Source organism: Anomaloglossus baeobatrachus (assembly GCF_048569485.1).
Source record: "Anomaloglossus baeobatrachus isolate aAnoBae1 chromosome 3 unlocalized genomic scaffold, aAnoBae1.hap1 SUPER_3_unloc_3, whole genome shotgun sequence".
NCBI lineage: Eukaryota > Metazoa > Chordata > Amphibia > Anura > Aromobatidae > Anomaloglossus > Anomaloglossus baeobatrachus.
This window is the reverse complement of record NW_027441782.1, coordinates 720,832-844,163: the sequence shown is the minus strand read 5'-3', so window position 1 is coordinate 844,163 and position 123,332 is coordinate 720,832. Positions and strand designations below refer to the sequence as shown.

The 123,332-nt window shown below is 48.5% G+C and overlaps 1 protein-coding gene and 1 long non-coding RNA gene across 3 annotated transcripts; both read left to right on the top strand.

Moving 5' to 3' along the window:
- Nucleotides 1-30,061: 30,061 nt before the first annotated feature.
- Nucleotides 30,062-33,298, top strand: LOC142258727 (uncharacterized). 2 transcript variants are annotated; one of them, XR_012727854.1, is made up of 5 exons: nucleotides 30,062-30,176; nucleotides 30,325-30,443; nucleotides 31,726-31,837; nucleotides 32,134-32,236; nucleotides 32,577-33,298. It is a non-coding gene; the product is annotated as an uncharacterized LOC142258727 (long non-coding RNA). The 2 variants fall into 2 exon arrangements; XR_012727855.1 differs by having other exon boundaries at nucleotides 32,134-32,300.
- Nucleotides 33,299-55,277: 21,979 nt separating this feature from the next.
- LOC142258731 (uncharacterized) lies at nucleotides 55,278-100,056 on the top strand. Its single transcript, XM_075331346.1, has 3 exons — nucleotides 55,278-55,357; nucleotides 94,106-94,206; nucleotides 98,317-100,056. The coding sequence occupies exons 2-3, from the start codon at nucleotides 94,128-94,130 to the stop codon at nucleotides 99,978-99,980; spliced, it is 1,743 nt and encodes a 580-aa protein (XP_075187461.1). The 5' UTR covers nucleotides 55,278-55,357; nucleotides 94,106-94,127; the 3' UTR covers nucleotides 99,981-100,056.
- Nucleotides 100,057-123,332: the final 23,276 nt, after the last annotated feature.

Sequence of the window (123,332 nt, the reverse complement as noted above, 5' to 3'; positions counted from 1 at the left end):
TGCCGGGACACCAGGGACGTGACACATAAATAATATATATCCACAGGATAGATGATAAATTCACCATCTCTGGGGGGGGAGGGGGGGTCTGACTGCTCGGATATTTAGGATGAGGCTCCCAAAGTGCCCTGTGTGAATGGAGCTGTACTGAGCTTGTGCAACCACATATGTGTTTCCTGCCTTTAGGAGCGGTGGTCGCACATACTCAGTGGCGTCTCTAATGTATGGGGGCCTCCCAACTCACCCCCTATTTAGGGAGCAATAAGGATCAGACAATTGAATTGCAACATACCTAATCCTTTTGTTCTTGGGGGAGATAATTGGATTAAGAAGAAACGCATGCTTAATTGAACTGAGCGTGCACGTGTGAGGAGGGCGGGAGGGAAAGCTGTTGGCTTCACGAGTGTTCAGCCGTCATTGTGGAATCAATAATACGCAAAACAGTATATTTAAAGGGGATAATAGCACGGACCCCAGAGGCTTAGTTTTCGGGCTTCAGTTTGCCCCCAGTAGGTTATATGCACAGGGGTAGACCAATATACATGATTGTTTCTACCCTCACTTGTCTACGGTTTATAGGTGGCAGTGAGGCTCAGCTTCTTTTCTTTAATGGAGTTGAACTGTAAAACCATTCATAACCTACGGGCAAGGGTGGCGCTGTAGGTATCATTTACAACCCACTATGAGACAAAAGCAGGTTGATGCATATTACTTCCTCTAGGGGGCACTAAATTGCTGACAAGGTTTATAGATTGCATGTCCTGTTTCTGTAACATTGAAGTTCTAGTAGAGGAAACAGTCAGCATGACTGTCAGCAGACTCACCCCTAATATCTCATCTCCCTGTGTCCCACCTGCTCAGTGTCTGTATAGCGCTCACTCTGGTGATGTTATATTATGTGAAATCTTATCCTAGCTGTCCCCGCATTATAGAAGCTCATTTAAAAGGGGTTGTCCACTACTTGGCTGCCCTCTTTTGTTTTAATAACATACCCCCCATCTATATATAATTGCCTTATTCTGTTTGTCTGTCTTGCTCCAAAATGACGTCATTACAGTGACCACCGTCGCATTGGCCGCTCGGCTAGGCCTGGCCCCGCCCCCTGCACGGATTGGCCACTCGGCCCGGCCCCCTGCACGCATTGGCCGCTCGGCCTGGCCACGCCCCCCGAACGGATTTCCCGAACCCACACGGAGCCCCGACTCCAAGGTGAGTGCTGCACCGCTGGGATCCCACACCGGCAACCCAGCCGAGACATACCAGCGTACACCGGCTCCACCACGATCCCAGCAACGCAAGGGTAACCATGGTACACATCGGGTAACCATGGAAACCACTTTGCTTAATTACCTGATTGTGTACCTTGGTTACCAGCATATGCCGGCTCCCTGCCCATTCAGATCGTTGGTCTCCCGCTGTCAAACACGCCGATGCGTGCTGCACAGCAGGAGACCAACAAACAAAAAATGAACCAGCACTGTCGCTTTGAATAGTTACCTGATGTGTACCATACTTACTAGCTTACCCCGGCTTCTGACACACGTGTGCCGGAGGCGGCGTACGCTGGTAACCCTGGTACACATTGGGTAACTATGGAAACCGCTTTGCATAGTTACCCGGGTCCCGCCCCCGCACACTTTGCCCGCTCGGCCATGCCCCCGCATACTGTACCCGCTCGGCCACACCCCCGCACACTATGCCTGCTTGGTACCACCCCCCACACACTTTGTCTGCTCGGCCACGCCCTCCGCACACATTGGGCACCTCCCTACACCTACCCCCCAGGACTACTCCTATTAGACTCCTCCCCCCAGGACTACTCCTCCTATTATACGCCTCCCCTCAGGACTACTCCTCCCATTAGACTCCTCTCCCCCCAAGGACTACTCCTCCAATTAGACTCCTCTCCCCCAGGACTACTCCTCCTATTATACTCCTCTCCCCCAGGACTACTCCTCCTATTATACTCCTCTCCCCCCAGGACTACTCCTCCTATTATACTCCTCTCTCCCCAGAACTACTACTCCTATTAGACTCCTCTCTCCCCAGGACTACTCCTCCTATTATCCTCCTCTCTCCTCATGACTACTCCTCCTATTAGACTCCTCTCATCTCCGGACTACTCCTATTAGACTCTTCTCCCCCCATTATACTCCTCTCCCCCCAGGACTACTCCTCCTATTAGACTCCTCTCTCCCCAGGACTACTCCTCCTATTATCCTCCTCTCTCCTCATGACTACTCCTCCTATTAGACTCCTCTCATCTCCGGACTACTCCTATTAGACTCCTCTCCCCCCATTATACTCCTCTCCCCCCAGGACTACTCCTCCTATTATACTCCTCTCTCCCCAGGACTACTCCTCCAATTATACTCCTCTTTCCCCAGGATGCTTCCTCCTATTATACTCCTCTCTCTCCCCAGGACTACTCCTCCTATTATCCTCCTCTCTCCTCAGGACTACTCTTCCAACACATTACACACTGCAGAAAACATACCTCCCCCCAAAACACACACACACACACACACACACACACAAACCGTGCAAGACACACACAGCACCACACACACACACACAGCGCTCCACACAAAACGCAACACATACAACGCAACACACAAACAACACCACTCTCACACCCCCCCACACCCAGACAACACCCAGAACATTTACAACGCCCTACACAAACACTTGGCAACTACACACAACAACATCTACATATATAACAAAAATCATACATTAACTACACAATAAATTGTACATAAATAAGTTACAAAAATGTATATATAATGTTGAGAAGCATCAATCAGGGAAGTAATACACACAAAAGTCACCGTGGATCCTCCCAAACACCGGTATATATATCATGAAGAATGACTTCAGTATATAGAAGAGTATGGCAGATAACTGTGGCTCAATACAGTACAGAGCAGTTAAGTGATTGCTAAGGGGCTATGTCATAAAAGATCATAATTAATAGTCATGATAGTCACCCTATAATAGCAAATACCTGAAGCAGAGCCATGCATAAATATTGCATAGGCAAAGGTATAGGGCCACACTGGGCAATGGGTAAAAGGGGGTACAAATTCAATCCCATATATTTAAGCCAAGCAGGCAGGGCAAACAGAAAATGCTTACCAGCGAGAGGAGGATTCAGGGGGACACACAGAGGGGGCCTCCGACGGCCGTTTCGCGGTAAAGAACCGCTTCTTCGGGGAGGAGAACAGTGTATGGTGTCTGCGTGGAGGACCGGCTCCTATATGCCTAGACAGCCGGTCATGTGATCCGTCACATGACCGGAAGCCGAAGGGAGGCGGAGACTTCTGGGCACGCGCAACACCCCGACTTTTTAGCGACGGGGGTGCGCGGGCAGCCGACCATGTACTGTGCTGGATGAGGTATATTGATGATATTTTGTTTTTGTGGCAGGGTACAGTGGAGCAGCTCGGGGAATTTATGAACGAACTGAATTTAAACGTGTTTAATATAAAACTGACTTACCTATTCAACTCTAGCAAAGTCGATTTCCTGGATGTCAGCCTGGAATTGGACCAGGATAGAGTCATCCAGGCTGACGTCTTCAGGAAATAGACTAGAGTGAATGCATTATTACATGCATCATCGGCACATAGTCAGGCTCCTATAAAGGCAGACCCGATTGGTCAGTATCTGAGAGTAAGACATATCTGTTCAACCGAGGCCCGTTTCCAACGTCAGGCCGATGACCTCAGGGACAGATTTTTGGATCGGGGATACAGTGGAAGGGCCATCAAGAATGGATATAAGCGAGCTATTCAAAATACTAGGGGTGAATTGCTAGTACCAACTAGAGCAAGAAAAACTGAGGGTACCATTCGCTTTATTTCCACCTTCAACCAGCAGTGGGACAGCATGCGCCGTATACTAATCAAACATTGGCCTATTTTACAGGCCGAACCGGTATTTAAGGATTGCCTCCCCCATGTCCCCTCCATGACGTCAAGATGATCTAGGAACCTCAGAGATCTCTTAGTGCGCAGTCACTATGTTCCAGCTCCCTCCAATTTTTTGAGTCAAAGTACATCAAGAAGGGGCTGTTTTTCTTGTGGCCATTGTGTGGCATGTGTGAACATTGGCACGGGCAACTCGTTTGCCTCTGCTGATGGGTCTCGCATTTACCACATGAAGGAATACATCTCATGCCAAACCTCTCATGTTGTATACTATGCCACCTGTGACTGCCCTCTGATCTAAATCGGACTGACGAGTCGTGAATTGAGGGTACGTACAAGAGAACATGTGAGGGATATCTGTGGAGCAAAAACTACAGCAGATAGCTCTACTTTAAAAACATTACCGAGTCATTTTAAAATGGCGCATAATTGCAATCCGAGATCTCTGAGGGTCCTGGGGACAGATACATACAGATAGGGAACTTAGATTGTGAACCCCAATGGGGACAGTGTTGCCAATGTATGTAAAGCGCTGTGGAATTAATAGCGCTATATAAGGGAATAAATATTATTATTATAATATTATTATTATTGATGTTGTTCATGGTGGCATAAGGGGTGGCAATCTAAAGAAACGTCTTGCACAATGCGAGACCCGGTGGATTTTTGTTCTCGACACGCTGTCCCCTGCTGGATTGAATGAATTCATTAGGTTTGCACCTTTTATGAGTCTACCCCTCCTTGGGGGTATGTTTGTGCCTCTTTCTGTCTGCTATACATCTAATTTGATGAATAATGTATACCATCATTATCCCTCCTTTATTGGTTTTTAATGTTTTTCTATGTGTGTATTGTTTCAATACTAATGTTCCCCCTTCCTTTCCTCTATTTTTTAGTGCTTTTACCTGTCCGTCATCCTTACTGATTGATTTCGGTGTCTGTTTTTGAGGTTGTGGCCATCTGAACAGGAAGCACTCTACGAGTGAAGATGGATATTCGATTTGTTGAACCCTCGCGCATATATTGATTAGATGTATTATGTGTTTTGTATATTAACTGAGATAATTTAAACATATATATTTATTATGTGTACTCTAGGGGCACTTGTTTGCCCTATACCATATATCTTGTGTGTGAAGAATTTCCATATTTTTAATTTTCTTCCTGTCCTCTGGCCCCTTCTTGTGACTTTGTATACAGTTGTATACATTTGTTCTATTCTTATACATACAAATACCCCTATTTCACGCAGGATCATTCTAGGTGTATACCAAAATAGATTACATACAGTTTTTTGTTTTTGATTTATCTTCTATGGGGTTTTTCACATGGGTCCCTTTCCACTTTAAGCATTACCTGGCTCGTCGGCTGGTGACGCGTCCCCCCTCTGAGCCGGTTGTGCTTGGTGACCTGTGACCCATGTGTTTCCCTTGTCTGTCTTTTTACACTACCCTCTTTATCTCCTTTGTAATAGTGCTCCTTTATGCCTGTCACCGGGGGGGGGGGGGGGGGCGCGGGAGTGCGTTCTCTGGCCGGTAGCTGCGATCCGCACTCCTGTGCGGGCGCGGTGTGCCGTGCTGGAATAGTCGCGCTGTGTGCATCCCTCCCGTTGCCGTGGGAACAGGGACGCCATGCTCTGTGTAGCGTGGAACGCGCGTGCGCACATTCTGCATCATACAATGCGGTGTTGCGCGTGTCCGAAAGTCTCACGGATCACATGACCGGCTGTCTAGGCATATAGGAGCCAGTCCTCCACGCAGACACCATACACTGTTCTCCTCCCGGAAGAAGCTGTTCTTTACCGCGAAACGGCCGTCGGAGGCCCCCTCTGTGTGTCCCCCTGAATCCTCCTCTCGCTGGTAAGCATTTTCTGTTTGCCCTGCCCACTTGGCTTAAGTATATGGGATTGAATTTGTACCCCCTTTTACCCATTGCCCAGTGTGGCCCTATACCTTTGCCTATGCAATATTTATGCATGGCTCTGCTTCAGTTATTTGCTATTATAGGGTGGCTATTATGACTATTAATTATAATCTTTTATGACATAGCCCCTTAGCAATCACTTAACTGCTCTGTACTGTATTGAGCCACAGTTATCTGCCATACTCTTCTATATACTGAAGTCATTCTTCATGATATATATACCGGTGTTTGGGAGGATCCACGGGGACTTTTGTGTGTATTACTTCCCTGATTAATGCTTCACAACATTATATATACATTTTTGTAACTATTTATGTACAATTTATTGTGTAGTTAATGTATGATTTTTGTTATATATGTAGATGTTGTTGTGTGTAGTTGCCAAGTGTTTGTGTAGGGCGTTGTAAATGTTCTGGGTGTTGTCTGGGTGTGGGGGCGTGTGAGAGTGGTGTTGTTTGTGTGTTGCGTTTTGTGTGGAGTGCTGTGTGTCTGCAGCGTTGTGTGTGTGTGTATGTGTGGTGCTGTGTGTGTTGCGCGGTGTGTGTGTGTTTTGGGGGAGGTATGTTTTGTGCAGTGTGTGTGTGTTGGAGGAGTAGTCCTGAGGAGAGAGGAGTATAATAGGAGGAGTAGTCCTGGGGGGGAGAGGAGTATAATAGGAGGAGTAGTCCTGGGGGGAGAGGAGTATAATAGGAGGAGTAGTCCTGGGGGGAGAGGAGTATAATAGGAGGAGTAGTTCTGGGGGGAGATGAGTATAATAGGAGGAGTAGTCCTGGGGGGAGAGGAGGATAATAGGAGGAGTAGTCCTGGGGATAGAGGAGTATAATAGGAGGAGTAGTCCTGGGGGGAGAGGAGTATAATAGGAGGAGTAGTCCTGGGGGGGAGAGGAGTATAATAGGAGGAGTAGTCCTGGGGGGAGAGGAGTATAATAGGAGGAGTAGTCCTGGGGGGAGAGGAGTATAATAGGAGGAGTAGTTCTGGGGGGAGATGAGTATAATAGGAGGAGTAGTTCTGGGGGGAGAGGAGTATAATAGAAGGAGTAGTCCTGGGGATAGAGGAGTATAATAGGAGGAGTAGTCCTGGGGATAGAGGAGTATAATAGGAGGAGTAGTCCTGGGGGGAGAGGAGTATAATAGGAGGAGTAGTCCTGGGGGGAGAGGAGTATAATAGGAGGAGTAGTCCTGGGGGGAGAGGGGGATAATAAGAGGAGTAGTCCTGGGGGGAGAAGGAGGATAATAGGAGGAGTAGTCCTGAGGAGAGAGGAGTATAATAGGAGGAGTAGTCCCGGGAAGAGAGGAGTATAATAGGAGGAGTAGTCCTGGGGGGAGAGGAGTATAATAGGAGGAGTAGTCCTGGGGGGAGAGGAGGATAATAACTAGGAGTAGTTCTGGGGGAAGAGGAGTCTAATAGGAGGAGTAGTTCTGGGGGGAGAGAAGTATAATAAGAGGAGTAGTCCTGGGGGGGGAGGAGTCTAATAGGAGGAGTAGTCCTGGGGGAGGAGTCTAATAGGAGTAGTCCTGGAGGAGGAGTCTAATAGTAGAAGTAGTCCTGGGGGAGAGGAGTATAATAAGAGGAGTAGTCTTTCGGGGGGGGGGGTGTCTAATAGGTGGAGTAGTCCTTGGGGGGAGGTGTATAATAGTAGGAGCAGTCCTAGGGAAGAGGAGTATAATAGGAGGAGTAGTCCTTCGGGGGAGGAGTCTAATAGGTGGAGTAGTCCTTGGGGGGAGGTGGCTAATAGGTGGAGTAATCCTAGGGGGTAGGTGTATAGGTGCCCAATGTGTGCGGGGGGCGTGGCCGAGCAGGCATAGTGTGCGGGGGGCGTGGCCGAGCGGGTACAGTGTGCGGGGGGCATGTCCGAGCGGGAAAGTGTGCGGGGGCGGGGCCCGGGTAATTAAGCAAAGTGGTTTCCATGGTTACCCGATGTGTACCATGGTTACCAGCGTACACCGACTCCGCCACGATCCCAGCAACGTAAGGGTATGTCTCGGCTAGGTTGCCGGTGTGGGCTCCCAGGGGTGCAGCACTCACCTGGGAGTCGGGGCTCCGTGTGGGTTCGGGGAATGCGTGTGGGGGGTGGGGCCAGGCCGAACGTCCAATGCATAAGGGGGCGGGGCCTGTCCGAGCCGAGCGGCCAATGCGACGGTTGTCACTGTAATGACGTCATTTTGGAGCAAGACAGACAGACAGAATAAGGCAATTATATATATATATAGATGGGGGGTATGTTATTGAAACAAAAGAGGGCAGCCAAGTAGTGGACAACCCCTTTAAATGAGCTCCTATAATGTGGGGACAGCTAGGATAACCTTTCAAATAATATAATATCACCAGAATGAGCGCTATACAGACACTGAGCAGGCGGGACACAGGGAGATGAGAGATTAGGGGCGAGTCTGCTGACAGTCATGCTGACTGTTTCCTATACTAGAACTTCAATGTTACAGAAACAGGACATGCAATCTATATACCTTGTCAGCAATTTAGTGCCCCCTAGAGGACGTAATATGCATAAACCTGCCTTTGTCTCATAGTGGGTTGTAAATGATACCAACAGCGCCACCCTTGCCCGTAGGTTATGAATGGTATTACAGTTCAACTCCATTAAAGAGAAGAAGCTGAGCCTCACTGCCACCTATAAACCGTAGACAGGTGAGGGTAGAAACAATCATGTATATTGGTCTACCCCTGTGCATATAACCTACTGGGGGGCAAACTGAAGCCCGAAAACTAAGCCTCTGGGGTCCGTGCTTTTATCCCCTTTAACCCCATTATGACGGTCTTACGGAGATAAACGGCGGCAGAATCAGGTCCTTATTCTGATCTGCCGTTTATAAACGGCAGGCAGAAGAAAGTAAATAGCGCCCCCCAGCGTCGGAAAATCTCCGGGGTTTCAGCTCCTGAGGGTAGCTGAGACACTGGAGATCATGATTCGGGCCGGTTTTTCTGGTCCCCAGTCACGTGATGACCAGTATACACTGTATACCGATGATAACTTTACAGTAAATGGCAGCGCCGGTAAAAAATGATTTACCTCCCATCTGGCATGATCAAACATGCCAGATGGGAGATGAATCTCTTCCCCGGTCCCCCGGTGTCCCCAAAGTGCCCCCCCGACCCCCAACCCCCTCCCGAAAATCCAAGATGGCGGCGCGCACAGCAGCGCGCCACCCACAATCACCCTTTTCCTCTTGTTTCTGTCGCATGTGCCATCACACATGCGACAGAAAACTGCTCCCCAGGCCCTGCCAGGTCACCCCCTATATCCCCCCGGTGTCCCCCGCCCCCAGTGACCCCCTTACCTTTCGCAGTTCTGATCCCCCGCGGCCCCCTCCTCCTTCACAGCAGACGGCGGTCACATGTGCAGAGCAGCTGACAGCCAGCTTCCTGCTTTGTTTCAGAGACGCTGGCCGGCTGCTCGCACTTTGCAGCTTTGACCCGGGGATAGTGGGTGCAGATTCTTTGCACCCACTCTCCTCAAATGGAGGGTCTGCACTCCTAGAAAATTGGGATTAAGTTTCTTGAACGTGCCCCCCATATTCTAGAAGGTCCAGAATCGACGTGGGACGTCCAAAATGGATTACAGGGGACACTGTTTTTTTCTTTTTTTTCAATAAAGTGGTGAAAGAGGGAATGTTTTTTGGGAGTGTTTTTTCAATTTTTTTTTTTTTGCTGTCAATTAGTTATGTCTGGTATCAAATAGACGCCGTGACATAACTAATTGCTGGGCTTGATGCCAGGTGACATTAAACATCTGGCATCAACCCCATATATTACCCCCTTTGCCACCACACCAGGGCAACGGGATGAGCTGGGGCGGCTGCGGCCTGCTATTTTTAGGCTGGGAAGAGTCCAATAACCATGGCTCTTCCCACCCTGAGAATACCAGACCCCAGCTGTCAGCTTCGCCTTGGCTGGTGATCTAATTTGGGGGGACCCCACGTTTTTTTTGTTTTAGTTATAAGTAATTAAAAAAAAGCCTGGGGAGCCCTCCAAATTAATCACCAGCCAAGAGAAAGCTGTCAGCTGTGGTTTGCAGGCTGCAGCTGTCTGCTTTACCCTAGCTGGGTATCAAAAATAGGGGGGACCCCACGTCATTTATTTTAAATTATTATTTTTTTTGGGCTAAATACAAGGCTAGGCACCCTTTAGTGTCACATGAAAGGCACTAAAGGGCGTTAGCTTAGAATATGCAGGGGGTGGGATGTTATATATGTTTGACATCTATCCATTCATCCACTGTAGCATTTTACGCTGTGTGCCCACCATCATGGTTTGCAGCGTTTTGGACGCAGATTGTTTTCCCTGCATCCATAACGCTGCGTTTTGCAGTAGAAGCACAGTGGAAGGATTTTTAGAAATCCCGTGCCCACTGTGTTTCTTTTCTCCGCAGCATACACTGATCTGTGGCGCGGCTTCCTGAGCCTCAGCATGTTAATTTATGCTGCGGAGTCAAGAGTGCTCTCTGCAGGTAGAATAGAGCTAAAGTCCACAGCAGCCTGAACCTAAATCGTGGGCATGGGCAGCTGCGTTCTCCCATGGAAAACACTCACATCTCTGCAGGAAAACTGGCACTGTGTACTAGGCGCTGTGTCACTGGATCATGACCACAGAGCCCAACGGTGAGAATATGGTTGCTACAGCAACATTTTTGTAAAGTACCTGTGGATTCAAAATGCTTACTATACTCCTGAATAAAATCCTTGAGGGGTCCAGTGTCCAAAATGGGGTCAATTGTGGGGGGTTTCTGATGTATAGGTACCCAAGGGGCCCTGGTAATGTGACATGGTGCCCACAATTTATTTCAACTTTTCCAAAATTCAAATGGTGCTCCTTCCATTCCAAGCCCTCCCATTTAACCAAATTTTGGCCACATGTGGGGTATCCCTGTGCTCATAAGAAATTTGATAACCTGTGGGGTCCATATTTTGTTGTTGCCTCTTGAAAAAGTGAGAAATTTGATGCTAAATCAACATTTTTGTGAAAAAAATGAAAATTTCAATATGGCAACCTAAGCTTATCAAATTCTGTGAAGTATTCGTGGATTCAAAATGCTCACTGTACACCTACATAAAAGCCTTGAAGTGTCTTGTTTCCAGAATGGGGTCAGTGTGGGGGACCTCCACTGTTTAGGCACCTTAGGGGCTTTCCAAATGCGACATAGCGCCCGCTAATTATTCCAGCCAATTGTTCAGTCAAATGGCACTTTTCCCTTCCGAGCCCTGCTGTGCACCCAAACAGTTGATTTCCACCGCACATAAGGTATCAGCATACTCAGGAGAAATTGCACAATAAATTTTATGCTGATTTTTTTTTCCTTTTACTCTTGTTAAAAAAAAAAAAAAGCTACCTGGTTGAAGTAACAATTTTGTGGTAAAAATGTATTTTTTTTTATTTACACAGCTCAACATTATAAACTTCTGTGAAGCACCTGGGGGTTCAGGGTACTCACCAAACATCTAGATAAATTCCTTGAGGGACCTAGTTTCCAATATGGGGTCACTTGTGTTTTTTTTTTTTGCTTTTTACGTATCTTAGGGGTTCTCCAAATGCGACATGGTGCCCGCAATCTTTTTTCAGCCAAATTTCCCATCCAAAATTCAAATATTGCTCCTTCCGTTCCAAGCCCTCCCATTTCTCCAAACAAAGGTTTCAGACCACATGTGAGGTATCACCTCAAATATTGGGGTCAAATTTTTGGAATTACCTCTTGAAAAAGTAAGAAAATTGATGCTAAAGCAAAATTTTTGAGAAAAAAAATGAAAATTTTCAATATGACAACGTAACGTTATCAAAATCTGTGAAGTACCTGTGGGTCCAATATGCTCACTATACCCCTAGATAGAAGCCTTGAGAGGTCTAGTTTCCAAATTGGCATCATTTGTGAGGGGTTTCTGCTGTTTAGGTACCTTAGTGGACCTGTAAATGCAACATGGTGCCTGCAATCTGTTTCAGCCAAATTTGCTTTCCAAAATTCAAATATTGCTCCTTCTGTTCTGAACCCTCCCATTTGTCCAAACAAAGGTTTCAGACCACATGTGGGGTATCAGCGCACTCATAAGAAAGTGGGTAACAAGTTTTGGGGTCCATTTTGTTGTGTTATTGTAACAGCGTGTCCCTCCCCTGCCTGGGCTCATGGTGTAAAGCTGGTGTCACACATGACGACGACAACGACGTCGCTGCTACGTCACCATTTTCTGTGACGTTGCAGCGACGTCCCGTCGCTGTCGCTGTGTGTGACATCCAGCAACGACCTGGCCCCTGCTGTGAGGTCGCCGGTCGTTGCTGAATGTCCAGCTTCATTTTTTGGTCGTCACTCTCCCGCTGTGACACACACATCGCTGTGTGTGACAGCGAGAGAGCGACGAAATGAAGCGATCAGGAGCCGGCACTGGCAGCTGCGGTAAGCTGTAACCAGCGTAAACATCGGGTAACCAAGGGAAGACCTTTCCCTGGTTACCCGATGTTTACGCTGGTTACCAGCCTCCGCTCTTGCTGCCAGTGCCGGCTCCTGCACTGTGACATGTGGCTGCAGTACGCATCGGGTAATTAACCCGATGTATACTGTAGCAAGGAGAGCAAGGAGCCAGCGCTAAGCAGTGCGCGCGGCTCCCTGCTCTCTGCACTGTGACATGTAGCTGCAGCACACATCGGGTTAATTAACCCGATGTGTGCTGCAGGAGAGCAAGGAGCCAGCGCTAAGCGCGGCTCCCTGCTCTCTGAACTGTGACATGTAGCTGCAGCACACATCGGGTTAATTAACCCGATGTGTGCTGCAGGAGAGCAAGGAGCCAGCGCTAAGCGCGGCTCCCTGCTCTCTGAACATGTAGCACAGCGACCTTATGATCGCTGCTTCTGCTGTGTTTGACAGCTAAGCAGCGATCATAACAGCGACTTACAAGGTCGCTGTTACGTCACCGAAAATGGTGACGTAACAGCGACGTCGTTGTCGCTGTCGTTTAGTGTGAACCCAGCTTAAGAGTCTGTCTCTCCTTGACTGTCCTGTATGTACTACTGGTGGGGGATTGTTTGTTCTTCTCAGCATGGGACTTCTCCAGTCAGCAACTTGGCAAACAAGACAGCCAGGAGTCTAAAGTCCATTCATGTATCAAATGCCATCAAAATTCCGGGCGGAGTTGGGCCCATCTTAGGGGCTGATCCCAGGAGAGAAGTACAATGAGACCCATGTTAGGTTAGTTAGTTATGTTTTGTTGGGTGCAGGGCGAGGACCTGGGCTAAGGCCAGCTCCTTTTGCTCATACATGGACGATTGGACATTGAGGATCAGCTGCTACGCTGCTGGATTTAGGGAACGCATCTGAGGACTGTTGCATTCTCCTTGGCGTCAGATTGCTGGGTGGCGCCCCCGGATCTATTTCCTTTGTGTGGACTCTAAAGAACCATTTGGATATTGGATGTTTTATGCTCCTGCCTCATTAAATCTTGTTGGATTGTTCATCGGTCTGGTGTCCATTACTGCTCTGTCGCATACCCTGTCACAGTTATTTCTTCTAAAAGTGAATAAATTTGGGGTAGAGCAACATTTTAGGTAAAATTTTATTTTTTGCTTTTTTTCATTCCACATTGCTTTAGTTCCTGTAAAGACACCTGAAGGGTTAATAAACTTCTTGGATGTGGTTTTGAGTACTTTGAGGGGTGTAGTTTTTAGAATGGGGTCACTTTTGGGTATTTTCTTTCACCTAGGCCTGTCAAAGTCACTTCAAATGTGATGTGGTCCCTAAAAAAATGGTTTTGTGAATTTTGTTGAAAAAATGGGAAATTGCTGATGAAATTTGAACCCTTCTAACTTCTTAACCCAAAAAATGTTTCAGAAATTGTGCTAATGTAAAGTAGACAAGTGGGAAATGTTATTTATTAACTATTTTGAGTGACAGAACTCTCTGGGTTAAGGGCATAAATTGAAAAGTTTGAAAATTGCAAAATTTTCATCAAATCTCCGATTTTTTTCACAAATAAAAGCAAAAAATATCGTTCTAAATTTATAACTATCATGAAGTACAATATGTCACGAAAAAACAATGTCAGAATCACGGGGATCCGTTGAAGCGTTCCAGAGTTATAACCTCATAAAGGGACACTGGTCAGAATTGCAAAAAATGACCGGGCATTAAGTACAAAACTGGCTTCGTCCTTACGGGGTTAATCTAATCTAAGCTACTTGTTCAGATCTGCCTTCTAAACGCTCTTAACGTAGGATGCACTGTATATTTCTATTCTCGAAACACTCTAGGCATGTTCTCTGTGCAAGCGCTGTGTAACATCCTATGACTAACGCAGCTTCAGCTGCCCATTAACATTTTGCATTCTAAACGTCTTTTACGTAGATTTCGTTGTACTCCGTATTCACGAAGCATCTTAAGTAAGTTTTTTGCTTAAACCAACGCAAGCTCTGTATGGGCTCAGGAATGACTTCCTCTTTATCTGAATACTTCCTGATTGCCGACGCCATGAGGGATCATGCACCACACTGGTAGGAAATGTGTTTTTAATATAATTTAATTGCACAGGTATAAATGTTTGTCCATGTTTGCTAGTTTTTTGTGACACCCACTGCCCCTGATGAAGATACCATAGCGACACGCGTTGGGCCAGGTCCCCCCCCCCCCCCTATATATTGGATAGGGAATCACCATGATAGCAACCTTTCTATTTATTGCTTTGCATCTGCTGTTTTGACTATTTGGTCATTAGGTGCCTTAGGGAGTCTGACTGTTTCTCTAACCAGTGCTCCTATGGAATAATGATACTTCTGGTTCCTTATATTTGCTACAATTCTCTGGCTAAATTATGGTGATTCTGTTATAATGTGTTTATATTGTGGGAAGACTTACCCTAGATTGGGTCTCATGTCTATTGTCTTGGTGTTTTTAATATGTCTGCACTGTGTTGTATCCTAAATGTGTGTTTTTTTACTTTTTGATATACTAATAAATCCTATATTACACTAGTTCATCCTGGAGTGAGTGCCTTTTGGTCAAGCGCTTTTTCTGTTTTGTATTACAAGGCTGCTGTGATTGGTCATTTTGTCCTGTTGCGTTTGGGAGAGCTGTGCCAGGGGTCCTGGTTCATCTGGACCACCTATATGTATCAGGGCTTTATGGTGATGGGAGCGTGGATTGTTATTCTGTAGGTGAGCCTGAAATGACAGTGCCCTCTTCAGAACTGCTAGGTGTAGAGGGAATCTGCCCAGCTCGGCCTGACAGGCGCTGTTGGAGGTGCTTTGATGGACCTTGAGAAGGCACTTACAACATTTCTGGTGGAATATTTATGTTGGGCTGGAATCCCACCTTGATCAATCTGGGTAAGCCCGGTTTTACACATCCTTCTTTTCGCCGGTTTGGCGGATGCGGCGAACTCCCGTACAGTGTAAATGTGACGCCCTGGACCACAGGGGTCACAGGTACAACAACACCATACCGCTTACACACACCCCCACCCCCGGTGAGGACACAACCGTCACATGAAAGGGAGACCTGATGCCTCCCTCAGGGCAGGTAGGGCACACCAGGTGGGCAGAGCCAGGCGGAAAGGCACGCCTACCGAGGAGACTACTGTCCTGAGGCAGGAAGTTCAGAGGGCAGTTCTTAGGACAGTGAAAGTGACCGGAGGTGAGGAGGAAAACACGTCAGGCAGACAGACGGTGGTGGCCGTCTGCAGGAGTACCGGTACACAACCGGCGGAACCGTAGGGACCGCTGAGGGTTGGAGCCCGCCGGACCTGAACCGGGGAGTCAGCCGTTTACCGGAGCACCAGAAAGCGGGTACTCAGACCCCGTCCTAGCGTAGAAACCACTAGGTTAGGCAAATTGACTGATTGCTGGCTGGACCTCACGGGTTCATCCACACCCAAGTCCCAACAGAAGGCAAAAGCCCACCGTTACCGAGTGAGTGCCACCACCAAGGGCCAAACGCCCGACGGGCCAGTGCCTGCGGGCACAGAGGGCTCCTCCGGCAGCCAAACGCCGAGGTGCGGGCTACCACTGCCCAGGCAGGGGAGCCAAACACACACCAGAGGTGCAAGGGAAGAGGGGCCACCACCAACCCCTCAGGGGACACCGGCAGCCGGCCGCGAGACCTGACCAGATCCGAACTTTGGTTTACTACTGACTCCGTGTGTGGTTAATCGTGAGTACATCAGTACCACCCGGGCATAGCACCGCAGCGCGGCCCCCTTGCACCGCGACCCTCCCAACGTCGCCTGTCCCTCACCACCGGGCCCCGGGACCCACCTCCCCTGCCCACGGAGGGGCTAACACCAAGGCTGCGCCACAACACCATCCTCCGGGAGCCCCACCATCATCTGCAGCGGTGGTGTACCATCTCACCACGAACCGTGGGTGGCGTCACGACTCACCCAGCCACCACGCGGCCTTCCCGGCTGCGCACCCACCACTCGACACCGCCAGCCCTGCTAACAGAGCGACGTGGCCCCCGGTCCGGAGGAGCTCGAGCCACCGACAACCCGAGCCCGGACTCCAAGCGGCTCGGCCCGAGCAGCGGAGCAGCCGAGCCCCTCTCAGGGCGGTACACCTACAGTACAATGACAGCGCTGTAACTTCCGGATCACATGCTCCGGTCACATGACAACATGTGAGTGGCACTTGTCGCACTGCCACTGTACTGTATACACTACTGGCGTGCGCTGCATCCGCCAAACCGGCGAAAAGCTGGATGTGTGAAATCGGGCTAAGTATGAGGGCCCCAGACTTCACTGTCGTACAGGAGGATTGTGGTGATGATGGAATTGAAGCTTTTTAGCCAGACCCTCACTGGTGGCTTCAGATGATTTTGGATGGCATAGCAATCTCTATTGCTTATTTGAAACTCCCTGACTGGTGAAGTTCCAGGCCCAGGTAGGTGTATGTGTCCGTTCCTGTAAGAGTGCAGTTGTTTAAGACAAATGAAGGTGCTGGTACGATCTTCATTTTTCTCTTCTGGAAGTCTATGATGTTGGCCTCCTTTTAGGTTGCTCAGTGGCGCACACGTAGAGCTGAATTTCTCCAAGATTTGTAGGTTGTCTTGGAGGCCTTTCTCAGTTGGTGACAGCAGCAGGAGGTCATCTGCATAGAGCAAATATTTCACCTGGGCGTCATGGAGTGTGAGATCTGGATCTGTTGAATACTCCAGAGCAGTGTACGGTCATTGATGGAGATATTTACCCCTTAACGACCGTGGGCAGTAATATTACGTCCTAGCGGTCATAATGTTACTGCCCGCAGTCTGCCGCCGGCAGCATGCCGCGATCAGCACACATCTGAGCTGATATTCACAGCTGAGATGTGCGCCTGCTATGCACGGGCAGAATCGTTATCTGCTCGTGCTGTTTAAAACCTTAAATGGCGCTGTCAATATGTGACAGCGCCATTATAATTGCGATCGCGGTAAACTTTTACTTACCGCCCGATACCGGAAGTCACGTGATGTGATCACGTGACTTACAGTAGTTGTCATGGTAGCACAGGGTCATGTGATGACTCCTGTACCTGCCATGAATTACTTTCAGTTTCTCTCGGGCTGTAGCCCAGTGAAGCAGAAAGTGAGCGTATCTGCTGTTTACAGCTGTGTAGCTGTGATCAGCAGATAGGGCAGAGCGATCAGATTGTTGATCGCTATAGCCCCCTAGGAAGACTAGTAAAGTAAAAAAAAAAAGTTTTAAAAAATTAAAAAAAAAAACAAAAAACCTAAAAGTTCAAATCAGCCCCATTGAAAATTAAAGGGTTAAAAAATAAAAAATATACACACATTTCGTATCGCCGCGTTCAGAAACACCCAATCTATCAAAATATAAAATCAGTTAATCTGATCAGTAAACGGCGTAGCGGCAAAAAAATTCAAAACGCCAAAATGACGTTTTTTTGTCGCCACAACTTTTGCGCAAAATGCAATAACAGGCGATCAAAAAGTATCATCTGCGCAAAAATGGTACAGTTAAAAATGCCAGCTCGAGACGCAAAAAATAAGCAGTCACTGAGCCATAGAACCCAAAAAATGAGAACGCTATATGGGTAACGGAATATTGCGTAAAACGTGCGCCACTTTTTTCGGACAAACTGCCGATTTTTATTTTTTTTTAACCCTTTATATAAAAGTAAACCTCTACATGTTTGGTGTCTACGCAATTTTTTTTGCAATTTTTCTGCATTTGGAATTTTTGTGCCGTTTTCCCACCGGCGCCTATGATTGGTTGCAGTCAGACACGCCCCCATGCTTAGTGACAGCTGTCTCACTGCAACCAATCACAGCTGCCGGTGGGCGGGTCTATATCTTGCAGTAAATTTAATTAAAAAAAAACGGCATGCGGTCCCCCCCAATTTTGATACCAGCCAGGGTAAAGACACACGGCTGAAGGCTGGTGTGACGGGGTATGCGACAGAGCAGTAATGGACACCAGACCGATGAACAATCCAACAAGATTTAATGAGGCAGGGAGCATAAAACATCCAATATCCAAATGGTTCTTTAGAGTCCACACAAAGGAAATCGGTCCGCGGGCGCCACCCAGCAATCTGACGCCAAGGTGAATGCAACAGTCCTCAGATGCATTCCCTAAATCCAGCAGCGTGGCAGCTGATCCTCAATGTCCAATCGTCCATGTATGAGCAAAAGGAGCTGGCCTTAGCCCAGGTCCTCGCCCTGCACCCAACAAAACATAACTAACCTAACATGGGTCTCATTGTTCTTCTCTCCTGGGATCAGCCCCTAAGGTGGGCCCAACTCCGCCCGGACATTTGATGGCATTTGATACATGAATGGACTTTAGACTCCTGGCTCTGTCTTGTTTACCAAGTTGCTGACTGGAGAAGTCCCATGCTGAGAAGAACAAACAATCCCCCACCAGTAGTACATACAGGACAGTCAAGGAGAGACAGACTCTTACACCATGAGCCCAGGCGGGGGAGGGACACGCTGTTACAGCTGGTATTCTCAGGATGGGGAGCTCCATGTTATGGGGAGCCCCCTAGCCTAACAATATCAGCCAGCAGCCGCCCAGAATTGCCGCATCCATTAGATGTGACAGTTCTGGGACTGTACCCGGCTCTTCCCGATTTGCCCTGGTGCGTTAGCAATCGGGGTAATAAGGAGTTAATGGCAGCAACCCATAGCTGCCACTAAGTCCTAGATTAATCATTGCAGGCGTCTATGAGACACCCCCAATGATTAACCTGTAAGTGAAAGTAAATAAACACATACACCAGAAAAAATACTTTATTTGGAATAAAAGACAAAAAAAAAAACCTTTTTCACCATTTTATTAAAATCCCCAAATACCCCTCCAGGTCCGACGTAATCCACAGATGTCCCGCGACGATTTCAGCTCTGCTACATGAAGCTGACAGAAGCCGCAGTAAAACACTGCCGCTCCTCGGAGCTCCACGCAGCAACTGAAGGGAGTCGCGCTGTCAGCAGTGACGTCACTGAGGTAGTGCCGGGGTGTGCGGTGATGATGTTGAGTGCGGGAGTGCCGGGGTGTGGTTGCGGTGATGATGATGAGTGTGGGAGTGCCGGGGTGTGTGTGGTGATGATGATGATGATGAGTGTGGGAGTGCCTGCATGTGCGGTGATGATGGGGTCTCTCCCTCTCTCTTAGCTTTAAAAAAAAAAAAAAAAAAGAATCCGTTTTTTTACCGGATCCGTCCCATCAGTTTTTACACACTCTGAGACGGATCCGTTGCATCAGGCACAAACCAGATTGTGCCTGATTGCAAAAAACGGATGTGTGAAAGCAGCCTTAGGCTGCAGCCCTGTCTGACTCCTCGGCTCTGCTGGAAATAAGCCATTCATCTACCGTTCACACTGCAGAGGTTCTCGGTGTAGGAGCTTTTGACGCCATCATAGGACTTTCCTACTATTCCGCTCTCCAGAAATTTTAAGAACAAGCCCGGGTGCCACACGGAGTCAAAAGCCTTTTTAAAGTCCACAAAACAGGTGTATAACTTCACGTACTTTGTTTTGTGGATGTGGCTCTGAATGAGACTGTACAGGGTGTAGATGTGATCCGTGGTGCGGTGGTTTGGCAGGAACCCTGGTTGGCTCTTGATGAGGACATTGTGCTCGGTGAGGAAACTGAGGATCCTCTTGTTCAGGAGGCTGGTGAACAGTTTTCCCAGGTTCCTGCTGACACGTCGTCCTCTGTAGTTAGCAGGGTTATACCTGTCCCCGCTCTTGTGGATGGGTGTGATGAGGCCCTTGCTTCCAGGTACGAGGGAAGAAGCCGGCACTCAGCACAATATTGAACATTTAACCAGAGGTGTATCTAGGCTTTCTGGCACCCGGGGCAAGAATCCTGTCTGGCGCTTCCCCCCCCCCCCCCTCGCAGTTTGCATAGTCCTCATGTGACTGGTAATTCATATATGATTTGCACACTTAGTCATTTGCCGACCAGCTGCTCTTCATAAGGCTGCGTGCCCACGATCCGTGTTTGCAGTGTTTTGGACGCAGCATACATCAGCTGCGTCCAAAACACTGCGTTGTACAGTGCAAGAACACTGGATGGATTTCTATAAATCCCGTGCCCACTGGGCTTCTTTTTTCCGCAGCAAATACTGACCTGCGGAGCGTCTTTCATGACCGCAGCATGTCAATTGTTTGCTGCGGATTTGCATGCGTCCTCCGTAGGGAGAACAAACGAGAGACCGCAGCGCACTGAACCCTGATCATGGGTACAAGCAGCTGCTGTCTCCTGCGTTCTCCTGTGGAGGAGACACGCGGCTCCGCCGGTCAGGACTCGCTGCGTTCTGACGTTATGAACGTAGCGAGTCCTGATTGTGGCCACATACCCTAACTCTCTCAATCTTCACTGAAAAACAGAAGTAGAAAAAGAAGCCAATTGTCACATGACTAAATATGAGACTTGCATATGAGAGGAGTGGCCATATGATGATGGCAGGAAAAATGAGCGGAGCTGAATCCTGACAGTGAGTATATTATACGCTGTTAGGATTGGGCTACACTGCTTAATTTTTATTTTTTTATGATGAAAGTCTGCAGTCACTCTAGGTGATTGCAGGCTTCTAAATTCTCACATCTCATGCTCTGCACACTTTTAGGATTCGCCCATGCCAGTGGCAAGAGTTGACGGTTACGTGAGCACAAGTATGCCAGGTACTGAACATCCGTCTCATTGATTACTATGGGAGCAGATGTGCAGGACCCAGCCGCAGCCACTATCAGAAGACAGAGCAGATCTGGAATTGAGCACTCTGGCCATCTGCTGCTGTTGTCGACAATTAGAGGGAACTTGTCAGGTGCCATATGCAGAGATAACCAGGAGCAGTCCTGGATGGATATTGCTCACCCCTGCCTAAAGGTGGCTTTACACACTGCAATATCTCAAACGACATCGCTGTAACGTCACCGGTTTTGTGACGTAATAGCGACCTCCCCAGCGACATTGCAGTGTGTGAAACACATCAGCGACCTGGCCCCTGCTGTGAAGTTGCTGATCGCTACAAATCGTTCAGGACCATTCTTTGGTCCTTTGTTTCCCGCTGTGCAGCAAAGTCTCAGTGTGCAAAGGGGACTTAAAACACTGGAAACGAGTGATGTGTCACAATATCTGTCAGTCGGTCTCTCCCTCTCGGTCTCTATTCTCTCTCTGTCGGTCCGTCACTATCTCTGTCCCTCTCTCACAGTCTGTCGGTCATTTTCCCCTCCTCTCTCATACTCACCGATCCCCAGCGCGGCGCTGCACGGCATTCACACTGCTGCGGCGGCTTTTACTCTTTTGAAAAAGCCGACCACTCATTAAACAATTTCGTATTCCCTACTTTCCCCGCCCACAGGCGCCTATGATTGGTTGCAGTGAGATACGCCCCCACGCTGAGTGACAGGTGTCTCACTGCACCCAATCCCAGCAGCCGGTGGGCGGGTCTATACTGTGCAGTGAAATAAATAATTAAATAATTAAAAAAAACGGCGTGTGGTCCCCCCAATTTTAATACCAGCCAGATAAAGCCATACGGCTGAAGGCTGGTATTCTCAGGATGGGGAGCTCCACGTTATGGGGAGCCCCCCAGCCTAACAATATCAGTCAGCAGCCGCCCAGAATTGCCGCATACATTTTATGCGACAGTTCTGGGACAGTACCGGGCTCTTCCCGATTTGCCCTGGTGCGTTGGCAAATCGGGGTAATAAGGAGTTATTAGCAGCCCATAGCTGCCAATAAGTCCTAGATTAATCATGTCAGGCGTCTCCCCGACATACCTTCCATGATTAATCTGTAAGTTACAGTAAATAAACACACACACACACGAAAAATCCTTTATTAGAAATAAAAAACACAAACACATTCCCTCATCACCAATTTAATCAGCCCCAAAAAGCCCTCCTTGTCTGGCGTAATCCACGGACCTCCAGCGTCGCTTCCAGCTGTGCTGCATGCAGGTGACAGGAGCAGGAGAATACACCGCCGCTCCGGTCACCTCCACGCAGCTAATGAAGACAGCCGCGCGATCAGCTGAGCCGTCACTGAGGTTACCCGCTGTCGCTGGATCCAGCGGTGGATGCAGCGGTGGATGCAGCGGTGGCCGCGGGTAACCTCAGTGACAGCTCAGCTGATCGCGCTACTCACCGCCGCTCCGGTCAGCTCCAGGCAGCAACTGAGGTGAGTAGCGCGATCAGCTGAGCTGTCACTGAGGTTACCCGCGGCCACCGCTGCATCCACCGCTGGATCCAGTGACAGCGGGTAACCTCAGTGACAGCTCAGCTGATCGCGCGGCTGTCTTCATTAGCTGCGTGGAGGTGACAGGAGCGGCGGTGTATTATCCTGCTCCTTTCACCTGCATGCAGCACAGCTGGAAGCGACGCTGGAGGTCCGTGTATTACGCCGGACATGGAGGGCTTTTGGGGGCTGATTAAATTGGTGATGAGGGAATGTGTTTGTGTTTTTTATTTCTAATAAATGATTTTTTCAGTTGTGTGTGTTTATTTACTCTAATTTACAGATTAATCATGGAAGGTTTCTCCGGGAGACGCCTGACATGATTAATCTAGGACTTATTGGCAGCTATGGGCTGCCAATAACTCCTTATTACCCCGATTTGCCAATGCACCAGGGAAAATCGGGAAGAGCCGGGTACAGTCCCAGAACAGCCGCATCTAATGGATGCGGCCATTCTGGGCGGCTGCTGACTGATATTGTTAGGCTGGGGGGCTCCCCATAACGTGGAGCTCCCCATCCTGAGAATACCAGCCTTCAGCCGTATGGCTTTATCTGGCTGGTATTAAAGTTAGGGGGGACCGCACGCCGGTTTTTTAAATTATTTAATTATTTATTTCACTGCACAGTATAGACACGCCCACCGGCTGCTGTGATTGGGTGCATTGAGACACCTGTAACTCAGCGTGGGGGCGAGTCTCACTGCAACCAATCATAGGCGCCTGTGGGCGGGGAAAGTAGGGAATACGAAATTGTTTAATGAGCGGCCGGCTTTTTCAAAAGAGGAAAAGCCGCCGCAGCAGTGTGAACGCCGTGCAGCGCAGCGCCGGGGATCGGGGGAACGGTGAGTATGAGAGAGGAGGGGAAAATGACCGACAGACTGTGAGAGAGGGACAGAGATAGTGACGAACCGACAGAGAGAGAATAGAGACCGAGAGGGAGAGACCGACTGACAGAGAATAGTGATTGACAGATATTGTGACATATCGCTCGTTTCCAGTGTTTGACTAGCTAGGTCGTTCTGCAGGTCCGGATCGCTGTTGCGTCGTTGGCCAGGTTTGCCTGTTTGACAGCTCACCAGAGACTTTGTAGCGATCCCGGCCAGGTTGGAATCGCTGGTGGGATCGCTGAAAGTCAGTGTGTAAAGGGGTCTTAACCCTCCCTGTATACACTAGCATAGATAAAACATCTTTAGAAATACTTTTTCTATAGATCTGTTTATCTTATGAGATACAGCCGTCGCCGCCCGACACTGGATTCCGGCTCAGTGCACATAATCCCGCAGTTTCAGTCATGCGCACTATGAAGCCAGATGTACGCGTCCCGGCTTCAAACTGAAGTAGAGTGCATGACAAACTCCGGGGTCATACGCACTGAGCCGAAATCCAGTGTTGGACGGCGATGGCAGCGGAGAGGTGAGTGAGATCCTCGATGCTGCACATTCATTAGCATGATTAGTACGCCCTCAAGGGTGTACTAACATGCTAATGGTGCCAACTAGCAAGGGAAGTAACATCCTTGGGACTAGTCCATGCGCTCATTAGCATATGATAAAAGATATTTAGAAATCCTTTTTCTAAAGATCCCTTTATCTATGCTAGTGTATACAGGGACAGTTAGGCAGGGATTAGCAATATACACCCAGAACGGCTCGTGGTTCTGGGTGTATATTGGACGTGATAGGTTCCTTTTAAAACAGCCAATTGTCGAGGGTGCCAGGTGCCGAACCCTGGCCAATCAGACACACTGGCCATATACCGCACAAAGCCATGACACACTGATTGTATACCGCACACAGCTATGACACACTGATTGTATACCGCACACAGCCATGATACAGTGACAGTATACCACACACAGCCATGATACAGTGACCGTATACCACACACAGCTATGACACACTGATTGTATACCACACACAGGCATTACACACTGGCCATATACCGCACACAGCCATGACATACTGGCAGTATACATTTAGTACAATAAATGTGGCTCAGCTTTGGTGCTTTTGAAGCACCATATTTGTCTCTTTCACAATATCTATTTTAGTGTGCCAGAGTATTTTTTTTTTTGTTTTTGACACTGGCAGTATACAGCACACAGCCCTGACACACTGGTTGTAAACCGCACATTGTACTCACACAATGGGCGTATACTGCACACAGTCTTAACACACTGATCATATTGTATACTGCACACGACACACATTGGCCATATACAGTACACATGTACTGGATATACTGTATACAGCACTTACACCATGTACACAGCAGTCACACCCCATAAACAGAACTCACACACGCCGTATACAGCACTCATGCTGTACACAGCACTTACACCTGGTATACGGCACACATGCGCCCCGTATACGGCACACACGCGCCCAGTATACGGCACACACGCGCCCAGTATACGGCACACCCCCCCTGTACACGGCACACACACGCCCCGTATACGGCACACACACGCCCCGTATACGGCACACCAGGGGAAAAGGGGAAGGGCACCACCTAGTGGGATCTCCTGGTATACTAAACACGTACTAAGAAAGGGGAGGAGAAAAGGTATACCAACATGGGATCACCACAACAGTATATAAAGGATAAATATTTTATTGATACACGCAGAAACAAGAAACCACAGGTCTCCACACTTGGAGTATGGGCACACAATAACACAATTAAAAACACTTAAAAAGCCAAAGGCATGGACACCATACACGCCAGGAAAGGTGACATATAAAGAATACAATGTCGATACAATGAAGGTACTCTATAGAATATTGCACAAAGGCCCGGTCCCAGAATTGGTCTATTTATAATGGTAATGAGACAGAAACTGTATGATATACTGCACAGAACAAAATAAATGGGATGCAAAATTGAAAAGTCGCTGTATAGATATAAACAGATATGTCAACACCTGCATATAAAGGATCACACGTATTGCAGTAAGTTACCCCTATATGTAGTGACCACGGAGGTCAATGAGTCGTATAGTGAAGACCTAGTGGTACACCATATGCATTCACAGGCAAATTTATAGCTGATCAGGGTAAAGGCAGCACGCTGTGGGTACGTATGGAAGTTTAGACTAAATCTGCAAAACATTTGATATAATACAAATGCATCAACAGCAGGCACCACATACAGTCAGTATCTCCGATATATGGGGATATACACCATGCCTATTACCCCTATAATAAACCTATTAATGCAGCATGTGCAATATAGACCAGTATATGGTTAATATAGTATACAAAAAAAAAAAAAAAACTGCAGATATGTATAAAGGTTTAAAAGAACCTGCGCAATATATTTAGCATGTTTGCAAGTATATCAATGAAGGGCAACACAATCAGTATCAATATAGGACCAATGAGTGTAAAGGGAATATACCTCATGCAAACAAATATCCCCAGCAAGTAAAAAATATATAAACCAAGCCTGTAAAGATAGGGCCAAGAAGCCACTAGGGCCATACAAGGAGGCTGAGGCAGGGTTTTAAAGATTTAGGCTAGAGATAGTGCAAAAGCGGGACCGTACCAACTACCCCAAAGTATAATGGCAGCCATAAAGGGGGAGTAGATAGGGAGAGTACCGACAAAATTCCTGGCGTGGAACCCCACGCGTATCGCCACGTGTACAGTGGCTTCCTCAGGGGAAAGAAAGGCAGTGTGCAGTGGTATTGTGTGTCCTATTTAAGGACCAATCATCAGTACTCACCAGTGTTGCAGCTGGGAGATCCTGGGCAGTGAGCATGGAGCTCCAACTTGCTCAGTCACATGACGTGTAAAAAAAAAAAAAGGCAGCCAGTGCTTACAGCCCAAACACAGCATTAAATACGGCGCATAAGATAGATATAGAGTAGCGAAACGGTCTATAGGAAATATTATGATCTTAATAAGGTATTAAATCGCATTCTATAAAATAGGCTGTTCGAAACTATGCGCATGCGTCAGGCACAAGGGGAGGAAGAGGGCTAAATTTAACCCTATCGTGGGTAGAACATTTAGATGGAAAAATTCTTTAGTACAATAATTCAAGGAGAATAATGGATATGCAAATAGTCACAGATACAGCGAAAAAACAAAGGGTTCCACATATATCTGTGTCTGCAGTAAATCTAGATATGTAAGCAAAGTTGGATATTGCTTAAATGTGTATACATGAATACAAATTTCCATGTCAGTCAAACATAAAACACATATGCTAGTTATTTCAAAAAACGATTGTCCCGTAATTTTATATAGACATAAATGACGTATAATATGCCATAAGGTCCACACGCTGGACACAGTGGCCACTGGGGTTCCTTGTGTAACCGACAAGCGGTACTAATGTCCCCAGATAGGTGAGACAATATGACCCTAATATGGACACTAAAACAGGGGAGCCAGAGGTGGTTATAGTGGGTACGTCCACTAGATACATATATACAGATGCTGAGGCTCACATCCCCTTATAGACATGGTGATGTAGGATTTAATAGAGACAAGCTTGACCCATGTCAAAAGGGGATGGCTAACAGGGACTCCTTATGTAGCCATCAGTCAGTACTGATGTCACCACAAAGGTAGAGCAATGCATACATAGTACGTATACCCAATCGGAAGAACTAACAATGGTTACAAAAGGTGGACCACACAGGCACTGGGACCAGCATCCCCTTGCAGGTCAAAAATGATATAGAGGTTAGTGGAGACGAGCTTTTAAGGTGTTATAGCGTCCCTTTGGGACCTGTGGTACGTGGTGATATACCAAATGATTTGCTAATCCAAAATTGCCAACACACATACAAGAGAAATCAAAATAGATGATGCAGACAAATAGAGTTGCAGTTGATTAATCATGTTTAAAGGTACTATATGTCATGTATAATAGATATGATACAGTATAGTGCATCAGAGAGAGGTCATTAGGTCCCACATATCAATACATGTGTCATAACGGAGGCGAAGAAGTATAGTCCTGGTACAAATACCAATCAGGAAACTAGGGGTAGTTACAGAGAATGAACCATGCAAACACTGGGACCGACATCCCCATATAGAGGAAAAAAAAAGAGGAGGAAAGGGATTAGGGGGCACTGAGATTTGCTAGCCTGAGGCTACGAGGGCAAAGAGCCAAAGTGGTCACAACAGAAGATACAGACAAACAGACCGCAGTTGGTCAGTCATGTTTAAAGACACTCTGAACATTATACCTTACATGCATAGAGGACATGACACAAAGTAATACATCAGTGGGAGATCATAGATTCCCATGTATCAGTATATCCCCATACATCAAGGTTCTTGAATAATGTCAATAATAGCCGTATATAATTTACGGAAATTCAATTGAAGTCCCTCCAACATGTCCCCACCGTCCCACTATGGGGTACAGTATCGGCTCGTTTATGTGTCAATGGGTCCGCAGATCCTCCATATGAATGTTGTAATGAAAAGTCCAAAGTGAAACCCTTGTTGTTCAAAAACGGTAGATTTTCAAAGAAGGCCTTTGGTTCTCCATTCTTGTCCTCTTTGTCCTCTCTTCAAATTTTCTTCTTGCCTCCCATTATATATGGGCTGTAAGCACTGGCTGCCTTTTTTTTTTTTACACGTCATGTGACTGAGCAAGTTGGAGCTCCATGCTCACTGCCCAGGATCTCCCAGCTGCAACACTGGTGAGTACTGATGATCGGTCCTTAAATAGGACACACAATACCACTGCACACTGCCTTTCTTTCCCCTGAGGAAGCCACTGTACACGTGGCGATACGCCACTTTACTTGCTGGGGATATTTGTTTGCATGAGGTATATTCCCCTTACACTCATTGGTCCTATATTGATACTGATTGTGTTGCCCTTCATTGATATACTTGCAAACATGCTAAATATATTGCGCAGGTTTTTTTAAACCTTTATACATATCTGCAGTTCTTTTTTTTTTTTTTTTTTTTTTGTGTACACTATATTAACCATATACTGGTCTATATTGCACATGCTGCATTAATAGGTTTATTATAGGGGTAATAGGCATGGTGTATATCCCCATATACCGGAGATACTGACTGTATGTGGTGCCTGCTGTTGATGCATTTGTATTATATCAAATGTTTTGCAGATTTAGTCTAAACTTCCATACGTACCCACAGCGTGCTGCCTTTACCCTGATCAGCTATAAATTTGCCTGTGAATGCATATGGTGTACCACTAGGTCTTCACTATACGACTCATTGACCTCTGTGGTCACTACATATAGGGGTAACTTACTGCAATACGTGTGATCCTTTATATGCAGGTGTTGACATATCTGTTTATATCTATACAGCGACTTTTCAATTTTGCATCCCATTTATTTTGTTCTGTGCAGTATATCATACAGTTTCTGTCTCATTACCATTATAAATAGACCAATTCTGGGACCGGGCCTTTGTGCAATATTCTATAGAGTACCTTCATTGTATCGACATTGTATTCTTTATATGTCACCTTTCCTGGCGTGTATGGTGTCCATGCCTTTGGCTTTTTAAGTGTTTTTAATTGTGTTATTGTGTGCCCATACTCCAAGTGTGGAGACATGTGGTTTCTTGTTTCTGCGTGTATCAATAAAATATTTATCCTTTACATACTGTTGTGGTGATCCCATGTTGGTATACCTTTTCTCCTCCCCTTTCTTAGTACGTGTTTAGTATACCAGGAGATCCCACTAGGTGGTGCCCTTCCCCTTTTCCCCTGTTGTTCTCCTCTCCAGGTTGTCTTGTATACCTTTCTGGAAGGCGGCACACCTTCTGTATAGTGTTCTACACTGCTTATATATTTCTGTATAAAATAGGTTTTTGGTTTAAGTATTTTTGAGTAAATAACGCAGACTTTAACGTGAGATATCACATGGATCTGGCAGCAAGGGAGGCAGCCTGGCTTAATCAATCATCTGACGTGTTCGGTGCCTCTGTGAGCTCTGGAGCCACTGGTGGACCAGCTGGCCCCCAGGATGAAAACCAACAGCTCACACAGGACCTAATTAATCTACATAAGAGGGTAGTGAAAGTATGGTGGAACATCAGAACTCTTGAAGAGTACAAAAAACTTAAAATCACACCCAGAGGTCTAAGGGTACAAATATTCCCGGCTTGGGAGACTGATACCCAGTTCAGGATCACTTGGGAGCAGGGTTTACAAACATGTTCTTTTATACTACTGGACATGTTAATTGATCATGACCGCCTACTTCTTTCACAACTAAAAGAGGAAATTAAGAACAAAGAACATATTTTGTACCAACAGGATTCACAAACAGTTGTGATTCGATTCCAAAACAAACTTAAGGGAATCCTTGATATTTTTGAAAAAGACATTATTAGGGGGGAAAAAAGCAAGTTTCAAAGAGACAAGACTGATTACGCTGAGAATAAGGCATACAGGTGGTCCCACAAGGGCAATAGGCGCAGACCGGCCAATAGGGAACCAGACATTACTACGGTAGCCTCTGAACCCTCCTCGAGTGATTTTTTTTTTTTTTGTCCACCGACACAAGCGATCAGGAAAGCGCACTAGGAGGGGTCGCCGGAAAACGAGGTACCAGGAGAAGAATCAGGGGAGCCCATCCATGGCAGTCGCCTCCTCAAAGAGAAATGAGGAGTCGGAGACGGAATTGGTGAAGGGTAAGGATGATGATCTGCAAATTGTGAACCTGTCTACATATCAGCTATCTGATGCAGAAAACAAGCTATTGGCCAAAGGGCTTTCCTTTGCGCCTATGAACAAAATGGATAAGTTCACCATTACTAAGGATGTGTACCTTTTTTGCAGACAGCTTACTTTCAAGTATCTCTACAGTCGCCCTGAACTCATCGACACACTTCCACCTGAGGACCGCCAAGTTTTTAATGACCTTCTGGATTTATTGGAGGAAAACGAGAGAGACACCGGTGAGAAAATACCATTCACGGGACGGCTTTTGTCACAGGCTACACCCTCCCTCAGCCTCTGCCCTGCTGTAGAAATTTTTTTCAATAAAGTCTGTAAGGACATTGAAAAACTTAAATCTGATAACAACAGGGGTAATAACCTTAAAGTAGGTGAAAGACAGATCTTGTCTAAACTCAATAATAACCAGGAATTTCTCATTAAGGAGGCTGATAAAGGGGAAAATGTAGTACTGTGGCCAGTAGAGATGTACGTTAGAGAGGCTAGGAGACAACTTTCCAGCAGAGAATGCTATGCAGTATTGCCTTCGGACCCCACTAGCACCTTTAAACAAAATCTGGATGGATTTTTATCTACGGCCCACGAGCATGGCATCATTTCCCTGAAAGAAAAGAATTTTTTAACAACAAAATACCCAGTTATACCAACATTTTATATGCTCCCCAAAATTCATAAGGGCCGCCCGGAACCTCCGGGTAGGCCTATAGTTTCAGGGATTGGTGGCCTGTTCGAAAGGCCATGTATCTATGTGGATTTCTATCTTCAGCCTCTAGCGCAATCCTCACCGTCCTATGTGAGGGATTCCACCCATCTAATTGAGCAGATAACCAATCTTAGAGTCCCATCCAATACTTTGTTGGTGACACTAGATGTTGAGGCTCTCTATACCTCCATCAATCATGAGGCAGGGCTACGAGCAGTATCACACTACCTGGACCACAGAACTACTGGCAACAGAAGACATGATTCCTTTATCTTGGATCTTCTTCATCTGATACTTGATAGGAATTATTTTGTCTTTGACAGAACATACTATAGGCAGACGTCCGGGACCGCTATGGGGGCATGCTGTGCGCCACCTTATGCTAATATCTTTTTGGGGTGGTGGGAGGAGACACAGGTGTACACCCTAGAGCATTACAAAGCCAATGTGATTCGTTGGTTTCGGTATATAGATGACATTCTATTCTTTTGGTCCGGGTCCCTGGAGGACTGTGAGGACTTTATTACTACCGTCAACGACAACACTCTTAACATCAGGCTAACTTCTAACACAGCCACTGAGATGGTAGAGTTTTTGGACCTCCGAATCTCCAGGGTAGGCGAAAACATCATTACCACCTTGTACCGTAAGCCAACGGCCACAAATAGCCTTTTGCATTATAACAGCTTTCACCCTACCCATGTTAAGAACGGGATACCCAAGGGCCAGCTCATGAGGGTCAAGAGGAACTGCAGTGAAAACTCTGATTTTGAGAACTATGCCTCTGATCTTACCAACAGATTTCATAGGAGAGGATACCCAAAGCAAGTGGTCTCCGGGGCTCTGCAGGCTTGCAGAACTATGACACGGCAAACCCTGTTACAGCCGAAGATGCGGAACAAACAGACCACAGTGAGTATCATTACTCCTTTTCATAACCAATGGCAAGACCTGTACAGACTCCTCCAGGTAAACTGGGATATCTTATTGAGTGATAAAAAACTGATCCCCTTTATCAGTGAGAGACCCAATCTGGTAGCGAGAAGGGCTCAGAACCTTAGGGGTATCCTCTCCAAGAGTCACTTTATGAGACCAATGCAGAGCTTGGGAACAGGTGTAAAACTCAAAGGAACATTCCCATGTGGGGCCTGTACAATTTGTCCTTACATGGTGGCCAGTGATCACATCTCTTTGCCAATCTTCCCTAGGAGAATCACCTGTGGATCCTACTACAATTGCCGTACAAGAAATGCCATCTATATTCTCGTCTGCGACTGTCCTAAAATCTACGTTGGTGAAACCACCCAAGAGGTGAGGAGGAGGGTGCAGCAACATTTCTCAAACATAAATACAGCAGAAACGGATCTGAAGAAAGGTAAAGCTCTTACTTCGGTGGCTTCACACTTCCTTACATTCCATAGAGGCCGGTATTCCACAATTAAGGTGCTTATTGTGGATTCAATCAAGCCGAATATTAGGGGTGGAAATGCCACTAAGCAGCTGTTGAAAAAGGAGTCCAGATGGATCTACACGCTTAAGAGTTTAGCCCCCCATGGTCTCAATGAAGAATTGCTTTACACTGGGTTCTATAATGTCATCTGATAAATTTTGTTTCTATCCTCTAAGTCCATCCCTTTTTGTTTCCATTCAGATATCTTGTCCATATATAATGGGAGGCAAGAAGAAAATTTGAAGAGAGGACAAAGAGGACAAGAATGGAGAACCAAAGGCCTTCTTTGAAAATCTACCGTTTTTGAACAACAAGGGTTTCACTTTGGACTTTTCATTACAACATTCATATGGAGGATCTGCGGACCCATTGACACATAAACGAGCCGATACTGTACCCCATAGTGGGACGGTGGGGACATGTTGGAGGGACTTCAATTGAATTTCCGTAAATTATATACGGCTATTATTGACATTATTCAAGAACCTTGATGTATGGGGATATACTGATACATGGGAATCTATGATCTCCCACTGATGTATTACTTTGTGTCATGTCCTCTATGCATGTAAGGTATAATGTTCAGAGTGTCTTTAAACATGACTGACCAACTGCGGTCTGTTTGTCTGTATCTTCTGTTGTGACCACTTTGGCTCTTTGCCCTCGTAGCCTCAGGCTAGCAAATCTCAGTGCCCCCTAATCCCTTTCCTCCTCTTTTTTTTTCCTCTATATGGGGATGTCGGTCCCAGTGTTTGCATGGTTCATTCTCTGTAACTACCCCTAGTTTCCTGATTGGTATTTGTACCAGGACTATACTTCTTCGCCTCCGTTATGACACATGTATTGATATGTGGGACCTAATGACCTCTCTCTGATGCACTATACTGTATCATATCTATTATACATGACATATAGTACCTTTAAACATGATTAATCAACTGCAACTCTATTTGTCTGCATCATCTATTTTGATTTCTCTTGTATGTGTGTTGGCAATTTTGGATTAGCAAATCATTTGGTATATCACCACGTACCACAGGTCCCAAAGGGACGCTATAACACCTTAAAAGCTCGTCTCCACTAACCTCTATATCATTTTTGACCTGCAAGGGGATGCTGGTCCCAGTGCCTGTGTGGTCCACCTTTTGTAACCATTGTTAGTTCTTCCGATTGGGTATACGTACTATGTATGCATTGCTCTACCTTTGTGGTGATATCAGTACTGACTGATGGCTACATAAGGAGTCCCTGTTAGCCATCCCCTTTTGACATGGGTCAAGCTTGTCTCTATTAAATCCTACATCACCATGTCTATAAGGGGATGTGAGCCTCAGCATCTGTATATATGTATCTAGTGGACGTACCCACTATAACCACCTCTGGCTCCCCTGTTTTAGTGTCCATATTAGGGTCATATTGTCTCACCTATCTGGGGACATTAGTACCGCTTGTCGGTTACACAAGGAACCCCAGTGGCCACTGTGTCCAGCGTGTGGACCTTATGGCATATTATACGTCATTTATGTCTATATAAAATTACGGGACAATCGTTTTTTGAAATAACTAGCATATGTGTTTTATGTTTGACTGACATGGAAATTTGTATTCATGTATACACATTTAAGCAATATCCAACTTTGCTTACATATCTAGATTTACTGCAGACACAGATATATGTGGAACCCTTTGTTTTTTCGCTGTATCTGTGACTATTTGCATATCCATTATTCTCCTTGAATTATTGTACTAAAGAATTTTTCCATCTAAATGTTCTACCCACGATAGGGTTAAATTTAGCCCTCTTCCTCCCCTTGTGCCTGACGCATGCGCATAGTTTCGAACAGCCTATTTTATAGAATGCGATTTAATACCTTATTAAGATCATAATATTTCCTATAGACCGTTTCGCTACTCTATATCTATCTTATGCGCCGTATTTAATGCTGTGTTTGGGCTGTAAGCACTGGCTGCCTTTTTTTTTTTTTACACGTCATGTGACTGAGCAAGTTGGAGCTCCATGCTCACTGCCCAGGATCTCCCAGCTGCAACACTGGTGAGTACTGATGATTGGTCCTTAAATAGGACACACAATACCACTGCACACTGCCTTTCTTTCCCCTGAGGAAGCCACTGTACACGTGGCGATACGCGTGGGGTTCCACGCCAGGAATTTTGTCGGTACTCTCCCTATCTACTCCCCCTTTATGGCTGCCATTATACTTTGGGGTAGTTGGTACGGTCCCGCTTTTGCACTATCTCTAGCCTAAATCTTTAAAACCCTGCCTCGGCCTCCTTGTATGGCCCTAGTGGCTTCTTGGCCCTATCTTTACAGGCTTGGTTTATATATTTTTTACTTGCTGGGGATATTTGTTTGCATGAGGTATATTCCCTTTACACTCATTGGTCCTATATTGATACTGATTGTGTTGCCCTTCATTGATATACTTGCAAACATGCTAAATATATTGCGCAGGTTTTTTTAAACCTTTATACATATCTGCAGTTCTTTTTTTTTTTTTGTGTACACTATATTAACCATATACTGGTCTATATTGCACATGCTGCATTAATAGGTTTATTATAGGGGTAATAGGCATGGTGTATATGTGTCGCCCTGGGCAAGCCAGGGGACACAGGTCACACACCACCACACCCTACATCCCAGGTAGGAACATCTAAGCTAACCAAAAATCCTTGTTGCCTTCCTCCAGAGGCTGATGATTCACACCAGGGGGTGGGCTGGGCGGTTGGCTCCGCCCACCGAGGAGTTCACAGCTCTGGAGGCGGGAAGAACCAGGCAGATAGAGTTTGGAGGAGGAAGTGGAAGGAGTGGAGGAGTATCCCAGACAGGGCTAAAGTAAACAGCTAAGTGAAAGTGAAGGAAGAAAAGTAGTAAAGGAGGAAAGCAGGAGTGGTGACAGAACAGAAAGAGCGTGTAAAAGCCTGAAGTAGTCCAGCTGTGTGCAGGACAGGTCAGCAAGGTCAGCAACGGCGGTGACTGTCTGGAGGGGGACCGTTTGGAAGTTCCTGGAAGGACCCCGTAGGCTGTCTGCCCGGCGGTCTGGAGCAGTGTTCCGAAGCACAGTCAGCACCAGGGCAGGGGCCTCTCGGACCCCGGCAAGGCTTGGAGTCGCCATAATTTGCCGAATCCGTCAGTGAAGGGGACGTAGATCCCCCAACAACCAAGTTCCGATTGAAGGCAACAGCCCAGCCAGTGTAGAAGAGACACCGCCACCGCCAGGGCACCAGTTTCTTAGGGCCAGCGCCTGCGGGCAAAGAGTAGAGCTCCCCCGGTCCAGCTTGAAGCCGGGGAGCGGGTTACTGGTGGGGACCCATCGCAACCAACAAGTACACCAAGGTGCTAGGAAAAGGGACATCACCGTCACCTACCGGAAGAGCAAGTGCAGCCGTCCGTGGGACCGTCTTACCAGCCGTATGGTTTACCGTAAAAACTGTGTCAACGTCTCAGGCTGAGTGAGTACCACAGTGCCGCAAGGCACAGCGCTGTCCCTGCGCCCACCAGGCCCAGCACCTCCCAAACCATCACCGGGCCCCGGGATCACCAACCCCTACCCACGGAGGGGCAACACAACACCTGGCTGCTCCGCATCACCATCCCCGGGATCCCCGTATAGAGCAGCGGTAGTGAAATCACCACAACCGTGGGTGGCGTCACGGACAATAACCAATTCCCACACCCAACCAACCCCTTTCACTCACGGGCGAGGAGTGCCGCTCGAGAACCCCCGGGATCCGGCCTACAGCTCGAGCCACCACTGAGCAGCGGCCGCCGGACCCGAGCAGAAGGGGGTGAGCGTAGTGTGCTGACACCCTCCTCCCCGCCCGCGACAACTTGGCGTCACGAACAGGATCTTACCGCTCTGCCGTCTGGTAGAGGTGCGCCTTGTTACCGCCGGAGGTATCCGGCAGAAAAATTTCAGAAGCCGCCATCTTTGGCGCGAAAAGTTCCCGCTCGAGCGTCTTCTCGAGTAGTAGAGGCGCGAAGGCCAAAACCCCGCCCCGAGAGAGGAGGAGCCGGAAAGAGCTAAGGGGGACGGAAACAAGATGTCTGCGCCCAACGGAGCCGCTGGAGGAGCGGTGGTCGCAGCCGCAGCGGCACCCGCGGATGGGAATGGGCCAGCCCAGGTCCCGGCCGCACCGGCGGGAGGTGCCGCGGCCCCCGCGCTCGCTCAGGTCATGCCGTTCTCCTTGCCCTATGCGCCCGGAGCTGCCTGGCTACCGCAGTATGATGGGAAACCGGATGCTCTACAGGCCTTCCGGAAAAAGCTTAACCCGTTGCTAGAGCTGTACCCCCTGACTGATAAGCAACGTGCAGCGATAGTGCTAGGCCAGTTAACCGGTGCGGCGGAGCAGGAAGCGGAGACCTGGGCCGAGGGGGACCGGCTCTCTGTAGCCACCATCTTTGAGAAGCTACAGACTGCCTTCGAGACCCGGACTGAAGCTAAGCTGAGGATGCAGTTTTACCAGTGCCGGCAACGAGCTGGGGATAGCATTCGGGACTATGCTCTACGTCTGCAGACCGCCCTCCGCACGCTGAAGCGGGTGAACCCTATTAATGAGGCGGATAGCAACAAGATGTTAGTGGAGCAATTTGCGCAGGGGATGAGGTCCCCTGAGGATCGTAAACAACTCCGGCTGTGGGCCCTGGAACACCCTGATGTGGACTTTGCTGTGTTAAAGGAGCGGGCCATTAAAGCACTACAGCCCCCAGCTGCTGAAGTTCTGGAACCCGCCCCGTGGCCCGTCGAGATGGCTCCCGTTGTGGCGGCCTCAGCCAAACCAACTTCTCCAATACCTGCAGCCCCGAGCAGCACAGTGGAAGAACTGGCAGCCCAGGTCCGTCGCATGGACGGAGACCTTGCCAAAATCCTTGCTGCACTACAACCTCTGACCAGATCTCAGCCTCCAGCACAGATACAGCTTGCTGACAGTCCAGAGGATGTTCCCTGGATGCAGCGGAGAAGTGCTAACAATCCGCGGAGCAGACCCCCAATCTGCTACAAGTGCCGTAAGCCGGGTCATTACTTCCGACAGTGCCCGTTAAACGAGCAACCCCTGGGGCCCCGGGCCAATCCTCAGGAGTAGAACATCGTGGCCCCCCGGACTGGCGGGACCGATATATCGGGGCCCGCCCCATCATCCCCGTGGCTGTGGACGGCATACCAGTGATGGCTCTCTTGGACACTGGATCACAGGTAACTACCATACCGTACACGTTGTACCAGCGGTATTGGGCCATAGACGAGCTGGCGCCCCCAGACAATAGTATAACGTTGATTGCCGCTAATGGACTTCCATTGACCCAGGTGGGGTATAAACAAGTGGCTATGACAGTGGGGCAAGCTGAACTGCAACACCAGGGTATGATTGTGATCATGAATGAACCCAGTGATCATAACCCGAAAATAGTGCTGGGAACCAATGTGATGGAGCACTGCATGGCTGATGTGTCATCCCTATTACAACAGCTGGCCGCCACAGCAGCACGGAGCCGGCAGAGGGCTGTGCAGCGTGAGATTCGAGCCCTGATGTACCGCCAGCATGTAAGCTCAACAGGAGGGGAGATTGGTGGAGTGAGAGTGATGGATGTTGCTCCATTGACTGTGCCCCCTAGGAGTGAGATGATGATCTGGTGTAGGGCAGCAGTAGGGCCTCAGGGGCGTGACTACCCTGCGATGATGGAGCCCATGCCTTCCGAGCACTGGCCCACTGTAATGGCCGCCCGAGGGGTGGTGGATGTGAAGAAAGGGAGAGTGCCTGTGAGAGTGCTGAACTGTGGAGAGGAAGAAGTCAGGCTTCCCCGGTATGCCACCATTGCCAAGCTGCTCACCCTGGACCCTCACACTATCCATGAAGCCAGTCCATCCCCACTCTCACCTACCACCAGCACTTCCCCACCCCAGGGGGAGACAAAGGAGTGGCATCAACAGCTACATGTAGGCACTGATGATACACCTACACATCACAGGGCAGGGGGTATACAGGGTGGTGCAGGAGTACGAACAGGTTTTCAGTAAGCACCCCCTAGACTTTGGGCAGATCAAGGGGGTCCAACATCACATCCCCACCGGTGAACATCCCCCTATCAAAGAGAGGTATAGACCTATTCCCCCTGCACATTACCAGTGTGCCAAAGATATGTTGAGGAATATGAAGGAGGCAGGGGTTATTCGGGACAGCTGTAGTCCCTGGGCCGCTCCGTTGGTACTGGTCAAGAAGAAGGATGGTACCATGCGGATGTGTGTGGACTACCGGAAGATCAACCAGATAACCCATAAATATGCCTATCCATTACCTCGTATTGAAGAGTCTTTGGCTGCACTGAGAACTGCAAACTACTTCTCGACCCTTGACCTCACCAGCGGATACTGGCAAGTGGCCGTGGCCCCAGAGGACCGGGAGAAGACCGCCTTCACCACCCCGATGGGGCTCTGCGAATTCAATAGCATGCCGTTTGGGCTGTGCAATGCCCCCGGAACCTTCCAACGGCTGATGGAGTGCTGTCTGGGACATTTAAACTTCGAGACCGTCCTGTTGTACTTGGATGATGTGATTGTTTATTCCCAGACGTATGAGGCCCATCTGGAGCACCTGGCCGAGGTGTTCGCGTCCCTTGCCAAGTACGGGATGAAATTGAAGCCCTCTACATGCCACCTGCTGAAACCCAGGGTGCAGTATCTAGGGCATGTGGTGAGTGCGGATGGTGTCGCCCCCGACCCTGAGAAGATTACTGCCATCCAGAGCTGGCCGAGACCATCTACAGTGAGGGAAGTAAGGCAGTTTCTGGGTCTGGTGGGGTACTATCGGCGCTTCATAAAGGGGTACACGAAGATGGCTGCCCCCATGCAAGACCTCCTCGTGGGACAGACCAAAGGTGGAAGACCCATTGGAGCCCCACTGTCGTGGGAGAACAAGCATGAGGAGTCCTTTTGCCAGTTGAAGGCGGCCTTGACCGGAGAAGAGGTCCTGGCGTACCCTGATTATGGGCGCCCGTTCATCCTCCACACGGACGCCAGTAACGTGGGGCTAGGAGCGGTCCTATCCCAGGTCCAGGACGGAAAGGAGAAGGTGATTGCCTACGCTAGCCGAAAACTCCGGCCGACCGAAAGGAACCCTGAGAACTACAGCTCCTTCAAGCTCGAGCTATTGGCGTTGGTGTGGGCTATCACGGAGCGGTTCCGCCACTACTTGGCGGCAGCAACATTCACCGCGTTTACGGACAACAATCCGCTGACTCACCTGAACACGGCCAAGTTGGGCGCACTGGAGCAGCGGTGGGTAGCCCGGCTAGCCAACTATGATTTCACCATAAAGTACCGAGCCGGTCGTGTCAACATAAATGCTGATGCACTCTCCCGAATGCCCCATTTGTCAGAAGAGGGGTGCGAGGATGACGACCTCGAGGAGATCGAGCTGCCTGCGTTTCACCAGCCGCCTACTGAGAGGGTACAAGTACATCAGCAACGAGTGGATCTGGACCCACGGCCCAGTCAAGAGTGGCAGGAAGCTCAGGACCAAGCGCCGGCTGTTCGCCTTGTCAAGACTCTGGTGGAACAAGGTGCTACGGGAATAGACCCTGCCGCTCCAGCCGAAGCCCAACGCTTGTGGAAAGAACGGAAACGGCTTTATCTACACCAAGGGAGGCTGTACCGTGAGCTGATCAACCCGAAGACCCATGAGAAAATATGCCAGTTGGTCATTCCTCAAGCTGACGTCGCTACTGTCCTGCGGGCATACCATGATGGTGCTGGCCATTTCGGGTGGAAGAAGCTGGAGATGCTGTTGAGGGAGCGGTTCTATTGGAGTGGGATGCGTGAATCGGTGGAAGCCTGGTGCCGAGAGTGCGGTCCTTGTACGCTGAGGAGGAAGGACGAGACTAGCCAGAGGGCACCCTTACATCCAATAGTCACCCATCAGCCGCTGGAGTTGGCCGCCCTAGACCATGTCAAGCTCACCCCTAGCCGAAGTGGGTACACCTACGCATTGACCATTGTAGACCACTACTCAAGATTTATGGTGGTAGTCCCAGTTAAGGACCTGACTGGTCGAACTGCTGCTCGAGCGTTCCAGGCTTATTTTTGCCGACCCCATGGGTACCCCGAAAAGGTGCTGACTGACCAAGGCCCGGCCTTTGAAGCAGAGGTGTTCCACGAATTCTGCCAGTTGTACGGCTGCAAGAAAATCCGGACCACTCCGTACCACGCCCAAACCAACGGCATGTGCGAGAAAATGAACCACCTGGTCCTGGGGCTTCTCAAGACGCTACCGCTGGAAGAACGGAACCTGTGGCCGGAAAAGTTACCCGACTTGGTCGACATGTACAATAATATCCCCTCTAGCTCGACGAAGTGCACCCCAGCGTATCTGATGAGGGCTCGGCCTGGCCGCCTGCCGGTGGATCTGGAGATGGGGTTGGAGGCCCCAGAAGCCCTCCCTTCGACGGCGGAGTGGGAAAGTCGGAGGAGAGCACAATACCGGCAAATCCAGGAGTATCTGGAGAAAAACCTCAGTCGAAGTCGAGAACAGCAGGAGCACCGGTTCAATCAGAAGGCGTCCGCGGGTCCTTTCCAGCCAGGAGATGTAGTGCTGAAACGGAAGAGGAAGGTCCACAAGCTGGATGATCAGTGGGAGCAAGTCCCTTACGTCATACAACCCACGGAATGGGGAGATGGGAAGGCCTACCAGATCAGTCGTGACCAAGGGGGTACCCTGGCCACCGTTTCCCGGGACCATCTAAAGAGGTGCCCCCCAGCGTTGGAGGCAGAGGCTGAAGTACCGGTTCCTCCACCAGCAGAGAAAGCAGCAGAGGTAATCCACACTGTAATGGGGGACTTCCCAGCAAACTGGCCTACACAGAACGGCGCGGTGATTCTTCCAGTGATACTGTTCCCACAACCCGTGGATGAAGAAGTAGTGGAAGCGGTTAACCGTGAGCCAGAACCAGTGCCAGTGCCCAGGGATGAACCTGTACCCAGCTCCCCTACACCTCCGCCTGCTCCACACTATAGCAGGGAGGAGGAACCGATTGTTTCCTCTACCCCACTGTCTAGCACCACTGACACCGGTCCCCGGAGGTCCACCCGTTCCAACCTAGGCAGACCTCCACTTAGGTACAGGGAGACCGTTCTGTGAGTAAAGGGGTCAGGGAATGTAAAGAGTGTTTGTTTGTTTAAAAGTTTGAAAAGAATGATAAGAAAAAGATGATTACCGAACAGTTACCTGATTTGCTTTGTGATTGAACCAGCTGGAGCCGGCACCGTTGTCCCCGTGGGGACCGTTTAAAAGTTTTGCATGGAGGACTATCCATGGACAAGCCCGTGAACTTGCAGGGCAACCACAAACGTTAGTGGCTTGTAAATATGTTGTTTACCGTTACCGTTTTCCGCAATGCCGCCTCCGGAGAGGCAGGTTGGAGGGAGGGCCCTGAGCAGAGCAGGCTGGGGCCCAGCCACCAAAGGAACCGGTGGCTACCCTCTGGAGGGAAGGACAGATCCCGCTCGGGTACCGTGTGCTGGACTGTGGGTCAAGGGGTGCTGCCTGGGGGGCAGCATCAGGGCCAGGTTGCTTGGGTGGGAGAGAGCGGAAACCGTTACCGTAAACCGTTATGCAACGTTTAAGAAATGTGCCTCCCGTCTTGGGAAGAGTTAATATTAAAAAAAAATGTAAATATGTTATATTACTATGTTATCTTTTTCAGAAAAATAAAACCGGTGTTAGACGGCAGCCCGCGGACGGTCTGCATTTTGCTAAGGGGGAATGTGTCGCCCTGGGCAAGCCAGGGGACACAGGTCACACACCACCACACCCTACATCCCAGGTAGGAACATCTAAGCTAACCAAAAATCCTTGTTGCCTTCCTCCAGAGGCTGATGATTCACACCAGGGGGTGGACCGGGCGGTTGGCTCCGCCCACCGAGGAGTTCACAGCTCTGGAGGCGGGAAGAACCAGGCAGATAGAGTTTGGAGGAGGAAGTGGAAGGAGTGGAGGAGTAGGCCAGACAGGGCTAAAGTAAACAGCTAAGTGAAAGTGAAGGAAGAAAAGTAGTAAAGGAGGAAAGCAGGAGTGGTGACAGAACAGAAAGAGCGTGTAAAAGCCTGAAGTAATCCAGCTGTGTGCAGGACAGGTCAGCAAGGTCCGCAACGGCGGTGACTGTCTGGAGGGGGACCGTTTGGAAGTTCCTGGAAGGACCCCGTAGGCTGTGTGCTCGGCGGTCTGGAGCAGTGTTCCGAAGGACAGTCAGCACCAGGGCAGGGGCCTCTCGGACCCCGGCAAGGCTTGGAGTCGCCATAATTTGCCGAATCCGTCAGTGAAGGGGACGTAGATCCCCCAACAACCAAGTCCCGATTGAAGGCAACAGCCCAGCCAGTGTAGAAGAGACACCGCCACCGCCAAGGCACCAGTTTCTTAGGGCCAGCGCCTGCGGGCAAAGAGTAGAGCTCCCCCGGTCCAGCTTGAAGCCGGGGAGCGGGTTACCGGTGGGGACCCATCGCAACCAACAAGTACACCAAGGTGCTAGGAAAAGGGACATCACCGTCACCTACCGGAAGAGCAAGTGCAGCCGTCCGTGGGACCGTCTTACCAGCCGTATGGTTTACCGTAAAAACTGTGTCAACGTCTCAGGCTGAGTGAGTACCACAGTGCCGCAAGGCACAGCGCTGCCCCCGCGTCCCTGCGCCCACCAGGCCCAGCACCTCCCAAACCATCACCGGGCCCCGGGATCACCAACCCCTACCCACGGAGGGGCAACACAACACCTGGCTGCTCCGCATCACCATCCCCGGGATCCCCGTATAGAGCAGCGGTGGTGAAATCACCACAACCGTGGGTGGCGTCACGGACAATAACCAATTCCCACACCCAACCAACCCCTTTCACTCACGGGCGAGGAGTGCCGCTCGAGAACCCCCGGGATCCGGCCCACAGCTCGAGCCACCACTGAGCAGCAGCCGCCGGACCCGAGCAGAAGGGGTGAGCGTAGTGTGCTGACACCCTCCTCCCCGCCCGCGACATATATCCCCATATACCGGAGATACTGACTGTATGTGGTGCCTGCTGTTGATGCATTTGTATTATATCAAATGTTTTGCAGATTTAGTCTAAACTTCCATACGTACCCACAGCGTGCTGCCTTTACCCTGATCAGCTATAAATTTGCCTGTGAATGCATATGGTGTACCACTAGGTCTTCACTATACGACTCATTGACCTCCGTGGTCACTACATATAGGGGTAACTTACTGCAATACGTGTGATCCTTTATATGCAGGTGTTGACATATCTGTTTATATCTATACAGCGACTTTTCAATTTTGCATCCCATTTATTTTGTTCTGTGCAGTATATCATACAGTTTCTGTCTCATTACCATTATAAATAGACCAATTCTGGGACCGGGCCTTTGTGCAATATTCTATAGAGTACCTTCATTGTATCGACATTGTATTCTTTATATGTCACCTTTCCTGGCGTGTATGGTGTCCATGCCTTTGGCTTTTTAAGTGTTTTTAATTGTGTTATTGTGTGCCCATACTCCAAGTGTGGAGACCTGTGGTTTCTTGTTTCTGCGTGTATCAATAAAATATTTATCCTTTACATACTGTTGTGGTGATCCCATGTTGGTATACCTTTTCTCCTCCCCTTTCTCAGTATACGGCACACACGCACCCAGTATACCGCACACACGCGCCCCGTATACGGCACACAGACGCCCCGTATACGGCACTCACACACACTAGACATATACGGCACATGTACATTGAACATTAAAGTCACTAGTACATTAGATATATGATGGCATATATAAGGTATAAACACACTTAGCTCAGATATAAGTTGCCCTGTAAGATCAGGTGCAGCAGACGTTCCTGACTGACGCTCCCTCCTCATGTCAGACTGATGCAGCGGCTCAGCTCATGGGTTACAGGAGAAAGCAGCCGGGCACTGAGTGTTTAATGTGTGGCCAATCAGGGCTGCCATCTTTCTCCTCTTCTGTCTCCTCTGCGGTGCACACAGGCCTGAGTGCACAGGACGGGAGGGTGAGAGGCTGAGCACATGGCACTATGCAGCATCCAAAAGTGCCATGCAGGCCCCTCCCCCATCTCACTGCCTTATGGAAGAGGTTCTCTGCATCTTCCTCTAATGTAATTGGTGTATCGAGGGTTTTAGGAAATGTTTGACTTTCTCCTCCATCGCCTTTAGTTTTGATGTTCTGTTTTCCTGTTCTTGGCTTAGTCCTTCTTTTGGGACGTCTTTGTAGAGGTCTCTGAAGTAACCGGAGTGATGTCATCACAGCTCAGTCATTCTCTGCCTGAGGCTGGAGTCACACTTGCGTATGAAAAATCTGTCCGATTCTCATGCCGGGGATTAGGACGATTGTTTGTCACTTGTCATCCTTGTGCTGTCCGTGTGCAATCTGTCATCCTTCCGCCCCTGCCTCCATCCGCTGAAGAAGCGATAGCGACACGCGTCCGGGACTGGGAGCTGCATTCCTTCCCCCCACTGTTGTGTGTCCGGACGGGACTGGGAGCTGCATTCCTTCCCCCCCACTGTTGTGTGTCCGGACGGGACTGGGAGCTGCATTCCTTCCCCCCACTGTTGTGTGTCCGGACGGGACTGGGAGCTGCATTCCTTCCCCCCACTGTTGTGTGTCCGGACGGGACTGGGAGCTGCATTCCTTCCCCCCACTGTTGTGTGTCCGGACGGGACTGGGAGCTGCATTCCTTCCCCCCACTGTTGTGTGTCCGGACGGGACTGGGAGATGCATTCCTTCCCCCCCACTGTTGTGTGTCCGGACGGGACTGGGAGCTGCATTCCTTCCCCCCACTGTTGTGTGTCCGGACGGGACTGGGAGCTGCATTCCTTCCCCCCACTGTTGTGTGTCCGGACGGGACTGGGAGCTGCATTCCTTCCCCCCCACTGTTGTGTGTCCGGACGGGACTGGGAGATGCATTCCTTCCCCCCCGCTGTTGTGTGTCCGGACGGGACTGGGAGATGCATTCCTTCCCCCTCACTGTTGTGTGTCCGGACGGGACTAGGAGCTGCATTCCTTCCCCCCACTGTTGTGTGTCCGGACGGGACTGGGAGCTGCATTCCTTCCCCCCCACTGTTGTGTGTCCGGACGGGACTGGGAGCTGCATTCCTTCCCCCCCACTGTTGTGTGTCCGGACGGGACTGGGAGCTGCATTCCTTCCCCCCACTGTTGTGTGTCTGTGTCGCTCTGGGCAAGCCAGGGGACACAGATAACAACACCACTACACCCCCACACTCCAGGTAGGCACATCTGCTAACCAGAAACCCTTGTTGCCTTCCTCCAAGAGTCTGTTGATGCACACCAGGGGGTGGGCCAGGCGGTTGGCTCCGCCCACCAAGGAGCTCACAACTCTGGAGGTAGGAAGTAACCAGGCAGTCTAGTCAGGGAGGAGGAAGTGGAAGGAGTGAGGAGTAGCCCAGGCAGGGGCTAGAGTAAACAACCAGAAGTGAAAGTGAAGGAAAGGAAAGTGGAAAAGGAGGAAAGCAAGAAGTGGAGAGAGCGCAGAGAGTGCGCAGAGCCTGAGAGCCCAGCTGTGTGTAGGGCTAGAACAGCAAGGTCAGCGACGGCGGTGACTGTCCGGAGGGGGACCGTTTGGAAGTTCCTGGAAGGACCCCGTTGGCTGTGTGCCCGGTGGTCTGGAGCAGTGTTCCGAAGGACAGTCAGCACCAGGGCAGGGGCCTCTCGGACCCCGGCAAGGCTAGGAGTCGCCCAATTTGCCGAATCCGTCAGTTAAGGGGACGTAGATCCCCCAGCAACAAAGTCCCGATTGACGGCAACAGCCCGACCATTACCGGGGAGACACCGCCACCGCCAGGGCACCAGTTTCCCCAGGGCCAGCGCCTGCGGGCAAAGTGTAGAGCTCCTCCGGCCCAGATTGCAGTCGGGGAGCGGGTAACCGGAGGGAATCCACCGCTACCATCAGTCAAACAGGTGCAAGGAAGAGAGACGTCACCTACCGGGAGTGCAGGTGCAACCGTCTGTGGGACCGTCCTACCAGCCGTTGGTTTACCGTACAAACTGTGTCCGTGTCTCAGGCTGAGTGAGTACCACAGTGCCGCAAGGCACAGCGCTGCCCCCGCGTCCCTGCGCCCTCCAGGCCCTACACTTTACATTTCTTCACCGGGCCCCGGGATCACCAACCCCTACCCACGGAGGGGCAACACAACACCTGGCTGCTCCAATCACCATCCCCGGGACCCCCACACTGAGCAGCGGTGGTGCCATCACCACAACCGTGGGTGGCGTCACGAACTATAATCCCAACAAACACCCCCCCTTTCACTCACGGGCGAGGAGTGTCGCTCGAGACACCCCGGGATCCGGCCCGCAGCTCGAGCCACCAGGAGCAACTGCCGGACCCGAGCAGAAGGGGTGAGCGCGGTGTGCTGACACCCTCCTCCCCGCCCGCGACAACTTGGCGTCACGAACAGGATCTTACCGCTCTGCCGTCTGGTAGAGGTGCGCCTTGTTACCGCCGGAGGTATCCGGCAGAAAAATTTCAGAAGCCGCCATCTTTGGCGCGAAAAGTTCCCGCTCGAGCGTCTTCTCGAGCAGTAGAGGCGCGAAGGCCAAAACTCCGCCCCGAGAGAGGAGGGGCCGGAAAGAGCTAAGGGGGACGCGATGGCGGCCGGCCGCATGTAGCTGCGGCTATAAGAGCAGGGACGCCAGGACTCTGCAGACTGATTGGGTTCCTGGAAAAGCCTCGTTACCAAGATGCAAGATTCAGCTCGCAACGAGGAAGCCCCCGCGCCCGGCACGGTGACGTGGTTGAGGGACCGGACCGTCCCGCTGAGTAACCGTCTGCAGGCCCATATGCAACTCCTCCTGGAGGAGTGGGAGACCGACATGGCGGACGTGGTGGCTGCTATGTGGAGACGCGAGGCAGAAGAGGATTTGGAGGAGCGGGTAAGTGACCCACGCCCCTGTATTCCTGAAGGATCGGCCGCTGCGGCTGAGGGGCCCGGCCGGCTCCCGCTCACCCTGCCTCTCTCCCCGCTACCCGCGATGGTGGCTGCCGCCCCGCCACTAGGCCCGCTACCTGCCCAACCGGTAGCGATACCCTGCCTGGCCGCTCCGGCGGACCAGCCGGCTGCAGACGTCCAGGACGGCCCTGAAATGCACCAAGGGGAACCGCTAGAACCACGGCCCCTTAACAGCGTGGTGCCTGAAGTCCCAATAGAGACTGTGCCAGACCCTGAGCCCGGAACCGTGGCCCGGATGAAGGCCCGGGTGATCCAGTTCCACCGGCGTCAGCAGGGACAACTCCTCCGGATGATGGAGCAGTGGACCAACGAGGTGGAGATGTTGATTGCAGCTGTCCCGATGTACGGAGAGGGAACAGATGTAGCAGAACCGACTGGTGACCCACGTCCCTATGTCCTCCCAGGACCGGCCGCTGCGGCTGAGGGGCCCGGCCTAGTCTCGGCCTATGCATCGCCCTTGCCGTCACTGAGGGGGCGCCTCAACATAAGCTCGCCTACTCTGCTGCTCCGTGTTACTGCAGATGGGGATGAAGTGGTGGATGCTGGAGGCCAGGAGGCTGCGGCAGCTGGCGGCAACCCGCCTGACGCAGAAACAAGAAATGACGACTCCTGCCCCAGCTCCGGGCCCGCTGTTGCGGCTGAAGGAGCAATTGAGCGTTCCCGCTATGTGGGGGACCCTGTGGTTTATCATACTCCGCGTACCGGTGGAAATGGGTACCGGGTACCTCTGTCGCAGCAGGCATGTCAGTGCATGTTTGATGTGTTGGTGGCAGAGGATGGGTCCACCTTAGTAGAGGAACTGGAGTAGGGCAATAAAGGCCCGCAGCACCGTCCCCGTTGGGACCACCTACTTGTTTGTTGTTTGAAAGTTCTGCAATGATAATGAAAATGATCCGAAGAAGTCACCTGATTTGTTGTTGATTTGCAACCGGCTGGAGCCGGCACCGTTGTCCCCGTGGGGACCGTTTAAAGTTTAAAAATGCATGGGAACTAGCCATGGACAAGCCCGTGAACTCTGCAGGGCAACCAAAAACGTTAGTGGCTTGTAAATATGTTGGGTACCGTTACCGTTTCCGCAATGCCGCCTCCGGAGAGGCAGGTTGGAGGGAGGGCCCTGAGCAGAGCAGGCCAGGGCCCAGCCGCCAAAGGGACCGGTGGCTACCCTCTGGAGGGAAGGACAGATCCCGCTCGGGTGACTTGTGCTGGACTGTGGGTCAAGGGGTGCTGCCTGGGTTTTAGGGGCAGCATCAGGGCCAGGTTGCTTGGGTGGGAGAGAGCGGAAACCGTGACCGTACACCGTTGAAACGTTAAAAGTAAAATGTGCCTCCCGTCTTGGGAAGAGTTGATTAAAAATGTTATGCATGTTTGTTTAACCCTGTTATCCCCTTTTTACAGAAAAATAAAATCGGTGTAGGACGGCAGCCCGCGGACGGTCTGCATTTTGCTAAGGGGGAATGTGTCGCCCTGGGCAAGCCAGGGGACACAGATAACAACACCACTACACCCCACACTCCAGGTAGGCACATCTGCTAACCAGAAACCCTTGTTGCCTTCCTCCAAGAGTCTGTTGATGCACACCAGGGGGTGGGCCAGGCGGTTGGCTCCGCCCACCAAGGAGCTCACAACTCTGGAGGTAGGAAGTAACCAGGCAGTCTAGTCAGGGAGGAGGAAGGGGAAGGAGTGAGGAGTAGCCCAGGCAGGGGCTAGAGTAAACAACCAGAAGTGAAAGTGAAGGAAAGGAAAGTGGAAAAGGAGGAAAGCAAGAAGTGGAGAGAGCGCAGAGAGTGCGCAGAGCCTGAGAGCCCAGCTGTGTGTAGGGCTAGAACAGCAAGGTCAGCGACGGCGGTGACTGTCCGGAGGGGGGACCGTTTGGAAGTTCCTGGAAGGACCCCCGTTGGCTGTGTGCCCGGTGGTCTGGAGCAGTGTTCCGAAGGACAGTCAGCACCAGGGCAGGGGCCTCTCGGACCCCGGCAAGGCTAGGAGTCGCCCAATTTGCCGAATCCGTCAGTGAAGGGGACGTAGATCCCCCAGCAACAAAGTCCCGATTGACGGCAACAGCCCGACCATTACCGGGGAGACACGCCACCGCCAGGGCACCAGTTTCCCCAGGGCCAGCGCCTGCGGGCAAAGTGTAGAGCTCCTCCGGCCCAGATTGCAGTTGGGGAGCGGGTAACCGGAGGGAATCCACCGCTACCATCAGTCAAACAGGTGCAAGGAAGAGAGACGTCACCGTCACCTACCGGGAGTGCAGGTGCAACCGTCTGTGGGACCGTCCTACCAGCCGTTGGTTTACCGTACAAACTGTGTCCGTGTCTCAGGCTGAGTGAGTACCCACAGTGCCGCAAGGCACAGCGCTGCCCCCGCGTCCCTGCGCCCTCCAGGCCCTACACTTTACATTTCTTCACCGGGCCCCGGGATCACCAACCCCTACCCACGGAGGGGCAACACAACACCTGGCTGCTCCAATCACCATCCCCGGGACCCCCACACTGAGCAGCGGTGGTGCCATCACCACAACCGTGGGTGGCGTCACGAACTATAATCCCAACAAACACCCCCCCTTTCACTCACGGGCGAGGAGTGTCGCTCGAGACACCCCGGGATCCGGCCCGCAGCTCGAGCCACCAGGAGCAACTGCCGGACCCGAGCAGAAGGGGTGAGCGCGGTGTGCTGACACCCTCCTCCCCGCCCGCGACATGTCCGCTGTTCCTGTTTTTGTCCATAATATGGGTAAGCTTTAAATATGTTGCTTAGACTGACTTAATGATTTTTACATGACTTGGTATTTACCCTGGACACATTGGGAGCTTCATAAACCATGATAGTGGCAACATATCCCTTTGCTAGTCTTATTTAAGACCTTGGGATATATTGTGGTTGTTTGCCCTGTATATATATATATATATATATATATATATATATATATATATCCATGTTAGGTTCTATTACCCGGGCACACACAGTTACGGTTGTGGGGGGTGGATTCTAGGTAGAGGTCCTCCTTATACCTGTTCATACTGATGAATTATGCAATTTTATACGTTTGTGTATTTTTCTATATGTGTAATAAAAATTGAAATTTTTATGGAAATTTATACTCCGATGTGTATGTGTTTTTCTGGACACATTTTCTGAAATCTGTTTTCTCAGCAGCTCTAAAGGGTGCTTTACACGCTGCGACATCGCTAGCGATCTCGTTAACGATGTAACACGCCAGATCGTTAATGAGATCGCAGTGTGTAAAGCACCCTTTAGTCATTTACAGGACCTTTCACAGGAGCATTAAGGCCTTGTGCACACGCTGTGATTTTTGCCGCAGTTTTGCTGCATGAATTGCTGCAGAAAATGTTCATAACCTTTCTGCAGTCATTTCCCAGTAAAACCTATGGTAAAAAAAAAAAAAGATGTGCGCACACTGCAGTTTTTCCCCTTCAGGTTCTGCTGCAGAATTTCTGCAGCAATAAGAATGTGCATGTCCCTCCTTTTCCGCAGGTACCTGCAGTATTTGCCATAGATAATGGTAAAAAACTGCAGGGAACAATCTGCGGAAAATTCACGGCAATATCTCAGGCAAACGGCGGTAAATCTGCATGCGGTTTTCGGGTGCGGTTTGCTGCTTTTTTTAGCGCAGGTGCGGTAATCTTTCAGAGGGTGCGGAATTTGCATAAGAATATTCCATTTTCTAGTGCGCACAGGGCAGTGTTTTCTGCTACAAGATAGAATTGTATTCATAAAAACGGATGTCACTAGGATGGTCCGTGTGACATTGTTTTTTTTTTTTCTCGCACCCACAGATTTGCATTGGCGAGTCTCGCGTGAGATACCTGTGCAATCGCAGAATTCTGTGATATTTTATTTATTTTTTTATTTTTTTCCTTAGTCCGATTGGAGCTGAGAAAAAAAACGCAGATTGGAGCTGCCTCATTGATTAACTTTGTTTTGAGGCCAATGCAATATTTTCTGACATTGCACTCGTGCGAGTCATATGCAAGTGTGACTCCAGCCTGAAGCCATGTTCTATGGCCGCACGCTGTGATTTCAGATGTAGCAGAGCTGCAATCGTCGTGGGACATTGTGTGGATTACGTCGGTCCTGGGTGTTTTGGGGGTTAATAAAGGGGTGCTTTTTGTATTTTATTTCAGATAAAGGATTTTTTGGTGTTTGTGTTTTTCTTTTCACCTACATATTACTAATGAAGGGTCTCATAAACACCTCCCCATTACTAATCCAGGCCTTAGTGGCAGCTCTGGGCTGCCATTAACCCCTGATTACCTTGATTGTCACCACACCAGGGCAATCGGGATGAGATGGGTAAAGTGCCAGGTCTGATGCATCTAATGGATCCAGCAATTCCAGGCGGCTACAGGCTACATTTAGGCCGATGGGCCCCAATAACCATGAGTCTCTCCAGCCTGAAAATACCGGCTTCCAGCTGTGAGCTTTATCATGGCCGGGTATCAAAATTAGGGAGGGGGGGAGCAGATTTTTTTTTAAATTTATATAATTTTAAAAAAGTGCCATGCAGTTGTTTTTTTTATTCACAGCCAATGTAAGGGTACGGCTGGGGGCTGCAGCCTGCAGCTGTATACTTTATCTGTACAGGGTTTCATAATATGAGTTGATGCTACACCAATTTTTTTTTATTTATTTTTATATATTGCTGTCAAACACACTGTTACACAGGCTGGAGGCGCGTCTGACTGCAACCAATCAGAGACGTGGGGATTGGCAGTGGGCGGAGAAGCAGTTAATGTGTATGAGGTTAATGAGGTTATTGCCGCTCGGAAACTCACAGTATAATGTGTCTGCTCCAATCCCATTGTCCCTTCTACCACCATTTTAAAACACAGGACTCTGATCCCATAGACTTATATGGAGACCGCCATCCGGCCAGATATCCGGGATCAATTCTGGGCCTGAATCAGGTTTTTTTATGTTAAATCCATATGGACCTGCCTCCCGGGTATCTGAGAGTCCGCTCATCACTACCTATTATCTATCTATCTCTATTCTCTGTCTATCTATATCTAAGGGGCGGCATGGTGGCTCAGTGGTTAGCACTGCAGTCTTGCAATGCTGGGGTCCTGGGGTTCAGATAACACCAAGGAAAACATCTGCAAGGAGTTTGTATGTTCTCCCCGTGTTTGTGTGGGTTTCCTCCGGGTTCTCCGGTTTCTTCCCACACTCCAAAGACATACAGATAGGGACTCTAGATTGTGAGCCCCAATGGGGACAGTGTTGCCAATGTATGTAAAGCGCTATGGAATTAATAGTGCCATATCAATGAATAAATATATATATTATCTTTTATATATCTCTCCATCTATCATCTATCTGTATTATCTATCACAGTATCCATCTATCATTGATCTGTCTATCTCTATTAACTATTATCTAATTATCTGTCTATTTTCTATCCAAATCTATCACTATTAACTCTCCATCTAATTTATCTATCAGACAGCTGGTATAAATCCGTGAGGAGGACGAGGCCGAAGATCAGCGCAGAACACAGGAGAAAGGTCAGTGCAGTGATCTATCTATTATCTGTCTGTATTATCTATCACATATCTATCTATTATCTATTTATCACTATTATCTGTCTATCTATATATCTATCTATTATATATCTGTCTATTGACTTCCACTATACTCAGTAAACAAGTCGATCCCGTCCGAGCATCAAAATGGTTGTTCCGAGGCCCCGGAGCATGGTCGCACTCGCCGGAGTCTATGAAGCGGTGTGTGCACATACGAGGTCTACACTGATGGACAAATCATCACAATACAGAGCCCAGTGTATTATATCAGCGAGCAGAGGATCTCAGGACTAGAGATGAGCGAACCCCGATGTTTTCAAGCCAAATGGCAACTTTAAAAGAAAACAGAGTTCGGATGCTTTATGTAAGCTGAGCAATGGCGCCAGCATCGCTGTGCTCAGGTACGCTCGGTGCTCAGCCCGGTGCGAGCCCATTGCAGTGATTAAATTGCTCACACTGGGGGGTAACAACAGCGGGATCACATGTAATGTGCAACTCCACCCCCCTCCCCCCCCCCCCCAAAAAAAAATTAAAAATGGAAAAAACCCCGCCCACCCTCTCACGGAAATATTCTGCTTATGGCTGGCTGTATGTGGGCGGAGACTCAAACTGCCAATCAGTGACTTCCATTGGGGTTCGGGTCAATTTCCAGCTAGTGGAGGTACGACTGCTGCCGCCGAACGAACTTTCACAGGTTCACTCATCTCTACTCAACACCCCAAACTGGGAGAAAAGAAAGTGAATAAGATCAAAAAGGTTTTATATAAATCAAAAAAATGTTTCATTCAAAAAATCCAAAGAAAACAAAAAAAAATTATACATTTGAAACAGCTTTTTGATGGTTTTTGCAGCCGCCCAGTGTGGTGTAAAATAAAACATAAAGCGGAGATCGGGGGGGGGGGGGTGATGTCAGCGCTGGCACCGCTCGTTCCCCTGCTCAGCATTGCAGATGTCACCACAGTTAAAAGCAATGATGAAAGATGGAGCTCTCTGCTTCCTCCTCCATCGTTCTGCTTCGGTGTCTGAGATCTGGCGTCTCAGCACAGGGGGGCGCGATGACGTCACTACTGTGTGCCCGCTGTGCCGAGATGTGCAGAGCTGCAGAACACGCACCACTGCAGAGACCGGAGCAGTGCGGGAGAGAGGAGAGTTTTGTCTTCCCTTTTTTGTATATATATATAAATGACTGAGTACATTGGTGGCCAATGGCCGTAATACTATGTGGAGGACTATGGGAGTGCATTATAATATATGGAGGACTATGGCGGGTGCATTACACGATATGGAGGACTATGGTAGTTACATTATATTATATGGCGGACTATAGGGATGCATTATAATATATGAAGAGTGCATTAGAATATGTGGAGGACTATGAGGGCTGAATTATACTATATTGAGGATTACGGGGTGTATTACAATATATGAAGGAATATGGGTATGTATTATATATGGAGGACTATGGGGTGCATTATAATATATTGTAATATATGGAAGGCAATATGAAGCTCATTGTACTAAATGAAGAGCTAATGGGTGTGGATTACATATAGAGGAATATGGGGGTTGCATTCATGGCCGGCTTTAGGTATGTGCGATTAGTGCGGTCGCACAGGGTGCCAGCAAGCAGACAGCACAGGGGATGCTGGAGGGAGCATCAATTCACTTTCATTTGCTGCTCCTGCAGTGCGCAGGCTCCAGCAGAGGGCGCCCTCCCATCCTGTGTGCTCTGCGTCCTGTCTTCTCCCGTCTTCACCAGAGAGAGGGGGTAGGGCCGCCTGCACTGCAGCAGCTGGAGAAGCTGCTTCTAAAGACCCTCTGTACTCCAGGTGTCCAGGAAGGCGGTAAGTATAATGTGAATCATGTATTATGTGCCGTCTGTCTGTGTTATGTATAAGATATGTTTGTCCTGTATAGTGTGCAATTTGTAGCTATGTTTCTGTGTATACATTCTGTCTGTCTGTCTGTATCTGTCTGTTTATACATCCCTCCTATTATCTGTCTGTCTATCATCTATTAGGCATCAATCTGGCGCACAGACACAGCAAATGCCCCGGTGCGCCCCCAAACTGGACACAGAGGGGACCCCGTGGCAGGGGCGTTGCTGGTATCCAAGACTCGCGTCTCCGACTCCGATCTTCTTGCCTGCAGCCCCGAATCTTCTGCCACTACCGCATTGAACTGTTTTGGCGCCACATTGCCCCCAATACAGTCCAATCCTGTAACAGAGCAAGAGTTCCATGCTCTATCATTGCTCGTCTCCTAAGCTGCAGACCGCTACAGGTCTATGGCTCAGGGAGATGTCATCGTGTCACGAGTGCAGAGCGGGGAAGTCATCGCATAGCACTGCCTCTGCAGGCCGCCATAGAAGAGGAGACTGAGCCTTCGGTATTGGGAATCGGGATTAGGTGAGTGTAATTTTTTTTTTGTGCGTAGGGGGCTGTGTGGGGGCTCCTACTGTGCGTAGGGGGCTGTCTGGGGGCTCCTGCTGTGCGTAGGGGGCTGTGTGGGGGGCTCCTGCAGGTATTTGCAAATAGTTGGTGTGGCCCCTAGAGTTACCTCCTCCTTTGGACCCCAGACACCCCAGTCTGACCCTGCAGCCATCTATCTAATCTATCCATCTAGCTATCTTTCATATAGTATCTATGTGTGTGTCATGTATATGGTGTAATTTATGCAGGGGCAGTGACCAGGCCTGTGAGTGATGGGGCCAATACTATTACCTCGGATGCAGGTTAAACAGCATTGAGGAGCAGATGGGCACTGGCTCCCTGTTCCGCACTTGCTCTGCAGCTGTGGGCCCCTGATAGGCGTAATGACATCAGGGGGAGCCTGTGTATGACATTCCCCCTGTCTCCTTATTCTCACATTTGACAAATAGAAATAATTTTGGTTCCTAAACGACCTAAAACGGGAAAGATTTATTCTCATTTTATGTCAAATAGTGAGAAAAACCTGCAGATGTGTCTGTATAGAGAGCGGAGGGAAAAACCTGCAGATGTGTCTGTATAGAGAGTGGAGGGTAAAACCTGCAGATGTGTCTGATTAGAGAGCGGAGGGAAAAACCTGCAGATGTGTCTGTATAGAGAGCGGAGGGAAAAACCTGCAGATGTGTCTGTATAGAGAGCGGAGGGTAAAACCTGCAGATGTGTCTGATTAGAGAGCGGAGGGAAAAACCTGCAGATGTGTCTGTATAGAGAGCGGAGGGAAAAACCTGCAGATGTGTCTGTATAGAGAGTGGAGGGTAAAACCTGAAGATGTGTCTGATTAGAGAGCGGAGGGTAAAACCTGCAGATGTGTCTATATAGATAGTGGATGGAAACTTCTAGTGTGAACTGTATGAATGAGTTGTGGAGTCAGAGTTGGAATCAGTGAAATTGAGGAGTCAGAGGTTTTTCTTAGCGACTCCTCAGCCCTGGTGTGGAGGAAGTACCTGTGGAGGTATCATACAGTGCTTGTGTGACGCACAGATGACTGTACCCCCCACCAAGGGTACAGGAATCGCTTCCTCCTTGGGATTACACACACACCCCCCCCCCCCCCCCCCCCGCATGGTGCATATGAGCAGCCACCCCTCCTTCCCCCAGTTTGCAGCTGAAAAGAGCAGCAGGAGAGGAGTTCAGTCGGAGGAGAGCAGCAGAGTAGTCAGGAGTGTGTCTCCTGGGCTGCAGAGAAAGTTGCAGAGCGGTCAGGGGTTGGAGCCCCTGGACTGCGGGAACAGGTCAGGCACTAGGAGGGGATTCAAAGTGGACCGGGGCAGGGTAGTGGCATCGGGAACCCGGAATAGTGCAGGGAAGTGGACTTCCCCCGTTCGAACCAGAGGAGCTAAGCAGACGACAAGGTGCAGTGCAACAAAAGAGGGCTCCTGCTCATTGCACCATGTGTGGGACCAGCACACCCCTCCAAAAGGCTCCCGGTCACCGGCAAGTTGGTTTACAAAGGACTCTGTGCTTCCTGACCACACACATCAGCCTAGCTTCATCCAACACCAAGATAACCGAACTGTGAGTTTCCTGATCCCTGCAATCCCTGCCACCACCACAACTCCCAATTGGGCCCTGGGACTACACCTCCCCTACCCGTGGAGGGGATTCTACCTTGCTGCCCCACACCACCAGTCCCGGGCATGGTCCCCAGAGGCAGTGGCGGTGCCACCATCTCATCACCGCAACCCACGGGTGGCGTCACAGACAATCTCCATTACCTACTCCCCCTTTTTGTTGTGGAGCCTGGGATCACAGACCGGGTCACGCCACCGTGATACCTACAGAAGCGACCCCTTGGCCCGGATCTGAGTACCCCTCATCCCTGGGCGACACACTTGTGGGACACTTTTGTTGGCATTATACATTATGGGAGAAATGAAAGGGGAATCAATGGACTTCATTAGGAGGAAAATTACTTTGTAAGGGCTGTAAAGTTGTGAGAGAGGTTCTTATATGACCCAGCTGAATATTAATTACATTTTTTTTTTTTGGGGGGAGGGGTACCAATTAGAACTTCCGCTATGGGGTCCCATGATTTCTATGTACGCCTCTGTCCATCCTCTTAAAGGGGTTATCCGGCTTATTTTGCCTTTTTTTTGTAATTACACTATTGGGCTACATTAGGGCAGGTAAGTAGACAGTAACTACCTACCTGCCCTGCTGTCAGCCCCTCTCCTCCGGCTCAGAGCAGTCATGTGACCGCTGCTGCTGTGATTTTGCTGCTTCCTGTGGATGTCAGGACAACAAGTGCAGGAGCTTATGTTGTGCCTTGTCGACGGGCATCACAGTCGACGTCATGTAGCCTCCTTGCTGGGCAGGTACAGTGTGTGGAGTCCCCGCCCCCTTTCCTCTGCACCCTCCCCACATTCCCCCGCACCCTCCCCACATTCCCCCGCACCCTCCCCACACTCCGTCCTCTCCCCTTCCACTGCTGTGGGGCCCGTGAGCTGGGGGGAAGGCACCTGGCGGCAGCTGCCGTGCGGTCACCTCCAGCACCGAGCCCCCTGCTCAGGATTGCACGTTCAAATGTATCGGCATCACAGATGTTAATACATTTGAAAGCACAGATAACAGGCAGCACCTCGCTGCTTCTCATCAGTATCCCGCTGTCTGCTCTGACAGTTCAGGACAGCGGTGACATCACTACTGTGCTGATATGTCCCGAGCACAGACAGTGGACGAACGAGGAGCAGCGGTAGGGACCGAGGAGAGGTAAGCGTGTGTTCCCTACACGGTGGGTGTGGGTATGCAGAGCACCATGTGGGGGGTGTGTGCAGAGCCCGATGTGTGTGTGGGGGGTGCAGAGCCCGATGTGTGTGGGGGGTGCAGAGCCCTATATGTGTGGGGGGTGCAGAGCCCTATGTGTGTGGGGGGTGCAGAGCCCGATGTGTGTGGGGGTTGCAGAGCCCAATGTGTGTGTGTGTGTGGAGGGGGGTGGGGGCAGAGCCCAATGTGTGTGTGTGGGTTGCAGAGCCCAATGTGTGTGTGTGTGTGGGGGTTGCAGAGCCCAATGTGTGTGTGTGTGTGTTTGTGTGTGTAGGGGGGTGCAGAGCCCAATGTGTGTGTATGGGGGGGGTGCAGAGCCCAATGTGTGTGTGGGGGGGTGAAGAGCCCAATGTGTGTGTGGGGGGGGTGCAGAGCCCAATGTGTGTGTGTGGGGGGGTGCAGAGCCCAATGTGTGTGTGTGTGTGTGTGTGTGTGGGGGGGGGTGCTGAGCCCGATGTGTGTGTGTGTGTGTGGGGGTGCTGAGCCTGATGTGTGTGTGTGGGGGGTGCTGAGCCCGATGTGTGTGTGTGTGGGGGGGGGGGGTGCTGAGCCCGATGTGTGTGTGGGGGGGTGCTGAGCCCGATGTGTGTTTGGGGGGCGTGCTGAGCCTGATGTGTGTGTGGGGGGGGTGCTGAGCCCGGTGTGTGTGTGTGGGGTGTTGAGCCCGATGTGTGTGTGTGGGGGGGTGCTGAGCCCGGTGTGTGTGTGTGGGGGCTGCTGAGCCCGATGTGTGTGTGTGGGGGTGCTGAGCCCGATGTATGTGTGGGGGATGCAGAGCCCGATGTGTGTGGGGGGATGCAGAGCCCGATGTGTGTGTGTGGGGGGTGCTGAGCCCGATGTGTGTGTGTGTGTGGGAGGTGCTGAGCCCGATGTGTGTGTGTGTATGTGGGGGGTGCTGAGCCCGATGTGTGTGTGAGGGGTGCTGAGCCCGATGTGTGTGTGGGGGGCGGGTGCTGAGCCCGATGTGTGTGTGTGTGTGGGGGGGGGGTGCTGAGCCCGATGTGTGTGTGTGTGTGGGGGGGGTGCTGAGCTTGATGTGTGTGTGTGTGTGTGTGTGGGGGGGGGTGCTGAGCCTGATGTGTGTGTGTTGGGGGTGCTGAGCCCGATGTGTGTGTGTGTGGGGGTGCTGAGCCCGATGTGTGTGTGTGGGAGGGTGCTGAGCCCGATGTATGCGGGTGGGGGGGTGCTGAGCACGATGTGTGTGTGTGTGGGGGATGCAGAGCCCGATGTGTGTGTGTGGGGGGTGCTGAGCCCGATGTGTGTGTGGGGGGGGGTGCTGAGCCCGATGTGTGTGTGTGTGTGTGTGTGTGTGTGTGTGGGGGGGTGCTGAGCCCGATGTGTGTGTGTTTGGGGGGTGCTGATGTTGAAGCCTTAAATTTAGATTGATGCCATTCATATGATATGCATCTATCCCTTTGACACCTGTATTCCAAATTAGTAATTAAAGACCTTTATCGCATGCGATATCTACCGTATATCTACACAAGTCAAAGACAACCAGTCATGACCGATGCAGAAGTCTGAATTTATTAAAGGAAGTGAAGGGGATAATATCCAAAGACCCTTGGCTGAGGGCCAGGGGTGCCTACTATATTCCTATTTGTTAACTTGCAAAAACAGCTTACATCGAGTAATATATATGTATGCATTTCATAATCTTATATTAAGCTAACTCAGCATGTATTAAAATAAAAGTATGTCTTATGATAAAGTGGAAAGTCCCATGTCTGAAATTGCCAGACATGGGTGTGTTTAGATAGATCAAGCTAAATCAAGCGCCATTTTATTAGTCCAGCATTTTCTTGATTATATTTAATATGTAGTAAATCCCATCCATAAAATCCCCCCCTTTTGAAGATAACCAAAAAATCTTTTTTCATAAAGTCCATCCATCAGTCCCGGTATGTTCCAGCGTGTCTTTGAGTATACATTATGCAGGGTGTTCCTAAGCTAACCCTATGACTGGGGACCCTGTACTATCCCTCATCCCGACGGTAGACCTAAAGGTGGTCAGGGCCGGGTCTCCAGCGTACCCCTATCTCCTAACAGACCCTGATCTGAAATCACCATACCCTAAAGCTGGGTTCACACTAAACGACAGCGACAACGACGTCGCTGTTACGTCACCATTTTCGGTGACGTAACAGCGACCTTGTAAGTCGCTGTTATGATCGCTGCTTAGCTGTCAAACACAGCAGAAGCAGCGATCATAACGTCGCTGTTCTACATGTGCAGAGAGCAGGGAGCCGCGCTTAGCGCCGGCTCCTTGCTCTCCTACAGTACACATCGGGTTAATTAACCCGATGTGTGCTGCAGCTACATGTCACAGTTCAGAGAGCAGGGAGCCGCGCGCACTGCTTAGCGCTGGCTCCTTGCTCTCCTTGCTACAGTATACATCGGGTTAATTACCCGATGCGTACTGCAGCCACATGTCACAGTGCAGGAGCCGGCACTGGCCGCAAGAGCGGAGGCTGGTAACCAGCGTAAACATCGGGTAACCAGGGAAAGGTCTTCCCTTGGTTACCCGATGTTTACGCTGGGTACAGCTTACAGCAGCTGCCAGACGCCGGCTCCTGCTCGCTTCATTTCGTCGCTCTCTCGCTGTCACACACAGCGATGTGTGTGTCACAGCGGGAGAGTGACGACCAAAAAATGAAGCTGGACATTCAGCAACGACCGGCGACCTCACAGCAGGGGCCAGGTCGTTGCTGGATGTCACACACAGCGACAGCGACGGGACGTCGCTACAACGTCACAGAAAATGGTGACGTAGCAGCGACGTCGTTGTCGCTGTGTGTGACACCAGCTTAAGTCCAGGACTAGGCAAGACACGCTGTATATCAAAAGGACAAAACAAATAGACTTGTTCAGCAAATGATCAAATGGGAAGTAGAAAACACAGGATGGCAGAAAGAAATCAGTTCCTGTCCCTTAGGTGTCCTCTTGGCCACGTTCCACAGTGGCATACAGGATCCGAGGTGAAGGGGGAGGAGTAGGAGGCGGTGGTGGTGGTCCTCTCATCAGTTCATACTCATCGGGGCTGGTTGCACTCAGAGCCTCATACTCCTCAGGCGGTGGTGGAAGATCATCAAAAGCGGCATGCATGGTCATCGTCTCATCCATGGATTTAGATATCATCCTCCTGATGCATGGAGCTACGCAGCACTTGGTCAAAGCCAACACTGTCAAAACACAGATAAGAATTATTCCTAGTTTAATAAGCGCATCTTGCCACCCTCTCCACCACCCAAACCAAGTGTCCCATTGTTGTGTGCCTGAGTTTTTGGCCAGTTCCTCGGACAAATCAGTGAGGCCTTTTAGGGCTTTAGTTATGCTACCATCGGGGCCAGTATTATTGGGTATGTAGGTACAGCAGTTAGAGCCTATCATTTTACAGACTCCCCCCTTTTCTGCCAGTATCATGTCGAGGGCCATCCTATTTTGAAAGGCTATAACTGAGGTGGGTCCTAGTTGTTCAACAATTCCTTTTAGGGCGTCTCTGGTGTAATTTACGAAGCGTTGTTGGTTGTAATACAGGTAGTTTATCCAATCTACATTTTTGATTACCGTTATTATGGGGATGATTGATTCAAAACCGGCTGCTACTTGATTTCTTGCTTTAAATTCATCCGGCACTCCTCTAGGAACACCAATTGAATCGACATAAACATGGGGGTCAAAGGATCCTTTTATCTCTGATTCCCTCTTCTGTCTGTTTAGGGGCTGGCGTACCTGAATGGCTTTGTTCACTTCAGGCAAATCAAATATGTGGAATGGCATGAGTACTTTTACTAGAGCACATTGCCCGGTCCAAGGTACTTGTAAACGGGGTCTTATTTTCATGTCTCCACAAAGCCAGTATACATCGGGTAATTGACTATGTTGATTGGTAAACAGGGAATCATCATAAGGGCCATTGTATATTTTTATGGTATTGTTACAGAAATTTGGTGGCAATTTACCTACTGCTAGTCCCTGGGCAGTGCGTTCAAAACAGGCATAATTTCCAGGATAGGGGGTGATTCCATGCCCAACAGGTTCATTCCACTGGTAGGAAGGGTACATATGTGCTACATGTCGGCATCTTTTTAAAAGGGCTGTGGTGTTATTGAAAAGAGACGATATGCAATAAAAACCTTTTTCATCTGTTGTGGGATCTATGGGGAAAGGAACAGTACCCAAGTGAGGCCTAGCTGTGGCACACACAATACATGCTGACCTGTTGTTACTTGTTGTGGTGTACTTCAACCACTCTAACCAGAGATTTGAGTCTGAATACTCGGTTTCCAGAGCAAGTTTGTCTTCATAGGTCATGTCTGTCATGTATCTTGCCCCTCTTATCAGTTCCCTTATCTGTATACCCCAGGTGTGGTGTGAAGGCTTGTTCACTATATCTTTGAGCCAAAACTTTCCTGTCGCAATAGGTACAGGTATGTCCCCATATGTGCTTAGTACGTACAGTCCTTGGTCACCTTCAGAGGGATTCTCGATGTTTAAAAACAGTCACGCACCCGTCTATTGGACAGTGAATGTCTGTGTCTTCTCCACCTCTTATGTCCCTTTCTCCCCTGATTCTGCCTTTGGTCAGTGTCATGCGAGCCAGTAAGGTTTTCCCAAACTTGTCTTTGCGTTCTACAGCTTGAGTGGGCATGTATCCCCAGTTTACATTGCCAGTGGTCCACCCGACAAAGGACCATTTTTCACAATTTGAACCCCATCCGGTTTCAGCAGTGGTTATACATATGTAATGTGTACCCCGTTGGTGTAGAAGATATTGGTTAGTGGGAGTAGGGCATGTCACTATGTCGCAATAGTCAAACTGATATGAGGCAGAGGGAACGGACACATTAAACCAGAAAGTAACCACACCATTTTCTCTGGATATTGTTCCTTGGCCAGTCACCACCCCCAAGAAAATGGAATGTAGCAGACTTAGGTAGAAGATGGGAGACAGCCGTCTCCTGCTCCTGGGTCCGGCATCTTTTTGCAGTGAGATGCGTGGATCCATGTGGGTCTTCCTTCAACTTTGACACCGGTAGTAGTCATCAGAAGGACCTGGAATGGCCCGTCGTATCTGGGCTCAAGGGTACGTCTGGTGAATTTCCTGATGAGGACCCAGTCACCTGGTTGGATCTGGTGTGAGCCCTCTAGGTCCTAAGGATCTGGAATGGAAGAGAAAACTCGAGAATGTACTTTAGTCAAATGTTTAGCCAGCTCAACAACAAACTTAGTCAGAGTATCGTACTGCAAGGATAGCTGTTGTGGAAAGTACAACACTAATCTGGGTGCGCTACGAAACAAGATCTCATAGGGGCTCAACTTGTGGGCTCCGGTTGGGGTGTGTCTGACGCTGAACAATGCAAAGGGAAGACTCTCATGCCATGGCTTCCCTGTCTTCTGCACTGCCTTAAGCATTTTTGCTTTCAGTGTCCCATTTAACCTCTCAACTTTCCCACTACTCTGAGGGTGATACGGGGTGTGTAGAGCCAATTCAGTACCCAAGGCCTGTCATATCTCTTTGGTCAAGTTAGCAGTAAAAGCAGGCCCCTAGTCACTTTCTATGGTCTCCGGGAGTCCATATCTGCACACTATCTCCGTGAGAAGTTTCTTCATCGTTGTTTTCACGGATTGGTTCTTGACAGGAAACGCTTCTAGCCATCCGGACAAGATATCTATCACCACCAAGACGTATTCGAATCCTCCTGAGTGAGGCATCTGGATGTGATCTATCTGTATGCGCTGGAAGGGGTACAAAGGCTTGGGTGTACACTTCTAAGGCGTCTTCTCCGTTTTCCCAGGGTTGCATCGGGCGCAGACCAGACATCCTTTCGTGTAGTTTGCTGCTGCAGTGGAAAATCCAGGTGCATGATGGTATTCTCTCACAAGATTGTGCATCTTCATCTTTGACTGATGTGTAATCCCATGGGCCCATCTGGCCACCATCGGGTAGAGAGCACGCGGAAGGCATGGTTTCCCTTTTTCCAGTATCAGATGTTTCTCATTCTGTACTGCTCCATCTTGGATCCATTTTTCTTTCTCTTCTTTCGAGGCCTGCTTCTGAAGAATACGGACCATGTCTTCCCAAGACTTTCCATCTTTCCCCTCTTCTTGTTCTTCAGGATTGGTTAGGGAGCACAACTTGGTCACTTCAGTGACGAGTGCTTGCAGTGCTGCTTCTTTGGCTGTTCTGTCAGCGAGGGCATTTCCCAGTGCTTCCTTTGAAGTTCCCCCAGTGTGGGCCTTGACCTTGATCACCGCGACTGTATCTGGCAATAGCAAAGACTCCATCAGTTCTTTTACGGCCTTGTGGTGGCGTACAGGTGTTCCATTTGTGGTGATGAAGTCTCTCGCCTTCCATATTGGTCCATAATCGTGAGCGATTCCCCATGCATAGCGGGAGTCAGAGTAAATGTTCACCTTTTTTCCCGCCGCCATCTTGCAGGCTTCAGTGAGAGCGCGTATCTCAGCTTCTTGAGCAGACAAGGATGCGGGTAGCGCCTGTGTCATCATCACAGCATCTTCTGTTACCACCGCTATACCCGTGCGAAACTGCCCCTCTTTATCTGCATATCTCGATCCATTCACAAAGAGGGTTAAGTCAGGGTCTTCTAAGGGTGTATCTTTCACGTTATCGAATCCAGAGGTGTCCTGCCTCATGAGAGCAAGTCAATCACGCTGTGCTATGCCTGAGTCGACTACCTCTTCCACCAAGGTGTCAGAGGTGGGACACTCCCCCAATGGGAGAGGGAGGAGAGTAGCAGGGTTAAGGACCGCACACCGGGAGATGGTGACGTTGTCAGGAAGCAGTAGGGAGCATTGTAGCCGCAAGTGACGAGCGGAAGAGAGATGTTTCGGCTGAGTCTGTGCCAGGATGGCAGTAATGTCATGCGGAGCCTTGATGTTCAACTGGTGACCTAAAACGATGTCAGAGGTCTTGTCCAACAGCAGGTGGGTTGCAAACACAGCTCTCATGCAGGATGGTGCTCCTCGGGCGACAGGATCCAGTCTGGCTGAGTAGTATCCAATGGGCCGCTGTCTTCCTTCATGGGACTGGGTCAAAACCCCCGTTGCATGTCCTGCTTTCTCCATGACGAACAGGCAGAATGGTTTTTGATAGTCTGGCAAACCCAGGGCTGGAGAGGAAGATATGATATTTTTCACCTTGTAGAATGCATCTATAGCCTCCTTTGTTAAACTGAATGGCTGATTCTTCAAGCATTCATATAAAGGCTCCATCATCAGAGAGGCATCCATTATCCACGGTCGACAATATGACGTCATCCCTAGGTAGGATTGCAGTTGAGTGTGATTTTGGGGAAGTGGTATTTGCTCAACGGCTGACTTCCTGTCTGCAGTCAGATGTTTAGTTTGATACGAGATGCAGTGTCCCAAGAACACGACTTTTTCTTGGCAGAACTGGAGTTTGTTTTTGGAAGCTTTACATCCATTCAGTGCAAGGAATTGTAGTAGTGAGATTGAGTTTTCTTGGGCTTCCTCCAGGGAATCACAGCAGAGGAGAAGATCATCGACATATTGAAGCAGGACTACATTGGGGTGAGTGATCCTCCATGGTTCTAATACATCAGTCATTGCTTGGCTGAACATGGATGGGCTGTTCTGGGCCCCTTGGGGCATCACTGTCCATGTATACTGCTGACCCTCATGGGTAAAAGCAAAAAGATGTTGACAATCTGCACTTAATGGGACACTGAAGAAAGCATTAGCTAGATCCACTACGGTGAAACAGGAGGCAGTAGATGGGATGCATGCCAGCAGAGTATGTGGGTTAGGCACTCTTGGAGTGTCCAGTACTGTGGCTTCATTCACTGCTCGCAAGTCTTGGACCATTCTGTAGGTGGCTGGTTCTCCCTTTCTTGTTTTCTTTTTTACTGGAAACAACGGTGTGTTGCAGGGAGATTTGGTTGGTATGATTGTGAAGCGACCGATGGGAGGGCCGCGGGTGTGTGTGTATGCTCTATTCCAACAAAATCCCCATACTCAGATTTTACCGGTAGTAACATTTCTTTACTAGGAAACATGTTTATAATACAATCAACTGAGCTATCTGCACACATGGGTATAGGAAGCCCCTGGACTTTCACTCCTTCCGGGTATGCAGCAAGAAAAAAACAACAACAAAAAAATGGCGGCAACTTTCCCTAACTTTCCCTACAAACACGTACCAGTCTATCCCGAAAGAAGATGTCGCTCCCACGTCGCAGGCCTGGGGTCTCGCGGTGATGGGTCCCGGTGCAGCGCTGGAGAGATGAAGCTCCTCGGTCTTTTCTTTTCTTTTATCTTCTCCAGCTGGTGACGGATTATAAGTAGTCTTTTGGTCCCGGAGCACGCCGGGCAGAAGAAGGCAGGTCACAGTCCCTGCAATTACACTCAGATGGCGGTGCTCGGTAGTCCGGTTAACTCCCTGAGGAAAACAAAGTTCTGCAGACTGGGAGTGACAGAAACTGCTTTCACCGGGTGATTTCTTCCTGACTTTTGCGGCAAAACGAGCCCTCTCTTCAGGGAGACCACACGCAGGACTCTCCTCACTGAGCTCCGGAGCTGAACACCACTTTCCCGCGTCTTCTCTTCTGGTTTTTCACACACCAGCTCCTGTGGGGAATTTCCCAGCTCTGTGTTTGTCGTTGTACAGTACGACGCTGCCCCCTTGTGGGCAATTGCTGGAACAGTATTCAAAGCCATTTCTACAGAAGGGATACAGTTGGACTTGTTGACCCCATTACATACCCCCCCACTTAAAGGTTGGCAGTCCCTGTCAACTACCGTCGGTTCCCAGGCAGCGATGACTGCAGACGTTACAGGGGTTGGTTGAGAAGTGGGCCATACGTACTGGTCCCTGTAAGACCGCCCGGGCGGGATCCCAGCAGTGGTGCGGTCAGTGCGCCTCAAGGGTCGGTTGTTCCCCTCCCTGTCACTGTCTCTACGCCCCACTCCAGTCAGCACCCCGGGGAAAGAACTGGGTTGTGTAGGGAGGTCACTGATCTCAGAGTCAAGGTGATCACTGTGCCGGGAAACGTCCGTGTCGTCAGTCGTGTTGGTAGTGTCATCCCCTCCGGGTACTGTGGTAGGGGAGTCAGGCTGGGATCGGCAGGGCCGCAACATGTTTCGGTGCACAGTGCGGATGCTGTGATTGTCTTCACCCCGCACTCGGTATACATGCCCGTTGGGGTAGGGGCGTTCGATTACCCGGTAAACCTCAGTCTCCCACTTGGCTCGAAGTTTCCCTTGGGGCTTCTTGATACGGAGCAGGACTGGCTGTCCCAACTTCAAGGGTTGCTCTTGCACGGGGAGTGGATCAGCATGTATCTGGCCCCGGATTTGTTTGCTCACCAGTCGGTGTACCGTCTCCATCTTCTGTCGGTGAGCATTTAGCCAGGAGGGGTAGTTATGGCAGACGTCAACTCCAGGGCGAAATAGGTTCAGGTCATGGACCCCTTTTCCGGGGCGACCAAAGAGAAGGGTGTGTGGAGTGTAGCCAGTCACAGAGTGGACCTGGTTGTTATAGGCCCATACTAAATCAGGAAGGAATTGAGGCCATTGGTCTTTCTTATCTTCGGCCAAGGTGCGGATCAGCTGGAGTAGGGTCCGGTTGAAGCATTCACATGCACCGTTCCCTTGTGGGTGATAAGGAGTGGTCCTCGACTTCTGGATCCCATACATCTGGTGCAGCTCTTCGATGACTCGGCCCTCGAAACAAGCCCCCTGGTCGGAGTGCAACCTCTCCGGGCACCCGTAGACATGGATGAACTGTCGACAGATGGCCCGAGCAGCCGATTCAGTCGTCTGGTCTTTGGTAGCAACAGCGACAGCGAATTTTGTGAAGTGATCCACCATGACTAAACAATACTGATAGCCACTGCTCGCCGTCCCAATCAGCAGATAATCCACCATCAACAGCTCAAGGGGTCTGGATGTTTTAATTGTCTGAACAGGTGCACGCTGCTCAGAGGACTTGTGTAGTTCACAGGTGCGACAGGTCTGGCAGACGTCTTCAACCAGCTTGCGGAGCCCCGGACAATAGATGGACTGTTGAACCCACCGAAAAGTCTTGTCCATTCCGAAGTGTCCATTCCTTTTGTGGGCCTGGACCACCATCTCACGGGCCAATTGTTCAGGCACTACAACTTGTGCGCATTCTTCCAGCATGTGTGACAAGAGAACCTTCCGGTATAGCACTCCTTCTCTCAGAATCAGCCGGTCCCACTGGCTGAGCAGGGTCAAGGTCCCGGTAGACAGTCGCGCCCGTATATCGGCGGGAGGCTTCTGCTGCCGTTTCACCCATTGTTTGCGTAGAGCCCAATCGGGGTTCTGGTCCTGAATCCTGCACCACTCCTGGGGTGGCAAGGCGACTCCCACCGGAGTTCCAGCTTCGCCCACAACGAGCTGGCGGTGATCCACCATCTGTTGGGCGAGCTTTGCAAAGTCAGGTGTCTCGTCCCCTTCTAATTCTTCATCCCGGTCTCGGTTGAGTAAGGGGTATGACACTCTAGACAGGCTGTCCGCATTTTGGTTCTCAGAGCCAGCCCGATACTTGATCTTGTAATTGAACTTGGAGAGCCGAGCCATCCAACGCTGCTCCATGACTCCGAGCTTCGCATTTTCTAGATGGGCCAACGGGTTGTTATCGGTCAGGACTAGTACTTCGGTCCCCGTGAGATACCCTGCAAATTTCTCCGCCATAGCCCACGTTAGGGCCAACAGCTCCAGCCGGAACGAGCTATAATTGGTGGGGTTCTTCTCGCCCTCATGTAGGGACCGACTGGCATAGGCTATGACCCGTTCCTTGCCGTCTTGGACCTGTGAAAGTACTGCCCCTAGACCCTGTAAACTGGCATCGGTGTGTAGTTGGAAGGGCAGGTTGTAGTCCGCATATGCCAGGATGGGGGGAGACGTTAAGGCACCCTTTAGGGCTTGGAAGGAGTCTTCCTGGCTGGGTCCCCAGCGGATGAGTCGTCCTCTGGGGCTGTTGGTGGTCCCTCGAAGCAGATCCTGCAAGGGTGCAGCAAGCCGGGCGAAGTTTTTGACGAACCGGCGGTAGTAGCCGGCCAACCCCAGGAAAGCCCTGACCTCCTTGACGTTTGTGGGCTGCGGCCAATCCCGTACGGCGGCTATCTTCTCTGAAGATGGCTGGACGCCTTCGGCTGAGATCCGGTGACCCAGGTAATTGATCTCGGGCTGCAAAAGACGGCACTTGTTGGGTTTCAACTTCAGGCCATGTTCCCTCAACCTACTGAACACACGGCCCAGCTGCTGCAGGTGTTCTTCAAATGTGGCCGAATAGACTACAATGTCGTCCAGATAGATGAGGGTGAAGTCGAAGTTGAAGTCTCCCAAGCAGCGCTCCATCAGCCGCTGGAAAGTCCCCGGCGCGTTGTTCAGACCAAAGGGCATCCGGTCAAACTCGTACAGGCCCATGGGTAAGATGAAAGCAGTCTTCTCTCTATCTTTCTCATGCATAGGTACCTGCCAATATCCGCTGGCCAGATCCTGCCGACTACGCCACATGAAGCGACCGATGGGAGGGCCGCGGGTGTGTGTGTATGCTCTATTCCAACAAAATCCCCATACTCAGATTTTACCGGTAGTAACATTTCTTTACTAGGAAACATGTTTATAATACAATCAACTGAGCTATCTGCACACATGGGTATAGGAAGCCCCTGGACTTTCACTCCTTCCGGGTATGCAGCAAGAAAAAAACAACAACAAAAAAATGGCGGCAACTTTCCCTAACTTTCCCTACAAACACGTACCAGTCTATCCCGAAAGAAGATGTCGCTCCCACGTCGCAGGCCTGGGGTCTCGCGGTGATGGGTCCCGGTGCAGCGCTGGAGAGATGAAGCTCCTCGGTCTTTTCTTTTCTTTTATCTTCTCCAGCTGGTGACGGATTATAAGTAGTCTTTTGGTCCCGGAGCACGCCGGGCAGAAGAAGGCAGGTCACAGTCCCTGCAATTACACTCAGATGGCGGTGCTCGGTAGTCCGGTTAACTCCCTGAGGAAAACAAAGTTCTGCAGACTGGGAGTGACAGAAACTGCTTTCACCGGGTGATTTCTTCCTGACTTTTGCGGCAAAACGAGCCCTCTCTTCAGGGAGACCACACGCAGGACTCTCCTCACTGAGCTCCGGAGCTGAACACCACTTTCCCGCGTCTTCTCTTCTGGTTTTTCACACACCAGCTCCTGTGGGGAATTTCCCAGCTCTGTGTTTGTCGTTGTACAGTACGACGCTGCCCCCTTGTGGGCAATTGCTGGAACAGTATTCAAAGCCATTTCTACAGAAGGGATACAGTTGGACTTGTTGACCCCATTACAATTGTTCCATTCTTGAGATAGCATTCTAACTGATGAGAAGTAGCAGCAGACTGTTGAATTGAGACTGGGTATTGTGACTTGCGGGGGAGTAAGGCTCCTGGTTTAAGCTTCACCTCCACTGGTTGGACTGGCAGTCTTCCAACATCTTCCGGACCTTGTGACCAGAGTATATCAGGGACCTGTGATAGCCAGGTGTCAGAGGTAGGCTTCACATCTTCAGATACACAGAAAAGACCGAACACTTGCGACACTTCATCCTGATCCAGCGGGGTAGTTAAAGGGAAGGTATCGCGTTTTTTTATTTTTGTATTAAAAATAGTGATTATGAAATCAAGTATTTCTAATACAAAATGAAAATCGCAGCTTATTTAGTTTTTATGTAATTCTTATTTTACTGGAGGCACTGGGGGCTGCCATGCTGGATTTGCCTTGTGTGTAACGACAGTAACTCCTTCCTTTATGGCAGCCCCTGTGCATAGACTCTGATAGTCGGGCTCCGACCCCATGCCATACGTTACAGTGGGCGTCTGCTGTGACGTGGACGCGCCCCCCTGGGCTGTCCAGAACACAATAGAGGGAGGAGACCAGCGCCATCATTGTAGAGCTCACAGCGTGTGCTGTTTGCTCCACTTTACCCCTGTCACCCGCCGAAATGTGTGAGTACGGGCCACCTCCCCTTCCCTCGTTACTGTCTCCGATGACATCCCATCCTTCCGTTCTCCCCAGCCCCTGCTCTGCCCCAGCTACTACCGCCGCCGTTACCGTCTCCAATGACACCCCCCTCCCTCCGTTCTCCCTAGTCCCCGCTCTGCCCGCTGCCGCAGCTCACCCGGCTCTGCCCGCCGCTGGTGTGTGTGTGTCACAAGGTCCCCATCAGGGGTGATTGTGAGTGTGTGTCAGCGCTTGCGATGCTGTGCAGTGAGCTTCCAGGACCTGCGAGAGGATCACATGGGAGGCATGTGATATCTCCGGATGTTGTGAGTGTGTGCGCGCGATTGTACAGGTATGTGCGATATCGTGAGTATGTGGTAGTGTATGCGATCGTATGTGTGAGTGTATGCGATCGGATGTGTGAAATGTCGGCCGGACGCAGGGGAGGATGGCATGCAGCACAGCTGCCTGGAGCACCAACCGGAGGTCACAGGGAGAAATGATGGGAAAGGTGTGTGTGTGTGTGTGTGTGTGTGTGTGTGTGTGTGTGTGTGTGGCACAAGGTCCCCATCAGGGGTGATTGGTGTGTGTGTGCACGCGCGCGCCACTGCATGTGAGTACCTGTGTGTGTACCGGTGATACTGTCTGCAGGGTTGTGTATCTAATCCTATCCTGTGTGATACTATCTGCAGGGCTGTGTATCTAATCCTCTCCTGTGTGATGCTGTCTGCTGAGCCGTGTATCTAATCCTCTCCTGTGTGATACTGTCTGCTGAGCCGTGTATCTAATCCTCTCCTGTGTGATACTGTCTGCTGAGCTGTGTATCTAATTCTATCCTGTGTGATACTGTCTACCGAACCGTGTATCTAATCCTCTCCTGTGTGATACTGTCTGCTGAGCTGTGTATCTAATCCTATCATGTGTGATACTGTCTGCTGAGCTGTGTATCTAATCCTATCCTGTGTGATACTGTCTGCTGAGCTGTGTATCTAATCCTATCCTCTGTGATACTGTCTGCTGAGCCGTGTATCTAATCCTCTCCTGTGTGATACTGTCTGCTGAGCCGTGTATCTAATCCTCTCCTGTGTGATACTGTCTGCTGAGCTGTGTATCTAATCCTATCCTGTGTGATACTGTCTGCTGAGCCATGTATCTAATCCTGTCCTGGGTGATGCTGTCTGCTGAGCCGTGTATCTAATCCTCTCCTGTGTGATACTGTCTGCTGAGCTGTGTATCTAATCCTATCCTGTGTTGTACTGTCTGCTGAGCTGTGTATCTAATCCTATCCTCTGTGATACTGTCTGCTGAGCCGTGTATCTAATCCTCTCCTGTGTGATACTGTCTGCTGAGCCGTGTATCTAATCCTCTCCTGTGTGATACTCTCTGCTGAGCTGTGTATCTAATCTTCTCCTGTGTGATACTGTCTGCTGAGCTGTGTATCTATTCCTATCCTGTGTGATACTGTCTGCTGAGCCGTGTATCTAATCCTGTCCTGGGTGATGCTGTCTGCTGAGCCGTGTATCTAATCCTCTCCTGTGTGATACTGTCTGCTGAGCTGTGTATCTAATCCTATCCTGTGTGATACTGTCTGCTGAGCTGTGTATCTAATCCTATCCTCTGTGATACTGTCTGCTGAGCCGTGTATCTAATCCTCTCCTGTGTGATACTGTCTGCTGAGCTGTGTATCTAATCCTATCCTGTGTGATACTGTCTGCTGAGCTGTGTATCTAATCCTCTCCTGTGTGATACTGTCTGCTGACCTGTGTATCTAATCCTCTCCTGTGTGATACTGTTTGCTGAGCTGTGTATCTAATCCTATCCTGTGTGATACTGTCTGCTGAGCTGTGTATCTAATCCTATCCTCTGTGATACTGTCTGCTGAGCCGTGTATCTAATCCTGTCCTGGGTGATGCTGTCTGCTGAGCCGTGTATCTAATCCTCTCCTGTGTGATACTGTCTGCTGAGCTGTGTATCTAATCCTCTCCTGTGTGATACTGTCTGCTGAGCTGTGTATCTAATCCTATCCTGTGTGATACTGTCTGCTGAGCTGTGTATCTAATCCTATCCTCTGTGATACTGTCTGCTGAGCCGTGTATCTAATCCTCTCCTGTGTGATACTGTCTGCTGAGATGTGTATCTAATCCTATCCTGTGTGATACTGTCTGCTGAGCCGTGTATCTAATCCTCTCCTGTGTGATACTGTCTGCTGAGCTGTGTATCTAATCCTCTCCTGTGTGATACTGTCTGCTGAGCTGTGTATCTAATCCTATCCTGTGTGATACTGTCTGCTGAGCTGTGTATATAATCCTATCCTCTGTGATACTGTCTGCTGAGCCATGTATCTAATCCTCTCCTGTGTGATACTGTCTGCTGAGATGTGTATCTAATCCTATCCTGTGTGATACTGTCTGCTGAGCTGTGTATCTAATCCTCTCCTGTGTGATACTGTCTGCTGAGCTGTGTATCTAATCCAATCCTCTGTGATACTGTCTGCTGAGCCGTGTATCTAATCCTGTCTTGTGTGATGCCGTCTGCTGAGCTGTGTATCTAATCCTATCCTGTGTGATACTGTCTGCTGAGCTGTGTATCTAATCCTATCCTCTGTGTTACTGTCTGCTGAGCCGTGTATCTAATCCTGTCCTGGGTGATGCTGTCTGCTGAGCTGTGTATCTAATCCTCTCCTGTGTGATACTGTCTGCTGAGCCGTGTATCTAATCCTCTCCTGTGTGATACTGTCTGCTGAGCTGTGTATCTAATCCTATCCTGTGTGATACTGTCTGCTGAGCTGTGTATCTAATCCTATCCTGTGTGATACTGTCTGCAGAGCCGTGTATCTAATCCTGTCCTGGGTGATGCTGTCTGCTGTCCTTGGTGACACTTTAGGCATTTCTGGTCACCATGAAAATGGCTGTGCACTGTGTCCCTACATGTCATTCTCTGTTATCTGTTGTAAACACTCAGATTAGGAGGGGGGAGGCGCCATCACACACAGGAGAGCAGACTCCTCCCACTTTACGGCAGGCTGTAATCTGAGCTTTTTATACAGTGGAAATTCAGTAGGATTTCAGAAGCAGCTCCCCCTAGTGTTTAACAGTGGAAAATATCAAACTTTTTAAAAAATTTTTTATATTTTGCACAATTAAAAAAAAATATATTTAAACAAAACATTTAAACATTTTTACTTTACATTATTTTATTTTTTTTTTGACGATACCTTCCCTTTAAAGAGAGAAGGCCCATACACAGACATGGGTACAATCCTTTGTCTCTGGTCTCCGAGAGCCCATACGCAAACAACTGCAGCTAGTAACCCCTGATTACAGAGTAAAAGACCAAGACACCCTCTTTCAGGTAGCGAGAGGTGTTGAGATGAATCTAGTAGTGTCAAAGTTGTTAGGTTGACCTAACCGTCACAGCTGTTGCCAGCGATGTCCGAATGCAGAGAGGGTACCGGTGACCCCCCCCTCTGCTACTCCGTCTCAATGAAAACAAGCGGACGCCGTTATACACATAAGACTGGAGATGTGCGGCTCCGAATAGAAAGTGTATTGATATTGTTTACATTACAAAGTTATACAAAGTTGATTAGGGCGTAACTATGCAACATACATATTCATTAAAGGCGTGAATTACATATTCCCAGCAAGAGAAATTAATATAATGACTTATACTCCAATAACAAGATGTTTTTCAGTCGTCTCTAAGTCAAAACATTCTGCGTCCTTGAAGTTGGTCTCACAGTTTATTACGCAAATAAGTCTGGTTCGGTCTTGTCAGGGAGAATGAATTTCTATTATTTTGTAAGCCAGTGAAAAAGGTTAACTCTTTCCTCACAATCCCCCCTATTGGCGTGATTGATGGACAGGGGGCCATCGAGAAGCTGTGGACTATAGAGAAAGCAGGCTAGCCTCCAGATACTTTCTGAGCCGCGGGTTTGCTCAGGGAGTGTCGTCTCACATCCGTCACCCAGGACTGCCTGCATGCCTCTCGATAGGAGTCTCATCATGATACGCCAAGGTGATTTCTAGAGGAAAGAGTAGAGAAGAGAAAAAAGGCATATTAGTGATTTCATACGGGTGCTGAATAATCATTGTATCTACATTGCTTCAAGCAGCGGGAAAACAAAGCCATTAGCAACTTGAACACTACATAAGCAACTAGTAAACAGAGTAACACTTGGTGTCATTGACTGATAGTCTGTTGTAACAGCCTCCCCATTGAAACACTTTGTTTATTGGGACTGGTATGGCTAAGTATGGCATGGAAGAGGCTGTCACAAGTGCGTGTGTACATATCCAGTAGTCTGTGATCTCAAGTTTTTCAGCTAACACTTCATGATGGGTCTCAAATGAATTCTGCCGTGGTGTAGAAGGCCCCAAAAAGGGAGTACACATAGAAATACTTATCAGCAGTATTAGGCCTTCTTGCAGTGGCTGGCATGGACCCATGTCGATCTCCCCTCAAGTTTGACGGAGGTTGGAGTGGTCAGCTGGACAGTCAAAGGCCCTTCGAATTGTGGCTCAAGGGTCTTTCTCGCGTGCTTCTTTAGGTAAACCCGGTCACCAGGCTTTAGGGAGTGGGTTCCTGGAACAGCATCAGGATCAGGTAGAGAAGAGTAGACCCTTTGGTGGGTTTCAGTTAGTCTCTTCTGCAGGGAAACAACATAAGACGTTAGGCTATCACATTGCAGGTGTAACTCCTGTGGGAAGTAGCATCCTAATCTGGGTGCACCACCAAAGAGTATTTCAAAGGGTGAGAGCCTGTGCTTTCCCTGCGGGGTAGTCCTTGTAGAGTAAAGAGCTATAAGGAGACATTCTGTCCATGGTCTACCAGTCTCCTCCACTGCCTTGGCTAGTTTGAGCTTTAAAGTTCCATTTAACCTTTCCACTTTCCCTGATGGCTGTGGGTGGTAAGGCATGTGTAAGGCTGACTGAATGCCTAACAGGGCACAGGTGTTCTGGAAAACTTGTCCAGTGAAATGAGTACCTCGGTCTGACTCTATGACTTCAGGGAGTCCAAACTGAGGCACCAGCTCACAGGCCAATTTTTTTGCTGTAATTTGGGCCGTGGCTGAGCTTACATGATAGGCCTCTGGCCATCTTGAGAAGAGGTCTACACAGACAAGTACAAACTCGTAGATGCCATGTTTTGGCAACTGTATATAGTCTATTTGTACTCTTTGAAATGGGGCAAACATCTTTGGCATGTGTCTTTGCGGGGTTTTAGTTAGCTGGCCTGGATTATGTTGTTGACAGATGGGACAAGCTTTTATTCTCTGGGAGGTGTATTGTCTGAAGCCGGGGGCTACCCAATATGGTTGCATCTGGTTCATGATTGAGTTTGTGCTACCGTGTGTGGGATAGTGGAGTACTTGGAAAATGGCAGGGAACCAACTGCGTGGCAGGACGGGAAGTCCGTTTAGGCGCCAAATCCCCTCCACCTTTTCTGCCCCCTTGGCCCGCCATCCGGCCTTTTCTTCCTCAGAGGCGTTTTCTTGTGTCTCAAAGAGGTTCTGCATTTCTTCCTCCTTCGTTGACACTGTTTCCGTCTCCTTCAAAGGGAGTAAGGCTGCTTGTTTTGCTATTTGATCGGCCAAGCGATTTCCCCTTGCCTCGGGTGTTTGAGCCTTGGTGTGGGCAGCAACCTTTATGATTGCTAGCTGTTTTGGTATCAAGGCTACTTCCATTAGTTTCTTCACTAAGGCTCCATGCCTGATAGGATTTAATGTTGCTATGAGGAATCCTCTAGTCTGCCAGATAGTGCCAAAATCGTGCACAATGCCGTGTGCATAGGCTGAGTCCGTGTAGATGTTCGCTGTTCGTTCTTCCAGAAACTCAATTGCCCAGATGAGGGCAAGAAGTTCTGCTTCTTGAGCAGATATGCGTGGAGGTAGCGGTTGCTTGGCTAAGACTGCATATAGAGTCACTACTGCAAATCCGGTGTGGAACTTGCCTGCTTCATCAGCGTATCTGCTACCATCCACAAAAAGTTCAAAGTCTGAATTTGTAAGCGGTGTTGCCTGTATATTGTGCAGGGGCTTTGCCTCATGTTCAATGAGTTCCTGACAATCATGATCAAATGGTGCACTGGTACGTTTGTCACTCTCTTCTGTCCTCTCTTCTGTCCTCTCTTCTGTCCCCCCTTCTAAACTTGTAAAGATCAGCAGATCAGCAAGGTTTAGACTTGTAACTCGAGCAAATGAGATGTTTGGGGGTAGCAACAGCGTGCACTGGAGTCTGACTTGTCTTGCCATGGAGAGGTGTTTCAGCTGCACTTGATTGAGAACAGCATAAATGTCATGGCTGGTAAGGATGGTAGTCGGGAAATCGAGTGAGATTTCAGATGCTTTCTGCAGTATGTTTGAAACTGCTGTAACAGCACGGACACAGGTTGGTGCTGCTTTTGTGACGTTGTCAAGTTGGTTGAGAGGAGTAGTACCCGATTATGTGATGTTTGTCCGTCTTCTGGGTGAGTACTCCTACAGCAAATCCTTGAAGCTCTGCTACGAACAGATTAAAGATGAGATCATAGTTTGGTAATGCCAGAGCAGGTGCATCAATCACTACTTCCTTGAGCTTTTGAATCTTCTGTAAGGGAAAAAGGAACATTCTTTGTGCAATCATACAGCGGTGGCATGAGTAGTGACGCATTGGGAATCCACCGTCTGCATTTATCTCTGCTTGCTTTGCATCCTACTTCTGCCAGAAAGGTAAGCATTCCTCTTCACTAGGGCAGCACAGTAGTAAATCATCCATGTACTGGTAGGTGTACTGCGAGAGGTAGCGGGAGGGGGGATTGTCTCAGCTGCGGTGGCGTAATTCCAGGCTTGACTGAAACTTTTACTGTGGGCACGGGTAGTGTGCCGAGGTCAGTTTTTGATGTGGACCAGAGTTTTGCAGGAACTTGTAGAAGTATTGAATCCGTGTTTACTTCACGTGTAACATCAGATTCTGGTTGATCTTCTATCATCTGGAGAGTGCACAGGACTTCGTCTGGGATATCTTCTGGAATTTGCAGGATAGCAGATCCATCTTCATTGTAGACAATTTGAGCTTGTAGTCTTGATAGTACATCTGCTCCCACTAGGGCATCTCCACCCAGGGGGGACACTAAGAATTTAGACACGAACATGTGTGGTCCCAGTTTCACCTTCAGTGGATGTGTTATTGGGATTATCTGGGCTTGTCCATCAAATCCGGATACTACAGTAGCTTCAGATGAGATGGATCCTTGAGGCACTAGGTTCCTGGGGTTCAGGAGCGTGAGGCTCCTGAGTCCACCAAAGCTCTTATTTCCTTGTTGCCAATGTGAAGGGGGACGTGTATAAATGGACCTCTGGCATCCCTATCCCGTGCTGCCGCAAGTCAGGCAGTCTTCTCCTCCTGACTCTCGGGTTGGTTTTGAGTGTCCCTCTTCTTCTTTCTACAGTCTCTGATCACATGTCCTCTGACTCCCACAATAGTAGCAGGTCGGTGCCTTCCTTCTTGTACCTTCTGGCTGACCGTCCACTGCTGCTCTGACAACTTTCTTGTTGCTCCTTTTATCCTTTGCGTCGGTTTCTAAGCCACTTGCTTTGTTGACTAGAAGATCTATGTCTTCCATGTTTCTCCATTCTGGGCAGCATGCTTTCAAACTTTCTGCCAGAGGTGCATGTATTCCATCCATGAAGGATCTTACCATCAGGCGACGTATCGCACCCGCTTGTAAGTCCAGCCCTTCATCTGTGAATGACTGCATCAATCTGTAGTAAAATGAGCTGACAGTCTCCACAGGACCTTGATGCACTGGTCCCATTGTGCCCTTAGTTCTTTGCTGCTGGGCGCAGAAGAGACTGAGTCTTATCATGAAATCTTGGCCCGATTCCACATTACGGGTATTGTCCGGAACATGTCCTGTCAGGTGGGCAGTGAGTTTGGCATACAGTTCGGGAGACATTTTAACTCTACACAAACCTTCCATGTCCAACCAAGTGCTTCTGTAGGAGACCTGTATTTGGTTCAGATAACGTGAAAAACTGACTGGGTTTCTAGTCGGGTCTGGAGCATTTTGCAGGAAAGCCATCTGCTCAGCTGGAGTCCAGGGTACATAGTCTTCATACGTACGAGGAACTGCATCTCTGAGAGCATCTGGGTTTTGTGGATTACCAGCTGCTCTTATCAGGACTCTTCTTTCCACTACGGGATAAAGAGGCACTGGTGCTGTGGCTTGTAGCTTGTGCTGTGGGGCTCCACAGGCTAGGCATGTTTCACTCCAGTCCGGATTTTGTTGGCCACAGTTTGTGCAGGTCCATTCCAGGGATCCTGCTATTTTTGGAGTTGTTCTAAGAGTAGCTGACAGGTACAGAGGAGGCTGTTGATCCTTATTAGTCTGCTTCCCATCTTCTTCCCATGTGTCTGATTCTTCATGATATATCCAACCTTGATCGTGGGCTGTTTTTGCCATGTCAGAAAGAGTTCTGACTAGTTCAGTCCATGATTTATCTGCTATCATTCCTGCTCTAGTAGCGGTTATTGTGTCCCATTTGTTGGGGTCCAATTGATCCTTCCCCTTCAATCCAAATGTCTTAAAAACTTCCTTGGACTGACTGGCTGTTCTTTTGCCATGATAACACGTAATGAGATGTTGCAGGGTGCATCCAGCTCTTCTGTCTTTTGATATTGCTTGCCCCATTCTTCGTCTATCTTCTTCAGCTTTTAAACCCTTGAACGTCCTTTGGACTAAACCTACCTATCCTGGAGATACTCAGAGACTAACTCCTTTTGTATTCCTACCTAAGGTGAGGTCTAGAACCACCTTTCCTGGAAGTACCCAGAGACTGATTCTTGATCTGTATTCCTACTGAAAGGTGGTGTCCTAACTGTTCAGAGGGGGCTGAGAATGTTGAATGGCGCTGGGTTACCCTTCTTGTAACAGAGATACACTCTATATCCGATAGCAATGGCAAACAGGGCTATTCCCACTAACACTAGGGCAGTGAATATCACATCCATTGGACAGAGCAGGTACACTATTCCCTTTCAACACTCACTGATGTATGGGATCTATGACAACCAACAAGGACAACAGCACAGAAGTAAAGCGCAGGAGAGCAGACACGCGACACACGGAGAGGCAGAGAAACACAGAGAAACAAACAAGCAAACAACCAAACAAGGCACAGAAAACATCAGCTGGCAAGGCTCTCTCAGAGTTCAATAGAAACCCGCCAATAACCCAGTATCCACTCACAGTGTACCTCTTGCGCGTTGAGGAGAGGGGAGATTAGATGTGGGGAGCATAAAGAGAAGAATAAGGTTCAACTCTTACCTGGCCAGGTGTTTCTGGTCCCCACGTCTGGTCCACTCCTCCTCTGAATGGCAAGACAGTCCACTGCGTCCTGGGATTACAAACACGGGTCCCTGCTTTTCGGGCGCCAGATAATGTTAGGTTGACCTAACCGTCACAGCTGTTGCCAGCGATGTCCGAATGCAGAGAGGGTACCGGTGACCCCCTTCCCCTCTGCTACTCCGTCTCAAATGAAAACAAGCGGACGCCGTTATACACATAAGACTGGAGATGTGCGGCTCCGAATAGAAAGTGTATTGGTATTGTTTACATTACAAAGTTATACAAAGGTGATTAGGACGTAACTATGCAACATACATATTCATTAAAGGCGTGAATTACATATTCCCAGCAAGAGAAATTAATATAATGACTTATACTTCCATAACAAGATGTTTTTCAGTCGTCTCTAAGTCAAAACATTCTGCGTCCTTGAGGTTGGTCTCACAGTTTATTACGTAAATAAGTCTGGTTCGGTCTTGCCAGGGAGAATGAATTTCTATTATTTTCTAAGCCAGTGAAAAAGGTTAACTCTTTCCTCACAAAGTCCACACCACGTACAAATGTGTTACTCGCACAGTCACCTGGAGAGGATCAGGGACGTAAGAAGTCTGACATCATCTGCTATAGATGTAAAAAACCTGGGCATATCAAAAGACATTGTAGGAAATTCTCTCAGCACAACGACCTACAGCAGCAATCACCAACTGATGTGCCTCCTCCCCCTCCCCCTCCTCTCCAATAGGAGATTGGCAAGCTGGGTCCACCACCATCTTTTAACCTACTCTACAATCATACCCCCAAGCAAGCTAGCGGTCCTCCTCCTACCATACAGGTGGAAGTAGAAGGGAAATCTATTCCCTTTTTGGTGGATACCGGTGCAGCCAGAAGCGTCATTAGGTTTGCAGATTTACCTGACCCAGATTGTCTCACAGATGAAGTTGTCCCATGTGTGGGTATTGATGGAACCACCCGGAGTACTCCCATGACATGTCCTTTGAATCTCAACCCGCAACCTACACACAGTATGCTTTCACAGCTCGTGGTATCCAATACATGTCTGGTGAATCTTTTAGGCACAGACCTGCTCAGGAAACTGCATGCTCGTATCTCTTTCAACAATGATGGTACCGTCTCCATAACACTGAGCCCGATGTGTGTGTGTGTGTGTGTGTGTGTGTGTGTGTGTGTGTGTGTGTGTGTGTGTGTGTGTGTGGGGTGCTGAGTCCGATGTGTGTGTGTGTGTGGGGTGCTGAGCCCGATGTGTGTGTGTGTGTGGGGGGTGCTGAGCCCAATGTGTGTGTGTGTGTGGGGGGTGCTGAGCCCAATGTGTGTGTGTGGGGGGGTGCTGAGCCCAATGTGTGTGTGTGTGGGGGGGGTGCTGAGCCCAATGTGTGTGTGTGTGGGGGGGGTGCTGAGCCCAATGTGTGTGTGTGTGGGGGGGGTGCTGAGCCCAATGTGTGTGTGTGTGGGGGGTGCTGAGCCCAATGTGTGTGTGTGTGGCAGGTGGTGAGCCCGGTGTGTGTGTGGGGGGGTGCAGAGCCCGGTGTGTGTGTTTGTGTGTGTGGGTGCAGAGCCCGGTGTGTGTGGGGGGGTGCTGAGCCTGATGTGTGTGTGGGGGGGTGCTGAGCCCAATGTGTGTGTGGGGGGGTGCTGAGCCCGATGTGTGTGTGTGTGGGGGGGTGCTGAGCCCAATGTGTGTGTGTGTGGGGGTGCTGAGCCCAATGAGTGTGTGGGGGGGGTGCAGAGCCCAATGTGTGTGTGTGTGGGGGGGTGCAGAGCCCGATGTGTGTGTGGGTGCAGAGCCCGGTGTGTGTGGGGGGTGCTGAGCCCGATTGTGTGGGGGGGTGCTGAGCCCGATGTGTGTGTGGGGGGGTGCTGAGCCCGATGTGTGTGTGTGGGGGGGTGCTGAGCCCGATGTGTGTGTGGGGGGGTGCTGAGCCCGATGTGTGTGTGGGTTGGGGAGGTGCTGAGCCCGATGTGTGTGGGGGGGGTGCTGAGCCCGATGTGTGTGTGTGGGGGGTGCTGAGCCCGATGTGTGTGTGTGGGGGGGTGCAGAGCCCGATATGTGTGTGTGTGGGGGGGGGTGCAGAGCCCGATGCGTGTGTGTGTGTGGGGGGGGTGCAGAGTCCGGTGTGTGTGTGTGTGGGCCCGATGTGTGTGTGTGTGTGGGGGGTGCAGAGCCCGATGTGTGTGTGTGGGGGGGGAGCCCGATGTGTGTGTGTGGGGGGGGTGCAGAGCCCGGTGGGTGTGGGGGGGTGCAGAGCCCGATGTGTGTGTGTGTGTGTGTGGGGGGGTGCAGAGCCCGATGTGTGTGTGTGTGTGGGGGGGTGCAGAGCCCGATGTGTGTGTGTGTGTGTGTGTGGGGGGGTGCAGAGCCCGATGTGTGTGTGTGTGTGTGGGGGGGGTGTGTGTCGCCCTGGACAAGCCAGGGGCCACAGGTAACAACACACACACACCCCCACCCCCAGCAGTTCACACAGACATCCCCAGTGAGACCTGGTTTCTTCCTCGGGCTCAGACGGACACACCAGGTGGGCGGAGTCAGGACATGGAGACACCCACCGAGGAGTTTAGCTGGCCTGAGGCAGGAAGCAGGCCAAGTCTAGTCCAGGCAGAGAACGAGAGAAGGTCTGCAGGGAGACAGAAGCAGACAGGGGCCTAGGTTGGAGCCTAAGGCCCCCGTGCAGAGAGTGAGGCAGACGGTAGTGGCCGTTTGCAGGGAGCCGACCAGACAGTTGGTGGAACCGCAGGTAGCCGGGGCTGGGCGTTGGCCCACCGGTACTGAAGCGGGGAGCCAGCTGGAAACTGGAGCGCAGGAGGAGCGTGCATGGAAGTGAAAGGAAGGACTTAACCTGGGGTCAGGGGAAAAACACCTCAGCCGTCTGGGGAACCCGACCATCCAGCCGTGTGTTTTACCGAGAACTGTGTCATCGTCTCAGGCTGAGTGAGTACCCCTGTGCCGTACGGCACAGCGCTGCCCCCGCGACCCTGCACTTCGTCAGGCCCCGTAGTTCGCCTGCATCATCCATCCCTACCCTCATCACCGGGCCCCGGGACAACCAACCCCCCTACCCACGGAGGGGAGACATAACAACCAAGCTGCTCCCTGTCACCGCTCCCGGGATCCCCGTCTAGAGCAGCGGTGGTGTCACCATTATCACCACAACCGTGGGTGGCGTCACGGACAATAAATCCCCAATATCAATCCCCTTTTCACTCACGGGCGAGGAGCGCCGCTCGAGTCCCCGGGATCCGGCAAACCGCTCGAGCCACCACCGAGCAGCAGCTGCAGCAGCAAGCCGGACCCGAGCAGTGGGAGAGCGCAGCGTCCCCTCCTCCGCCCGCGACAACTTGGCGTCACGAACAGGATCTTACTGCTCTGCCGTCTGGTAGAGGTGCGGCTTGTTACCGCCGGAGGTGTCCGGCCGAAAATTTTGCAAAGCCGCCATCTTGGGCGCGAAAAATTTCCCGCTCGAGTGTCTTCCCTGAGCAGGAAAGTGGAGCCCCGCCCCCTGAAGAAGGAAGTGCTAAAGAGAGACTAAGGGGGACGGGATGGCGTCCGGCCGCATGTGAACCGCGGCTGTGGAAGCAGGGACGCCAGGACTCTGCCAGCATTTGGTTCCTGGAACACCGCTGCGCGGGATGTCCCGTCCGTCCGGCACCGCTGATGCGACGGCCCCGGCAGTCCACCCGGCCGCGACGGAGATGACGACGGCTCCGGCAGTCTGCCCGGCCGCAACGGCAGCGAAGCACCCATCCCGTTAACTCTCTGGGCAGCCTAGTTCTGGACTGGGGTCAAGGGGTGCTGCCCATTTCTTAGGGGCAGCATCAGGGCCAGGTTGTTTGGGTGGGTGACTAAAGGACCCGTTCCGTTGCCATTATTAAAAGTGTTTATTGTTATTGCAACGTTAAAGTGATATGCATCCCGTGATGGGAAGTTAAAAAGTAATGCTTGTGTTTTCATGTTTGATATGCCTTTCTACTTTTTGCAGTTAAAAGAAAAATAAAACTGGTGATGGACGGGCAGCCCGCATATGGTCTACATTTTGCTAAGGGGGAATGTGTCGCCCTGGACAAGCCAGGGGCCACAGGTAACAACACACACACCCCCCCACCCCCAGCAGTTCACACAGACATCCCCAGTGAGACCTGGTTTCTTCCTCTGGCTCAGACGGACACACCAGGTGGGCGGAGTCAGGAGATGGAGACGCCCACCGAGGAGTTTAGCTGGCCTGAGGCAGGAAGCAGGCCCAGTCTAGTCCAGGCAGAGTAAAGATATGTATGGTGTGAACACTGCACTATTAAGGGTGGTATTGAGGTGCTAGTGAGAGGACCAAGGTCCGGACTCCAAACTGTAAATTCAAAACACTGCACTCTCATCAGCATGAGGTAATAGTAAAAGAAAGTCAACAGATTTGTTTTTATCGTGCAAAAAAAGTGTCTTTATTTATGAATAAAGTAGGTGGGAGGGACTAAGGGACGTTTCGGCCCAGACTGGGCCTTCTTCATACCAAGTCACACTGGGAAAGGGTAAAGAAAAAGAAATCACTATTTACATATATCACAGAAAAAAACAGGAAAAACATATCTACAGATCATATACATATATACATAATTACATGGAAAATCATGTCCTAGTTGTTGTGAACGGCACAGTAATAGCATCTCAGCAGTTAAAGTGACTCTCCAGTCCTCACAGTAAATGATGAAAAATAAAAAGGCAAGATCTGACAATGTATGAAAGGTTTGCATACCTCCAATCATAGATGAAGTAATATCACAGAGGGAATTTTTTTCTCTCTCTCTCCTTTTTAGGGTTTTTTTTGATATAGAAATGATGAGGAACTCCACCCAGGATAAAATGAATGTGGTAGTTGCAAAATGCAAGCCCTGCAGATAGAGGCATGATTATGAAAGGGTGGTATTTCTATAAGGGGAGTAACACTATGGGGGAGGGGATAACGGATTACCTTGCTCGTACTAGCAAATGAATAATTATAGGAATTTGTCCTTTTATATTGGGAGAGTTTAATGACTCGTAGTCCCTAAAGGATGAGAAAGTCTGCAGTCAGCAGGTAACAGATGATATGTGACACCCCCACGTAGTGGATCCCCTGCATATCATTACCTTAGGTTTATAGTAGGTGGATATGGTCACGTATAATGCACCTATGTCTACAAGCATAGGGGGCTTATTTGCATCTGTAATTACGGGGGATAAGTCTTAGTAACGACATTACATGCAAAAGGAGAATACAGCGGTGCGTAAAAGTTCATGAAGTGACACATATTACCTGTAGGCTTTAGGATAAGAATGTAGCAGTGGGTAATGGAGTCCTCTGAAAAGCAGAAGGAGGAGTGAAGCGTTATCAGATTGGAGGTAGAAAGGATTAGGGACAGATAGTATTATCACATACCTTTGCAGCCGTCTTCCCAGACTGTGGCTTAGAGCAATGAGTTAACAGGTTTGGGAGCTATTTAACTCCCAAACCCGGAAGTGCCTGGACACGCCGGCGCCTGCGCAGTGGCGATCTGCGCTACTATTAGTGTATTGATGGTACCGTTAAGCCGTGAATAGAGGCGCCCGCGCATGCGCGGTAGGGTTAAATTCGTACATAGACGTGGGAGGATGTTTATCCTCAGCGCGTCGTTAGGGATCAATGTAGGGATAGGAGGCGGACACTGAATATGACAGTCTGTTGGTAGTGAATGACTGTTGGTACCAGAGGGGAAATTATCTATCCAGTCACTATATAGGGCAGCAATGTATAGAACATTTGGAGGTATAGGGACATAAAGACAACTGCAATGTAATACACAGGCATATATATAAAATATAATAACTTCCTCATTTTGTCAAAGACCAGTGGTGATTAGTTTACATATAAATATTTTGAGGTATGACCTAGGAAAAAAACACATAAAAAAAGGAAGGGTCCCAATATACTAGTAGAGTGAACTATCATTACCATCTATATATGACTAAGAATAGAAAGTGCTGATTTTATACGTTACCATCTAATAGTGAGTGAACGATGGAAGAAGGAAAGGTGAGGATGGTATTTCTCAAGTTTTCTGTAGAAAATGTACCATAACATAGTTAGTACGGTTTAGGGCAAATACATAGGTTCAGTACCATCATTATACTAGCCAATCTAGTTCTCTATTAAGACCTTTAGGTGCTAGGGTTTGTAGCTTATGGATCCAGAAGCTCTCTCTTTTTTTGAGAAGCTCAATATGATTTCCTCCGCGCCTGGGCCTATAAACTTTATCAATGACCTGAAACCGCAACTGCGCTACGTTATGCTTAGCTTCGTGAAAATGGTGTGGAATAGGTAGCCATAATTTTCCACACCTAATGGTGGATTTATGGCTAGCAATGCGGTCACCGACATGTTGGATCGTTTCCCCGACATACAATAGTCCACAGGGACATTTGATGATGTATACAACAAAATTGCTCAAGCAGGTAAAGAATACTTTACCCACTGCTACATTCTTATCCTAAAGCCTACAGGTAATATGTGTCACTTCATGAACTTTTACGCACCGCTGTATTCTCCTTTTGCATGTAATGTCGTTACTAAGACTTATCCCCCGTAATTACAGATGCAAATAAGCCCCCTATGCTTGTAGACATAGGTGCATTATACGTGACCATATCCACCTACTATAAACCTAAGGTAATGATATGCAGGGGATCCACTACGTGGGGGTGTCACATATCATTTGTTACCTGCTGACTGCAGACTTTCTCATCCTTTAGGGACTACGACTCATTAAACTCTCCCAATATAAAAGGACAAATTCCTATAATTATTCATTTGCTAGTACGAGCAAGCTAATCCGTTATCCCCTCCCCCATAGTGTTACTCCCCTTATAGAAATACCACCCTTTCATAATCATGCCTCTATCTGCAGGGCTTGCATTTTGCAACTACCACATTCATTTTATCCTGGGTGGAGTTCCTCATCATTTCTATATCAAAAAAAACCCTAAAAAGGAGAGAGAGAGAAAAAAATTCCCTCTGTGATATTACTTCATCTATGATTGGAGGTATGCAAACCTTTCATACATTGTCAGATCTTGCCTTTTTATTTTTCATCATTTACTGTGAGGACTGGAGAGTCACTTTAACTGCTGAGATGCTATTACTGTGCCGTTCACAACAACTAGGACATGATTTTCCATGTAATTATGTATATATGTATATGATCTGTTGATATGCTTTTTTGTTTTTTTCTTGTGATATATGTAAATAGTGATTTCTTTTTCTTTACCCTTTCCCAGTGTGACTTGGTATGAAGAAGGCCCAGTCTGGGCCGAAACGTCCCTTAGTCCCTCCCACCTACTTTATTCATAAATAAAGACACTTTTTTTGCACGATAAAAACGAATCTGTTGACTTTCTTTTACTATTACCTCATGCTGATGAGAGTGCAGTGTTTTGAATTTACAGTTTGTAGTCCAGGCAGAGAACGAGAGAAGGTCTGCAGGGAGACAGAAGCAGACAGGGGCCTAGGTTGGAGCCTAAGGCCCCCGTGCAGAGAGTGAGGCAGACGGTAGTGGCCGTCTGCAGGGAGCCGGCCAGACAGTTGGTGGAACCGCAGGTAGCCGGGGCTGGGCGTTGGCCCACCGGTACTGAAGCGGGGAGCCAGCTGGAAACCGGAGCGCAGGAGGAGCGTGCACGGAGGTGAAAGGAAGGACTTACACTAACAACCTGGGGTCAGGGGAAAAACACTGCAGCCGTCTGGGGGACCCGTCCATCCAGCCGTGTGTTTTACCGAGAACTGTGTCATCATCTCAGGCTGAGTGAGTACCCCCGTGCTGTACGGCACAGCGCTGCCCCCACGACCCTGCACTTCGCCAGGCCCCGTAGCCCGCCTGCATCATCCATCCCTACCCTCATCACCGGGCCCCGGGACAACCAACCCCCCTACCCACGGAGGGGAGACATAACAACCAAGCTGCTCCCTGTCACCGCTCCCGGGATCCCCGTCTAGAGCAGCGGTGGTGTCACCATTATCACCACAACCGTGGGTGGCGTCACGGACAATAAATCCCCAATATCAATCCCCTTTTCACTCACGGGCGAGGAGCGCCGCTTGAGTCCCCGGGATCCGGCAAACCGCTTGAGCCACCACCGAGCAGCAGCTGCAGCAGCAAGCCGGACCCGAGCAGTGGGAGAGCGCAGCGTCCCCTCCTCTGCCCGCAACAGGTGGAGAGCCCGATGTGCGTGTGGGGGTGTGCAGAGCCCTGTGTGTGTGGGCGTGCAGAGCCCGATATGGGGCTGTTATTTCCAATGCTAGAGTGATAACAGGTCAGTGCTGGCCTGAATACTTACAGCTAAGGCTATGTTCACACTTCCATTGTTTTGCATCCGTCACAATCAGTTGTGTGACTGATGCAATGGATGCGTTGCAGGTAGTGGCACAACTGATGTGACTGATTCTGCAAAACAACGATCCCTTTTTTTTTTTTTTTTTTCTTTTACTGCTTATCCAGCGGCCGGCAATTATGAATGATCAGCTGATCGCTCACAGAAGGCGGCTGCCGGGTGATCAGCTGATTGCTCACAGAAGGCGGGTGCCAGGTGATCAGCTGATCGCTCACAGAAGGCGGCTGCCGGGTGATCAGCTGATCGCTCACAGTAGCCTCCCACCGGGCGATCAGCTGATTGCTCACAGTAGCTGCCCACCGGGCGATCAGCTGATTGCTCACAGTAGCCGCCCACCGGGCGATCAGCTGATTGCTCACAGTAGCTGCCCACCGGGCGATCAGCTGATTGCTCACAGTAGCCGCCCACCGGGCGATCAGCTGATTGCTAACAGTAGCCGCCCACCGGGCGATCAGCTGATTGCTCACAGTAGCCGCCCACCGGGCGATCAGCTGATCGCTCACAGTAGCCGCCCACCGGGCGATCAGCTGATCGCTCACAGTAGCCGCCCACCGGGCGATCAGCTGGTCGCTCACAGTAGTCGGCTGATGATTTCTTTGTACGCCTCTGTCCACCCTCTTAAAGGGGTTATCCGGCTTATTTTGCCTTTTTTTGTAATTACACTATTGGGCTACATTAGGGCAGGTAAGTAGACAGTAAGTCCCTACCTGCCCTGCTGACAGCCCCTCTCCCCCGGCTCAGAGCGGTCATGTGACCGCTGCTGCTGTGATTTTGCTGCTTCCTGTGGATGTCAGGATAACAAGTGCAGGAGCTTATGTTCTGCCTTGTCGACGGGCATCACAGTCGACGTCATGTAGCCTCCTTGCTGGGCAGGTACAGTGCGTGGAGTCCCCGCCCCCTTTCCTCCGCATCCTCCCACACATTCCCCCGCACCCTCCCCACACTCCGTCCTCTCCCCTTCCACTGCTGTGGGGCCCGTGAGCTCGGGGGAAGGCACCTGGTGGTGGCTACCGTGCGGTCACCTCCAGCACCGAGCCCCCTGCTCAGGATTGCACGTTCAAATGTATCGGCATCACAGATGTTAATACATTTGAAAGCACAGATGACAGGCAGCACCTCGCTGCTTCTCATCACTGTCCCGCTGTCTGCTCTGACAGTTCAGGACAGCGGTGACGTCACTACTGTGCTGATATGTCCCGAGCACAGACAGTGGACGAACGAGGAGCAGCGGTAGGGACCGAGGAGAGGTAAGTGTGTGTTCCCTACACGGTGGGTGTGGGTATGCAGAGCACCATGTGGGGGGTGTGTGCAGAGCCCGATGTGTGGGGAGGGGTGCAGAGCCAGATGTGTAGGGGGGTGCAGAACCCTATGTGTGTGGGGGGTTGCAGAGCCCTATGTGTGGGGGGGGAGCCCGATATGTGTGAGGGGGTGTAGAGCCCGGTGTGTGGGGGGGAGCCCGATATGTGTGGGGGGGTGCAGAGCCCGATGTGTGTGTGTGTGTGTGTGGGGGGGTGCAGAGCCCAATGTGTGTGGGGGGGTGCAGAGCCCAATGTGTGTGTGTTGGGGGGGAAGCCCGGTGTGTGTGGGGGTTGTGTAGAGCCCGGTGTGTGTGGGGGGTGGTGCAGAGCCCGGTGTGTGTGGGGGGTGGTGCAGAGCCCGGTGTGTGTGTGTGTGTGTGTGTGTGTGGGGGGGGGGGGTGCAGAGCCCGATGTGTGTGTGTGTGTGTGGGGTGCAGAGCCCGATGTGTGTGTGTGTGTGTGTGTGTGTGTGTGTGGGGGGGGTGCAGAGCCCGATGTGTGTGTGTTTGTGTGTGTGGGGGGTGCAAAGCCCGATGTGTGTGTGTTTGTGTGTGTGGGGGGTTGCAGAGCCCGATGTGTGTGTGGGGGGTGCAGAGCCCGATGTGAGTGTGGGGGGGTGCAGAGCCCGATGTGTGTGTGTGTGTGTGTCTGTGTGTGTGTGTGTGGGGGGTGCAGAGCCCGATGTGTGTGGTGGGGGGGTGCAGAGCCCGATGTGTGTGGTGGGGGGGTGGAGAGCCCGATGTGTGTGGTGGGGGGGTGCAGAGCCTGATGTGTGTGGTGGGGGGGTGCAGAGCCCGATATGGGGCTGTTATTTCCAATGCTAGAGTGATAACAGGTCAGTGCTGGCCTGAATACTGACAGCTAAGCCTATGTTCACACTTCCGTTGTTTTGCATCCGTCACAATCAGTTGTGTGACTGATGCAATGGATGCGTTGCAGATAGTGGCACAACTGATGTGACTGATTCTGCAAAACAACGATCCGTTTGGTTTTTTTTAGTTTTTTTTTCTGTTTAACCAGCAGCCGGCTATTATGAATGATCAGCTGATCGCTCACAGAAGGCGGGTGATCAGCTGATCGCTCACAGAAGCCGGCAGCCGGGTGATCAGCTGATCGCTCACAGTAGCCGGCAGCCGGGTGATCAGCTGATCGCTCACAGTAGCCGGCAGCCGGGTGATCAGCTGATCGCTCACAGTAGCCGGCAGCCGGGTGATCAGCTGATCGTTCGGCCGCCGAGAGAGACGTTGGTTTGAATAATTAAACACAAAATTTGACCATGCGCAGTGAAATCAAAAGGATTCCGCTGCTCAAAAAAACGTTACATGTTGCGTTCCTGCTGCCCGACGTTCCACGACTGATCAGTTGCACGGCAGATGCAACGCAATGGCATCAGTCACAATCCGCCGCTTATACAAGTCTATGGGAAACAACAGAATCCGCCAAACGGATTGCGTTGTTTATCAGCGGCAGAATATGACGGATACTAAATAGCGGAAATGTGAACATAGCCTAATAAGTGTGCAGAGGGTGGGAAGAGGGCGGGGCTGGACACTGAGGCCGGGTGGGGCCAGCTCTGACTGTGAGTTCGGCATAGGAAGTTTTCATGTTTGGTTGAGCTGAAGGTAAATAACCTGTCTGCAGAGAATGAAGGGATAATTCAAGAGGAAAAAAAGTTAAAAAAGAAAAAAAATGTAGGGGTGATTTAGGCTACATGCGCACGCTGCGTTTTTGTAGTGTTTTTGACGCGTTTTTTGGTGCAGTTTTGTTGGCAGAACTTTCTGACCTCTGACTTCCCAGCAAAGTCTATGAGAAGTCAGATTTGTAATGTGCACCTTGCAAGAAAGAATGAATATGCTGCATCTTTTTTTCACAAACTTTTGACAAAACCGCTGACAAATAAACTGCGTTTGTTTTTGTCAACATTTGTCACCCATTGAAATCAATGAGGGCATCAAAAAGGCAAGGAAAATGCATGCTATCAAATTGGTGCATTTTGCATGAGTTTTACCTGCGGTTTTGTCAACAGAAACGCAGCTCACCAACTTAATTCCAGAATGACAAAATCAATGCTGGAGTGAATTTGATATGTCGGTGCCTGTGTTGGTTTCTCTGTCTCTCTTGCGCTCTCTCTTTCTCCCCAAGCAGTACATACTCACCGATTACGGTTGTCACACTGCTCCCCCGCCTCTCATCTTTTTCCGGACCCGCTCATTAGCCTCATACATTTTGATTCCTCCCCCGTCTGTGATTGATTGGTTGCAGTCAGACGAGCCCCCATGCTGAGGGACAGCTGTCTAACTGCAACCAATCACAGCCGCGGTGGGCGTGTCTACATAGAGCGACTCTCTTCAGTGCTGTACTATCAGCGGATGAGGACTCAAACTGTGACAGCAAACACCTGAGTGATGGCACCGCTGACACTCGGGTGGTTTTCTGTGACAGCTGGAGGACATCAGGCTTGAACCACAGTGAACCTGTGATGTCATTGCTGTACTGCTGTAGCTGTAGCTGTGACGTCAGGAATTCACCCTAGTTCATTCTGATTGCTGCGGCTCTGTCCACACTCACAGCTGGCAGCCATGCTGTATGACCGCTGGCTGTGACAGGACAGGGATGTAGCAGAGCTGGAAGCCTCGTGGGACCTCGTGTGGATTACTTTGGATCTCGAGGGGTGTTTAGGGGGTTAATAAAGTGGTGAAAGAAGGTGGCTTTTTTTATGTGATGTGGGGTGTCTCATAGACGCATAACATCACTAACCTAGGGCTTAGTGGCAGCTATGGTCTGCCATTAACCCCTTATTACCCCGATAGCTACCGCACCAGGGCAACGGGAAGAGCCGAGTCCAGCGCCAGAATTTGCGCATCTTATGGATATGCCACTTCTAGGGCGGCTGTGGGCTGCTATTGTTAGGCTGGAAAGGGCCAAATAACGATGGCCCTTTCCACCCTAATATTATCAGCCTCCAGTTGTCTGCTGCACCTGGGCTGGTATTAGAAAAATGAGGAGATCTCACGTCATTTTTTTTTTTTTTTTTAATCAAATAATAAAAAAACGTGTGGGATCCCCTCTATTTTTCATAACTAGCCAAGGTACAGCAGAGAGCTGAGGGTTGCAGCTGCTGCGGTTCCTGTACTGTATCTGAAAAATGGCGGGATCTCATGTTATTTTTTTTTTTTTTACCCCCCCTCCAAAATTATTTCTTTCTATGTATTCTTTCTGTTCTTTCTTATTATCTAATCTATATGTTCTTATTATCTATCCATCTAGCTATTCATTCTATTTTTTACTATTTATCATGTATTCTAGCTATCTATCTGTTATCCTTTCCTATCATATTTCGTTTCTCCTTCAAAAAAAACGCAATGACTAAAAACGCACCTACAATACAAGCGTTTTTGGGACATTTCCAGGCTCACTCTGACAAGGTGCAGTTTTGGTTGCAGTTTGTGTGCAGAAAAAACTGCAGCGTGTGCATGTAGCGTTATATGACAATACAGCACAGAATAGCTTACAAAAAATGTTTGCGCTTATGTCGGACAACTTTAAAGAAAAAAAAATTGAATAAAACTAATGTACCTCAAAAAGAAAGCTTTCAAAAATACAACATTGTTGACTAAAACAATTATAAAATGACAGAAAAATAAGCATTAGGGCGTCCAAATTGTGAAGACAATGAAGGAAATCCCAATGTCATAATGTACCACACTAAGTGGATCCTGCCACGTCTGCTTCTATCCCTGCTGAACTGACTCTGGGGCAGCACGGGGGATATAGGAGGCGTAGAGCCCATGCATGGATTGGTCTCAGGTGTCATACGGCCTTGGTAGCAGAAGCGTCCATCTAGAACCTTCCACATGACTTTTCCTTCTGTCCGTAACTTTTACATTATTTATTTTACAGCTTTGAAATTCAGGGAAAAGATATGCAGAACGCTGCAGACACAATGGAAAAAGGAGAAATGGATGTGCGGGGTGATGAACGGAGTAGAGACCTTTCCACAGGTAACCCTCCTCAGTGAAGAGTCACCATTAAATAACAAAGAGAACAGTCACATTCCCAGCTGCAAGGAGAAAATAAAGTTACATTTTCCCTGCTGCTGCTCGTATACAGTCACCGATGCAGTGCGGGAAACAGTAACACTTACCGCTCACAGGCTGTCAGCCAAGGAACAAGATGGTTGATTACTGTGCACTCACTATGTAGTGAGTGGTGACTGTTGCAGTCACCAGCACAGTAGGAGAGGCTGAAAGTGAGCAAAAAACTATAGTCAGCTCACCCCTCTTCACTCTCAGACTCCAACCGATGCAGGGAACGCCCAGGCCCGGGCGGAAAGACAACTTCAAGAAAGGCAGATATCCAGCATCAAGGAGAGCAGTATATTAAAACTTGCTTTTATTTAGACGAGTAAAAACAGAATGTGGTCCAGTAAGCACAGAGGCACAAGTTTTAAGCGTGTAAACCAACGCGTTTCGACCAGAGCGTCTTATTCATTATTCAGCATGTGGCAGGCTGAAAGTGAGCAGCTGCTGGGAGAATGTAACTGCATTTTCTCCTTGCAGACACTGTGTCACAATCTCGCCGTTGTCTTGGGCGCAGTGAGTGACAATTTTGCCTCTCTATGGAATCAGGGCCGTGCCAAGCTGTTAGTTTATTGAGTTACAGCTCAACTGTCCAATCTGAAACTGGGAGTTGTTTGGTTTCTTCATGGGTTCCCTGTTCTGAGTGATTGATCAGTTACTTAGCTGAGTAGTTAATCCCAAAACCAGGGTATCACGGAGGTGTCGGGGTAACTGGAGAAGAGACACCCCCCTGAAACAGGCCCTCAGACTAGGGATCTTGTGCTGTCCCTTATCCCAGGGGTAGGCTTGATGGTATCCAAGTCTGGACTGCCAGCGTAACACTAACTCCTGTCCAAAACCCTGATCTAACACCCCCTCTCCCCCCCACCGGGAGTGGAGATGCAAACCCCACAAAGGATCGCCACAAAGACCGGAATCACAGGAGCATAAACTGAAGGTATCATCTGCAGTAACAAGTAATATCTCAAACCTTAAATAGGGAGAAGACAGCTGAATAGAAATTAGCCCCGTGAGTCTCAAGGAGCCACAAACCACTTCACAGGACAGGAATACAGTGTAAAACACTCAGCTGAAGCTGAGAAACTAATTTCAGGTTGCCTGTGAACAGAGTCCGTCGCCACCGCGGCTCCCTGCGAATGTGGGACTTGGTTATCATGCTCTGATCTATAGCTGCCAGACCTTGGACCTCCTCTGACTATTCATTTGCCCTGATCCGCTATCCTCCTGATATTCTGACCCCAGAGCTGACTACGCCTTTGTCTTTCCCCTTAGTTCACGGCATGCTCTCTGTTACGAGGGGGACCCGGGGAAGCGTGCCAAGATGGTATATGGACAGCTTCCGCCGGTCAAGGTCCACTGTGCGGTGTAAGGGACCGCTGCTATGGTGGGAGAAGAGTGAGCGGGTTGCTGCTAGCGATCGTCTGGAATGTCACAGACGATCTGCGTACACCTGTCCGCCCTAACCCGAGAGGGTTGTATGGCACGGGGCTCACAACTCGGTGTACCTGTTGCACGGGGACGCACAGAGGTGCCTACGCACGTGTGCCAGCGGGAGTCACAGGAATATGGCACGAGGGTAGCACAGAGGTGCCCACGCACGTGTGCTTCAGAAACCAGGTGAGTCCGACAGAGATTCAAGGAGCTCACCTGGGACAGGAACACAGCCTGTTAAACGAAATACTGCCGGAGCAGCAAGGCAGGGGCGAGACCTGCAAAATACAATGTCTGTACAGTGGCGTGGCAGCACACTGCCAGACATCCAAACATAGAAGGACGGTCGCGCGCCGCCATGATGGCAGGAGGGGTTTTTAAGGAGATGTAGCTCCAGCCAAGGGCGGGCGCGAGACGGATGTGACCCAATCATGATCTGTGACGTCCTGGCCCGGCCAGTCAGGATTCAGCACATCACCAGCCTCGTCATCGGGCCGTGTGATACCAGTGAGCGAATCAGAAGACATCACGTGGGGCACATGCTCAACCTCCTGCCTCTGGGTCATAAAGGCGGGATCTTCGGTTTCACAATGTGCAGAGCTAAGGGAAGTCTTGCTGCTTCCCTGAGCATCTATCCTTTGCACACTGTGCAACCACTCCGACCCTCTGCGATGCTGAGCAGGAGGACACGTGGCAGGCAAGGGATGGGAGACCACTCCATTCCTTACAAGGAATAAACCACTAGGTGTCACCCTTCTGCTGCATCTAGGAGGAGGAAACTCTTGCAGTCTCCCAGGCCTTTGGCGCTGCTGAGTAGGAGGACTCGCGGCAGACAAGGAATGGGGGACCACCTCATTCCTTGCAAGAGGAGAGCCACGAGATGTAACACTATCTTTGTATTTGACCCCAGAACATTTGATAACCCTGCCTCACGGCTTGTCCGTGCAGTGACTAGCGTCACACACTGTTCTAATAAACCAGATAGATATCATTTAAATGCTAGGTACTCAGATTACCACTATATCTGCAGGTAAATAGTGTTTTTGTAGCTGCCAGGTTTTCTTTAACTCCTTCTCGATATGTAACATATTATTACATCCTATTGCTTCTTGTGGGCTCGGAAGCTGAGTCTCCATTATTACCAGCAGAAGATGCTTGAGTTATTCAGTGGAGGGAAGCTTCACCCACTGCTGTTAACTTTTTGATCTTTGACAGCAGCATTTGCAGCTCGCAGCCTATGGGGTACAACGTTCTACATATCCAACGCCCCCAGCAACATTTATCATTGGGTGCATATGGGTCGCCATAATAGCTGGGGGTCTGCTAAAGACCCTTTGCCCTATATAAGGGTACTCCTATGATCTCCACACCTCTAGATACATTCCTTCAGTGGTGTAGATTTCAAAATGAGATTATTTGTGGGGTGTTTCCACTGTTTAGGCACATCAAGGGCTTTACAAACATGACATGGCATCCTCTATTTCAGCCAATTTTGTTCTCCAATAGTCAAATGGTGCTCCTTCCCTTCCAAGTCCTGGGGTATTGGCGTACACACGAGAAATTGCACAACAGAATTATATGGTCTATTTTCTCATCTTACCCTTGGGAAAATGAAAATTTGTGGTTAAAGCAACACTTTTGTGGGAAAAATTTAAAATGTTTATTTTTTTCCTTCCACATTTTTTTAATTTCTGTGATGCATTTAAAGTGTACTTTGGCATTGCATTACTGCTGTAGGAATATTACAAAAAAAGGGATAAATACATAGCTAATGTGAAAAATGAGTAAAAAGACATAGGCATTGCATTACTGCTTCAGAGATATTTGCAAAGAGAGATTCTTAGCTTATGTATTGGCCAATCCATGTGAGCCGGATAACCTCGACAAGGTGATCTCATTATATTTGGAACCTAACCTTAAATGCCTCTATGTGTGATTAAAAAATCTGCATGTCTGGTTCCTGGCTAAATAAGATGGTGGACACACCCTGGCTATACGGTGGAGTGCTTGGTCAGGTGCTTGTCAAGGTTATCGGGCTCACATGGATTGGTCAATGCATAAACTAAGAATCTCACTTTGCAAATATCTCTAAAGCAGTAATGCAATGCCTATGTCATTTTAAGGGTACTTTACACACTGCGACATCGCTAGCGATCTCATTAGCGATGTGAAATTCTAGATCGCAAGTGCGATCTTTCGAGGTCGCACATAGGTCATTTTACGCATGTGCGATATCGAAAGAACGCACTTGCGATCTCGAATTTCACATCGCTAACGAGATCGCAGTGTGTTTCTCATTACCTATATATTAATCCCTTTTTTCTAATATTTCTACAGCAGTAATGCAATGCCAAAGTATCCTTATATTATTGAGTGGCACTGGATATGCTTTTGTAGATATGTTTTATTGAATGTCGTTTTGAGCACTTCGAAGGGTGCAGTTTTTAAAATGTAATTTTGGGTATTTTCTGTCACATAGGCCTTTTAAGGTAGAACACTACACACTTTGGAATTTGTATGGATTTATGTGTGTCTATGTCTATGTGTATGTTTTGAGGTTATATTATTAAAAGCTTATAACTTCAATTTTCTTTATGGCAGATGACGGTACCAGGAGTTCAACACAGAATGCTAAGGGAAGGGAAAGTCACAAAGGAGTGAAGTCATATTCATGTTCAGAATGGGGGAAATGTTTTGCTTTGAAATCAAATCTTGTTAAACATGCGAGAATTCACACAGAAGAGAAGCCATATTCATGTTCAGAATGTGGGAAATGTTTTGCTTTGAAATCAAATCTTGTTAAACATGCGAGAATTCACACAGGAGAGAAGCCATATTCATGTTCAGAATGTGAGAAATGTTTTGCTCAGAAATCAGCTCTCATTACACATGAAAGATTTCACACAGGAGTGAAGCCATATTCATGTTCAGAATGTGAGAAATGTTTTGCACAGAAATCAGATCTTGTTCAACATGAGAGAATTCACACAGGAGAGAAGCCATGTTCATGTTCAGAATGTGGGAAATGTTTTGTTTGGAAATCACATCTCATTATACATGAGAGAATTCACACAGGAGAGAAGTCATATTCATGTTCAGAATGTGGGAAATGTTTTGCACAGAAATCAGATCTTGTTAAACATGAGAGAATTCACACAGGAGAGAAGCCATATTCATGTTCAGAATGTGGGAAATGTTTTGGTCTGAAATCACATCTTGTTAAACATGCGAGAATTCACACAGGAGTGAAGCCATATTCATGTTCAGAATGTGAGAAATGTTTTGCTGACCAATCATATCTTGTTAAACATGCGAGAATTCACACAGGAGTGAAGCCATATTCATGTTCAGAATGTGAGAAATGTTTTGCTCAGAAATCAGCTCTCATTACACATGAGAGATTTCACACAGGAGTGAAGCCATATTCATGTTCAGAATGTGAGAAATGTTTTGCTTTGAAATCAGATCTTGTTAAACATGAGAGAATTCACACAGGAGAGAAGCCATATTCATGTTCAGAATGTGGGAAATGTTTTGCACAGAAATCAGAACTTGTTCAACATGAGAGAATTCACACAGGAGAGAAGCCATGTTCATGTTCAGAATGTGGGAAATGTTTTGCACAGAAATCAGATCTTGTTAAACATGAGAGAATTCACACAGGCGAGAAGCCATATTCATGTTCAGAATGTGGGAAATGTTTTGTTCGGAAATCACATCTCATTAGACATGAGAGAATTCACACAGGAGAGAAGTCATATTCATGTTCAGAATGTGGGAAATGTTTTGCACAGAAATCAGATCTTGTTAAACATGAGAGAATTCACACAGGAGAGAAGCCATATTCATGTTCAGAATGTGAGAAATGTTTTGCTTTGAAATCAGATCTTGTTAAACATGAGAGAATTCACACAGGAGAGAAGCCATATTCATGTTCAGAATGTGGGAAATGTTTTGCACAGAAATCAGAACTTGTTAAACATGAGAGAATTCACACAGGAGAGAAGCCATATTCATGTTCAGAATGTGGGAAATGTTTTGTTCGGAAATCACATCTCATTAGACATGAGAGAATTCACACAGGAGAGAAGTCATATTCATGTTCAGAATGTGGGAAATGTTTTGCACAGAAATCAGATCTTGTTAAACATGAGAGAATTCACACAGGAGAGAAGCCATATTCATGTTCAGAATGTGGGAAATATTTTGTTCGGAAATCAAATCTTATTTCACATGAGAGAATTCACACAGGAGTGAAGCCATAGTCATGAATAGAATGTCTGTTTTAGTTAATATTAATAGACTTTTACTATCTGTTAATAAAGAGTTAATTTTATGTCATTACAGTTTGTACTTTTTATAATGGACCATTTACAACTATTCATCTGTTAACACATTTTTTTTTAATTTTTGCTGGCCAGAAATTTATTTTTTTATAGCCAAGCTGTACACTTTATTCTTCCATTTGTGTATTGCTTGAATGAGAGCAGAGTCCATTTTGTTAAATCTACACTCCATTTTGTATTCGTGTAAGAGCCTGTGCTGTGTTTCCCCTGGTGTAATGCAGCAGAGACCTCTGTTTACTTTAGATAAGGACTTGTATAGTTTCAGTTTCTTTAAGTGAAGTTCAGGAATGTGAAACTAAAGTTTATATAGTCTTATATAAATGAGTGACGATGATGTAATCTTTTATTTGTTTGAGACAAAGGGAGAGCTACTCCTGATACTTTATTGTCTCATAGGGGGGGGTCTCCAATATATACATATATACCGCCCCCGTTTCAGCAGCGGGGCTGCTCGGATCCGGATCCGCGGTGGATCGAGAGGTTTCTGGACCCAGGGGTCACGTGGTCACTCGAATTGAAAGGGGGGTATGTACAGTGGTAAAGGAGAAATGGATGTGCGGAGTCATGAACGGAGTAGAGACCTTTCCACAGGTAACCCTCCTCAGTGAAGAGTCACCATTAAATAACAGTCACACTCCCAGCTGCAAGGAGAAAATGAAGTTACTCGTATACAGTCACCGATGCAATGCGGGAAACAGTAACACCACTCACAGGCTGTCAGCCAAGGAACAAGAGGGTTGATTACTGTGCGCCCACTACCTAGTAAGTGGTGACTGTTACAGCCTCTCCCACTGTGCTGGTGAGCAGCTGCTGGGAGAAAGTATCTGCATTTTCTCCTTGCAGTTACTGTGTCACAATCTCTCCACTATAATAAAGATAATAAGCTGCACACTAACCACTATAAAAGTATAAACATGAATAATGGTAAAGCATTACTGCTATATGGATACTATGAACAATGAAAAATACCTTTAGCTATCTGGAAACAATGAAATACATGAAAAATGGTATTGCAGAACTGCTATGAATATTTGAAAGTAGGAGAGATGTTTAGCAAATGTATTGATCAATGCAAATGAGCCCGAAAACCAAGGACAAGGTAATCTCTAATTTTTCAGCAACCTAATCTGGTAGTAGGGCGGGGTTCTCAGTCAGAAGAAACTGCATGCTAATCAGAAAAAAGACTGACTGGAACACCTATATGTGCATTATAGTATTATAGTCATGTATTTTTGAGCTAGCACCTAATTCACACACAGGTGTTCCAGTCAGTCTTTTTTCTGATTAGCATGCAGTTTTTTCCGACTGAGAACCCCGCCCTATTAACAGACTCTATTCATGATCCTATATAGCCAGGAGCCTGTCTGCCCATACTTGCAGATTTTAATAGCACATAGAGAGGCATTGAAGTTAGGTTGCCGAAAAATTAGAGATTATCTTGAGGTTGGTTTTCGGGCTCACTTGCATTGATCAATACATTTGCTAAACATCTCTCCTACTTTCAAATATTCATAGCAGTTTTGCAATACCATTTTTCATGTATTTCATTGTTTCCAGATAGCTAAATGTATTTTTCATTCTTCATAGTATCCCTATAGTAGTAATGCTTTACCATTTTCACGTTTACATTTTTATAGTGGTTAGTGTGCAGCTTATTATCTTTATTATAGTCATGTATTTCTGAGCTAGCACCTAATTCTCACATACAGGTGTTCCAGTCATTCTTTGTTCTGATGAACAATCTCTCCGCTGTCTTGGACGCAGTGAGTGACAATTATGCCTCCGTATGGAATCAGGGCCATGCCAAGCTGTTAGTTTGTTGAGCGACAGCTCAGCTGTCCAATCTGAAACTGGGAGGTGCTTGCTATCTTCGGGGCTCGCTGTTTTGAGTGATTGATCAGTTACTACTCAGCTGAGTAGTTAGTCCCAAAACCAGGGTATCACGGAGGTGTTGGGGTAACTGGAGCAGAAACCCCAGAAACTGGTCCTCAGACTAGGGACCTTGTGCTTTCTCTTCTCCCAGAGGTAGATTTGATGGTATCCAGGTCTGGACCGCCAGCAAAACCCTAACTCCTTTCCAAACCCTGATCTAACACCCCCTCATCGAGAGTGGAGATGCAAACCCCACAAATACCACAGACACAGGAAAAAAACAAAACTCATACCCACTGCACACAAAGGAGAGACAATACATGTATGGGAGGGAATAAAGTATAAGGAAAGAAGTAAATGAACAACGGGGGAACTTCCACTCCACTCAAACAGTAAACTACTGGTCACCAAGAATAGGATCGCCACAAAGACCGGAATCACAGGAGCATAAGCTGAAGGTATCATCTGCAGTAACAAACAGACTCACAAACCTTAAATACGGAGAAGACCGATGAATAGAAATTAGCCCCCTGAGTCTCAAGGAGCCACACACCACTCCACAAGAATTAACTCCTGCAGGACTGGAAAGCCATTGAAAAGACTCTGCTGAGGCTGAGCAACTAAGATCAGGTTGCCTGTGAACAGAGTCCGCCGCGGCGGCATCCCATGAATGTGGGCCTGAACACCACATGACACTGGGCCTCGGTTATCTGTGCTGTGTTCTGATCTATAGCTGCCAGACATTAGACCTCCTCTGACCATCCATTTTCCCTGATCCACTATCCTCCTGGTATTCTGACCCCAGACCTGACTACGCCTTTGTCTTTCCACTTAGTTCACGGCATGCTCTCTTTGTGTCTGTCCCTGGAACGTTTGGTAACCCTGCCTAACAGCTTGTCCGTGCAGTGACTAGTGTCACACACTGTTCCAATAAACCAAATAGATATCATTTAAATGCTAGGTACTCAGATTACCAGTATATATGCAGGTAAATAGTGTTTTTGTAGATGCCAGGTTTTCTTTAACCCCTTCTCGATATGTAACATATTATTACATCCTATTACTTCTTGCGGGCTTAGAAGCCAAGTCTCCATTATTGCCAGCTTATGATATCTGTTTTATTCAGTGGAGGTAAGCTTCACCCACTGCTGTTAACTTTTCGATCTTTGACCGCAGCATTCGCAGCACGCAGCCTATGGGGTACAACGTTCCACATATCCAGATGGGTCGCCATAATAGCTGGGGGTCGGCTAAAGAAAAGTCTATGTTTCATGACGCCACCCACAGTGTGTGGTAAGGTGGAGTACCACCGCTGCTGATGGGAGTACCCAATGGCGTTGGGGTGAGCATCCAGGTGTTTAACCCCTCCATGGGTAGGGGGAATACCCCGGGACTCGGTGATGATGACGGGGGAGTGCCGTTGGGGAGTTAAGGGTCACTGCGTACTCGCTCAGTGCAATAACGCTGACACCGACAACTTGTAAACCAAAGTTCTGAACACCGCTGCCGCTGGGGGAGCCCGTTTTGGGTCCCGTTTTGCTGGTGTTGCTTGTTGGTCTGTAACCCTTTCATGGCACTGTGTCTTTACTCTTGTTGAATCCCTGTAGTATAGAACTAGTCGGGTCCCGCTCACCAGTATGGCTAACTGGGTGAGCTTGCTCTCAGGGTTCACGCTTGGGATTTCCTGGACCGTATATGTGGAAAGTCCTATCCCCCTCGTTGCGCTAGTACCCTGATTTTGGAGCGGGTGGAGAACGGATCTTGAAGGCTCCATCCTCGTCGGGTGAATTGACAGGGCGCTGGAAGCTACTCCCTGCCCTAGGTTCCTTGTACCCTGCCGTGCCCTGGCCCCTGCCCGGAGGTGGCACAAGGCCGTCGGTTGCCCTCCTCAGCAGTTCCATGCCCCTTGTCACGATCCCCTGCAACCGGGGGTTCCAGCTCCTACCAGGCCCAGACCGTCTGCCACCTAGTAGTCTCAAGGAGCCCTGCTCCTGACCTCCTCTCTCCTTCAACACTACTCCTCAACTGACTGCACCTGACCCCTGCTTAACCAACCTCCCCAAGTGGGCAGCCCTATTTCACTCAGGCCGACCACTGGTGGGTGTGGTGCAGAGTGTTCCTAGGATTTTACTTAGCTGTTCTTGGCAACACAGTTTGTTAAGGACCCGTAACCAAGGAGGAGTTGGGTACTGCGCAGAAGGGCAGATTGCACAATATCCTGTGACGTCCTGATAGGCCAAGGTGTCACACATACTTGATCTTTATAATTTAATTAGGACCACACACACAAAATCTTATATGTCCTATGCAAATGGCGACAACAAAATCTGGTGCCTGAACAGCGACCCACGATTCCTGAGAACCGCTGATCCATCCACCTTCCCTTCCGCAGAATGGCAACTCAAGCCTTATCCAAAGGTAAGAAGCTTACTCTTACAATATTCGAATTTGATACGTGGACAATTTTGAAACCTTTGTTTGCAGTTACAGAGGTCAGACGTTTCCTACAGTTCTTGACCCAGTTTGCACACACTGCAGCAGGGATTTTGGTTAACTCCTCCATATAGGTCTTCTCCAGATCTTTTAGGTTTCTCGGCTGTCACTGGGCTGCATTGAGTTTCAGTTCCTTCCAAAGATTATCTATTAGGCTCAGGTCTTTAGTTGCCCTGTCTGTGTGTTTCGGGTCATCATCATGCTGTAAGACTCAGCCACGACCCATATTCAATGCTCTAATACTAATTCTATTTTGGTCTCACTTGACCACATGACCTTCTCCCATGCCTCCCTGGATCATCCAGATGGTCACTTGCAAGATTCAATAAATCACAAAAAGACCTCCGACACACCATAAAAGAATATGAAAAAAGACCTTGGATGGTGCTGAACATAATTTTTTTGAATCATAAAATACTGTCCCAACGTTTCGCTCCTAATAGGACCTTTCTCAAGGGCTCTTATCAGACTAGTGAGAAAAAAAGAAATCTATACAGAGTGTTACAAACAAAAATGGTACAATAGTCAATATCAGGACATGACATGAAAAAATATCACATTACATGAACATGATGTAGATAAATCTCATATGTACATCAGAAATACAAATGTTAGCACAAAACGTCCGAGTATAGAGTTTACAAAGATGCCTGAATAACAATAGGTCTAATGAATACATTTCATCAAGGATGAGTAAAAGAGACGAGAAGTATCTGACACGTGAACGTACCTAAAACATTAGAACCAGTGATCGTGTTGCACTAAGAGGAACAGTATGATGTCGTCATAGAAGGGTGAACACTATACATATGGTCTAGATGAAAAAACATGTAAGAACCATTAGCAGATTATGTAAAAGGATGTAACCGTCAATGTAACGTGGGACATATACTCAATACCTGTAGGTATGCGATATACGGGGATGTCAAAACAACTGGTCTAGTTGTGCCAGAAGGAACCGTGTGATGACGTCTTTAGACTGAAAAGACTATGTATATAGTCTAAATGAAAAATATGCAAAATATGAGAGAGATCTGCATTGAGGTACAGTGTAACTGTCGGCATAACATAATGTGGAATAAAGGGGCATAGATGGTACCTGCTCGTATGTGGCAAAATGTCCAAGGTAGGCTCAGTACTGTGTGGTCACATAGCCTATTATGTCCATATGGGTAGGTATGGCCTAGAAAAAGAGGGGGATAAGGTATCCATATGTACTTATATCAAAATCACGTCAGGGAAGGAGGTGGAAAAAAACCTTAAATGAGTACCTGTCTGGGTGAGGTAGAGGGGACAATTGTAGCCGTGTTATTTTGTATCACAGTAAGGAACATACATCAAGGGACCACATGTCTGATGCAGTAGAAGGAACCTTTAGTCAAGAGGGCATAAAAATGAGAGCAATGTGAATATATGGCGGGTATTCAATGACCCCATGTGGGCTTAAATATACATGTTATGATGTATTACCCTCAGCCGGTATCACATCACGTTAAGAATAAGGTTATGTAGTTCAAGACATTCCCTGGGGGATTTCTGTGTGAAGGGAAAAAGAGGGGGCAATGAGAGGCTGAAAAGTGGGACAGGGAGTAGTATATAAGAGACACAGTACCTTACAACGCAGAGGTCAAGAAGCAGTTCTGGAGCATATGGACAGTGCCTACATTCAAGAGAAATATACAGTGAACTACACTGAGTATGTGATCTATAATGACAACGTGAGAATCCATGTGGTGGACAGTACAAACCTGCGTCCGTAGGGACAGGGTCCTGGCTGGCAACTGCACCTGCATTATGATGGCTCAGGGTTTATAAAGGAGCTGCAGAGGGAGGGATGCTACTCACCTGCGTGTACTTCCTGATTTGGAAGTGGAACGCATCATTGGTTTGGTGGCACGCATGCTCACGCATGAGCAGAACGTATATCGTCGGCGCATGCGCATAGCGGAAGCGCGCTATGACACAGTGTTCAGAGATGACGGTGGTGGATAGTGGAACTGCAGCGCTGTTCCGCGCTTGCGCAGTAAGGTGGTGAGTGGTGATAGAGCTGCAGGGGAAAAGGAGTCTAACCTTATAATGACCTATGCAGTGCAGGATTTAGGTAACGTGCAGTTCAAGTGACTTCTTAAAGGAAAAGTGAACCAGTGGATGGTTTGTGAAGAGCAGGTGGGTCATATGGTGAAAGGAGCCTAGAAAAATGGGAAAATGGAATTAATTGTATCCTAGTATAAGGGAAAATTGCAGATACATATAATATCACATACCGTCACGGGATGCATAAATATGGCAGTCACAACAATTACATATGCCAGTTACATTAACTTATTATGCACAGTAAAATGGAAAAAAACATAATCAGAAGAAGTTGAGAAAAACAAGGGGTAACCTAATTTAATAATAGACCTCGTAATCGTGATTTAACCTCTTAGGTTCGAGGGTGCCGAGCGCGAAAATCCAAAAGGCTTCTCTTTCTTTTAATTTGCGGATTCTGTCACCCCCTCTACGCATGTACGGGATGTGCTCAATAACCTGAAACCTCAGTTGGGCCACTGTATGATGGGCTATATGAAAGTGATGCGGAATGGGCAGTAGAAGTTGCCTGCACCGAATGGTAGATTTATGTTTACTTATGCGGTCCCGGATATGTTGGGTAGTCTCCCCGACATATCCAAGACCGCATGGACACTTGATTAGGTATATCACAAATGAAGATTCACAGGTATAAAAACCTCTAACGGGAAAAGTTTTACCTGTATGAGGGTGTGTAAATGTGTTTCCCTTGGTAAGATTGTTGCATTGGAGGCAGTGCAAGCAAGGGAAATTGCCCATTTTGGGGGTCCCTAGGAAGGTCTGGTGTGATTGGGTTGCTGATCCTATGTCCGCTTTGATCAGATTGTCCCTGAGGTTCCTTGCTCTCTTGTGACAGAATAGAGAAGGTGTACAGAATTCAGTGATTGAAGGGTATGTCTTTTGGAGAAGTGGCCAGTGTTTGGAAATGATGCCTTTAAAGATAGGTGAAAAGGGGTGGTAGGTTTGGACGCATGTAATGCGGGGTTTAATAGTATCCTGTTCATGGGTACGGGATGACCGATTGTATGCAATGGTAGCAGGGTAGCCTCGTGAAATGAATTTGTTACCCATTACATGGAATTGTGATATCTGTTGTTGGGGGTCGGAGACAATCCTCTCTATCCTCCTGTGTTCTGAAATGGGTAAAGCCTTCTTGATGTGTGAGGGATGGCAGCTTGAGTATAGTAAAAGACTGTTTTTATCAGTAGGTTTGACGTAAAGATCCGTACTGATATTACCCTCAAGTGATAATGAAACCATACTGTCCAAGAAGTTGATCTGGACAGGGTCACTGTGTACAGTAAACGTTAGGCCAGGCCTAAAGTAGCAAATGTCATGATGGAAGACTTTGAGGGAATCGGTGTCTCCATGCCAGATGACAAAAATATCATCGATATATCGTTTCCAGATAATGGCGTGTTTTGTCCAAAGTGGATGTTTGTATATGAATGTATCCTCAAAGTGTGCCATATAAATATTTACGTATGGAGGCGCCATATTTGACCCATGGCTGTACCCCGCTGCTGCATGTAGAATTGGTCCTCAAAGAGGAAGAAATTGTGTCCCAGTACTAGTTGGAGTAGGTCCATGCAAAAAGTGTGTTGTGTTGGGGAGAAAATCTTATGTCATTCCAGGAACCAATCAACCGCTTGAATACCGTCACTGTGCTCAATGCTGGTGTAAAGGCTATCCACATCAAGGGTCACAAGTAGGCAGTCGGGTGATATGGAGGTGAGGTTCCTAATATGTGAAAGAAAGTCTGAAGTATCCTTCAAATATGAAGGTATCAGGGGAATCAGAGGTGTCAGCATTTTATCTAAAGTAATGGCCAAAGGAGAGAGGATGGACTCTGTGGAGGCCACTATGGTACATCCTGGGGGTTTCTGTAAATTTTTATGTATCTTAGGTAAGATATAGAAAACTGGTATCACTGGATTGGTCTTGATGAGAAACTCTGCCATTTTCTTATCAATGATGCCCTGTAGGAGGTGGTAATCGACCTTATCTTTAATGAGATCGCGAATACGCGGAGTGGGGTCCCTAGAAACAGGTAAATATGTTGATGTGTCACTCAGTTGTCTATATATTTCCGACATATAATAGGTTTTATCTAGTACCACAATGGAGCCCCCTTTGTCGGCCAGCTTGATAATGTCTTTGTTGTCCTTGAGTCCCTTAATGGCCCTATCCTCCTCAGGAGTAATGTTGTTCTTGACTCTATAGTCGCCTTTCTCAATATCCCTAAGGGTACCATCACACTTTAGCGATGCAGCAGCGATCCGACCAGCGATCTGACCTGGTCAGGATCGCTGCTGCATCGCTACATGGTCGCTGGTGAGCTGTCAAACAGGCAGATCTCACCAGCGACCAGTGACCAGCCCTCAGCCAGCAGCGACGTGCAAGCGACGCTGCCCTTGCACGGAGCCGGCGTCTGGAAGCTGCGGACACTGGTAACTAAGGTAAACATCGGGTATGGTTACCCGATGTTTACCTTAGTTACCAGCTCACACTGCTTAACTTAGCGTGTGCAGGGAGCAGGAGCCGGCACTGGCAGCGTGAGAGCTGCGGAGGCTGGTAACGAAGGTAAATATCGGGTAACCACCTTGGTTACCCGATGTTTACCTTGGTTACAGCTTACCGCAGGCTGTCAGACGCCGGCTCCTGGTCCCTGCACATTCAGGATTGTTCCTATCTCGCTGTCACACACAGCGATGTGTGCTTATCAGCGGGAGAGCAACAATAAAAAAACGAACCAGCACTGTGTGTAACGAGCAGCGATCTCACAGCAGGGGCCAGATCGCTGCTCAGTGTCACACACAGCGAGATCGCTAATGAGGTCACAAAAAACGTGACTCAGCAGCGATCTCAGTAGCGATCTCGCTGTGTGTGAAGTACCCCTAAGTGTGGTGTTGATGTCATTAGAAACCAATGATATATAGGTCTCTACGGGATGGTACGATTTTGCGGGATTAAAGGTGCTAGAGTCTCAGATTGAGGTTGCGAAGGTAAAAAGTACCTGGGCTTTGGATGGCAGTGTCAGACGTTATGTCCTTATTAGAGGAAGAAAAATGGGCTTTGAGCCGTAGGGTCCTAAAGAAACGTCTCATCTCCTGGTCCAGAGGTATTCTTTGCAGCTTGAGATGGTGCTTTTAAATGCATGAAGATGATTTTTCTCCAGAACGCATGTTTCTGCTTTTTGTACCATGGAAGAAAGTTATCAGTCAAAAACTCTATATACTTTGCAGAGGTTATTTTCACACCTTCAGGAACCTTAAAAGGGCCTCCCAGCTGTCTCCCCATGATTCCGGCGCAAAACATGACTCCTCCACCTCCTTGCTGATGTCGCAGCCTTGTTGGGACATGGTGGCCATCCACCAACCATCCACTACTCCATCCATCTGGACCATCCAGGGTTGCTCGACACTCATGAGTAAACAAGACTGTTTGAAAATTAGTCTTCATGTATGTCTTCATTAGTCTTCATGTATGTCTGGGCCCACGGCAACCATTTCTGCTTGTGAGCACTGGTTAGGGGTGGCCGAATTGAAGATTTATGCACCACAGCAAGTCTTTGAAGAATCCTACACCTTGAGGTTCGAGGGACTTTAGAGGCATCAGCAGCTTCAGATATGTTTGCTGGTTTGTAATGGCTTTTTAGCAGCTGCTCTCTTAATCTGATGAACTTGCCTGGCAGAAACCTTCCTCATTCTGCCTTTATCAGCACGAACACGTATGTGCTCAGAATCAGCCACAAATCTCTTCACAGTGCGATGATCATGCTTAGGTTTTCGTGAAATATCAACCTACATATGACCATTCGTCAATTCTTAAATTTTTAATATAATAAAGTCTTAAATAGACAGACAGGTATTTTATGTCAAATTATTATAACAAACTTTATATTTTCTGGGACATTTAGTGAAGACCGTGTTAGATAAAAAAAGATGTGCAAACCCATGCATAAAACTAGACAGGGCAGTGTGGTCAATTGTACAATATCCTCACATGAAAAATGGCTGAATGGGGGAATATATAATACTTAGATTAATACAATAAGAAAAAAAAATCATAGATCTGAGCTGTATCATTGTCTAACATTTGGCTGCAATGCGAGATTTTCTCGAGTCATACGCCAGTGTGACTCTGGCCTTATAGACAGTACAGTGCCCAGAAATCACAAACCTCAGTGCAACAACTGCAATCTAGTCATCTCTGTACCGAGCAGTGGTGTAACTAGAGTTTGATGGGCCCCAGTGCAAAATTTGGACCTGCCCCCCCCAACAAACAGACACACGGGGTACAGGATGTCACCGACACTCGTAGTATGGGATATTGACGCTGACACTCGGGGTATGGTAAAATGACGTTGACATTTGGCGCTTTCCATCAGCACCCAGGTTTTCCATAATCTGAAATTCCTCTTTCTATCAGCACCCAGCTTTCCTATGTTCTGAAATCCATCTTGTCCTCAGCACCCAAATTCCCCATGCTGTGCTATACATCTTTCCCTCAGAACACAGGTTTCCCATATCAGACCATCGAAAAGCTGGGTGCTGAGGGAAACAGCCTCTTTCACTCAGCACAAAACTTTCCCATCCCAAGCTTGTGTCTTTGTGCCCCCCTCGTATATAGTTCTCCAAATACCATAATGGCCCCCACATAGCCTTCCATATAGAATAAAGGTTCCCACGTACCCTTCATATTATTAGAATGCACCCCATAGTCCTCCATGTATTATAATGCATTTCCCATAATCCTCCATGTATAAGGTAGCTCTCATAGTCCTCCATATATTATAATGCACCCCCATAGTCCTCCATGTTTTCTAATGAACTCCCATAATCCATGTATAAGATAGCCCTAATAGTCCTTCATATATTATAATGCAGCCCCCATAGTACTGCATGTATTATAATGTAGTCCCCATAGTCCTTCATGTTGTAATATTCACCCAATAGTCCTCCATGTATTATAATGCAGTACCATAGTCCATGTATAAGATAACCCCATTAGTCCTCATATAATGCAGCCCCCATACTCCTATAGGTATTATAATGCACCCATAGTCCTTCATATTGTATTATGCAGCCCCATAGTCCTCCATGTATAATGCACCCCTATAGTCCATGTAAAAGGTATCTTTCATATAGCATTATGTCCCCCTTATACTCCTCCATATGGTATTATGCACCCATTATATTCCTCCATATAGTATTATGTATGCACCCCTTATATTCCTCTATATAGTATTATACACCCCTTATATCCCTCCATATACAGCAGTAGTATATGACGCGCCCAAGGGGTCTTGGGGGTTACTCTTCACTGGGCCGGTGTAGGAATGGGATGTCACAGCGGCCAGGCCCAGTTCCATGACCCCGGCGGTGTCAATAAAAGGGATTGATGGAGTTGATTTAGTGATTATTTGTGACGCCACCTGTGGTATGCGGCCATTATGTGCCGGCGCTGTGGGACGTGCTCGCTGGGGCAGATGGTGTGATGCAGCAGAGTTGGTGCAGCTCTCCACAGGCAGAGCTGTCTCCCCGTGATGTTGGGAGTCGTAGTAGTCTATGGTGCCGGAGCGCGAGGGCAACAACGCCGGCAGTGATTGGATGACACAGAGGTTGCAGTTAAAATTCTTTACTCACTGAGATGTCACCGCCTTTGGAGTGCCGAGCTCCGCTGTTATGGGCTCCAGTCGATCCCGGATAGTTCGGAGGTCAAGGCCGGTGTTCCCTTCTGTGTGTCCTTTCTTGTGGTATTCCCTCCACCCCAGCTCCTGGGCCATGGAATGGGTCACGGGTGTCCGCTGCACTCCCCACGAACCCTGAGATCCCCCTTTCTTTCTAAGAGCCTGGGTAGAGCACTCCCGCTCCAGACCACAGATCCCTTGCTGTGTGCCCTCTCCTGTTGTCTGCTGTTGCTTGGAGTGGAGGTCCCGACTTGACTGACTTGAGTGTGTGATGGCCACTAACTTCCCCTGATGGTGCCCTGCCTCCCGGGTTGCTGAACTCAATGGCAGGAGGTCCCATACCTCATGATGGCCACCCCCCAGCACCTACTCTAGCCCAGTCCCAGTGTGAGGACTCCTGTACTGAGTGTTGTATATATTATAATGTACACCGGTGAATAACCTCCTCCTTACCCAGAATGAATACTGCACCTCAGCTGAGGTGTAGTACCCTGTGGCGCCCGAAGCCGCAGGGGCCCCACATATACACCCCTTATATTCCTCCATATAGTATTATGCACCCCTTATAATCCTCCATATAGTATTATACACCCCTTATATTCCTCCAAATAATAGTATGCACCCCTTATATTACGCCATATACTAGTATGCAACCCTCATATACTGCACCACCATATTGTGCACCCCAATATAGTATTGTGCGCAACATATAGTTATATGCAGCCCCCATTTACTTTTTTGCAACCCCCATATAGTAGTATGCACCCTCAGTCCTCTGGCCATCCTGATTAAATACTCAAATACACTCACTTCTCCTCATTCCTCCACTGCTCCGGTCTCCTCAGCGTGTGTCCACTGTTCTGCCGCTCTGACATTTTAGCACAGCGGCGCACAGTAGTGACGTCACCGCGCTTCTCTGTGCTGACACATCAGAGTGTCACAGACACACAGCGGGAGAATGATGAGAAAGGGAGTGCTCTGCTCCTTCTCTCATCATTGCTTTCAATTGTATTGGCTTCTGTGATGCCGATATCAATGTAAGTGCAATCCATGGCAGGGGACGTGTGGAAGGTGAGGGGGGCCTGTGGAAGGGGAGGGGGGCTGGTGCCAGCGCTGGCATCGGGCCCCTCTAACTCACGAGCCCCATAGTGGTCATGTGGCCTGCCTCTATTGGTGGTATGCCACTGCTGGAGGCTACAAGGAGATCATCAAAAAATCCACTCCAATCCAATGTTGTAAATTATGACGACTCTGTTGGCGTCGCTCTGTTAGGCTATGTGCGCACTTTGCAGATTTGGTGCAGAAATGTTCTCCATGAAATCTGCATCTTCTGACAGAAAAATACACCAAAAAACATGCGTTTTGGTACGTTTTTGTGCCATACGTTTTTCTCAATGTAATCAATGGGTTGAAGGGTTTAAAAGTGCAGGAAAAAACGCACTAAGGCTATGTGCGCACGTTGCGTTTCAGTGCAGAAAAAAACGCACCCTCTGGCAGAGGAGCTAATTGTAAACAATGCGTTTTGAAAAAAACCCGCATCGTAAACGCATGCGTTTTTTTATGCGTATTTCATGCGTTTTTCATGTGTTTTTTAAGTGCGTTTTTGAACACTTTAGTGTTTAAATAAAGTTTGTTGAACACAGAACTTAGGAAAAAAAAGCCTGTGATGTCATTTCCTTCTTCTCCACATTCTCTACATTCTCCATTGTGGAAACAGAGTGATCTTGGCTGTAATAAAAAATGCCGCACCCCACAGGACAGATTCGTCTACGCAGGGCACAACGAAGTCGGCTGCTGATTATTCTACTGTTATTACTTTGTCGTCGTAGACGCCAGGTAAGTTTTTACCAAAATTTTATAATGTTTCTGTTTTCTGTGTTGGGCTCTATTTTAACCAATACAATATGTTGTAGGCAATGACAAAAAAGATGTGGGTGCATCCTCTTGTTATGGCACGTGAGGAGAAAGGCCATCTCACCTTACTGTACAGCGATTTAAGGCGGTGAGCAAAACCTAGTGTCTTTATTTTGCTACATATGTTTATGTGTATGTAATACCATATTTTTATATGCATCTCTATAGGCTATTTTCCTTTTTTTGTTTTATTTTTTTAATTTTGCTAATAACGTATCTGTTGACATATTCAATCTGTATCTTAACCCCTTCAGCCCCCGGGCACTTTCCGTTTTTGTTTTTTGCTCCCCTTCTTCCGAGAGCCGTAACGTTTTTATTTTTCCGTCAATCTTTCCATATGAGGGCTTGTTTTTTGCGGTAAAAGTTGTACTTTTAACTGAAACCATAACATTTACCATATGGTGTACTGGAAAACAGCAAGAAAAATTCCAAGTGTGGAAAAACTGCAAAAAAAGTGTGATGGCACTTTAGTTTTTGGGATGTTTTATTCACAGTGTTCACTATATGGTAAAACTGATGTGTGGGTGTGATGCCTGAGGTCAGTGCGAGTTTGTAGACACCAAACATGTATAGGTTTACTTGTATCTAAGGGGTTAAAAGAAATTCGCAAGCTTTACCAATAAAAGTGGCGTACGTTTTGCGCCATATTCCGAAACCTGTAGCTTTCCCATTTTTTGGGATCTATGGCCCAGTTATGGCTTATTTTTTGAGTCTCGAGCTGACGTTTCTATTGGTACCATTTATGCTCAGATGCTACGTTTTGATCGCCTGTTATTGCATTTTGCGTAAAACTTGCATCAACCAAAAAACGTATTTTTGGCGTTTGGAATTTTTTTTGGCACTACGCCGTTTGCCAATCAGATTAACCCTTTCACGACCGGCCGATTTTTCGCTTTCCGTTTTTTTTTTTCGCCATTCTTTTTCTGAGAGACGTAACTTTTTTATTTTTCAGTCAATATGGTCATGTGAGGGCTCATTTTTTGCGGAACGAGCTGTACTTTTAAATGAAACCATCAGTTTTACCATATTGTGTACTAGAAAATGGCAAAAAAATTCCAAATGCTGAAAAATTGCAAAAAAAGTGCGATAGCACTATGGTTTTTGAGATATTTTATTCACTGTGTTCACTATATGGTAAAACTGATGTGTGGGTGTGATGCCTCAGGTCAGTGCGAGTTCGTAGACACCAAACATGTATAGGTTTACTTTTATATAAGGGGTTAAAAAAAAATCGGAAGTTTGTCCGAAAAAAGTGGCGCACGTTTTACGCCATATTCCGTGACCCGTAGCGTTCTCATTTTTCGGGATCTTAGGCTCAATGACGGCTTATTTTTTGCGTCTCGAGCTGACGTTTTTAACGGTACCATTTTTGCGCAGATGCTACGTTTTGATCGCCTCTTATTGCATTTTGCGCAAAAGTTGTGGCGACAAAAAAACGTCGTTTTGGCGTTTGGAATTTTTTTGCCGCTACGCCGTTTACTGATCAGATTAATTGATTTTATATTTTGATAGATCGGGCGTTTCTGAACGCGGCGATACCAAATGTGTGTATATTTTTTATTTTTTTAACCCTTTAATTTTCAATGGGGCGAATGGGGGGTGATTTGAACTTTTAGGTTTTTTTGTTTTTTTTTTAATTTTTTAAAACTTATTTTTTTACTTTTTTTTTTTATTTTACTAGTCCCCCTAGGGGGCTATTGCGATCAGCATTCCGATCGCTCTGCAGTATCTGCTGATCACAGCTGGAAGGCTGTAAACAGCAGATACGCTGTCTTTCTCTTTTGCTGTGCCCCGGGCACAGCGAAAGTGAAACCAATTCATGTGTAGTACAGGAGTCATCACATGACCCTGTGCTACCATGACAACTATCGGGAGTCACGTGATCGCGTCACGTGACTTCCGGTTTCGGCGGTAAGTAAAACTTTACCGCGATCGCGCTTATAATGGCGCTGTCATGTATTGACAGCGCCATATAAGGGGTTAATCGGCACGAGCAGATAACGATTCTGCTCGTGCCTAGCAGGCACACATCTCAGCTGTGAAAATCAGCTGAGATGTGTGCCGATCGCGGCATGCTGCCGCCGGAGGACCGCGGGCAGTAAGATTATGTCATTTAGGACGTAATTTTACGGCCCGCGGTCGTTAAGGGGTTAATTGATTTTATATTTTGATAGATCGGGCATTTCTAAATGCAGCGACCGTGTGTGTGTGTGTGTGTTGTTTTTTTTAACACTTTAATTTTCAATGGGGGGAAAGGAGGGTGATTTGAACTTTTAGGGGTTTTTTTCAATTTTTTTTTAAATCTTTTTTTTTTATTTTACTAGTCCCCCTAGGGGGCTATAGCGATCAGCAATCCGATCGCTCTGATCTATCTGCTGATCACAGCTATACAGCTGTAAACAGCAGATACGGTCACTTCCTGTTTCATTCGGCTCCCGGCAGAGGGAAAACGAAAGTGAGTCGTCATAGCTGCGGGCGTCATCACATGACCCTGTGCTATCATGGGAACCACCGAAAGTCCCGTGATCACTTGCGTGACTTCCTGTGGGGGCGACGGTAAGTAAAAATCGTGACCGCGCGTATATACATCTCGCTGACAGACTTTAGCAGCGAGATGTAAGGGGTTAATGTTACGGGTGGAATACTGTTCCACTCGTAACATGCAGGCACACTTGTCAGCTGTTGAAAACAGCTGATATGTGCGCCAATCGCCGCATCCTGCCTGTGGCAGGGGGCGATGCTTAACGTCACACAATCCATGACGGATAGATCTGTCAATGGTCGTGAAGAGGTTAATGTTATGTAAATTAACCATTGTCAACTATATGTATTATGAATGCCATGTTTCTGCCTTCTTCTCTGCCATGTTTCTGCCTTCTTCTCTGCCATGTTTCTGCCCTCTTCTCTGCCATGTTTCTGCCTTCTTCTCTGCCATGTTTCTGCCTTCTTCTCTGCCATGTTTCTGCCTTCTTCTCTGCCATGTTTCTGCCTTCTTCTCTGCCATGTTTCTGCCTTCTTCTCTGCCATGTTTCTGCCTTCTTCTCTGCCATGTTTCTGCCTTCTTCTCTGCCATGTTTCTGCCTTCTTCTCTGCCATGTTTCTTCCTTCTTCTACGTCATGTTTCTGCCAACTATATGTATTATGAATTAATGTATTTCTAATCATGAGAGGATTCAGTGATCTCTGTAATCTCTGCTTCCGGTTGTTACTGCCCAGGTTTTTTTTATAATTTTTTTTTTTTTTTTTTTAAAGGTATCCAGACAAATTCATATCTTTTTGTCGGCTACCCATCCAAGGTTTTGATCATCTACTATCAATTGTCAAAAGTGATCTAACATACAAGGACACTGTGATGCGACAGTCTCTCAGCTGAGGAAAGGCTGCTCATCACCTTGCGGTAAGTTGTAATGTAATATACAAAACACTGATTTTTGTTGTTTTTGTGTCTGCTACAGGAATCTGCACCCTTGCATGTTGAATCTCGACATTGTGGCCACACTCCTCATGTGACACAGGGAATTACGTAGACTATGTTTTGATGGGAAATGTTAACGTCGCACTTAAATTAATTTCCAAAAAAACCTGGCTCCATTAAAGTCAATATAGCTGTTACACAATGCAGCCTGAACTTGAGGAGAATGCACAGCCAACACCTTTGTATGTATTGTTTTCTTGTCACAACGCAGCCATAAGAAAAGACACAAAGAAATACACACAAAGAGATAGACACAGACAGAGAGCGAGGGAGACATCGAAAGTGTGGGAGTGAAACAAAAAGAAATGTCATGTGCAACGCCGTGTAGTGAACCTACTTTTAGTTAAAAGAAAAAGGTTTTGGTACCGTGTTAGCCGGTTGAAAAATGATTGACTTCTCTCACTGAGAGAAACAAAATTGAAACTTTGTAGTTGTGATACCTTTTAATGGCTAACTAAAATAAAAATAAAATATGATGTTATAAAGCAAGCTTTCGAGACACATCAGGTCTCTTCCTACCATGCCTGAGGAAGAGACCTGAGAAGTCTCAAAAGCTTGCGTTATAACATCATATTTTATTTTTATTTTAGTTAGCCATTAAATGGTATCACAACTACAAAATTTCAATTTTGTTTCTCTCAGTGAGAGCAGTCAATCGTGAACCTACTTGACATATGTAAACGAAATGGGTGTATTCAATTGCAATGTATGTAAATTTGGAAAAATGTCAAACTGGTTTTCATTTAATTTTCTTTTACAGATTTCTGGCCACTGGAGAGAGTTTTGCATCCCTGCATCTTCAATTTCGGGTTGGTAAATCTACCATATCCGAAATTGTGAGGTGCACATGCGACGTGATTTGGCAGAAGTTGCAGCCCATAGTGATGCCTTCCCCAACCGAGGAAACTTGGCTGCAGGTTGCGGCAGGCTTTCAGACTGTGGCCAACTTCCCCAACTGCATAGGTGCCGTTGATGGCAAACATGTTAGGGTTCAGAAGCCACTGCGATCAGGATCCAATATTTTTAATTACAAAAAATATTTTTCAGTGGTCCTCATGGCGGTGGCTGATGCCCATTACAACTTTGTGGCCATTGATGTTGGTGCTTATGGCAGCACGGGGGATTCTCGGGTGTTGAGAACATCACAGATTGGTCTGCAAATTCTTCAAGATTGCGGAACGCTCCCAGCCCCACAACCTCTGCCGGGCTCCACAGATCCAGTCCCCTTTGTGATGGTATCGGATGAGGCCTTCCCTTTACGAACAAGCCTGCTGCGCCCATACCCACGGAGGGGACTGGATAACCGGCGTAGGATCTTTAATTATCGGCTGAGTCGTGCACGTAGATATGTGGAGTGCACCTTTGGAATCATGAGTAGTCGGTGGAGGATCTTTCACACAGCCATCCAGTTAAAACCAAACACTGTCGATGCTGTCATAAAAGCGTGCTGTGCTCTACACATTTTTTGCTCGTCAGTACAGCAGTGATGTAGTTGAAGAAGCACAGGCACGAAGCTTTATGCCAGTATTGACCGTTTGTGGTCAGCCAAGTAACTTCGGTGTCTCGGTGAGAGAGACTTTCACTGACTACTTTGAGTCCTGAAGGTGCCGTGCACTGGCAATACTCCAGTGTCGGTGTTGAGCAGCCAGACCAGCAGAGAAGACAGGACCCTGAATGAAAGACAAGAGGTTGAAGATTTTTTTTTTTTTTTCCCCGCTCAATGGAATAGTACACCTTGTCCCCCCAAATTAATCCCTCAAATGCAACATGTTTATGTTCTGTGAAATAAATGTTTTTGTTACATTGTAAATGATGTAATTATGGTGTCAAAATTTGGATGAAACAAAAATAAGAAGTTAACACGCACAGACATAGTCAAAACTGTTTTTCACAATTTATTTAACCAAAAAGATTCATTAGAAAACTAGTATTTTTTATTTTACAGTGTTCTAAACTTGACAGTGAAAAAATAGACACATTTTTGTAAAAAAAATTTTTAAACATTAAATATTTCTTGAGAATAGGACCCATTATTTTTAATTTTATAGTGTAAACATAGCTGTGTAATAAACATTTTTTTTTTATTTTAAAGATTAAAAAAGTCTTGCAAATACGAGCCGGTCATGGTTTCAAAGCTTTGTGATGGGCCAGTCATTGGGTGGGTAACTTGTTCTGTGTTTTTGGGGTGGACCTCCTGCCTTACTGTGACGCCCTGGGCAAGCCAGGGGTCACAGGTCATCACACCACCACACCCTACACCCCAGTTAGGAACACCAAAGCTAACCAAAAATCCTTGTTGCCTTCCTCCAGAGGCTGATGTTCACACCAGGGGGTGGGCCAGGCGGTTGGCTCCGCCCACCGAGGAGTTCACAGCTCTGGAGGCGGGAAGAACCAGGCAGAACAGCTAGGGAAGTGAAGGAGTAAACAGCTAAGATGAGTTAAGGAAGTGAAAGTAGTGAAGTGAAGGAAGTAAAGTGGAAAAGGAGGAAAGTAAGAGCGGTGACAGTAAGAAAGCCTGAAGTGGTCCAGCTGTGTGCAGGACAGAGTCAGCAAGGTCAGCAACGGCGGTGATTGTCCGGAGGGGTGACCGTTTGGAAGTTCCTGGAAGGACCGCGGACGGGTAGTGGCCCGGCGGTCTGGAGCAGTGTACAAAGGACAGTCAGCACCAGGGCAGGGGCCTCTCGGACCCCGGCAAGGCTAGGAGTCGCCATAATTTGCCAAATCCGTCAGTGAAGGGGACGTAGATCCCCCAACAACCAAGTCCCGATTGAAGGCAACAGCCCAACCATTACAGTAGAGACACCACCACCGCCAGGGCACCAGTTTCTAAGGGCCAGCGCCTGCGGGCAAAGAGTAGAGCTCCTCCGGTCCAGCTTGAAGCCGGGGAGCGGGTTACCGGTGGGAACCCATCGAGACCATCAACAACATCAGGTGCAGGGAAAAGGGACATCACCGTCACCTACTGGGGAAAGCAAGTGCAGCCGTCCGTGGGAACCGTCTTTCCAGCCGTGTGTTTTACCGAAAACTGTGTCATCGTCTCAGGCTGAGTGAGTACCACAGTGCCGCAAGGCACAGCGCTGCCCCCGCGTCCCTGCGCCCACCGGGCCCTGCATCTCCCAACTCACCACTGGGCCCCGGGATCACCAACCCCTACCCACGGAGGGGCAACACAACAACTTGCTTCTTCACACCATCACTCCCGGGATCCCCACACCGAGCAGCGGTGGTGCTAACAAATCATCACAACCGTGGGTGGCGTCATGGAGAATAGACTTTATCCCAACACCCAATCCCCTTTCAATCACGGGCGAGGAGCGCCGCTCGAGAACCCCCGGGATCCGACCCACCGCTGGAGCCACCACTGAGCAGCAGCAGCCGGACCCGAGCAGAGGGGTGAGCGCAGTGCTGACACCCTCCTCCCCGCCCGCGACATTACTTGTGCTTGATAATATGGGGTGGCAGGTCTCACCCCATATGTACTAGCAAAGTCTGGGTAGGGGGAGGGACGAACAAAGGAATAAGGGGCAGGTGGTGTTTGAATGGTGGAACTAGAAGTTGTTACGGTGGCACTTGTTGGGGGTGGAATTGTTATTCTTGCCTGTTTCCTACTAAATATTTGTTCTATGCCACTGGGAAGCTCACCTCCTGTTGGGAAGGGCACATCTTCCTCAAAGCCTGCCAATAACGAACAGCCCATTATGCATGCGGATTGTTTAGAACGATTGTTAAGGAGACGCAATCGACTCGCAATGCTTGCCCCAAAATTATCAAAATGATCCTCCTGGGCCGTACTTTTTAGCATAGCCAAAGTTTGATGTGTTAGTGGGTCAGGACTTGGCTCTCCTTGTGTTGAGGTGTTATTTTTTTTTTTTTGCCTCTTTGATTGTTTTGACGGATCCCAGACACAGAAGTTGCCGCTGCCACCGACGAACCGCCTGTGCTGGAAATGTCATGCTGTTCGGTTGCCGCCATGTTTGAATCCTCAGAGGCCTGGCTGGAGATATCTTGTTGTGGTTGTTGTACCACAATATCTTCACTGTCCACAGAACTGTCAAGTGCAGGCTCCTGTGGACAATCAATATTTCCTTCTGTCCTGTGAATACATAAAATAGTTCGTTTTTAGAATTTATAATATTAACAAATTGGTAAGATGGCTAACATTGGCTGGTTTTTGGCCAATTACTTTGCAAACTTACGGACGTAATACTCGACTTGTGTTAAGAAACTGCAACTCATCATGAAATGGAAAATTAAATTTTGATGGCGAAGATCCACTCCGGTTGGCCTCCGTTTGGAACCTATTGTACCGGTCCTTAACTGACCTCCATCTTTTACGTATATCGTTCTCTGGAACAAAAAAAAAGAAAAATTACAAAATCTTGGAGACAGAGTATAAAATATTTTGGTAAACAGTAGGAAGCATCATTTAACATTACCAATTTTATTCTGCAGAGCAGCATCAACCTCATGCCACCGGGGGAAAAGTTCCCGGCTGATGGTTGTCCAGCTGCTTATCTGCTTCTATTTCTGGCTATAGTCTGGCGAGGATGGGTCCCATAAGCAGGGCATCGTCTCCACCTAAAAACACAAAGAACAGTAAAAACCATGGTCTGGAAAAAAAAAAACAAAACACATTGTACAGATAAATTGAAATTTCAAATGAAAAAAATATGGATACATGGAAAGATAGAAAAAAAACAGAAAGATGGATACATGGAAAGATAGAAAATTTACATAGAAAGAATCGATAGATAAGAACACAAAAAAAGTTTTAATTACTTACATTTAATCACTAAGCACCCGGAGTGAGCATTGTTCTCACGCCGGGTGACTAGCAGAAATTTCCCACGGCTGTGGTGACGTCACCTCAGCTGGGGAGAATAGGGTAACTTGCGGACATTTCCCACGGCTGTGGTGACGTCACCTCAGCTGGGGAGAATAGGGTAACTTGCGGACATTTCCCACGGCTGTGGTGACGTCACCCCAGCTCATGAAGAAAGCGTCATTGAAGCAGGAGTGGACGGGGGAGCAGGAGCGGATGGGACAGCACCAGGTGATGGCACCGCATCACGGAACGGGACAGCACCAGGTCACGGGGGCTAAACTACGGGACGGGCCAGCACCAGGTCACGGGGGCTAAACTACGGGACGGGCCAGTACCAGGTAACGGGGGCTAAACTACGGGACGGGCCAGCACCAGGTCACGGGCTAAACTACGGGACGGGCCAGTACCAGCTCACGGGGGCTAAACTACGGGACACAGTGCTGACACAGTGAGGATAAAAAGCCACCGCCATAGGCTAGAGATCCAAGGGCCAGCGCCTGCACGGGCAAAACGGGCTCCTTCGTTACATATACGCCAGGGAGCGGGCTACCGTTGGGAAACCATCGGAGTCAAAACATTCTACAAAGGTGCAGGGAAAGACAGCCACCATCAACCTGTCCGGGGAGAGCAAAGACACTGCAGCCGGCTGCGGGACCCGTCCATCCAGCCGTTTGGTTTACCAGAGACTCTGTGAATCTGTGCCTGAGTGAGTACAACAGTGCCATCTGTCACCTCCTGCAGATGGCCACCACCGTCTGCCGACCTTGCTGACAGTGCCTGGGCTCCTACCCAGACACTAACAGTTTCTGTCCTCTCACTTTCAAATTCAACTCGAATCTGTCACTTTTCCCGCCTCCAGGCCTGTGAACTTCTCAGTGGGTGGGGCCAACCACCTAGCTCCTCCCCACCTGGTGTGGACATTAGACCCTG

What these genes read in the sequence shown, in the direction of transcription:
- LOC142258731 (XM_075331346.1), top strand. Translation starts at nt 94,128, where the DNA reads ATGCAGAACGCTGCAGACACAATGGAAAAAGGAGAAATGGATGTGCGG. An exon ending in GAGTAGAGACCTTTCCACAG is followed by an intron (nt 94,207 to 98,316) that starts GTAACCCTCCTC and finishes TCTTTATGGCAG; the next exon opens with ATGACGGTACCAGGAGTTCA.